This window comes from Rhinolophus sinicus, chromosome 7 (assembly GCF_057876585.1).
Source record: "Rhinolophus sinicus isolate RSI-liver-muscle chromosome 7, RSI-T2T, whole genome shotgun sequence".
Taxonomy (NCBI): domain Eukaryota; kingdom Metazoa; phylum Chordata; class Mammalia; order Chiroptera; family Rhinolophidae; genus Rhinolophus; species Rhinolophus sinicus.
Genome location: NC_142507.1, coordinates 41,906,872 through 42,042,179, shown reverse-complemented (window position 1 = coordinate 42,042,179; position 135,308 = coordinate 41,906,872). Strand labels below are relative to the sequence as shown.

General features: G+C 38.2%; 2 protein-coding genes and 1 pseudogene across 2 annotated transcripts; all 3 read left to right on the top strand.

Moving 5' to 3' along the window:
- Positions 1-22,938: 22,938 nt before the first annotated feature.
- Positions 22,939-23,694, top strand: LOC109455133 (annexin A1 pseudogene; annotated as a pseudogene).
- A 17,927-nt stretch (positions 23,695-41,621) lies between these two features.
- LOC109455135 (mitochondrial adenyl nucleotide antiporter SLC25A24-like) lies at positions 41,622-86,559 on the top strand. The gene is made up of 9 exons (XM_088799466.1): positions 41,622-42,088; positions 48,856-48,982; positions 57,352-57,439; positions 58,982-59,093; positions 62,699-62,857; positions 73,012-73,164; positions 82,030-82,197; positions 84,403-84,553; positions 86,193-86,559. Exons 1-9 carry the CDS (start codon positions 41,732-41,734, stop codon positions 86,366-86,368), a joined length of 1,491 nt encoding a protein of 496 aa, XP_088655592.1. The 5' UTR covers positions 41,622-41,731; the 3' UTR covers positions 86,369-86,559.
- An 11,814-nt stretch (positions 86,560-98,373) lies between these two features.
- Positions 98,374-134,880, top strand: SLC25A24 (solute carrier family 25 member 24). The gene is made up of 10 exons (XM_019746516.3): positions 98,374-98,726; positions 108,630-108,756; positions 112,097-112,184; positions 118,575-118,686; positions 120,852-121,010; positions 123,576-123,728; positions 124,612-124,719; positions 125,996-126,163; positions 129,842-129,992; positions 132,307-134,880. Exons 1-10 carry the CDS (start codon positions 98,544-98,546, stop codon positions 132,489-132,491), a joined length of 1,434 nt encoding a protein of 477 aa, XP_019602075.1. The 5' UTR covers positions 98,374-98,543; the 3' UTR covers positions 132,492-134,880.
- Positions 134,881-135,308: the final 428 nt, after the last annotated feature.

Here is a 135,308-nt window from a genome sequence, read left to right as displayed (position 1 = left end):
ATACTTGGGAATGAGAGTATTCCCTGATGGCTGAAGCCCCAAAGGTAGATAAAAATCAGTTACTTTGAAGACCATTTAATGGGTAGAAGGAGGAAGAGGGGCTTGTGAAAGCGACTGAGAACAGTAAGAGAAAGAGGAGATCAAGAAAGTGAGAAGTGGGGCCGGCCCAGTGGCTCAGGTGGTTAGAGCTCCGTGCTCCTAACTCCGAAGGCTGCCGGTTCGATTCCCACATGGGCCAGTGGGCTCTCAACCACAAGGTTGCCAAATTTAATCCCTCGAGTCCCGCAAGGGATGGTGGGCTGTGCCCGCTGCAACTAAGATTGAACGCGGCACCTTGAGCTGAGCTGCAAAGAAAGAGAGATGGCCTGGAAGCCAAGAAAGAGTTTTAATCATTTAATGTTCATAGTTATTCAAATGAACAGGATACACAGGGGCTTATAAATAAATGAAGGATAACATAGATGTGCAAACAGATCAATTAGAGAGAGAGAGAGAGAGAGAGATCTTCATGATCCGTGGAGAGCAGAGGAGAAAGTTTCCAGAAAATGCTGCAGGGCAATTCTGGAGGATTTGGACTGTGAGGGGAAGCAGAGTCTGCCACCCCAAAATAAGCACTTTGGGATATTGATTATGTTAAGCTGGTTATTTTTAAGAATCAAAAGACTCAGAAAGAACCTTTGATTCTCCCCCTTCCCTGCCTAAGGGAATTCAGATAGAAAAACCCGCTTAAAGGAAGGAAGCTATCACCTTAGCATAAATAAATTAAGTGCGACAGAAAGGGAGGAACCTAGCAACCTCTATTTGCTGAACTCCCCTGTGTGTCCCGTTGTTTCTGGGTGGCCCGGCAAGAATTTATTTACCAAAGGTGTGCTCCTTCTCATCTACCTGTGAATTGCCTGCTTTCCCTTTGAAGTCCCAAAGCCCTGCCTCCCTCTCTTAACCCTTAGCAGCATACATACCTCAACTGTGGATATGTCCTCACGGTCCCAAATTTTTATGAAACCCCCATATGCTCGTATGTCATAAATGTGGTTATTTTTTCCTGTTAATCTCTCATGTTAATTTGATTAGACCAGCCAGAAGAATTTAGAAGGGTAAAAGGAAAATTAATTTTCCTCCCCTACAATGGAAAAGAAGCTGTTAAATTGAAGATCTAGGAGGTCATGGATAATCTTGATAAGAGAAATCTCCACACAAGGTGGTGGCAAAGTAAGATTAAAATGTTCTGGGAAGTGAACGGAAGGAAGTAATGAGGAGTGCGTAACTAAAAATTATTTTTCTGATTTTTGTCAGGGAATGAAAAGAGAAAGGACTGTAGGTAGAGAAGAAGGGTTCAAGCTTTTAAAATAACGTTCAGGAACTATCCCCAAGATTCATTGAGAGCCTATTACGTGCCAAGCACCTTAACAGGTCCTAGAGATCTGAGACGCAGTCCCTGTTCTGTACCTTACAGGCTATTGGTGGACTGTTGGAGTCTATTGGAGCCAACTAAGCAGGCAGTTGCCATAAAGTTTCAATGTAACACTGAGTTCTATCTATATATGATGGTGACTACAGGTTGCTGTGGGAGTGTATAACAACATCTAACTACCAGGAAAAGTAGGTTTATGGAGGACTTTCTGGGGTAAGCAACATTTGAGCTGATGTTTGAATGATGAGAATGGGGGTAGGGAGTGGTTTCCAGGAAGAGGGCACTGCACGTGCTGAGTCTCAGAGGAAGAGAGCCTGTGTCGCAGGAGGAACTGAAAGTAGTTCCGTCTTGTTGCAACTTAGAGTGGGGTGTGGAGACAGGGATAGAATGAGGAGCCATGAAGTTTTAAAACAGAGGAATGATACATTCAGATTTCCATTTTATAAAGCTCTTCAGCTTCAGTAAAAGTGGAAGGAGGGAGAGAGTCTAGTACTCTTTTTTAGCCTCATGATTTGATTATTAAATACCTTGTATGAGTCAAAGTCCAAACAAGAAAAAGACATTATATTCAAAGTGTTTAAGTGAGAAAAGTTTAATGAAAGGACTCTTTACAGAACTGAGGGCAGGATAAGGGACCCACAGTCTGGTGCGGAGTTGAAAGGAGGAGAGATATCCTGACCTCTCATCGCCTGCATTCTGATTTCCTGCTGGTAAATCCCGTGACCCAAACCTGAGGGAAAAGGAATCTGGAAGATGCAGTTCATAGAGGATAGCCTCCTGGGACACCGCAGGGCACAGAAGGGTGGAGATTGGATGGAGGTAAGGAGACAGAAAGCAACCAGCACACACCTGATTTAGGCAAAGTTCACTGCAGGAACCTGAAACCACTCTAGAGATTTCAAAAAACAAAGGGATATCAGTCACGCAAATCAGCGCTTCTGAACCCTTTGGAAGGACTGAAGGAGTGCAAGTCAACAGACTATTGAGTTCAAGGTCATATCATTTGTTGCAAACGTTACTAGTGTTCACTAATATCTGGTCTTCCTTTGCTTTCTGGGTATATGGGGTTTATATTTCTGGATCACCTTGCAGTTAGGTGGGGCCATGTGACTAGCTCTAGCCAATAACATGTGAAAAGTAATGTGTCATTTTCAGGATGAGACGGTGAGAAGCCTCTGAGCAGTTCTCTGGACTTTGTCTTCCTTGCCACAATTGCTGTGTAGGAAACAGTGGGTTGAGATGTAATAGCCACAGATTGAAGCAGACCAGATCGCTGAATCAGCACCTGGAGAACTGCTACTACCAGCAGTAAACGCTCCCCACCCCAGTTTTATTGAGATACAATTGACATATAACATTGTATTAGTCCAAGATGTACAACTTAATGATTTTATATATATATATATAGTGAAATGTTTACCATAAAAACTCTAGTTAATAGTCACTTCCCTCTCTTTTCGCATCTGCTGGTTGGAATTTGAGGTCAAGGGAAATGTTTGAAGTTCCATGGTGAAGATGATAGAGTTTCTATAAGCCTGGGTCTCCAGGTGACTGTGTGACAAACAGTTACTCCCTTAATCCTCCATCCCTAACCAGGAACGCTTACACTGAGCTCTTCCGTGAGCAAGAAACAAAATTTTACTGAGACCTTTTGAGGTATGTTTGCCACAATAGCGAGCATTACCTTATCACAGAAATTGTTACCAAAGTAGGGAGCTATCGTAAAAATCTAAAACTAGTCAGACAGGCAGTAGACAATAAGGAAACTATTATTAGGAGCTAGCAAATGGAAACCCATGGCAAGACATTTGGTAAAAGAGTTGCCTGCGAGAATCAGAAGGCAAAAAAGCTGCCTATAAGGCCCATAGCTCTAGAAGAGGTTGGAAAATGGAGTGTTAGTGGATTATGTTTTATGTTTACTGGCTGCATTTAGATAGACATTAGAAAACATGAGATGAGCGCATGCAATAATAGGCAGGTTTGCAAACATAAATGAAAAGGAATATAGAGAGCACAGAAGTCTGGAGCCTCAAGGGATTGGAAAAACCGACTGCTCTATACTTCAAAGAATAGGAAATAAGACTGAAAAAGCTTTTGAGCAATTAGGGCCCATTAAAACTCAGCCACGCAGCAGAGATTATATTTAGGGTGTAGCCTTCACATTTAAGTCTGAAGGCCTTTTAAATCGAGAAGAGAAGTATATGGTGAAAAAGCAAAGAAATAAAATAGAACCTATATTTATCTCTAGGAAAGAACTTAGTGTTACTGGCATATGGAACTGGTTGGATGCAAATAATCAGAAGTCTTTCAGTTTTTGAGGTACTGAAATGCTAAAGAAATCATGAACCTGTATGAAAAGCTTTACTGTCTACAAGGAAATCATGCTTCCCAGCATCCACTTCACATGTGGGCGTAGAGGAAAAACTCCACAGGGTGGAGCCAGTAACCACAGAGGACAATGGACAACAGGGTTCCTTGCAGAAAGTAGAAACGACGTATAGCCTAGGAACTTCCCCACTGCCAGTTCAGGGATATCACAACGCCTCCATGCAGAATTTCATCTTTGTGGTAGGCCAGTGTCTCCCTTTCTCCATTTTCCACCTGCCAGTATTTACTGCAATACTTTCGCTTCATCATTATGCATTGGGTATGATTGAGGAAGATATCTTATGAGTTTATAGGTCACAGTGAGCTTTTCACCTTTGGGACTATTGACATGTTGGACCGGACCACGCTTTGTTGTGGGAGCTGACCTGTGTACTGTACAATGTTTAGCAGTACCCTTGCCCTCTACCTACTAGATGCCAGTAGCATCCCACTCCTTCCCAGTTGTGACGATCAAAACTGTTCCCAGACTTTGCCTAATGTAAGTCATCCCTGGTTAAGAATCATCTGGTCACAAGATGCTGTGGGGTTGTATTCAGAACAGATGGGGAAGCCTGCGCAGTTACCTGGAGATCCTGTGCTTTGAACTTGATGAAGTGACTGGGTGAGATTTTAGGTTACCTCCCTTGGGCAAAGAGTGAGTGTGTATATTATTTGGGAAGAAGGGTGAAATGGATTATTCAATGACCAAATGGATGGACTATGGCATAGAGTGGTAGGCCATCACAAAACCTGTTTTCTCTTCTTTCTGAGTACACAGTTAAATTATATTTTCCAGTTTCCCTTGAAATTAGGTGTTGCTGCAAGACTTGAGTTCCAGCCAATGGAATGTGTGCAACCTCCAGGCCTGGTCCATGAAAACCTCCTGCATGTGAACCTTTCCTTTTACCCCAGGTGATGGCTGAATGTTGATGTTAAGATGCCCTTGGAAGCCAGGCATTGAAGATGAGAAATCCTTTATCAGCCTGGGTCTTTCTGTTAGTTTATAGCAGTGCCTCCTCACCCACTCTCTCAAACCCACTGACCAGGATATTGGTCTGTGAGAAATTAGCATTTAATTTTTGGTGTGTGATATAAAAAAATTATTCTTAAAAATTATAATACAAATGTAATACATAACACAAAATTTACCATCTTAACCATTTTTAAGTATACAGCTCAGTGGTATGAAGGACAATCACATTGATGTGCGACCATCACCACCATCCATCTCCAGAATTCTTCCATCATCCCAAACTGAAACTCTTTACCGATTAAACAGTATCTCCTCATTTCCTCTTCCCCCTGCCCCCTGACCACCACCTTTCTACTTTCTGTCTCTGTGAATTTGGCTACTCTAGGTACCTTGTATGAATAGAATCATATAGTATTTGTCCTTGTGTGAGTGGTTTATTTCACTTAAGCATTTACTTTTTAAAGCCACTGAAATTTAGGGTGTGTTCATTGTACCAGCCAGAATTATATATTCTGTGCCTGGAACAGAGTAGATTCTCAAATAAATGTTTGCTAAATGAATGAGCATTCAACTGTTGTTATTAATTTGAAACATTCATTTAGAGCATTATATTGTATTTTATTTATGAATTTTTACTATTTTATAGTTATATAAAAGTTATAAAATATCTACTTTTGTTTAATATACATTTAGTGATGAGACAGGTAAAGAATTAACAGGAGTAAGCTTGTGAGCTAGCAGAATGAGACAGGCAAAGAATTAACAAGAGTGAGCTTGAGAGTTAGCAGGAACGAGATTAAAAATTAACTCTTTGGTTTTGACTCCCCTGGCCAGCACTGCACCTGCAAGCTGACGAGCACCCTATATCCATCATAGGTGGGAACACAACAGTGCCCACTTGCAAAGGCAACCCCCTGCAAGCTAACAAACACCCATCATAGATGGGAACAGAACAGTTCCTGGAAGAAGCCAGTTGTAACAGCAACCCCCTGCAAGCTGACCTCCATCATAGATGGGAATAGGACACTTCCCAGAAGAAGCCAATTGTTAACAGAAACCCCCTGCAAACTAACAAGCATCTTACATCCTATACAGAAAAGTATAAAATCCCAGCTAAACAGAGACCCGCCGCAGCTATCTCTATCAAACTCTGCCCTGTCAAATTTCTTTGCCAGTATTCGTCTTCCAAACAGAAACCCATGGCAGCTGTCTATTCTTGACGCTGCCCCTAGCAACTCCTCTGCCGGTGCTTTCTCTCTTTTCTAAACAGAAACCCGTGCCAGCTGTCTTCTCCAGACACTGCCACGGGCATCCTGCTGACCACCTTTCAATAAGCCTTTTCTTGCTCTCCTACTTTTCAGAGTCTCATGAATCTTTTCACATTCTGCGAACAACCAGGGGTAATTATAAACTAGTACATTTAGGAAAACTTATAATTGAAATAAATCAACACTGGGAGTCCATGACATTTTTTTCTATACATTATTCATTTTTGGGAAACACTGCTATATTGGATTGTTTAAAAAAGCATATATTCTAATAATGTTAAATCAAATACATGCTTTAATTTTCTGTTGCCTAAAACCAAACTAGACTGGAGTTATCGAGGAATGATTATAGGAGAATGACAAAGGAGTACGAATAATAACATTTCCAGCCAAACAAAAGCTTTTTAATTTCACATAGAAAGAAATATGGCAGTAAAAACATACTCTCTTTCTTTGGTCCTGGGGTTAAATAGGGATGTTACTGATACCCATGTACAAACATTTAACTGTCTTGAATACTAGTATGCCCGAGGGAAGGATAAGGGCTTTCAAGGAAAGAACAAGATTACTTTCCGAAGTGCCTCCTTTAATTCCCAAACTTGATCTCTCTCATCGCTATTTTTTTTTTTTAACCTTTTTTTCAAATTTCTATGGAAAGATGGCAAATTGCCTTTGTGGTTCTTGAAAGCAAACACTGGACTGTATGCTCTTTTATCAGCAATCACAATGTTTATTCAACAACTTCATTCTAGTCAGGACATAACTAGAGTGGATTACGAAGGGTTCTTTTGCTTAGCAAATGTGATAGCCAAGTGCCCTAGACTGATAGCGTTTGGGGGATCCTTAAACAACGATTTGGTCCTTTCTTTCCTTGCTTCCTGTGATCTAATGTTAGGGTACCTATGGGAATAATCACTTCCTCACCTCTTCATAATCATTCCTATCAGGCAGAACTAGATTTCCCTTTTCGGAGAACACTAAATACTGAATTCATAAACAAATATATTATGGAAGTTGTAAAAAAATAAGGATTATTTTCTCTAAGAGCTTTTTAGAAATTATGGATGAGCTTTAAAAAAGCTGAGAAATCTTTTAAGAATTGAAACCAAATTAACCTTGAATCCCAAATCTGAACAAACCTTGTTAATTTGTTGATTTAGATCCAAATGATTTTTACAAATGAGTAAACCAAAGAGGAATGCTTTAAAGAAACCAAACCAAAAAGCAACCACTAACCCAGGGACTATTCTATTCATTTTCTAATTAAATTGGCACAAAACCAGAATATTATTGTAACATTTTTTTAAATTAGCATTATTTTCTCCTTTTACACCAGAGATATAGAACTTTCAGGTACATTTTTTTTTTTTTTTTACTTATTATATATTTTTTTGTTTATAAAACATGCAAATTGATAGATTACAATACAAAAATAAATAGCTTCTATGGCAATCATAAGACAAAACCATGCCTCCCATACTATCAGTCGTTCTAAGTTAGGGCTATATTCAACTGGAATTCTGACATGAATCAGAGTTATGACTTCTGGGCATTGACTGAGGAGTTCCAGGTGTTAATCCCAGTTCTGCTGCTGGCACTTTGATTTTGAGTGACGACTTTCTTGACCTCATTTTGTTCTGCAAAACAAGGGAAATAGTCCATAACAGCACTGTCCCATAGAACTTTCTGCAATGATGGAAATACCCTCTGCTCAAGTTGGTAGCCACACACTGTTATTAAACATGTGAGATATGCCTGGTATGGCTAAAGAATTGAATTTTAAATTTTATTTAATTCTAATTAATTTCAATCGCCACATGTGGCTAATGGCTACCATACTGGACTGTAAAGGTCTAGCCTCACTCTCACTCTGCAAACATTTGAGTGCCTATAATGTGCCAGGCATCAGGCTATGTCGGGAAGGTGGGTCATCACCATGTCTTTGCTGTCAAGAAATTAACATGAAGAAAAGTTAAATAAATATTGGCTAAGCTATGTGCTTTAATAAGCATACGAGGTCTGACAATTAAGTTCGTGAACTTGTTGCAACGATGTTGCTAACCTTTTTTGATATCAGAGGGATTATTCATTATGAATTTGTACCAACTGGACAAACAGTTATCCAAGTTTACTATTTGGAAGTGCTGAAAAGGCCACGTGAAAAAGTTAGACAAAGATGACCTGAATTTTTGGCCAACAATTCATGGCTCTTGCATCACGACAATGCACCAGCTCACACGGCACTGTCTGTGAGGGAGTTTTTAGCCAGTAAACAAATAACTGTATTGGAACACCCTCCCTACTCACCTGATCTGGTCCCCAATGACTTCTGTCTTTATCGAAAATAAAGGAAATAGTGAAAGGAAGACATTTTGATGACATTCAGGACATCAAGGGTAATACGACGAAAGCTCTGATGGCTATTGCAGAAAAAGAGTTCCATAATTGCTTTGAAGGGTGGACTAGGCACTGGCGTCAGTGCATAGCTTCCCAAGGGGAGTCCTTCGAAGGTGAACGTAGTGATATTCAGCAATGAGGTATGTAGCACTTTTTCTGGGATGAGTTCGAAAACTTAATTGTCTGACTTCATATGTAAAAGGCACTGTGCGCACAGAGGAGAGAACATTTAGTGGAAGGCGAATCATCTCTAGATCCTCTCCAGCTCTAAAATTATATGAATTAAACTCAACAAATATTTAAAAAACACATATTTTCTGTCCAGCTCATTATTAGCTTGATTTCTGAGGACAGCATTATCAGTTAGAGATAGTAGCTGACAAATACTGTCAGCTCTCTTATTCTACAGATTCAGCCATTCAATGTTTAGTGAGTGTTTCTTCATGTACCAAGCACTTTGCTAGGCATGAATGAAATAAACGAGTTTGATGACGTTTTAAAGGTGATCTCAAAAGTGTACAGTGAAATAAAAACAGACTTTGACTCTATTTTTCAGGAAATAAATTACCAGGTTCTGGGTTTGGTTATATTTAGAATTGATAGTGTTTCAATGTAATTCAATTTTATATTTATTGGTCTAAATATGACTTTGATCAGTCATATTTAGAATTAATGGTGCTTCAAATGTTATTTCAACTACCTAAGACCAAATCAGCAGCATTGACAAGAATTCAAGAAAGTGGAAACTAAAGGATTAGGCATGTTTGTTCATAAGTTCTGCAATAGATCAGTTAGAATAAATACTTTGAGGAGCTATTTCTTAGAAAGTATTGACAGAAAAACATCCAGCCTAAGAGAAAGCTTATCTTATAAGAGTTTATTTGAGCCAAACTGATGACAATTGCCGGGAGCAAAATCTCTATGGATTGAAAAAATGCTCCTGAAAATGGTGGTTTTGCAACTTATTTTATACATTAGAATCAAAGGAGGAGGGTTACATGAAATCCATTGGTGGTAGATTAAGGGGGTGGGAAAAAGCAAACGGGGGAGGGGGGATCTCTGGGATTGGATAAAAAGTACATCAGAGAGACAGATACTTCTCTGACATTGGTGGACACAGGATAGTTAAGTTAGCATATTACAGCACATAGAGATGGTAATCAGGGGACAACAAAGGAGGGATTCTGGAGTTTCCTGCTCTGGTGTGGGGGGTTGTGCCCTGATGGATCCGGAGAAAGGCATTTCTCTGACCTTCCAAGGGTATGTTATCTTAGATGCAAAAACGACAACAGACAGGCTCATTTAAGGTAAAGACTGACCTTAGTCAAGGAAGCTACGGGCCAAGGATGTGACTACGGGCCATGACCTGCTTTTAGTTAGCAATTTTTATGTTCAGACCATCCTATGTGGTTAAGTTTGTGAGGCCTGCCTCCCCTGAGCTTGTAAGGTTTAGTATGTGGCCCCTTTTTCATCCATAAAAGGATTATATCATGTTGTTACCTGGATATAAATACATATTCCTTTTCAAAGTTTTTTTCTTGTTTAATGGTGTCTGGCTACAGTGTCAAGTCCAGTATTTTTCTATGCATTTGATCATGTCTTCTTTTCCATGAAACTCTTACTTCCCTCAAATGCCTCTAGTTTATTGGATATATATACATATTTATTTCTTCAACTATTATTTATTTAGTTGACCGATATGCAACTATTTAATTAGAGGACACAAAAACAAATAAGAGTTGGGTTTTTTCAAGGACTTGAGAGAAAATAAAACAGAAGAAAGTTGATAGAGGTATTTATATAACTACCAGAGTACTTCAGAGGAGGATGCAATTACTTCAGATGAGACATTAAGAGAAGGCTTTGTGGAGGATGTGGCATTGAGCTAGACTTAGAGCCTTGAAGGAAGTCTAGGATCTGCAAATGCAGAGAAGGAAGGAAAGGCCATTTCTGGACTTGAGCCAAGGCAAAGAGGCAGGAAAGCATAAAGTTAGGGAGGAGAAGAGTCTGAGTTGAAATAAAGGAAAACATAGCTATGAAAAGGAGTACAGGAAAACCAGGTTGGAAACAGACTGTCGCTAGAACCTGGTTTTAAATGCTAGGCTGGGTAGTTGAGATTTTATTTCATAGATTGTGAGCCATTTGAGAAAGGGAATGAAAAATCAGAGCCGTACATTGGGAACATTAATCTGACAGGAGTATTTAAGATACATTGAGCTAGGAAGAGCCTGAAGCAGGGGCCAGTTACAAGGCTAGTTATTACAGATATGCAGACAATAGATTATGAGGCTCTGAATTAGGATACGAGTTAGGGACGTTAGAGCAGAGAGGACTCATGAGAGGTTATTGCAAACCTAGAATCAATAGGCCCTGGCAAGCTATTGCATATGGTTATGGAATAAGGGGAAGAAGTAAGAAAAATGACTTTGATGTTATAAATCTCCATGACAGAGAGGATAGTGGTACTTCAAGCAGGTTTAGGAGATTCAGGAGGAAAAACAGATAAAAATTGATATAAAAAATACGAACCTATAAAGAAGAAATACATTTACACTGTATTCTAGAAATATACAGAGGATGCCAAAAAATGCATGAACATTTGAAGAAAGGAAAAAACTGCATTAAAATTGTAATACTCAATATATACCGATAACAAAAGATGAATACAAGTCACATTTGTCTTCTGCAATTACAAGAGGTGCTCAAAGTGGTTGCCATTAGCATAATTTTAATACAGTTTTTTCCTTTCTTAAAATGTGTATACATTTTTTTGGCGCCCGCTCTATATATTCAATTCACTTTAACTGATGCCAGTGATGAAAATGTGAAGTGCACTGGGGGACATCTTGCATTTTTGCACTGTGATAATAATGAGTGTCCAGGTTACTTGTATTCAATGTTGTTTCCTTTACTAAGTATGTTTATTTTCTCAGACTGAAGACTTGGAGAAATGCCTCTTGTAACCTTAACCTGACCTTCTTGGTTAGCCAAGTGTCTGAGGTATATAGATTTTTTTTACTGCATTCAAAAATCTTTAACCAAGGAGCATCTTAAAATAGCCCAAAAGATCTTTATCTAACAATAATAAAAGAGTGCCTATCCATAGATAGACTTAATTGAAGGTTTTAGCTTACATGTTTTTTGAATACTTAAACTCAGGGGCATTCCAGATTAAATCTGATGTGTTTTATATATTTCTAAAAAATAGCCCATAGCCAGTTACTGTCATTCTGTCATTATCATGACTAATGCATCCAAATATTTCCCAGTTGAAAACAGTAATTTTATTTGTACAATCTTTCTAAGAAGGAATATTGAGGTTTAAGAATAATAATTGGTTAAGATAAAAAAAATTTAAGAGTTTAACAATTGTTTTAGTACTTTCTAAATAGATGGCTAAGGAAGACCTGTTAGGAAAACTGAGTCCATTTATAACACAAAACGTTCTAAGCGGTACCTTCCTCCGTATCTGTGGTTTTTGATTTTCAATCTAAAAAGAATTACAGTTGGAATATGCAGTAGGCCTATTTAGTCTGATACTTTGAAGGTTATATTTAACTTTACACATTTAACATTTTCCTTTAAATCTTTTTTAAACTTTTATTTCTTTTAAGTGTGTTTTTCCAGGCCCCATCAGCTCCAAGTCAAGTAGTTGTTTCAATGTAGTTGAGGAGGGTGTAGCTCACACTGGCCCATGTGGGGATCGAACCACCGACCTTGTTGTTATGAGCAACACGCTCCAACCAACTGAGCTAACTGGCCACCCTATCCTTTAAATCTTAAGATCTGTCTTTATAAGAAGCTTTTTCCTTTTTTTGAGGGAGATGAGGGCCAGGATTTAAGGTATGTTGAGACAACCAGGATCATTTCCTTTCTTTGGCACGCTTCCAAATACTAGCTGTGAAAAGATGGGAGCTTCCTTTCTTGGGAACAAGAAGACTGCTACGTAGTTGGCAAGTCATTCTGGCCAGAGGGTAGTGCAGCAAAATCTCACCCTGATGATTTTACTGTGAAGTGAAAACCAGAATAATAATATGGGGTATAAAAAAATTAAAGAAAAATTTTTTTCCAGTGATATGTAGGAAAGGAAACTGAAGTACATACACAAACAACTGCTTGAAAAGCAAGTTTTACTAAAATTATCCAGTGATTTGCTTCAATTTTTGGCTTTATTTTTAGTGCAGATTTGATTTCTTAACACATACCTTAGCTAATTAATCAAGCACCTTCATTTGTGGAAAGATTTTTTTTTGCCAAATATATTGGCCTTGCGTTAATATGATAAGCGTGGGCTAGAGCGATACTGATGTTCCTGCCTCACATACAGAAGTTGTTATAGAAGGGAGATGTGGTGGTTTTGTGGGATAGAAAGGGAGAGGGCAGGACGAAAGGGCTCCCATCTGTCTTTGCTGATTAGAGAGGCATTTTGTATTGAAGGTACAGGTGTGCTTTGACTTACACCACAGACGTGTTCCTGAAAAGTTGTATGTAAAATGATATTTTTGTTGTTCTTAATCAAATCTGAATGGCTAGATTATATTTTCAGAATTCCTTTACTTTCGTTTATGATTGATCTGCAGTTGGCTCAGGTTTCCAAGACTTCAATTCTGAAATTCTCTGCTACTTCTTACCTCTCATGTAGTCAAACCCTGCTTTGTTAATCCTGTACATGTTTATGGGTTATGATTTTTAAAATTCTTTCAGAATGTGGAAAATATCTGTTTCCTTTACCTTATCAATTTAAACCTTGCAAATCTGTATTTCTCGGGGCCGGCCCAGTGGCTCAGGTGGTTGGAGCTCCATGCTCCCAACGCCGAAGGCTGCCGGTTCAATTCCCACATGGGCCAGTGGGCTCTCAACCACAAGGTTGCCGGTTCAACTCCTTGACTCCCACAAAGAATGGTGGGCTCCGCCCCCTGCAACTAAAATTGAACACAGCACCTTGGGCTGAGCTGTTGTTGAACTCCTGGATGGCTCAGTTGGTTGGAGCGCATCCTCTCAACCACAAGGTTGCCAGTTCGACTCGGCAAAGGATGGTGGGCTGCACCTCCTGCAACTAACAATGACAACTGGATCTGGAGCTGAGCTGTGCCCTCCACAAAACTACGATTGAAAGGACAACAACTTGACTTGGAAAAAATCCAGAAGTACACACTGTTCCCCAATAAAGTCCTGTTCCCCTTCCCCAATAAAATCTTTTAAAAAAAATCTTATTTCTCTTATTCTGTATATTTGCAAATCTGTATTTCTGTTATTTGGAAAGTAACTGTGATCCTTTCGTGGGCATCTTAAAGGTATGAAACTCTTGGTAGGAATATATGCTTGGGTCATTTAAAAAGATATGCTCAAGAAACGTTCTGCTTAAACCAGACAAGCTTAGCAGAAAAAGGTGGAGATGTGCCATCAGATTCAAAGACTGAAGCTGAGGCTGAGGGTGGGGTGGGTGTGTAAGTGTCTAGCTAAGGTAGAGGCTTTGCCAACGTCAAGGAAGTTAGTCAGAGGAACCCACAGGGGAATATCTAGATGCTCATAAAAACAACCCTGGGAGCAAGAGTTAATTTTTAAAGACCTGCTGTGGCCAGAGTATACCAATGCTAGATTATGTCTATGTCTCAAACAGAACTTTCTGCCTCTTATCTCCCTTCCTTCTCTGGCTGCTCCACCCCGGCTGGTCAAAGGCCAGTTGAGAGAATGAAGAGAGGAGCGAACCCCTACCCTACAAAGGCCTCCAGCCCAAGCAGTTTGGGTGGGTGGTGGGAGGAAGAATTAACTGTAATGAAGTTCAGAGTTTTGAGCAACACACTGGACTGCGCATTTTTCTTACTGACATGAGAGTACTTTGTGATTAAAAAGGATTTTTATTAACGGAGAGTACCAAAAAAGTCAAGGGACTTGCCCTAGGCGTTAGGAAGAACCTGTCCTGCAGAGCTGGTTTAATCAGGCTTTTGGGAAAAAAGAATAAAGTTGTTTTCTGCTCTCACTTTAAGAGACTCTCTGGTTCTGGGTAAAAGTTACTTGTTTTCAACAATCACACTGGCTGCTGAGTGGATATCAGATCATAGGATGACTAGTGTGAATGCAGAGAGAGAGTTAGGAGGTGATTGCTGGCTCCTCCACTTCCTAGCTGTGTGACTTTGGGCAAGTCACTTAACTTCTCTGTGCATCACTTTCCTCATCTTAAACTGGTGATGTATGAGAATGCCTTATAGGGTTGTGGAGAGGGATAAATGAATAATACATGTAAAGTACTCAGAAGAGTGCCTGATGCATAGTAAGTATTATGAAGTATTTGTTACTATTTTCACTTTTAAAATTATTTTAGCAGCCCAAGTAGGAGATAGTGGTGACTTGGAGTATCATTTTTTTTTTTTGCAAGGAGGGCGCAGCTCACAGTGGCCCATATGGGCATGGAACTGGCAACCTTGGTGTTATTAGCACCGCGCGCTAACCAACTGAGCTAACCGGCCACCCCTGCAATATCTAACTAGAGAGCGTGAAAGCGTTCATGATAATATTTTAGAGTTATAGTCAACAGGACTGTAGGGGATGATTGGATATTGTGAGTGAAGTACAGGAAGAGGGAAAGAATTGCTTTCAGGTTTCTGGATTGGACATCTGGACGGAGTTGAGATTATTGAGATTGAGGAGGACAGGAATTGTACATAAGCTTAATAGAGATTCCTGGTTACTGATGCTTTAAAAATTTGCATTTTAATAGCATTAAAATATTTGGGGGTGGTTTCTCTTAAATTTAAAGTGTTTTAAAATAAAGTCACCTGCTGACCTTTTGCCTCACTATTTTAGAAAATTGGGAGTGGAAGTAGGTAATTATGGGATAATATGGTTTTTCTTTCAAGAAACAAGAATGACCTCAATGGGCAATCAATCCTTGTATAATAAACATTGTCAGAAAAAATGATAAAATATTAACAATTCTAAAACTAACATTGTCATCTTTAATAGATGTCTTTGAAAATTTCATTGTCCTATGTTTAATAAACAATAAACTACATAATAAATTTACCCAGTGGAGACTGCAATATAGTCTTCAGATCTTTTACCAAAAGCACACACAGAAATGCACAGATAAAATTTTAGTTTTAGTTGGTTTAAATACACACACACACACACACACACACACACACACTTACATACGAAGTATGACAATTAAATTCGTGATCGTGTTACAACCTTTGCTTGATATCAGAGGGATTATCCATTATGAATTTGTACCAACTGGACAGTTAACCAAGGTTACTATTTGGAAGTGCTGAAAAGGCTGCCTGAAAAAGTTAGACGACCTGAACTTTTCGCCAACAATTCATGTCTCTTGCATCAGACAATGCACCAGCTCACATGGCACTGTCTGTGAGGGAGTTTTTAGCCAGTAAACAAATAGCTGTATTGGAACACCCTCCCTATTCACCTGATCTGGCCCCCAATGACTTCTTTCTTTACCTGAAGATAAAGGAAATATTGAAAGGAAGACATTTTGATGACATTCAGGACATCAAGTGTAATACGACGACAACTGTGATGGCCATTCCGGAAAAAGAGTTCCAACATTGCTTTGAAGGGTGGACTAGGCACTGGCATCAGTGCATAGCTTCCCAAGGGGAGTACTTCAAAGGTGACTGTAGTGATATTCAGCAATGAGGTATGTAGCACTTTTTCTAGGATGAGTTCGTGAACTTAATCGTCAGACCTTGTATATGCCAGACTTTAATTTTATATGAAATATGCTATGGAGATCTAAGAAAATTTAAGGACTACTTGTTTTCCACTTTTTTTTTCTTAACAAAATGGAATTCATTGTGTTGAAGACTCTTGATATTATGTGATTGTCTAATGATTTTTTATAAATTAGAATAAGATCTAGTATGATAATGGTTATTGAATGGATTTGTTTGGAAAAGTTACATATTATTTGTGAATTTAAAAAATCAGGATAATTTTAAATTTGATTGGTTTATTCAACTTTTCATTATGATTTTTTTAGCTATACTTGTGACTATGGAGAATTACACAGACTAACATAAATTCCACATGCATTTTATTTCCCAGTAAATTGTGTAAACTTTATTTTTGTTGAAGATTGTATGTTAAATCACTGTTATGTCTTCCTACCACTTCATGAGAAGGAAGTTCTGATTTGAAATTGTATCATTTCCTTCAAAATGAAGGGCAGTGCATAAACAAAAATTGATGATGTCTTTTAAAACATTTCCTCTTCACTATGTTTTAGTAAAATAAAATCTATAAAGTCCTTTTAAAAAACGCTATGAGGGTTTCCTCTAAACTATATTTTAGAGTTAAAAAAATTGATACATATTTTTCCATTTATGTACCTTTTTTTTCTGCCACATTTGGTCCAAGTCCAAGCTACTCAGCTTAACTGCATTTTTTCTGAGAATACTAGTGTGTATCATCTTCACATTGCTCAGTAAACATTTTGAAGAATTCATTTAGTGATGGAAAGCCCTCCTTGCATTTACTGTGTGATAATTAATCACGCATTGCTTCTAGGCAAAAAATAAAACAATATTATACATGTATAAATTACATGTATACAAATTATATATGTAATTTTAAAAAAGCTATTTAATTCTTACTTGTTTTTTCCTTTTGGAACTTCTATTTGCTGGATATTGGATCTTCTGGATTTTGTTTCATCTTTTTCTCTCATTTAACCTTTTGCTTTATGTGCTAGGAAAGGTCCTAAGCTTTGTTTTTCAACTCAACTGTTTCAACTGTTTCTTTAAAATTTCAGCAATCATGCTTAACTTCCGAGAACTCTTTCTTCTTTAGGGTTTTTATTTTGGTGTATGTGGGGAGGTCAGAGTGAGAGGTAAGAGCATTCAGTTCTTATTTTGTGATAGCAATATTTTTTCAATTCTCTCTGATAATGTTCATATAAAAAATTTAAAGCTTCTTTTTCTATCCCACAGATAATCTCTGCTCTTTCCCTAAGATCAGTACTATTTATTTTGGTCTTTCTCTTTTATGTTGCTTGTCTTCTTTCTTATGATCTTGTGATCTTTAGTTGTCTGTCATGTTTAAGAATGGGATATTCTAGAAGCTTTTAGGCATTCCTTACTGTTGTACATATAGGTCTGTCTCCCGTGGGATAGTTCTGTGCATATGGGAGGGATAATTCATTATGGGAATGCTGGCTACCCAAATAAACCTTCAAATTGCAATGACTTTACAAAATAGCTGTTTGTTTCTCATCTGTATCATCTTCACATTGCTCAGTAGACATTTTGATGAGTTCATCTGATTGGCAGGTGGCTTTCTTGTATGTGGTGATTCGGAGGGCCAGGCTGCTTCACTGGGGCTGGTAGCATCTCCGTGGGCCTTTGTGCCTGCTGCTTCCGGCTGCCAGACGGTTAAACAAGAAACTGAAAAGGCACACCTACTTTCTCAAAAGCCCTGGTTTGGAAGTGACACATATCATCTCTACTTGCGTTCTACTACTAATTAGATGACTACACCTGGGTGCAAGAGAGGCTGGAAAATGCAGTGCCCGGCTGGGCAGCCACCTCCCAGAAGCAGCATCATGCTAAGGAATGAGGAGCAAAAATTCTTGGTAGCCAGCCAGCCACTGCTTCTATAAATAGCCTTATCCATGGGCTGCCTTCACTTTAGGGTAAGAATGTTGGAGGGGAGTTTTTTGGGAGGGCAGATTTGGTAGTCCAAAATGCAGAAATGGAGAGAGCTTTACTTGGGGCGCTCGCTGGCATCCAGCCTTTGCACTCCAAACTCTCCCCTGTCAGTTTATTCAGTTTTTCAAGACAAGAAACCTTTTTTGTTTTGGCCAGGAGTCAAATGCTAGTTGGTATTCTATGTATTTAGGAATGGGAGAAGGGGGTAGGGAGTAAACAGGCAGGGGTCTGGTGCAGTCATATACTAGACACACTTTCAGTCCATTTTAGCCTCTCCTCTATCTCCTGCCCTCTGAAGCACCTGCCAACTCTGTCTGAAGCTTCTGTGGGTTTCTGCCATGGAGACTGACCCTCTGCTACCCGGAGGCCCTTCCTGCATATTTTGGGCTTCTCTCTCCCGTTCTTTCTTATCTAACCACAACTTTCTAGTCTCTTCCTATCTTCCACATACCGTGTTTCCCCGAAAATAAGACCTAGCTGGACAATCAGCTCTAATGTGTCTTTTGGAGCACAAATTAATATAAGATAATCATATCATATTATATTAAAGACCCGGGTCTTTAATATAATATATGATATAATATATACATAATAAAAATAATAATATAATAAATACCGGGTCTTATATTAATTTTTGCTCCAAAAGACGCATTAGAGCTGATTGTCCGGCTAGGTCTTATTTTCAGGAAAACATGGTACTTGTTTTAAACCCTCATCCACTGGCAACTCCCCTTCTGTTCTTTGCTGTTCTGGGTTTGTTTCTTTGTTGTCATTAGGTCTCAGAAGATAGGGAATTAGGAAAGCAAAAGCTTTTTGCTGGGTTTACTATATTGAACTTGAAGCCCCAGGAACTGTTTCTTGAGCAAAATCCCGAGTTTTTTTGTAGGAACCATTTGAGCATTTGTCCAATGTTCCATTTAGATTCTTTAATTTTCCTAAAAAAAAAAAAAAAAAAGGTAACTTTACTCTCTACTCACTCGTTTGTAAAACACGTATAGATCTAGCAGCTCAGAATATTAGTTCTGTTTCCTCATTCGTGAGCACGAGCCTGGAGAGTCTCCCACCGGTACAGAGCAGGCAAGGTGCAAGGGTGCTATTCGGGGAGGTGTGTTTAAAGGATATTTGTTTCAGTTACTGTTCCAGTTACCTTAACTTCTATCTTGGAATAAGCTGGAGCAATCACTGGGGTTGTGTCATTCTAGTCCTTGCATAACTGCCTTGGCTGAGTTGTTTCAGCATTACGGCCTTCACTTTAACAAAATGACTGACAAGAAGCTGCTTTTTCTGTTATTACAATTACTTAAGAAAATTTTAAAGGATGTTATCTTCTCCTTTCATCACTCAGTGAGACTTTTTAAAAAAAATTTTTTTTTTTTTTTAAATTGGGTAAGGGAAGCAGAACTCTTCTTTATTGGGGAACAGTGTATATTTCCAGGACTGTTTTTCCAAGTCAAGTTGTTTTCCTTTCAATCTTAGTTGTGGAGGGTGTCGTTCAGCTTCAAGTTGTTGTCCTTTCAGTCTTAGTTGTGGAGGGCGCAGATCAGCTCCAGATCCAGTTGTTGCTAGTTGCAGAGGGCACAGCCCACCATCCCTTGCGGGAGTCGAACCGGCAACCTTGTGGTTGAGAGCCCACTGGCCCATGTGGGAATCGAACCGGCAGCCTTCGGCATTAGGAGCATGGAGCTCTAACAGCCTGAGCCACCGGGCTGGCCTCAGTGAGACATTTTTTAAACAACTCATTGCCACAAAAAACTGGGGTTCTCCTGAGAAATGATGTGTTTCCTCCTTTTTGATAATGAGAATTGTGCAACTGACCATATTTCCTTTTATCACCTGTGTCTTAGTGGTCTTTCTATTCTATCTTAAAACTGCGATGTTTCAGAGATAATGTGAATTGACATAGAACTCAATTCACAGTTGGCTCCCATCCTCCACCCGGCTGCAATTCTCAAGTAGGGACCATGTGAAGGTAGTATCTTCATCTGGGTAATGGATCAGAAAATGACTACTTTGTGATTATTTGGGGGTTCTTAGTTTAGTGTATGGTACACATTTGTAGTAATCAGTCTATTTCTTACACATCTCATAAGTGAAAACAAATAAAGCACATAGCAACTGGAAGACTAACTGAAAACATTTTTTAACATTTCAATAATGTGATCATGAATTTTACATGATGGAACTTCTTGGATTCCACTTATAGGAAGGGTTTTACTACATTCTTCCTTCATTACTAATTCTAGTGGGTCTCAATAGAAAGCATATACTGTTAATTGACAGTGAGCCACATACATTTTATATGGTGCATATTACTATCTAAATGTTTTTTATTGTAAAAGCTCAAAACCATTACAGAACAACGAAAGGCATAAATACATGAATATGAAAATAGAGTAAAAGTAAAATAAAATAAAGTAAAAAGATTAAGGAAAGTAAAATAAAAGACTCAGTTGATTGTACTTTGGGATATGTCTATTCTGAATATAATAATTCAGTTTCCATATTATTTCCATAATGGGAAACCATATTATTTTTTCTCTTTTAAGATTTCTTTGAAGACATACAAGATAGCATTTCTATTTGCACTGCGTTTAGTGGTCCACTAAAATTCATGTCTACTTAGAACCTTAGAATATGATTTTACTGGAAATAGGGTCTTTGCAGGTATAATTAGTCAAGAGGAGGTCATACTGGATTAGGATGGGTAATAAATCCAACGACTGGTGTCCTTATAGGAAGGACACAGAGACACATAGAGGAGAAGGCCATGTGATGATGGAGGCAGGGATAGGAGTGATGCAGGTACAAGCCAGGGATTGCTGGTAACCAACAGAAACTAGGAAAGAAGCAAGGAAAAGATTCTCCTTCAGAGTTTCCAGAAGAAGCCAACCTATTTACACTTTGGTTTCAGACTTCTGGTCTCCTGAATTGTGAGAGTAAATAAATTTCTGTTGTTTTAAGCCATCTAGTTTTTGGTAAGTTGTTAATTTGTTATGGCACATAAATTGAGCACCTAGTGGGTACTCCATAAATAACTGCCAATTAATATCCTTCAAAAGGGAGAATTGTCTATAATAATCTAAACAAGGGGCACTTTCACAGTAATTGTGAACAAAACAATCCAATAAAGTAAAGCATTTTTTCTTTTCTTTTTTTGTAGAAAACACACGTTGGTTTAATATAAAATGCTTTTCTATAGTTGTATTTTGAAAAGTTTTGATCTCAATATTACATATATGAATTGTAGCCGAAGAAAATGACATAAATGAGGAGAATAAAATTTCATGCTTCAAAATGATACTACTCACAGATAATATAAAGATTTTATCATTTATTTCCTGTCAACAACTACAGGTGGTTTGGCGCACCCATTACATTGGATTTCATCAACTTGACCACTCTTGAAAAGATAACAATAAGACAGATAAACTATATTTGCAGCACTTATGAGAAAACTGACTCAATGTATTTCTTTAGTTGATGAGCATTCATGATATTGTAGGACATAGAGAAGAAAACTAAAATAGAATGATAAATAAAGAGTAATAAGTGAGAATTGTTATTTTTTCATAGTATTTTTCCAAATCATGAACATATTTTATTCAGAATGGATCTATAGACTTTGTATATTCACAGACAAATATGTCACGAGTTTGGGGAAAATTATTGAGTAAATTATATTTATAGAAAAATGCCTACAACATGATTCTTAAAGGCATTCTTAATGTCATTCTGATGTTCTATCACCCTCTACTGGTCAGTAAGTAGATTACAAATTACATTTAGCCTCTCCACTCCAACAAAGTGTATTTCTTTTATAAAAACAAACAAATAGCTGAAAAAACAAAAAAACAAAATCCAAAACTGCTTATTTGCTCAATCTATAAAGTCTGTTCACGGATAAAAGAATTACACTGAAAATAAGTATATCAAAAATCATCTGTTTATTGCTCTCTACCATTAGTCTGTGAGCTCCTCAATGGAAATTAGAGACTTCATTTATCTTCATATCTCTAACAGCCAGTATACTGCTTACCACAATGTACATACTCAGTAAATGTTGGATAGATGAAATGTTGAGGCAACTTGCATAATTATAACAGTCTTCATTTATCATTATTTTATAAAGTTCTTTGTTTCATAAATATCATTACTCTATGGAATTATATAAAACTAGTAAAACAGATTATTTCCAAAATTGATTTCACATAAAATGCTAGTTATTTTAACTTCAATATATTTGAACACTTTCAACCCTATGTTCAATGCCATTTAGCTTGGCATTTTTCTGATTACCTGTTATTCTGATTAGTCATGCATTTTTGTTTTTGCCCGTAAAATCATTTTATTTTGTTACATAAACTTCTTTCTCAAGTAATATTACTAGAACAGCCTGTTTATGGGGTTTTAGAGTTGGGGTAGACATATTTTTAAAAAACTTATCTCTATTATACAGAGTTGTGATATAAAAATGACTTATAGGCTATAGTTTTCAGAAAGCAGTTAGCTAAACCAATCCAGCTGAAGAAAATTTCTTATTTAAGTCTATACTATGGAAGGAAAAAATATTATTAAGAATATTCTGATAAAAAAGCTTCAGATCATCAAGGAATGTTCACTGTCCTCCACAGAGAGCCACTAGGATTTTCTCATAATCTCCTTTGGTTTCATCCAGGATGGCTTGGCAGAGAGAGATACCACACAACTTCTGATAGCATGCTTTGTCATCATTCATGTTGGTTTCAGAACGGGAAACCATAATTCTGATCAATGTCTTATGACGTGTTCTAGTACCCTTCCTGGCCTGATGAAGCTTCTCAGCAAAGAACATGGGTTTGTTTGTGGTATACTTCATGATTTGATGCCATTCTAACTAAGAGAAACAATGACAGTGTCAACAGATCAAAGCAGCATATCTCTAGGAAAAAGGAAAGCCCCTGGATGAAGCTGTGAAGAAAGCCCTTACAGGTCACCCCCAGGAAGTGGTTTTGGCTCTATTAAAAACTCCCACCCAGTTGGGTGCTGATGAACTCTGTGCTGCCATGAGGGGCCTTGGAACTGATGAAGACACTCGGAATGACATTTTGGCATCAAGAACTAACAGACAAATCAGAGAAATTAACAGAGTCTATAGAGAGGATTTGAAGAGCGATCTGGCTAAAGACATCACCTCAGACACATCTGGAGATTATCAGAAGGCTTTGCTTTCTCTTGTTAAGGGGGACCAATCTGAAGATGTTGGCATAAATGAGGACTTCACTGACTCAGATACCAGGGCATTATACGAAGCTGGAGAAAAGAGAAAAGGGACAGATGTGAGTGTGTTCAATGCCATTCTTAGTACCTCCAGAAGCCATCCCCGTCTCTTCACAGAGTTTCAGAAGTACAAGTAGTCAGCATGACATGAACAAAATTCTGGAACTGGAGATGAAAGGTGATATCAAGAAATACTTTGGATAAATACCCAGATGTGTGATTACTGGGTTCTTCTTTGTCTCTTGTTATAGCCTTTGTTTTAAAGTCTGTTTGGTCTGGTATAAGCATTGCTACTCCAGCTTTTAATTTTTTTGTTTTGTTTCTGTTTTCATGAAATATCTTTTTCCATCCCTTTACTTTCAGTCTCTGTGAGTTTTTCAATCTGAACTGAGTCTCTTACAGGTGGCATATGTAAGGGTCTTATTTTCTTATCCATTCAGCCACCCTATGTTTTTTGGTTGGAGCATTTAATCAATTTACATATAAAGTAATTGTTGATAGATATATAGTTATTGCCATTTTATTATTCATATTCTTTATTTTTTTCATCTAAAATAAGTCCCTCTTAGATTTCTTATAATACTGGTTTGGTGGTGATGAGTGCCTTTAGCTTTCTACTGTCTCAGAATGCTTTTTATCTGTCCTTTGATTCTAAAATGATAGATTTTCTGGGTAGAGTATTCTTGGTTATAAGTTTTTTCTTTTTGCCACTTTGAATATTTCATGCCAATCCCTTCTGGCCTGCAAAGTTTCTGTTGAGAAATCAGCTGATGGTCTTATGGGAGCTCCCTTGTAGGTAACTAACTGGTTTTCTCTTGCTGCTTTTAAGATTCTCTCTGTCTTTAACCTTTGGCCTTTTAATTATGATGTGTCTTGATGTGGGCCTGTTTGGGTTCATCTTGTTTGGGATGCTCTGTGCTTCCTGGGCTTGCATGTCTGTTTCCTTGCTAGGTTAGGAAAGTTTTCTGTCATTATTTCTTCAAATAGATTTTCAATCCTTGCTCTCTCTCTCTCTTCCTTCTGGTACCTTTATGATATGAAGGTTGTTATGCTTGATGTTGTCCCGGAGGCCCCTTGAACTATCCTCATTTTTTTGGATTCTTTTTTCTTTTTGCTGTTCTAATTGGTGATTTCTGCTACTTTATCTTCCAAATTGCTGATTTGATCCTCTGCTTCATCTAATCTGTTGTTGAGTCCATCCAATGTATTCTTTATTTCACTTATTGTATTCTTCATTTCTGACTGGTTCTTCTTTGTGTTTTCTACCTCCATTTTTATGTTTCCTATCTCTTTGTTGAAGTTCTCACTGAGATCATTGAGCATTCTTATAAACAGTGTCTTGAACTCTGCATCTGATAGAGTGGTTGTCTCCGTTTTCTTTTCTTTTTTTCTGGAGCTTTGTTCTGAGCTTGTTTTTTTCTGGAGCTTTGTTCTGTTCTTTCATTTGGGACAGTCTTTTTTTTTTTTTTTTGTCTTCTCATTTTGCCTGCCTTATGCTTTTGTTTCTATGTATTAGGTAGGGCTGTTATGTCTCTTGGTCTTAGTAGAGTGGCCTTATGTAGTAGGTCTCCTGTGAGGCCCAGTGGCTCAGTCTCCTTGGTTACCTGAGCTGGGTGCTCCAGGTGTGTCCCTGGTGTGTGCCCTCCTGTTGTAGTTGAGCCTTGGTTGTTGTTTGCACAGCAGTGGGAGGAACTGACCTTCAGGTCAATAAAGATTGGTTGTGAGGACTGGCTGTGACTACAGTGGAGGAGCTGCTATGCAGGGCTGACCCTACAGAGCAGGATCCACTTTAGCAGAGCTCTGGTTCCTGCCCAGTGTGCGCTTTTGATGTGTCTTCTGTGGAGGTGGTTGGGTAGTGCTCTGGTGTGGTCTGAAGCTGGCCACTGGGTGTGTTGTATCTGGGATCTCTTGGGACAGGCTTGGTGCAAGCTAAGGTCAGTCACTGTCTGTGCCCTGCCTGGGGCCACTTGGTATGAGCTACCAAGTAATCTGCAGATGGTTGCCACTTGTGCTGGGCTTGGAGGTGCCTGGGAGAGGCTGAGCTGTTAATTGAGGCTGTCTGCTGCTAGTGCCAGGTTTGGCGCTGGTTAGCAAGGGGTATGGGGCATGCTGAGGCCAGATGCTACTTGTTTTGGATTTGTGAACCTTTGAGAGATTTTAGAAAAGTCCAAAGCATGAACCAAGACCGGCTTTTTGTATGGAAAAGCCACTGGAAGTGGCTTGGGTAAGCCTGAAAGTTGGAAAGGATGGGATCTCAAGGAATCACTAGGGTGGGACAAAGAGTGTTAGGTAGGTTTATGGAGACTCAGATATGACAGCTGCCTGTGTTCTGGGTTAGGGGAGGGCTCAACAAAGGAACAATGGCTCTACAAGGACTTCTGTTTAGGAGAAAGCTGCTCCTCCAGCTCTCACCCTGAAAGTATAGAGAATTCAGTTCCTTCTGGTATGTCCCTAGAGCCTTTTGAGCTGCTGCTCCAGTGCTGGAGCTCAGAGTCAGTGAGTCCATCAGTGAGTAAGTCCACGCACAGGCACTTTAAGAGGAGTGCCTGGGACTCCAGCCACCCTCTGTCTCAGCCATAATCTCCACTGTTTTTCACAGCTAGAAGTTATGGGAACTTCTCTCCCTGGCAGTAGGCCCCTGTGCTGGGGAGACTGGTGTGGGGCTGTGACCCGTTGCTCCTCAGTGGGGACCACTTTAGCCAAGATATCCCTCCCAATTTTTTTTTTTATTAAAGATTTTTATTGGGGAAGGGGAACAGGACTTTATTGGGGAACAGTGTGTACTTCCAGGACCTTTTCCAAGTCAAGCTGTTGTCCTTTCGATTCCAGCTGTGGAGGGTTCCATTCAGCTTCAAGTTGTCCTTTTAGTCTTAGGTGTGGAGGGCGCAGCTCAGCTCCAGGTCCAGTTGCCATTGCTAGTTGCAGGGGGCACAGCCCACCATCCCTTGTGGGAGTCAAGGAATCGAACAGGCAACCTTGTGGTTGAGAGCCCACTGGCCCATGTGGGAATCGAACTGGCAGCCTTCGGCGTTAGGAGTACGTAGCTCCAACCGCCTGAGCCACTGGGCCAGCCCTATCCCTCCCAATTTTTAATGGTCACACTTGGGTGTGGGACCAGCCCTTCCACATCTCTGCCCCTCCTACCAGTCTTGAGGTATCTTTTGTGATGAGACAAGGTAAGAGTTAACAGGAGTGGGCTTGTGAGCTGGCAGGAATGAGCTTAAACATTAACTGCTTGGCTCTAACTCCCTTGGCTAACATTGTACCTGCAAGCTGACAAGCACCTTACATCCATCATAGGTGGGAACAGAACAGTTCCTAATTGCAACAGTAACCCCCTGCAAACTGACATCCATCATAGATGGGAACAGGACAGTTTCCAGGAGAAGACAATTGTAACAGCAGCCCCCTGCAAGCTGACAAGCACCCTAGATGGAAAAATATAAAACACCATCACTCCTTCTCATCGGTGCAGCTGTCCCTGTCGGGCTTTACCCTGGCAAAACTCCCTTTGTCAGTTCCAAACACAACTCTCCCTCTTTTTGACTTTCAATATTTTTTTTTGTATTCTTGTAGAGTCTCATAAATACTTTTACATTCTGAGAATGACCAGGAGTTAATTCTATGCCAATACATCCTGTATGTCCTTAGTTATAGGACTTCTGTTTAGCTAGACTTCAGGCGATTATCAATGATGTTTGTTATACAGTTTAGTTGTAATTTTGATGTGGTCATGATAGGAGGAAAGCACAACATTACCTATTCCACCATCCTGATTACCCACTTGATCTTTATTCTTTTATAGGAGTGATTTATACTTTAGAATTTATCAGTGCTCTCAACTTAATACGTATACATATTTCTCAAAAAGAGGTAGTGAAGGTTCTTGAAAGGTCAGTCCCTTATATGTGTATACATTTAAGTAAAAAATATTTTTTATTTACTTTAAAACCCTTTTCACTATAAAAATGATAACTATGGAAACTTAAAGACATGTGAATAATAGCTTATAATTATTGAGCATCTCTTCACTAGAATTTTTCTAAGTGCTTTATGTATATTATCTCCTTAATCCTTATAAGACTTTGGAGGCAAAGTCTATTATTGTTGAATATTGAGGTTAAGTAACTTGCCCAAGGTTACCATAATCTGGCACTCAAATGTTAACCAACTGATATAATTTTAGTGCATATATCTATTGCTTTTTGTAAGAACATATACTTTTATATTATTAACCAATCAACCAGTCAATCAAGTTAGCTATCAATCATATGTTGATTAATACATTTTATCAGGCACATAGCCAATGAGGATTCAGTGGTAAACAGAATGGTCCCAGTGCCTGCCCTTACAGAACTAACAGTCCTTGGGGGGGTGGGGGGGTGTAGGGAGTGAAAACAGTGAGTAGGCAGTTGTAGTGTGGCAATGGTTATAACAGAAATGTATAGGAAAACAACAAAGAAAGGTATCTTTTATCAGGAAAGAGTATAGAATTTTATCAAACTATACTGCTGTTTTCATTTGACATATTTATATAATGAATTATAGTAGAGTTTCTGACGTTCCTGGGATAAGTTTGTTATTAACTGTTTCATATGGGAAAACATACAGAACAATAAAGAGAATAATATAACAAACTACTATATCATCACTGGATTTGTTATATTTAACATTTTGCCATATTTGGGTCAGATTTTTTTCAAATAAATAAAATATTACAGACAACTGAAGTTTTCAGTGTATTTTTTAAACCCATTTACTTCCCTTCTGCCAGAAGTAACTAGTATCCTGAATTTATCATTCCCATACAGATTTTTATCTTTGTACATATTTTACTATAGACATACGTACTCTTGAATTATATATTGTTTCTCATGTTTTAATACATTAGGTGGTGGCATACCACATATTTTTTAAAATTACTTTTTCCTAAGATTTATTTTTGAGATTTGTTAATGTTGATGCATATAGCTCTAGTTCAATCATTTTAGCTGCTGTATGGGTTCTATTGAATAAATATAATTCAACTTACTTATGAAATTCTCTTGATAATGGTCATTTAGACTTTAAAACAATTTTTTGTTTTGTTATTAATACAAAACAATGCTGCAGTGAGAATTGTCATTTATATCTCCTTGTATGTTACTTGCAGTGGAGTTGCTTGATTATAGAGTATGCAGATGTTTAACTTTATATATTCTAAATTGTTCTCCAAAGTGGTTGTTTTATTTTCCTACCAGAAATATATTTCCTTTCCAATACTTCATATTGTAGCCTTCTAATATTTTGATATTTTCCAAACCTATGGGTCAGAAATACCATGCTGTTGTTTTAATTTAATTATATTCCTAATTACTAGTGAGTCTGAGTGTCTCTTCATATTTGTAGGCTATTTGGATATTTCTTTTCTGTGAATTACCTAGCATGTCTTTTGTCCATTTTTCAGCTGAATTGATTGTCTTTTTCTTAATGGCTTGTGGATGTTCTTTCTAAATTCTGTATATTAATCCTATGTTGGTTAAATGCATTGCAAATGTCTTTTCCCAGCTTGTTGCTTATTTTTAAATTTACTTTTAGGTGTTTTTTTTGTCATCATGCAGAAGTTAAAAATTTTAACATAGTCATATTTGTCCATCTTTTTCTTTTATAGGTGTGCTTTTAACATCTTGAGAAATTCTTCCTTACTTTAAAAACCTTTGTTATTTTCTATTTAGTTCTTCAATTAATCTGTAATTGATGTTTGTGTATGGTGTGATATAGGGGTCCAATTGAATTTTTTTTCTATATTGTCAGTTGTTCTATCTCCATTTATTGGCTGCTCCCATCCTTTCCCACAGATTTGAAATGCTTAACTCTGTCATACATCGATTTCTGTCTGTGTGTGGGCATATGGGTCTCTTTATTCTAGGGCATTGGTTGTTGTCTATTATGCATCATATCACATGTCTTGATTACTTTCACTTTGATATCAAGATATTACAATTTCTTCTGATATTATGTCTTACTTTCTTCATCTTAAACGGTGTCACTGTTATTCTTAGCCCTTTACTCTTCTACATGAATCACCATACTTACATACACACATGTGTACATGCAAGCACGCACATGCACACACAACCACACACATTCCTTTTGGAATTTTGAGACCAATTGCATTGAATTTATAGATTTTTTGGGGAGGGGGGGAGAAATGATGTTAAATCTTCTATTCGATGAATATTATATATGTCTTCATTTATTTAGATCCTCTTTTATGTCTTTTAATGAAGTTTTATATATTCTGTAAGAATGCCTTTGCTAACTTTTGTTGCATTTATTCATAGAAACATAGTTTTTGCAGCTACAGATGAATCTGATTTGCTGTCACTTCATTTAGAACTTCGTATCCATTTTAATAAGTGATGCTATACTAAGGCTTAAGATGGAACACAGAATCCTTTTCATGGTCTACAGGGCTCTGCATGGACTGGCTCCTGCCTACCTCTCTGGCCTCATCATCTCTACGGCTCTCCTTCCATTCTGTGCTCCAGGCTGACTGAGCTTTTTTCAGTCTTTGAAAAAAGCCATGGTATCTCTTCCCTCTAGACTTTGTACAAACTGTTCTCTCTGCCTGGAAGACCCTTCCCAGTACTTCAATATTATTGATTTCAATAATACTGAGTATTATTGAGTATCTCCAACTAACTCCTTAGGTTTCAGTTAAAATGTGACTTTAATCTCTGAAACTTCTTTGATTACTCTGGTATTTGTTTTACAGCAACTTTACAGAGGCTTGTCATACTCCGTCTCCACTACACTGTAAGTTTCATGGAGATAGGGACCCATGTATATTATCTATTGTTTTATAGTCAGTGCTTAGCACAATGTCTGGCACACGTTAACACATCAATATGTTTTCTGATTGATTTAATGTTGTCACAAAAGCCAAGGGTGGAGAGTATCACATTTAATGAAAAGGACCAGCGACATAAATATTGAAAAACATCCATTGGAGCTGGCACTTTGGAGATTTGTGGGGATGTCAGTGAAAGAAGTTTCTGTAGGGTGGGAAAGGGTTAAGTCAGACTGCATAGGGCTATTGAATGAATGGAAGGTGAGAATGTGAGACCCCAGCAAGAGCATCTGGAGTTGATTTGGTAGCTTGAGGAGACTATGAAGATTAGCAATAGTCACTGAGAATAATGAGAAAGGGAGCTGATTGAGACAAGAACTTGACATTTTAGGTAGTTTACACTTAGCAAGCAATATATTTCGCCATCTTTTTTCAAATTCTTAATTTCATTTAAAGATTTGAAAACTTATCAAAAGATATGAGACAGTCTCAAATCTCTGATGGGAATTCTTTAAAATTCTTAACATTGGCTTAATTACCATTTCATATGAATGGAAATTACATTTCCATAAACATTTGGGTTTCTTATGATATTTTTGACATTGGATATTTCATATCCATAAAAAATAAAAATTGTGTTTTAAGTCAATAACTAAAAAGGGTAATTGTCAGCCATCACTGTGTTGCTAGAAAAGTTATAAGGTTACAACTTTTGGAAAGAAGAGGAAATGTTTAAGAAGAAATACTAGAAGACTGGGATGCAGTAATACTAATTTACAGTGCTGTAGTTCTTTATAGCTTACAAAGTCATAGTACCTGTAATCTCATTTAATACTCCAATAGCTTTGTGTTATAGGAATTATTCCCATATAAATTGAACTTTAGAGGTCTACATCACAAAAGCAACTATGGAGACAGCTCAACTATTGCCCCAAATTTTATGACTTTAGGAATATAAAATGCGATTTTTATAATACTTTTTGAAATTTATGAATCATAATTTACATATTTTTTCATAATTTATACTTGAGCATATTCTTTTTTGAGCATGGATACTGATGGGTCAATGACAGTGGACTGGGATGAATGGAGGAAGCACTTTTTATTTAAACTTGCTGGAAATGTTGAGGGAATTGCCTGTTACTGGAACCGTTTTACTGTATGTGGTCTTTTAAAAAATATTTGTATATTTTACTCCATAAGCTATGGGTATACAATGTATTACATTATAATTGGTTAGAAAATTATGGGGCCAGAAAATTAGCTTTTGAGGTTTTGTTGATTAAACATGTGACACTATAGAATGTCTCCTCAGAAATTTGTATGATGCCAAATATCTGAATTGGCATGTAACATCTACTTCAATCCAAGTTGTAACTTGCAAAAGGCACCCATTTGTTGATAATAACTATGCATTTCAGCGTTGATTACGCCTACATAGCACCATTATTCTGTAGTATAGTTGCTTGTTTTCTTGCCTGTGAATTGCTGATTGCTGTGTCTTGTTGGATGAATAAATAAACCATCACTGGAATTCTTTTGAAAGAGTGCCACAGTTGTAGTTTTCTTTTCATATTCATATGTGTCTCATAGTCTGCTTGGCTCGTCTACCAGTGCACTTACAGATCTACGCTTCACAATTTCTTAAAATCCTCAAAATTTCTTAAAATTTTTGCATAGTAACTCCAAATTATAATCTACACTGTTGTTCTACAACTTTTGGGGTGGGGATAATTATTCCTGTTATGGATAAGGAAATCAAAGCAGAGAGAGGTTAAGTAATTGGCTTTCTTACAGGCAAGCAGGAAAGTGTAACAGTAAAGATTATGAACTCTAGAATCATTTTATCTGGGTGTGCTCCTTAGCCTCCCTCCTGATTAGCCCTGCGACTTTGGGGACACCATTTAACCTTTCTAAGCCTATACTTTTCAGTTATAAAGTAAGGATGATAATATTACCAATCACAGAGTTGATGTGAGGATTGAGACAATCCATGTAAACTACTTAGCACAATGCCTGGCAAACAGGAAGTCATCAATGAATGCTGGTAGACGGTCAAGAACAAGAACTCTGGAGCTAGTCTGCTTGGGTTCAGATCCTGGCTCCACCCTTACAAACAAGGGAACCTCTTTCTACCTCATTTTCCTAATGTGTGTGAAATGACACTAAGAATAGTACCTACTCATGAGGTTGTTGTGAGGATGAAACTAGCTAATGTATGTAAAGCACTTAGAACAGCATCTGACGCATGTTAAGCACCGTTAGCTGTTATGATTATCAGTAGAAAAGGACTTTGAAACTTGTATTTCAAAACTTGTGACTTCTGGTGTTTCTTTATGAAATCTATGTTTCCTTAATTTTTCTTTAATATTTGGACTTTCTTTTAATAGTCTATGTGTTTAAGAAAAAGTTACAGTAAACAGCAATCTGTCCTGCCCCATCTCCCACAATCTCCTCAATCCCAAGATGCCAAAATTAAATAGAAAAAAGCTAAATGTAACCTAACTGCTTTCTAAAGAAGTTTAACTAGTGAAAAGGAGTTTCATATGAAGCTCTGCAGCTTTTCCTGTATCTATAAAATATTCATTTGAGAAAGGAAGATGACCAGTAGGATCACATTACTATTGATAGGTACAAAAACCAAACACATTCCACTGTCGCCTTAGCTGTAGGGCCTTCTTTATTCTTACCATGATGCTATGAAACTTCAGTTACCAACATTCTCTTCTACACATGTAGTCACTAAGACAGTGTTTTATCCTTTTAGTAGCGTTCACTCTGTACCTTCCCTTTAAAGATGATTAAAGGAAATTCAAGTCAATGAAAAATACAGTTATTGTATGCCTACAATAGGCTAAGTTTTCTGTTTCATAACGAAGACAAGGGGCAAAGAGTTACGGAAAACAGCTAATTTGTAAATTAAACGACACATTGTCTGTGATAACCTAATTAAGTATAAATTGAATTCAGTAAACTGCTTTTTTGGGAATAGTGCTAACAAAGGGTGCTCCATGTGTTCAAGGGGCAGGTCCGCTGTTTGGTAAATAGTAATTTCACAAGAAACAAATAAGCTTGGCACTATCCCTGCCAGCACACAGGTAGAAGGCAGCCAGTTTTGCAGGGTGGACTACCGAGCACGAGCTCTGCATTAGGCTGCCTTGGTTCAAATCAATATCTAGGTGAGTTGGGGTAAATTATTGAATCTCTCTGGGCCTCAGTTTTCTTAACTGTAAAATTAGGATAATAATACTTACTTCTCTTGGGATTATTATGGAAATTAAAGATGACACATGTAACTGTTCAATGCAGTGCTGACTTTGCTCTGTAAACGTTAGTTTTGTTTATTAAACAACTATTGAGCTAGTTACTAGTCACACTATTGCTAATGATTATGCATAGCCAAGCACTTTGGGGGCCTAAATTGTTACCGAACAATCTATGCTTTACAATTAATAATATCAGTAACTAACACTCAGTATTTTTAGGGCCAAGCATTGTACTAAGTGCTTCATATGCTTTATTTAATCTGAAGTCCTACAAGATTAGGTATTAATATTATCTCCTCTTTGCATTTGAGGCTAAGAATAGCACCCAAGCATCAGATAGTTCATCCAATTTGGAGGAGTTAGGGAAGTCAGGATTTGAATCCTGTCTGACTCCTGGGCCCAGGTACTTAATCACACCGTATATGATCAACCTTCTAGACCCTCAAAAAAAATCCCTACTTATATGTACAGCAGAGCTTATTATCTGCTCTGGGGGCTAGATGGGAAGGCCTAGGGTTTTGTCAATTCCACTGTAGGTAAAAATGTAAAAGGAAACTATTTCTACAAACAAATAAGACAAACAAACAAGCAAAAACTCATAGACACAGACAATAGTTTAGTGGTTACCAGAGGGTAAAGGGGGAGGGGAGATGGTAGAAGAGGGTAAAGAAGGTCAAATATATGGTGATGGAAGGAGAACTGACTCTGGGTGGTGAACACACAATGCTATATATAGATGATGTATTATTGAATTGTATACTTGAAACCTATATAATTTTATTAACCAATGTCACCCCAATAAATTGAATAAAAAAGGAAACTGCTTCTAAACGTATGCCATATATTTTATATTTGCTTTGTTAACAGTAAAAAGTCTGACTAAAGATAACATAGGGATCCACTAAATCTTGAACACTGAAGATACCTTTATGCTATTGCTAATTAAATAGCTATTATTCCCCTAGTTGTTTGTGTAGCCCGTATTTTATCATACCTAAAAATATATTTTACAACTTGGCAGATTGTTCTTTTTGTATTCAATCTTAGACAAATAATTTTAAATTGAAAATGATATACATTTTTTTCTTTTGTTGTTTTTTAATTTTTATTCTCTATTTAAAAAAATAATCAACAGAAATTTATTTCTCACACTTTTGGAGTCTGGAAGTCTAAGATCAAGGTGCCAGGTTGGTCAAGTTGGGGCTTGTTTCCTGGTTAACAGATGGCTGTTTTCTTGCTATGTCTTCACATGGTGGAAGAAAGCAAAATGGTATAGATTTTAAAATGGGAAATGTAAAGATTATCCTGAACATGATAAAAATAGTTATTAACTTATAATTGATAGTATTTCAAGCTAATTTTTGAGTTATTCAAAATTATACCAGTTGGTGAAGTACAAAATTCTAGCAAAGGCTGACATTAATTTGTTGTGGAGCTGAGATACATAAAACATTTAGCTCTCATAAGGAGAAAACATTCATTTGAGATTATCTAATTATAATATTATTTATTTATTTTTATTTACTTATTTATTTATTTTAATAGGGACTTCATGTGGGATATAGATGTACTTTTCAAAATTCAATTGATCAAGAAGAAAATTTGGTCTGTTATGGAAGTATCTGTTGGCTGGAGGCATAACTGGTACTTATGCTCAAACACACACAACGCCATTAGAGCATCTAAAAACCCTAATGCAGGTGGGTTGCATAGTTCGTGTGCATGTTTTTGAGAATTAGGAATAATATTTGATGCTTTTCAAAAGAAGGATTTCAGAGGTCTTAACACTATTCCTTGATATTCTCATGTGCAATTACTTTATTACCAGTAATCTCCTAGACTCATTCATTCAAATAAACTGCCAGGCACTCAACTCACCTTGAAGGTACAAAAAACAAATAATACACCATTCTCATCCATATGAATTTTGGAGTTTAGTGATGGAGACAGATGTGTAAACACATAATTAAACACAATATAATAACCTAGCACTAGTGTTCTAGGAACAGAAAAAAATTAGGGAACTCTCCTTTTTTTGCTGGAAGTAGGGTTGGGGGAAGGCTAGACAATACTCTGATTTTCTCCATGGGCTGGAAATTGTGACACCAAGAGACAGAGACTGGTCAAAGAGCTGTATTCCCTCTTTACTCCTTATCAAATACTAGGCCCTGTAGGTAGAATTCTTCAATTGTCTGAAAAGTTTCGGGTAGAGCTGTTGTAGTCCCTTTGAAGATGGTGTGGTAATGGAGGGATTGTCTGAGCCTGGTGGCCAAGTCTCTGTGGTGAGAACTACAATTGAAACAAGGGGAGAAGGGATTCCATTCTTTTCATTGTTCTACTCAAGGCAGAAATGATGGGCCTAAGACAACATTCAGTCACTATCTCCCTTTACCCCTTTTGGGTCACCAAGGAACAAATTTCTCTCTAATTTTTATATAAATATCCAAAGCAAGGAAGCACGTCAGGAAGCTGATGTTCAAAGCAGGGGAAAAGGGCAAAAGGCCTACTGTCAATGGTGAATATTTTATCCTTTAATCCATCTGTTTCCAGTCCTACACCACACTGAATTACTGAATTCCGTATTCCTGAGTCAAGAGCCTTTTTGCTTTCTCCAGAGAATAAAGCCTCATAGGTTTTAAAGGGTGAATTGACGCGTGTATGCATTTCCCTCTGTAGACAATTAAGTTGTACCTTTTACTCTGCTAAATTAGTTATCACTTTTCCCTTTGCTTTCCACTTCCTCCAAATCTGTTGAAATCACTAGTGCACTTTTTCCTTGAAGATTAGTAATGGGGTGATCATATAATTTTCACTTGAACCAAGACACTTGTAAGAGTCCAAGGGGGTGGTTAATAATCATGGAGGGACAATTTTGGGCAAACGAGGCTATACAGCCACACTAGTGGCTTCCTTATTACTTTGCTATTGTTTTGGTGTGGTTTTGGGGAGGGACTAAACATGTGTTGCAATCTACCACTTTTGCCAAAAGTAAACTTCTTGCATGTTAATGCGATGGAAGAGAAACCTGAGAGTGCTTGAATAGTATACTGGGTTGTCCAGGGGAGAGAGAAAGCCCTTATGCAAAGGAGAACTTTGATATTTCAGTTGGTTCAATCTTTAAGAAATTGTTCTCTCTCTGTCTCTCTTACCCTCTCTCTCTCCCTCCCTCTCGATATAAAGTCCTGCACAGAATGACTTGGGTATAATAACTGCTCAGAGTGCTACCTGTATCAGTCAGGATAGGTTAATTATTGATGCAGAAACAAATCCCCTCTCCACAAATCATTGCTTTAATAAAATAAAGTTTATTTCTTTAAAAAAAGACCATTCTTAGAACAATTAACAATTAATGACATCTGAATAAGGGCTGTGGATTAGATATAGTATTGTATTGTTAAATTTCCTCATTTTGAAAAATATATAAGGGAAATTTCTTGTTTTTAGGAAATTCACACTGAAATATTTGGAGGTAAAGGAGCAGCACAATGTTTCCAATTTTTTTCTCTCTGTGTCTCTACGCACACATGTACACACACATGCACATATGTATGGGGGGAGCAAATGGGGCAAAATGTGCATTGGGAATTTGTGTAGGATTTCCTATTTATTCTATACATATTTCCTTGGACTATATAAATGTAGTTCGAAATTTGAGTAAAATTTTATCTCCCCCAACCACACACACACACACACACACACACACACACACACAGCAACCCACCCCACAGTGATTGGTTTTTTTATACATTTTTGTTGTTAGATTTGCCTTTGCAAATCAAAACTGCATCTTCTGCACTACTCCTGGCAAGTACAAAAGGAAAGGCGTAAGTTTACAGTTAGGAAAAGCCCACCAACTGTCAAGCACTATTGGATGAAAAAAACAACCACACACAAAAAAGCCTACCTAGTTCACATTGTACAGTTCAGAACACCCAGGGTGGAGGCATGACTAAAAGTTTCCAGAGAGGAAAACCAGGTCATCTACAAAAAAATCAGTGTTGCCAGACTTCTCAGAAGTAACACTAGATGCCAGAAAATAATAGGGTAATTAACGCTTTAAAAAGTTCTGAAGGAAAGCATTTTCTACCTTGATGTCCACACTCAAGGGGAAAAGCAACAAAATAATTAATGGAGAAGATTCAGTTTAACAAAGGCAAATCTACCAACAAAAATGTATAAGAAAATCAATCACTGTGGGGTGGGTTCCTTTCATGTGTATGTGTGTGGTTGGGGGAGATACAATTTTATTCTGATACAGTTTCAACCCACATTTATATAGTCCAAGGAAATATATATAGGCTATATAGTCCAAGGTAAAATATATAGACTAGTCCAAGGAAATCCTGGATACTCTACACAAATTCCCAATGCACATTTTGCCCTATTTGCTCTCCCCTATACATATGTGCATATGTGTGCACATTTGTATGTGGAGACAGAGAGAGAAAGAAAAAATTGGAAACACTGTGCTCCTTTACCTCTAAATAGTTCAGTGTGAATTTCCTAAGAACTTCCCTTTATATATTTTTCAAAATGAGGAAATTTAACAATACAATACTATTATCTAACCCACAGCCCTTATTCAGATGTCATTAATTGTGAATTGTTCTAAGAATGGTCTTTTTTTAAAGAAATAAACTTTATTTTATTAATACAATGCTTTGTGGGAAAGGGATTTGTTTCTGCATCAATAATTAACCTATCCTGACTGATGCAGGTAGCACTCTGAGAAGTTATTATACCCAAGTCATCCTGTGCAGAACTTTATATCGAGAGGCAGGGAGAGAGAGAGAGAGGGAGGGAGGGAGGGAGAGAGAGAGAGAGAGAGAGAGAGAGAGAGAGAGAGAGAGAGAGAGAGAGAGAGAGAGAACAATTTCTTAAAGATTGAACCAACTAAAATATCAAAGTTCTCCTTTGCATAAGGGCTTTCTCTCTCTACTGAACAACCCAGTATACTATTCAAGAACTCTCAGGTTTCTCTTCTATCCCATAATATCTTTCTTTCAACCTGTGCCTTTTCTAGTATTATTATTATTATTTGCCATTTATATATGCTTATTCTTTTTTTAAATTAAGCTATAATTGACATAAAACATTATATTAATTTCAGGTAAACAACATAATGATTCAATATTTACACATATTGCAAAATGATCACAACACATCTAGTTAACATCCATCACCATAGAGAATTTTTTCCTTGTGATGAGAACTTTTAAGGTCTATTTCCTTTGCACTTTCAAATATGCAATACATCCCATGACTTATTTATTTTATAAATAGAAGTTTGTACTTTTTGACTCCCTTTACCCATTATGCAGACCTCCCCCCACCCCCACCCCCAGATTCTGGCAACCACCAATCTGTTCTCTTTGTATCTTAGCCTTTTCAAGATACTACCTCTGTATCTCCTTGATTCTATTTCCAAACATTTATGAAGATAAGTTTATACTATCTCCCTTCACCTCCTTCTATCTCTCATCATTTATATCCACGATCACTCCTAAATCCCTTGCAGGTCTTGTTCCTATCTCTCTATTGAAAATGCTGTCTGTAAGGATACCAGTGACTTCTGTTACAAAAACTAACGGTTTCATCCTCCTCAACCACTTTGCCTCTTGGTGACATTTCTCCGTCGTTTTAATGATAAAGCTCCTCTAGAGACTCTTTTTTTGGTCCTCTTCTTATCACTGTAACCACTTTTCTCTATATCCTTTCCTGACTGCATTTCTAACTTCAGCCACCAACAAGATTCTTCAATCACTCTCCCTTTCATTTACTGTTTTTTTATTTCTCCAGATGAGCTCATCAACCCTGTAATTTATGAGCTGATGTCTCAAAATCTGTACTAATAATGGTCTTTTTAAAATTAGTTTTAGGTGTACAAAGCAACATAATAGACATTTACACACCTCACAAAGTGATAACCCCAAGTCTACTACCCATCTGACATCGTACATAGCTATTATAATACCATTGACTATATTCCCTATGCTGTACTTTTTACATCCCGTGACTACATATATATATATATATATATATATATATAATGTGTATATGTGTGTATACATGTATATATATTTAATTATAGTTGATATTTAATATTATTTTATATTCGTTTCAGGTGTACAGTGCAGTGGTTAGGCATTTATACACTCTATGAAGTGATCCCCTGATAAGTCCAGTACCTGTCTGACACCCTACAATGTCTTTATAACATTATTGATTATATTCTCCATACTGTATTTCACATCCCTGTGACTATTTTGTGACTACCAATCTGCATTTCCTCTCCTAATCCCTTCAATAATGGTCTTTATAGTAATTTTTTTGAAGTATCTAGATTATGTGTCAGGTCTCTTGAATATCCTTTTATCTGGATCAGTTCCCTGGTCTTTTTTTTTTTTTTGGTCTTTCTTTATCTTGGTATTGGTAAATACCATGTATGGGGGGCTTTCACTTTTACTTTTACACACACACACACACACACACACACACACACACACACGGTGCCAAAAAAATGTATACATATTTTAAGAAAGGAAAAATCTGTATTAAAATTACGCTGATGGTAACTACTTTGAGCACCTCTTGTAATTGCAGAAGTCAAACATGACTTGTATTAATCTTTTGTTATTGGTATATATTGAGTATTACAATTTTATACAGTTTTCCTTTCTTAAAATGTGTATACATTTTTTTGGTTCTCTCTCTCTCTCTCTATATATATATATATATATATATACACACACACACATATACATATATTTGTATATATATATATCAAAGAAACTTATTACTTTGTCCTAAAAAAAGTCATTTCAATTGTAAGCACAGCACACTGGAGTTTTTAAGCTTTTGAAGCCAGGAATCTTTATCCTCTTAAAAAATGATAGTACCTTGATTAATTTATTCAACAAATATTTATTGAGCACCTATTACTTGTTAGGCACTGTTCTCGGTACTTAAGAAACTTATATTCTAGCAGGGGAAACAGACAATAAGCATAAGAAATGTAAATCATATAGTATTTTAGGTGATCAATACCTTCTAAGGTGATAAGCGCTATGGGAAAAAGAAAATATTGGAACAGTGTAAGGGGAAGCAACAGTGTCAGGAAGTCTGGGGAACAGTGTTAAGAAGGAGGGGTGATAGGGTGATTTTTGAGCAAAGACTTGGAAGGAGATGAGGGAGTTCTCCGGAGGATACCTGGGGGGTGAGTATTCAGGCAGGGGGGCGATGCAGAGGCACTAAGGAGGGTGTACGTTTGTCTGGCTCAAGGTACAGTAAATGCTGGTGTGTGGAGCAAATGAATGAGGGGGACAGTTGTAGAAGATGAGGTCAGAGAGGTAATGGGGGAGCAGATCAGAGCGATCAGAGTAAACTTCGACAGTTACTCTGCTGATATGAGGAGCCCAGTGGTCCAAGATTTGGGATTCCACAAGGAAAAATACTTTAAAAAATATTGGTCTGGGCCTGTCATTAGACTGTGCCACTGACTTTCAAAAGATGTGACCACAGATTGAGGACACAAAGTCCAGTGCAATATACCACAGAACTAGGTTTTACCACAATCCCTCAGTCCTGTCGCCTGTAATTCTCCAGCACCTCGACTTCACAAGACCTCTGACTCCTTGATGGGCGCCTGGAAAAGAGGTTGAGGCGAACCGGCAACGTGTGGTGTCCCAGAGGACAACACGAAAGGTGTTTCAGAAAGGAGGGCATGGTCAGAAGTGTCTAACCAGGACCGGGATTAAATAAGGGAAGGATTTTAAAGTGTCCGTCGGATGTTGTGACAAGGACGTTCAGTAAAGCAGGCAGGTGGCTGAGATGAGACTGCAGTAGACCGATGAGGAAGTACTAGGAGGTGAGGAGGAGGAGGGTCTTTGGAAGCAGCCCAGGTTCAGCGAGGGAGGGGGAGAGTCTAAAGGGGGGTTGGGTGGGGGGCCGCGGCTCCTCTGGGAGGTCTGCCCTCTCAATCCCCGTAGGGTCAGCGGGGGGCCCACTGCAAGGCGATGACCTACTCTGGGCTCTGGGAGGAGGGTGGCACGAGGGCACCGGACACTCACGTCAGGGGTGCAGGTCAGAGCAACTCACCTGCGGGCGGCGCTGAGTTTGTTCCGGGGGACACTAGACACCCGAGCGCTCCTTCGACGCCGCCTGGGGCGTGCGCTCCGCTTCCCCAACACTCACTTGTCTGTCAGGTCGCTCACCGGCTCGAGGTCGCCGCGGACCGCGCCTCAGCTCCCCGCTTCCGGCGGGCGGCCTCTCGCGCGGCGCCTCGGGCAGGGTTCCCATGAGGCCGCGCGCCCGAGGGTCCTCTCGGAGGCGCCCGAGACCTCGGCGGCGCGGCGCTCTCGCTCCCCCAGGCGGCGTCGAACCGCTGCGGCTCCCTCAGGCGGTTGCCGCAGCCGCCGCGGTGGAGGCGGCCGTGTGGTGCGCGCCAGCGCGAGGCAGCAGCGGACCGGCCATGCTGCGCTGGCTGCGGGGCTTCGTGCTGCCCGCGGCGGCCGGCCAGGACGACGAGGACTACTTCAACTACGGGATCCTCTTCCAAGACCTGGACCGCAACGGGGACGGGGTGGTGGACATCACCGAGCTCCGGGAGGGGCTGAAAAACTGGAGCTCCACGTTTGGCATGCACTCAGAGAAGGTGACTGACCAAGAGAATGTGGCACCGGGAGTCGGGACAGACGTTGGGTGGAGGGTGAAGCCCAACTTGCCCTTCCTGGAGCTTCTTTCAAAGGCCCATGTCGTAAGGGCGGGATTCTCCTCCCTGAGCCCCTCACGCAGAATAACGCAGGCCGGCGAAACACGATCGATCTCAATCTTCTTAAGACAGTCCCTGTTCACCATGACCCAAGCCTTCCCCTGGGCTTTTTGCGAGATGCTCAGTGGGGTCCTGGTGACTCATTCAACATTTCCTGAATCCACACAGAATTTCAGGGGCCGTCTTAGCCTTCGTGAATGCAGGAGGAAAAGACTTTTCTCTTTATTCAGGACGTTCCCAGCCCAGGGTTCACACTTCAGCATCAGGCACAGGTGGGTCCCCAGACCTGCTGTCTGTGACATCCACAAAATCTAGGGGAGTCAGACCTTGATCTTTGAATTCACGCTCCAGCTGATTGTTTAATACCTTGCCTAAATTAGTGAGGTCTTCCTTCTCTAGATGGGTCTTGGCTTCTTAGTTAAAAACTGTTTAGATGGAAGTTTAGGACATCAAGATAAAACAATTATTCTATTTCTACATCATTGCTGAACAGTCTTCAGATATTACTCCACTTGTTTCAGCTCTCTACTGTTTAGGTGTGTGTGTGTGTGTGTGTGTGTGTGTGTGTGTGTGTGATGTCCAGACCTTTCCCATAGCTCAGGAAATTCCTTCAGACTTCTGCAGTCCAAAACCTGTTGCTCTGATTTGATTTTTAGCTCGCTATCTCATACCTATATCCTCTCACTCTGCTTAGTCCCTTCAGATTGATGACTTAATCAAACCATCTATATGGTTTTATTTTTATTTTGGCCCTGAACTCTGTCTCTTAGAACAGTCTCTGGTTCTACTTCCTTCTGTTAGCCCAGAATTCCAGGACACTGCATCTCAGCCTTTCAGGTATCTCAGGTTCCTGCTTACGTGAAGAGGGATATCAGAGAAGAAACCTGAGAGGTAGGAAACAGAGTAATGCATAATGGGCCATTCCCTGTTTGCACTCACATAGTAAGAAAACTTCCACGAACCAAGCTCAACCTCCCCGCCCCCTCTACCCCCCCACACGTCATAACAACCCCTCATGTAGTTACAGGTGTGAGTTTAGGGAGAGGTGATGGATAACAGTGGTGGGGTGTAGAGATCTGGTCAATTCTTTGTAGCTTGCTTGTGCTAATTCTGCTTGGTCTCAGACGTAGTGTTACGTCATAAGGATTGCTTGCTGGGCTCATCAAAACTTATGACTTAGAGGGTCTGACAGAACCCAACTCATGATATGCAACGCTGGCTGTATGGTTACTTGATGTCCTATAGTTAAACACTCTTTCTACCATGGCCCCATAGCATGCCAAGAGCTGTTATAATTTTCTGCTGAAGATTCTCCTTTGGGGGCTTATAAACTCCATGCAACATTTTTCCTACCACTGGTCCTGAAATACTTAATTGATGTGGTAGACCCCTGAACCTTCATTGATTCTATTATCCCTCACCCACTGGAGTGCATATGTCTTACCAAGGCCCCTAATATATTGCTACTTCTTGCTCATCTAATCTGTTTAATGTGATGTCATCAATATAGTGGAACAGCGTGATGTGCTGTGAATGTGTAGAAACAACAGGTTCCTTTATGACAGGGTGGGAGATTTAAATGTATATTATTGCTCATGCCATGTGAATGTCAGTTGCTTCTGGTCCTCCTTGGTAAGTGGAAATCACTGCATTCACCAGATCAGTGGCCATATACTGTGTCCCTGGGGCCGTGTTAATCTACTCTGGTAAAGATGCCACATCTGCATCCATCGCTGCAGTTGGCTCCTCTGCTACTTGGTTGAGTTTTGAGATTGTCCACTGTCATTCTCCACTGTGATCCACCTAGCTTGTGTAGGGGCTAAGACTGGTGAAAAAATGATGGGGACCACCACTCTTGAATTCTTTAGTAGGTCTTTAAGGGTGATACTAATATTTGCTGTTTACTCTGGGGTGTGATATTGTTTTTTTCCCAACTCTTTTTTGTTGTTGGTAAAATACACATAACAATAAAATTTACCATCTTAACCATTTTTAAGTGTACAATTCAGTGGTTTTAAATACATTCATAACATTGTGCCACCATTACCACCATCTAGCTCCATAACTCTGTTCATCTTGTAAAATGAAAACTCTGTACCCATTAAACAGTAACTCCCTATTCCTTCCTCCGTACAGCTCTTGGAAACCATCCTACTTTCTGTCTCTATGACTTTGACTATTCTGACTACCTCATGTAAAATACAGTAGAGTCATCCATTATTTGTCTTTTCATGAATGGCTTATTTCACTTAGTATAATGTCTTCAAAGTTCATGTTGTAACATATGTCAGAACCTTTATTTTTTAAGGCTGAATAATATTCCAGTAAGTATTACCACATTTTTGGTGCTGTATCTTTCTCAGTCTTTCGCTGTTTTTCTCCAATATATCGATTGCCGCCGGCAACATCCACCCAATTCCATTAGTCTTCAGCCTTCTAAATGGCCGTTCAGCTATGTGCATTTTGTTAATGAAACCGTTGTTGAATTGTTTCTTACTATCAAATTTTTATTTTAATAACTTTTTTTCTGATGGATGTAATATAATACTCTCTCAATCTTATACATATCTCCTTTACTAAGTATTTCCTCAGGGGTAGTTCTTCCACTAATTGAATGTGGTGCTTCTTTCATGCTATTGGTGATTCTTGGTTGTCTGATTTTGTTGATGAGCTCTGGACTGAACAATATTGGTAGCCAGAGTGTATTGTTAGCCAAAATTTCCCTTAAAAAGGGACACAAATTACAAATGGTATAAGAGATGGTTTTAGATTATACTTGGATGCTACAGAGGCTACATTAAGTCCAAAGGTAAGAAAGCTGTTGTCCCTTCTCTGGAGCTTAGGGCAAGTATTGTGAGTGAGTCTTTGTGAGGGCCCTTCAAAAGGATGCCTGGGACTCCAGCAGCCTCTGTCTCACCGGGATGGAGTCCCCATTGATTTTCACAGCCAGATGTTGTGGGGACTCCTCTTCCCGGTACTTGTGCTCTGGACTGGGGAACCCAGTGTGGGGCTGGGAAACTTAGTTTCTCAGGGGTACCTGTGCAGCCGAGATATCCCTCTCGATTCTTGATCACCACACGTGGGTGTGTGACCAACCCATTTTGTGTCTCCACCCCTCCTACTAGTCTCGACATGGTTTCTTCTTCTCTTCCTATAGTTTTCGGGTTGTAATTAGTTGTAATTTTGATGTGGTCATGGAAGGAGGTGAGCACGGTGGTTATCTACCCTGCCATGTTGACTGGAAGTCACCATAATTACCTTTTTTCTTTTTAATGGTGAGAACATTAATTTTTTGCACATCTTTATTGAGGTATAATTTACATACTATGAAATTCACCTATTGTTAAGTGTACAGTTCAGTGATTTTTAGTAAAAATTACCTAGTTGTGTAACCATTACCACCATATAATTTTAGAACATTTCTATCACTTCAAAAAAAGTTACCTGTGCCCATTTGCAGATTCCACTCCCATCCCTGCCCCTAGGTAAAAGCTGATCTGCTTTTTGTCTCTGTAGATTTTCCTGTTTTAGAAGTTTCATATGAATGGGGAAAAAAGCAATGTAGTCCTTTGTGACTGGATAATTCAACTTATGCATATTTTTGAGGCTTATCCATGTGATGGCATATATCAGTAGTTTTTTTCCTTTTTATTGCTGAATAGTATTATATTGTATGGCTATACCACAATTTTTTTTAATCCATTTAGTAGTCAGTTGGCATTTGGATTGTTTCCATTTTTTTCTTTTTGGCTATTGTGAATAACACTGCTATGAGCATTTATGTATGTTTGTATGACTCTATGCTTTGATTTATCTTAGATATCTAGGAGTGGCATTGCTGAGTCATTTCGTAAGTACATGTTTAACTTTGTAAGAAACTGCCAAACCGCTTGGCAATGTGGCTGCGTCATTTATATTCCCAGCGTCAATGAGGGTTTTAGTTTCGTCACATCCTTGACAACATTTGGCTTTTCTGACCATAGTCATTCTACTGGATGAACAGTGGTGTCTCACTGTTTTTTTAATTTGCATTTCCTCAATGACTGATGTTGTTGAGCATCTTTTCATGTGCTTATAACCTTTTAAAAATCTTCTTTGGTGAGTTGTCTATTTAAATCTTTTGTCCATTTTTTATTTGGGTGAATTTATGTTTATAGTTACATTTGATTTATGGAAATTTAAATTGATTTTCTAGTTATGAGAGTGATATAAAGTTTGCTTTAAAATTAAATTTATTTTTAAAAAGTGTATCAATTAAGTGAAATATATTAAATAAATGGTAGGTTACCACTTATTACTTTGTTATGGCAAAATTGTGAAGATGATAAGGGAATGACATAAATGTCTAAAAAAAACCCCACTTCCTCGGGGGTAGGTGTTACCCAGAGTTGAGGCCAGTCATTTTCTCTTTCTCTACTGCCCTCTCGGTGATTTCATCTACTCTTACAGCTTCTGCTCTGTCCCTCTACTCATATTGTCGAAGTTCAGACTGTTAAGACCTGTATTTGATACTCACATGTGTACTGTCTACTGTCCTCTAGCGATCACGACGATACCTCATTAGCACTTAAAACCAACATATTTCCCTGCCTGCCCCCAATCCTCCAGTGTTTCTTTCAACTTCCCTATTTTGGGGTTCCCCCCGGTTTATAGTCGTTGAAGCTTAAACTCAGGACATCTGCACATCTCTTTGCCTCTTTGCCGCAAAATCCCCTAAATTCTTTTTCTCGCAAACCTGATTTGCTCTCAAAGAAAGCTCCCACTCTGTACCTGACCAGCCAAATAGCATCTGCAGAGTTCTAGGTTCCTCTCTTTCCCTTACCCTCTATATTGTGTCAGTGATCAAGTTACCTCCCACCTTCTAAAGGTCTTTTGTATCTTATTGCCATTCCTACCACTTTCCCCCTAGTTTAGGGGTTCATTTCTCCTCTGAGTTTTTGCAATGGTCCCCATACCGATCTCTTTATTTTTTTATCTTCTCTCTGTCTCCTATCAAAGTCTATTGCTGGACTAACCTTTCTAACATGGCACTGTGCTCAAAATTTGTTAGTAGAACATCATTTATAGCAATATTCCCAACTTCATGAGATCTGCTTTAAACAAGAACTGACTACACTGTTATTTACCTATTAGTTTTAAGTAAATGGATTTGTTGGTATGTCAAGAAATTTGTTTTAAAATAAAATTTCATAGTGCTACCATAGCTGGAAAATGAGTAGATTAAAAGTAAACACAAAATAAAATAAAAATAAATTAGTGTTATTAATTTCTGGCTAAATGCTATATTGTCTGATAAAGTAGAGCCTGAGGCTTATACTCTGATTTTTTTTTAAGTTGGCACGTATTGAGGCATATTAGCACAAAACTGAGATATTCTCCATGATGTAATCAGAAGGATTGAAAGACAATTGAAACAGGAATCATTTTCTCACACTGTGATTTCGTGTTACTGAATCCTATTTCCACATAAGCACCATATGTATTCCATTCATTGGGAAACACTATCTCCAGAATTAATTTGAAATCCTTTTTGTGGCATATAACTCCTCTTACCATCTCTCCTCTGCCTACCTTATCTCCTGCTTTACTTCCTTGCATTTTGTCCTTAGCAAATTGGAACTACATAGGGTTGTTATGAAGATTAAATGAGCATATATATGTATGTATAATCTTAGAAGTAAGTGCTCAACAAATATCTGTTATTATTATGACTATCGTTATTACTGTGTTTTCTCTAGTTAACGTGTGTTCTGCCTGCTTGCAAATACTGTCACATATCCCTGGAATGTCTTCCCCATCTGTCTGCCCAGTTCATGCCTATTTTTTCTGCAAGTCTCAGCTCAAGCACTCTTCCTCTGTGAAGGCTCTCCTGAATCCCTCCAAACGCCACTGTGCCTTGAGTACATTCCCATTATGTCACCTAACATATTGTCTCTGGTTATGTGAGCGGTCTCTACTGGTCGGGAACATCCTTCCGGGCAGGGACTGCGTCTTGTCTTTTAATCCCTAGCACCTAGTCCAGTGTCCAGCTCACAGTATTTTTCAATTCAACAAATATTGATCAAAGGCCTTTGTGTGCCGTACTTTATGCTGTGCATCGATGGTACAAAGATGAACAAGACATGGCCTGTGATTTCGGTGTAGGAGTCTACTGGAAATATAGATGATGTGTATTTAAAAATTATGATTAGTCATTTTTTATTTTAAAAAGTATAACACTTCAGTGAGATTTGAACATGCACTCTTACTTCATAACGCTAAGTCTCACACCATTAAGCTGTGGGTCATACTAGAATTTCACATATTTTATCTTATTTGGTTAATAGAGTGTGAGGTCTCTGATGGCAAAGATTATGTGTCTTAGTATCTTTATTCTTTCAAGCTACTTGGCATTCATTGATAACCTCAGGTAAATACTTGTAAGATTCATAATTATTTGGAATGACATGGTGGTTATTGACTCTAGAATTACACAAATTAAAAAAAAAAATCACTTAATGTGATTTTAGCCTTGTAGCTGTGACTAAAAAATTAGGGCAATGGATGCTGATGGAAATCATAATCAGTATGAGTGAAATGTGCCAGTGTTAACATGGTGTAGTGGATTCACTTGCAGTGTGTCTCTGCAATGAGTTTCTTCTTTCTTGCAGGACATTTTTAAAGCTGGAGATACCAATGATGATTCCAAATTGGACTTCAAAGAATTTGTGCGATACCTTAAAGACCATGAGAAAAAAATGAGGCTAGCATTTAACAGTCTGGACAAAAATAATGATGGTGTGTATGGGTGTGTGTTTTATTCACAATGAGCTTAACATGAATAATAACTGTCAGTACTAAAGGATATTTTTAGACTCTAATTTACTCCTACCATCAAAGATTCAATTGTATTACTTGTTTAGCAGTAAGTTTTTAATTCCTAAGAATAACATAACATTTAGTAGTAGTATAATTTCTGTGTGGTTACAATCTTTTTAATAAAATAATTTTGTCCCCTGAGTTTAAAGCTTCTTGGCCCAGTGCGTAGGCCTCTCTTCTCTTTTGCAATATATGAGCTGAAAGTACCATGGTAGTTTGAAAAATGACATTTATTGTTTTCCTGCTGATTTTGAAAATCTTGCTGTTGCAAGAAAGTAAGATAACACAGAAAAGCTCCTGAAAGAAAGTGAAAGTTACTTGTAACCCTGCTGTCTAGAGATCAGATTTAGCATTTTAATATATTTTTATATTTCCTTCCAGTCTTTTTGTCTCTGTTTCTTTCTTGGTTTCTCTCTCTCTAAATGAAATTGCAGTCACACTGTATGTATAGTTTGGTGTCCTACTTTTTTCTTTTAATGTTATGATGTATGCATTTCCACCTCATTGAATATTCTTCACAATTTTTAATGACTGAAATATGTCAGTAGACTTATCTAATCATTCCCATATTGTTCGACATTTAAGATGTTTTCAGTTTTTTTACTCTTATGTATAATATTGTGATCAATATCCATGCTGATTTGCAGAGGAAAGGTATACTCTATTATACTTTGTTACAAACCCTTAAATCAGAGAAACTAAATGTAAAAGTAGAATACCACTTCTGCATCCATATGTGGCTAATCCACCGTGGGTAATTAGAGCCTAATTATACCCTATTTAAGGAACATATATGTTAATTTTTAAGCTTTGTGAAATCTAATTTTTGTTAATTGAAAAAATTTAAGTGTACAAGAAAAGCTATTTAAAGGATTCTACTGATGGATTCTTGGGTAAAACAAAATATAACCTGATTGTCACAGGCTTTAGTGACCTGTGAGCACAAAAGTGGTTACATTTCCTTTAATACCCAAATCGTGCTCCAAGTGTTCGTTCATTTTCCAAAAGGAAGTTTAGGCCTTCCTGGCTCCCCTGCTGAAACAGTACCCAGAAGCTTTAGAAGTTCTGCTTACTAAATTAGACTTGGTCATCATTCGCTGCTGATCTAGGACCGATAGTTCTGCTCTTGTGCTGTTCTGAAATTTCACTCTGTTGTTGGTGGTTACCACCAGGACCATCATTTGTAAACTGATAATCCACTACGTCAGATAATTCATGAGATTAGAATGCCATTAGTAAAAATATACTACTACTATTGTCCTTGGTAAAATTGCAAATCCATGGTTGTAGCTATTGGTGGTAGTAGAGAATATTTTTTTTGAGGCAAGATGGAAGTCCCAAAATAATACAGTGATTGGCCATATAGATCTTTTAATTTCTGCCTTGACTAGTCAAACTGGATGTCACAGCTCAGTCTCCAAAGCCCTGCAGAGGTAGCATTCTGGAAGAGCTGCTGTCCAAATTCCCACTGGCTTCATTTGTTGTAAGCACCTGAGCTGTGACAGGAGGAGGCTCTGCTGTTGCCATCAGGGCTGCTGCCAGCCCTGATGAGGTGCTGCCCTGCCTGTGTCATCACTGCTGCTGCCTCTGTGGTCACCTTTGGTTAGAGCTCAGCCAGTTTACCTTGGCCAGGATGGTTTTGTGGGTGGGATAGAGAATATCTCTTTTATTATGAGTTGAATTGTGTCCACCCCAAAAAAAGATATGTTGAAGTCCTAGTTCCCAGTACCTCAGACTTGTGACCTTATTTGGAAATAGGTTTTGACAGAAGTAGTCAAGTTAAAATGAGATCATTCAGATACACCATATAAAGGGGAAATTTGGACACAGAGATAGGCATGCACAGAGTAAGATGATGTGAAGTGGCCATTTGATGATGGAGTCAGAATTGGAGACAGTGATGCATCTACAAGCCAAAGGACGCCTGAGGCGACCAGAAGCTAGGAGAGAGGCGTAGAATAGATCTTTCCCTGGCGTCTTCAGAGGCAGCAGGGCACTGCCGACACCTTGGTTTCAGATTTCTGGCCTGTGAGACAATAAATTCCTATTGTTCTAAGCTGTCTAGATTATGATACTTTGTTACAGCAGCCTGTGTGGACAGAACCAGGAGTGCAGTTTCCAGGCTCTCAGCCTCACATAGACAGGTGCTGGCTCAGGTAGTAAATGGCCATCAACTGTGATTGGATGGCCATCAGCTGTGGCTAGTTGGCCGTCAGCTGTAACCAGTGAGCCATTGGCCACTAATATAACTGCCATGGCTACACTAGCAGAAAGTGGGAGCTAGCAAGAAGATGGTGGCTGAGCTAGCAAGAGCAGTGGATTGCAGTTAGCAGGGTGGATTGCAGCTAGCAAGTTGGCAGAGACAAATGGACAGCGAGTTGCTGATTGTGTGGCTCCTGCTTCCTGTGTCTCCAACCCAGCCACCAGCAAGAATACAGTGGTATGACTCCCCTATCTATGGCTCTGTGTGTGGGGACAGAGTCCCAGAGAGCAGTATCCAGGCTCTCAGCCTCACATGAAAGGTGCTGGCTCGGGTAGTAGATGGCCGTCAGCTGTGGCTAGTTGGCCGTCAGCTGTAACCAGATAGCCAATTAGCCACTGATATAATAGCCACGGCTGTGTTGGTTGGTGAGTCGGTTGGTTGGCAGGCAGAAGAGCGGACGTTGGGTTGCAGGTCGTGTGGATCCAGCCACCAGTGAGACTGTAGTGGTATGACTCCCCCATCTATGGCTCCGTGGGTGTTCCTTTTTGGCCTAGCCATATGCTGCATTCTTATGTGGGGAGCGGGACCAGAGACACTGCAGGCCGCCTCACACAACAAATGGCGCAGCGAGCAGGGTCCCCCACGTGACACCGTGAGTGTTCCTTTTTGGCCTCTCCCTATCCTGTGTTCTTATGTGGGGAGCGGGACAGGAGACCCCACGTGACTCCCTGCGTGACACAACCCCAGGAAATGACTATAGTCTTCTCTCTTGTTAGCTTCATCAGAAGGAATTTGCTACCAGAATATTTGGGGCCTCAAAGGACAGCTTTTTCAATTCATATGAACATGCAGCCACTTTCTCCCAGAGGGTACAAGTGCTTCCACATTGACTGGGATAGGATAATTTTGAGTGTCAGGTGTACCTCACTGACCCTGGAGCCATCATTTCCCCCAAAACCTATTACAGGATCTGGCTCACTACGTCAGACATTTTCCCCTCGTGTCTTTCTCGTTATCTTTGTTCCTGTCGGGATTCTCCCGATCATCACACATTTATATGTGTTAAACATTAAGACTAGACAGGATTCCATTTTTACCACTCCCGTTCAGTCTCCCAGGAAGCTTTCCAGGCCTTACGCTAATCAGTGGATTGAGAGGATGCATGTGGGCTGGTTTACTATCAGACTCACTAGCTGGAAGCCTTCAAGCCCAAATGTGAACAGATCTGTTTAACTTCTCTCACCAAGAAGTATCTGAGCCCCTGCTCCTGTTTAGCTAAAACCCCCATGGAATGCAGTTATAAATATGTGAATGAAGCAATTGCTAAACATAATTTCACCATGAAGATTATTTTTTTGAATGGAGTTTTTGGATATCGAGGAAATGGTAGGAAAAGAACTAACATTTATTGGACTCTTCCTGTCTGCCATGTCTGTTCTAGCTACTTTATCTTCTGTATCTTATTTTTATCTCACACAATCTTCACAGCAGCTACATTTTACGGACGAGAATACTAAGGCTAGGGCAGGTTAAGCGATTTTGCTTTATAGTGACTATCCCAGTAAACCACATCTCCCAGGATTCATGCCCCTGTGCAGCCCTGAGCCACACTGACCAGGGCTGGCCATTTGACCTGCTTTGGCCAGTAGGACATTAGCAAGGCTTGGCATGTACTCACACGTTCGGGCTTGTCCATTGAGAATGTTCCCTCTTGAGCACTCTGAACCACCAGAGAAGAGGACTGGCTACCCAGCTTGAAAGACCACATGTAGAGAGATGCCCATTTAGTCCCCAGCTGTACCAAATTCCCATCTGAGGTGACAGAAGTGTGAGTGAAGCCATCTTGTATTTCCAGCTGGAGTCAGACCTTGATGTAATTGAATTCACACGAGTGACCTAAGGCAAGACTAGCAGAAGAACCGACTTGAACCAAGCTCAGATTGCATACTCATGATCAAATACATTCTTTTTAAACTACCAAATTTTGGGATGGTTTGTTATTGAGCAATAAATCACACTACAGGAATGGAATATTTTGTGTTCTCCCTGGAATTACAGTGCTGAAATGGTTGCAGTCCTCCTCTCCGTTCATCTGACTACTGTTATTGCATCGAATCCATTTCAAGTCCATCTCAGTCAAAGCTTGCTGCATGTGATTAAAGACAACATTGAATCTCCCTTTTAGTCCATAGGCCAATTATATTCTGGGTCATATTTCCCCAGTTTTCCCCCACATCTCAGCTTGAGTTTTTAACTTCTTTAGGGTAAGGATTACTTAATATATTTCAGTTCAATGAAGCAAACAGTTTCTGAGCACTGAATGTGAGCAATGCACTGGGAACTATGCTAACCAAGGTCTTCAGAAGCACACATTTTGGGGGAAATGAGAATAACCATACATAGCTGTACATAAGACAGACTATGATAATTGCTAGAAAAGTGATACAAGGAGAGTTCAACTGTGCTCAGGGGCAATTTAGATTCATGCTGGGTCAATATATAAACAGAATTGAAATGGAAAGGTTCTTGAGCAGAGAGAATATCTTGAACAAAGGCAGAATTGGGAAATTGCCTGACCAGGTCAAAGCTCGTTAATATGGCATTTCAAGTTAGGCCCTAACTTAATGATTTTTTTGGGGAAGATTTCATATATATATTCCCCCATATAATATATATGTATACCATGTATAACAAAGTACATAAATTACAAGTAAAAGATCCATAATTTTCCCAAGATAGATATACAACGTGAAAACAGCATCCAGATTGGGAAGCAGAATATCACTAGTGTCTCGGAAGCATCCTTTTTGTAATCCCCTTTAATCACTACCACCCTCCAAAGTAGCCACCATTCTGCTCTCTAATATTATATGCAAGGTCTCAGTCAATCTTTGTTAAATAAGTATATCTTGCTTGTCTTATGCCTTTGTTGAAATGCTTTTGTTTCTTTTGTGGTCTCTTGGTTATCCTTTAAGGTATTTCATTTGGGACTCTTGTTTTTCTTTTTTTTTAAACTAGTGTGACCCTGGTTTTTCATGCCTTTATTTATCCTTCTATTGCACCTTATTCACAACTCTTCTGTAATATATATTTAGCATAGCGTGATATATTTTTTTTAAATAGCGCATTCATACATGCTGGTAAACTCCTTGGGGGAGTGTTGTTTTATTAATCTTTGGCTTCTCTCTTATCATTTAGCATAGTGGTTTGAATAGTAGGCTTTGAAAAAAATTGTTTAAACTCTTGAATTGATGAGTATACTGTTTGAAGATTATAATGGGATATAAGGCAGAGAATCCAGCTTCCCCCGTTGTAGAAAAATTTGATTTCTAGGCTGAGGAATAGATCAGTAAATTCCACCCCATGGAGCTTGGAATACTAGGGGCCTTGGAGTCATTGCAAAACATTTGAGATTCTATATATGAATACTGGGCTTTGTCAATTGCTAAACAAATATGTCTCATAATACATGTACTATTTATAAAGGTACGCAGATGCAGCTATGGTTCATAAAATACAAATTAAAGATATGGCTGAATTTACAGTAGCTTTTTGACTTTACATGTTTTTCAACTAGGTGACACTAAAGTTGATTTTTTTATTAAACATAAAAAAGTTGTCCTCACATTTTAAAAGATGGTATCCTCAACTATTTGCTTGACACAAGAGAGGAATCAAAGATATTTTGAATGTGAGGAGTGACATGATTTAGAGTTTAGGGAGAATATGGAGTACTTAATTTTTCCTTTACAACATTAAGCAATGTGAGGTTGAAATGCTTAGTAAGCTTGTTTTAAATATGAAGGTGTGACAATTAAGTTCGCAAACTTACCACCGTGTGCTTACATTGGCAGCACTGTACAAACAGCTCGGTAAGGTTTCATAACTTTGGTGTATCAGTGTCTCACAGCTGTGTTTGTGTCGATGTGTGGCCGTATCTTGCTGAGTGGCGTTCATTATTGTTGTGCGTTGTGTGCCGTCGCGAGAATGTCTGAGCTTGAATTAGAGCAACGAACAAACATTGAATTTCTTGTTCAACTTGGCAAGAGTGGAAGTGAAATTAGGGACATGTTAGTCCAAGTTTATGGGGATAATGCCATGAAGAAAACGGCACAAATGGATTAAATGTTTGTGTACAAATGGATTAAATATTTTTCTGAGGGGAGAGAACCTGTCACTGATGAAGAGGTCAGGGTGGCTAGTAACAAGCAGAACTGAGGAAAACATTGCAAAAATGTGTCGAATTGTGCATCAAAATCGTTGGCTGACTGTGAGAAGCATAGCAGACCAAGTAAACATTGATAGAGAAACAGTTAGGAAAATCTTAACTGAAAATCTTGGCATGAGAAAGGTGTGTGCAAAAATGGTCCCGAAGGAGCTCACCGGTGAACAAAAACAAAGGAGAGTCAAAATCTGCCAGACCTTGTAGAGAGGCTAGATGATGTTTTGGGCCATGTTATCACTGGTGATGAAACATGGGTGTACCAATACGACCCTGAAACAAAACGTCAAAGTGCATAATGGAAGTCAGCCAATTCTCCATGACCAAAAAAGTTCCGTCAGTCCAAATCAAGAGTCAAAATGATGTTGCTAACCTTTTTTGATATCAGAAGGATTATTCATTATGAATTTGTGCCAACTGGACAAACAGTTAATCAAGTTTACTATGTGGAAGTGCTGAAAAGGCTACATGAAAAAGTTAGACAAAAATGACCTGTACTTTTTGCCAACAATTCATGGCTCTTGCATTACAACAATGCACCAGTTTACATGGCACTGCCTGTGAGGGAGTGTTTAACCAGTAAACAAATAACTATATTGGGACACTCTCCTTATTCACCTGATCTGGCCCCCAGTGATATTTTTCTTTATCAGAAGATGAAGGACATCTTGATGACATTCAGGACATCAAGGGGTATATGACGACAGCTCTGATGGGCATCCCAGAAACAGTTCCAAAATTGCTTTGAAGGGTAGGTGGACTAGGCACTGGCATCAGTGCATAGCTTCCCAAAGGGAGTACTTACTTCAAAGGTGACCATAATGATATTCAGCTACATAATGATATGTAGCACTTTTTTCTAGGATGAGTTCGTGAACTTAATTGTCAGACCTCATATATTTGATTCGAGTTATTTAAGCTAGGATATGGTTGTGTTAAAAAGGAGTTTGGTGTTGTATTATATTTTAAGTAGGTTGTTTTAAAAAACTTTCCTTATAAAACATTGAGTGGCCTTATTTTCATGCCGCTGAATCAGATATTCAGAATTAGCTTTTTAATTTCCAAGTAAGTACAATAATCAAGATCTGTTATAGATCTACAGACTCTTACTGGAAACCCTTGGGGCCATGTATGTTTAGAAATTAAGAATTTGGATTTTAGAAAAACAATACAGTGCATATATGGTAGATTATGTAATACTCCAAGTGGAGTCTGGGGCACCTGTGCAGTTGTATACAGTTGACCCTTGAACAACAGGAATGTTAGGGGTGCTGACCCCCATACAGTTAGAAAGCCCAGTATAACTTTTGAGTCCCCCAAAAGTTAACTATAGTCGGCCCTTCACATCCACAGATTCAGCCAACTGTGGATTGAAAACAATATTTTTGATCGTGTTTGGGTAACAAGTTGGGAATACGAAAATACTGGTTTCAATAAAAGGTTGGTTAAACCCAGGGAAATGAAACCCGCAGATGCGAAATCTGGGGACACAAAACCCCTGCCATGCTTATTGGAAAAAATCTGCATATAAGTAGACCTGTGCAGTTCTAACCCATGTTGTTCAAGGGTCAACTGTATATGAATATTCGTTCAGTGAAACAAATGAATAATAACACTAAATTAGACAAATAATTAAATAAAATTAACCTCACATCAAGTTAAGGCAGGTTTTACCACCAGATGAATTTTGGTGCCAAATTTATAAAACGTCTGTTAGTTTTTAGAGCTTTTTAGTCTTTGGGTTGTGAATATGGGGTTATAGGCCTATAAAATGCATGGGCTTTATAAGATTATTGTGTTCTAAATATATTTTGTTATCTTTTCAGATACTTTAACTTGACATTTGTTTTTCACTTTTTAAAGGAGTAATAGATACTTCAGAAATAATTGCTGCTTTGAAATCACTGGGTTTAAATATTTCTGAAGCTCAGGCAAAAAATATTCTGCAAAGGTCAGCCCTTATCCTTATTTTTAATAGTTTTAATTTTTGTTTAGAAACTAATTACTATAAATATAGCTCCTCCTTCCTTCCCTCCCTTTTATTCCAACATTGCTCAGCTACAGAGTTTCCATGAAGTTCACAGCCATCCAGTAACTACTTTGGTCAGACTGATGGAGTCATGCATAGATTAGTATTTGGCCAAAGATGCAAAGAGGTACCTATATAGGTTCTGGAGAGCCCTGCACATTTTGTTGTGCACATTCCTGCCCCCTCCGCAGCCCTCAGCTCCTACCTCTGTTTATTCTGTCTATGAGACTTGCTTTCTGTTTAGGCTTCTACTTCTCTGTGCTACAGTTTGGAAAAGTGTTCCCAGACAAGCACCAGAGTGAATGGGGAGCTCACCTCCTGTGTTTTCCTTCTCTCAAGTATCATAACCACATTCTGCTTTTAGTCCAGTGCCTGAAAACAGTTGCTTCATATACTGTGTTCAATTTCATAATTGTTTATAGTGGGAGGATACATTCTACACCCATTATTTTGTTTTAGCTGGAACTGGAAATCGTACTGATCTTGTTGGCAGAATGGAATTGGTTTTTAGAATTTCCATGTAGAAAAATGTAATTGAAAAAGCATTTCACTTAATTCTACCTTTTCTCAGACTTTAAAGAAACAGCTGATTATTTTATGATTCGAGTTGCTTAAAAGTTGAGTAAATCCTGAATTTTGCATGGTAAAAATGAGTCTTCTCTTTAAATTCATAAGTAAAACATTATTTTAAAGTTGACTTAAATGCTATAAGTAGGGAGAAAAGGGTCAGAGGGAAATGCTATTAGAAGAGACAAAAGGTATAAGGTTAATCTTCAGTCAATTTCATTCATTCATTCATTCATTCATTCATTCATTCATTCAACAAACATTGAGTGCTCAGTGCTAGAGATATAAAGGTGACTTATAGTTTTCCTTATTAAAGATCAAAGGCAAGTATGAGAGAAAAACATAGAAGTAAATAGTTAAAAAGCAATACAAAATAAATTCCGTTAGAGGGGCATTCTACAAAATATCTTATCAGTACTCCTCAAAACTGTCAAAATTATAAAAAACAAGGAAGGTCTGAGAAACTGTCATAGCCAAGAAGAATCTAAGGAGACATCACGATTAGTTGGAATATAGTATCTCAGATGGGATCCTAAAGCAACAAAATGACATTAGTTAAAAAAAGTAAAAAAAACCCAAAAAACTAAGGAACCCTGAATAAAGTATGAACTTTAGTTAATAATAATGTATCAATATTGGTTCATTAATTGTAACAAATGTACCATATTCAGATGTTACCATTAGGGGAAACTGGGTGTGCAGGTATATGGGAACTCTCTGTATTCTATTTTCAGTTTTTCTAACAAAAGTCTATTAAATTATGAAAATACCGCAATATACATGAAGCCCAAAGGAGCGGCTTCTACGATAAATATGTAAGAAACATTTAATTAATTTTTATAATTGTGCTAACTTTATTATAAATGTTATAAGCACTATATATTTTTTTGATTTCAGCATTGATACAGATGGAACAATGACAATAGACTGGGATGAATGGAAGTACTACTTTTTACTTCATCCTGCAAGAAGTATTGAAGATATTGCTGGTTTCTGGAAGCGTTATACTGTAAGATTACTTTGTATTTTACTCTATTTTTATGTTGCCATAAATTTTATAGCTATTATTGTGACCACATAATCACTATAATACTTCCAGCCTCAGTGGCTATAGTAGTAGTATTCTCTCCTAGATAGTATTCTACTAATTTAACAAGGAGTGTTAGTATTACATATACAAACACAGCTACCACAATTTCTTTGCTAAAACCTAGACCTTAAAATAGATACCCATCTGCAGAAAGGGTCTACTTTGTGCTGAGAATAAAGAACTCTGATATAGTTCACTGTCCTAGAAACGTAGAAAAATAATGCACTTTTCTTTTTTCACAGATATGATGTACTCACTTGGGCCTTCTGTCATAGGAAAGTCAAATAATAAGATTCAAAATTTTAGAATCAGAAAGGATGAAATATGAAATCTACCTCTTTTTATTGACTTAAAAGGTGTGAGGAACAAGTGAGATTTTGCAATTAGGGACCTTTTTTGTGTGTGTCTTTTTTAGATTGCAGATGCAGGGTTTAAGTTAATCATTTGTTCATGGTATAGTATTTGCATCTATGCTCATGACTTCTTGCCCCCTCTTCATAGATAATATAGGGGAAGATTAAGAGCATAGGCTCTGGAGTCAGACTGCCTAGGTTTGAATCCCACATGCCACACACTGTGCCTCAATTTTCTCAGTTATGTACTGGGGATAATAATAGTAATAGTTTTGAGAATTTAATTATTATATTAGTGTATTTAGAAAAGGGCTGAGCAGGTAACATGTATGTTCAATAAATGTTATTATGATAGGCACTTATTCTAATGTTTCATCTGTGTTCTTGAATATGCATATATTCTTAGAAATCATACACTACTGTTTCATGTGTGTGTTTTTAATTTACACAGATAGTATTGTGCTAAAGGCCACATTTGATTATCTTGTGCTGTTCACTCAGCATTATGATTTTAAGATTTGTCCTTTTTGTTATGTGTTCATCTAGCTTATTGCTTCTAACTACGTAGTACTATATAGTAAGTGTGCATTTAACACGTCTACCTTATCCATACCCCTAGCAATAGATATCTAAGTTTTCTCCAACTCTCCACCCACAATAATGCTTTTCTCTTATGTACCTTAAAAAATGTTGCCTGGATTTTTTAAAGTCAAAAGGAGTATCTTGTAAGTCTTACTAGGGTATCCAGTTTTAATTTTATGAAATAGTGTGTAGTTATGTTATTTCCTAGAACGGCTTGCTATACCAGTTTACTCCCACCAGCAATGCATGGAGGTTCCTATTTCTCTCTATACTTGTATTATTTTTACTTGGTATAATCTAATTTTCTAATATTTGCCATTCTGTTGGGCATAAAATGGTATCTTGTTGGCTCAATGTATATTTCATTGATTCCTAGTGCATTTTAAACATCTCTTCATAGAAACATTAGATATTCACATGTTCTTTTCTATGAATTGTCTGTTTATATTTTAGTCTTTTTTTTGCAAATTTATTGAGATGTAATTGACATATAACATTGTGTAAGTTAAGGCGAACATGATATTTGATACGCTTAGATATTGTGAAATGATTACCACGGTAGGGTTAGTTATCACCTCCATCACTTCACATAATTTCTATCCCTATTTCTATTGTGTGGTAAGAACATTTAAGATTTATACTCGTAGCAAGTTTTAAGTATACAATACAGTAGTTAACTGTAATCTCTATGCTGTACATGAGATCCCTGAACTTACTCATCTAACTGGAAGTTTGTTCCCTTTGACCAACATCTCCCCATTTCCCCACCTCCTAGCCTCTGGAAACTGCCATTCTACTTTGTTTCTACAAATTTGGCTTTTTTAGATTCTACATGTAAGTAATATCATACAGTATTTGTTGTTCTCTGTCTGACTTATTTCACTTAGCGTAATACCCTCAAGATCCATCCATGTTGTTGCAAATGGCAGGATTTCCTTCTTTCTCATGGCTGAATAATAAACCATTGTGTGTGTGTGTGTGTGTGTATGTATACATATATGTATATGTATATGTACAAGTGTATACATATGTATCTATCTATCTAATTTATCTACCACATCTTCTTTATCCATTCATCCATAGAAAGACACTTAGGTTGTTTTCATATTTTGGCTATTGTGAATAATGCTGCAATGAACATGGAGGTACAGATATCTCTTTGAGATCATAATTTCATTGCCTTGGCTATATGCCAAGAATTGGAGTTGATGGATCATATGATAGTTGTACAATAGTTCTTATATATGATAGATTTTGAAGAATCTCATACTGATTTCCGTGGTGGCTGTACCAATTTAAATTCTCACCAACAGTGTACAAGGGTTCACTTTTCTTCTCATCCTTGCCAACACTTGTTATCTCTTGTATTTTTTAGGTATTAGCCATTCTAATAGGTGTGATGTGATAACTCATTGTGGCTTTGATTTGCAGTTCCCTAATGATTAGTGATGTGGACCATCTTTTCCTATATATGTTGGGCATTTGTCTGTCTTCCTTGGAGAAATGTCTGTTTAGTTCTTTTGCCCAGTTTTTCTTTGGATTGTTTTTTTTTTCTTTTTGTTATTGAGTCGTTTGAGTTCTTATATATTTTGGTTAACATCCCCTTCTCAGATATATGATATGTAGATATTTTCTTCCATTTCATAGGTTGCCTTTGCATATTCCTGATTGTTTCTTTTGCTGTGCAGAAGCTTTTCAGTTTGATATAGTCTTACTTATTAATTTTTGATTTTGTTACTTATGCTTTTGGTGTCATATCCAAAAAATCATTGCCAAGACCAGTGTTAAGAAGCTTTTTCATTATGTTTTCTTCTAGGAGTTTTATAGTTTTAGATTTTATGTTTAAATCTTTAATCTATTTTGAGTTAATTCTTGTGAGTGATGTGAGATAGGGTTCAATTTCACTCTGTTGCATGTGATTGTCCAATTTCCCCAGCACCATTTATTGAAGAGACTATAGTTTTCCATTGAATATTTTGGCTCCCTTGTCAAATATTAGTTGGTTATATATGTGAGGATTTATTTCTTGGTTCTTGATTCTGTTCCATTAGTTTATGTGTCTGCTTTTATGCCAATACCATACTGTTTTGATTACTATAACTTTGTAATATAGTTTGAAAGCAGGAAGTGCGAAGCCTCTAGTTTGGTTCTTCTGTCTGAGGATTGCTTTGGCTATTCAGGGTTTGAAGTGCATTTTAGGATTTTTTTTTTCTATTTTTGTGAAAAATGTCTTTGGAATTTTGGTAGGGATTGCACTGAAGCTATTAATGGCTTTGGGTAGTATGGACATTTTAACAATATTAATTCTTCTAATCCATGAGCATGGCATAGCTTTCTATTTACTTGTGTCTTCTTCAATTTCTTTCATCAATGTGAATTGACTTTACATTAAATCTATATCTGAATGCATTATTAAAAATCATTTGGCCTAGTAAAAGTGCTAAGAGAATTGTCAATCTCATTAACAAGAGATGAGATATGGAAAAAATCTTTAGGTTTTTTGGTCTTTGTAAAAAGTTATACTTTTAATTTATCAAGTGTTATACTTTATTGTCTAACTGTTTTTTGTTTTGTTTTACACTTTACCAGATAATTGACATAGGGGAGAGTATAGCTATTCCAGATGAATTTACTGAACAAGAAAAGCATTCTGGGGATTGGTGGAGGCGTTTGGTAGCAGGAGGAATAGCGGGTGCAGTTGCTAGAACGTGCACAGCGCCTTTTGACCGCTTGAAACTCATGATGCAGGTAGTTACCCCTTAAGCATTAAAGTAACATGTAAAATCCTTGATAATTTTCAAAAGAAATATTTTGGCACATTTCATACTACTTCTCATTAAAGTTCTACATTTTTCTGAAAATGTAAATTTTCTGACTTTCAATATTAAAAGATTTCTTTTCTTAAAGATGCTCATATACTGTTTAAATGAATTTTTATTTGAAATAGTAATGGAACCATTTTATTAGAAGGTTTGTTCGGAAATATAACTAAATCTATTAAAGAAGTGATAAGACACCATTAGGCTAATTTATTGGTTATCTTTAAGCCCTGATACCAACGTAATAGCATGGTTCTCATCTATTATTTAAGTACTAAGGATATTTCTAAGAATTGGAGAATAAATCACGTAGAGTGCATTATTGACTAATACCTCATTAGAGGTTGTGTTGCCTAATTTCCTTTATTTTACTGAGTAATGAATTGTCAATAATAGTTATAAAATAGTGCATGCTTTAATATGTTAAGTAGCATATTAAAAGTTAATATTTGCTGAATACTTTCTTTGCAAGGATACAAAAATTAATAATCCACAATCTGGTGAATTTAAATTTGTAATTAAATTTACACGGTGTTTTATTGTCTTTCTTTTTTAAATTAAAGTTTATTGGGGTGACAATTGTTAATAAAGTTACATAGGTTTCAAGTGTACAATTTTGTAATACATCATCTATATGTCACGTTGTGTGTCACCATCCAGAGTCAGTTCTCCTTCCATCACCATATACCATGTTTCCCCGAAAATAAGACCTAGCTGGACCATCAGCTCTAATGTGTCTTTTGGAGCAAAAATTAATATAAGACCCAGTCTTATTATAATATAATATATTATAATATAATATAATATAATATAATATAATATAATATAATATAATATAATACCTGGTCTTAAAATATAATACCTGTTTTTATATTATATAAGACCGATATAAGACCACTATATTAAAAAACAGATATATTAAAAAACATAACATAATATAATACTGAGTCTTATATAATATAAGACTGGGTATAATATAATATAATATAATATAATATATACCGGGTCTTATATTAATTTTTGCTCCAAAAGACGCATTAGAGCTGATGGTCTGGCTAGGTCTTATTTTTGGGGAAACACAATATTTAATACCTTTTACCCTCTTCTACCACCCTTTGACCCCCTTGCCCTTTGGTAACCCCTAAACTATTGTCTGTGTCTATGAGTTTTTGTTTCTTCAGTTGTTTTTCTTGTTCCTTTGTTGTTTTCAGTTTTATATGCCACATATTAGTGAAATCATATGGTTCTCGACTTTTTCCGTGTGACTTATTTCGCTTAGCATAATAATCTCAAGATCCATCCATGTTGTCACAAATGGCACTAGACATATGAAAAAATGCTCAACATCACTAATCATCAGAGAAAGGCAAATAAAAACCACAATGAGATATCAACTCTTTAGGTTTTTTAATAACATTGGGGAAATTTTATAATGAATTATGAATAGTTTTTTGGTTTTTGATTGATGTCTGATTTATTTATTTGTTAGTTAGAAAATCTTATTTATTTATTTTTTTTAAATTTTTATTAAATTTATTGGGGTGACATTGATTAGTAAAATTATATAGGTTTCAAGTATACAATTCTGTAATACGTAATCTATATATTGCATTATGTGTTTGTCACTCAGAGTCAGTTTTCCTTCGATCAGTTAAATAATTTTGTATTTTTGAGTTACAGTTGGCATACAACATTATATTAGTTTAGGTGTACAACATAGTAATTAGACATTTATATTACTTACAAAGTGATCCCCCTGATAAATCTAGTACCCATCTGACACCATACATAGTTATTACAATATTATTGATTATATTTCCTATGTTATACTTTACATTCCCATGACTATTTTATAACTAACAATTCAGTATTTCTTAATCCCTTCCTTGTTTTCACCCATCCCCCCCCACCGGCAACCATAAAAATGTTTCCTGTATCTATGAGTTTGTTTCTCTTTTGTTTATTCATTTATTTTGTTTTTTAGATTTTACATATAGGCAAAATCACATGATATCTGTCCTTCTTTGTCCAACTCACCCCATCCAGCATAATACCCTCCAGGTCTATCCATGCCACTGCACATGGCAAGACCCCATTCCTTCCCATGGCTGAGCAATATCCCATCCATTCATCCATTGATGGACACTCAGGCCACCTCCACATCCCAGCCACTGTAAATAATGCTGCAATGAACACATGGATGCACATGTCTTTTCACTTTAGTGTTTTGGGTTTCTTTGGGTAAATGAGCAGAAGTAGAATTACCAGGTCCTTCTTTGTCTCTTGTTATAGCCTTTGTTTTAAAGTCCATTTTGTTTGGTATAAGTATCGCTATGCAAGCTTTCTTCTTCTTTTATTTTAAATTTCCATTTTCATGAAATATCTTTTTCCGTTACTTACTTTAAGTCTGTGTGTCTTTCATTCTAAAGAGAATCTCCTGTACAGCATATGTACAGGTCTTGTTTTCATATCCACTCAGCCACCCTATGTGTTTTTATTGGAGCATTTAGTCAATTTGACTTAATTATTAATAGATATGTAGTTGTCATTTTATTATTTATATGTTTGATCTTTTTTCTTCTTAAAGAAGTCCCTTTAACATTTCTTGCAATACTGGTTTGGTGGTGATGGACTCCTTTAGGTTCTTCTTGTCTGGGAAGCTCTTTATCTGACCTTCAGTTCTAAATGATAGCCTTGATGGATAGAGTAATCTTGGTTGTAGGTTGTTGCTTTTCATCATTTTAAAAATTTTGTGCCAATCCCTCTGGTCTGCAAAGTTTCTGTTGAGAAATCAAGTGACAGTCTTATTGGAGCTCCCTTGTAGGTAACAAACTGCTTTTCTCTTACTGCTTTTAATATTCTCTCTATGTCTTTAAACTTCGGCATTTTAATTATGATATGTCTTGGTGTGGATCTCTTTGGGTTCATCTTGTTTGGGACTCTGCACTTTTTTTAAAAAACATTTATTTCTTACTTTATTGGGAACACTTTTTTTTTCTTTTAAGATTTTTTTTTTTTAATTGGGGAAGGGGAACAGGACTTTATTGGGGAACAGTATGTACTTTCAGGACTTTTTTTTTTTCCCCAAGTCAAGTTGTTGTCCTTTCAATCTTAGTTGTGAAGGGTGCCACTCAGCTTCAAGTTGTTGTCCTTTTAGTCTTAGTTGTGGAGGGTGCAGCTCAGCTCCAGGTCCAGTTGCCGTTAGTAGTTGCGGGGGGCGCAGCCCACCATCCCTTGTGGGAGTCAAACCAGCAACTTATGGTTGAGAGGACGCGCTCCAACCAACTGAGCCATCCAGGAGCTCAGCGGCAGCTCAGCTCAAGGTGCCGTGTTCAATCTTTAGTTGCAGGGGTCATTGCCCACCATCCCTTGCGGGACTCAAGGAATTGAACTGGCAACCTTGTGGTTGAGAGCCCGCGCTCCAACCAACTGAGCCATCCAGGAGGCAGCTCAGCTCAAGGTGCTGTGTTCAATCTTAGTTGCAGGGAGCAGAGCCCACCATCCCTTGTGGGACTCGAGAAATTGAACTGACAACCTTGTGGTTGAGAGCCCACTGGCCCGTGTGGGAATCGAACCAGCAGCCTTCGGTGTTAGGAGCATGGAGCTCTAACCGCCTGAGCGACTGGGCCGGCCCTCTCTGCACTTTTTAGGCTTGTATATCTATTTCCTTTTCCAGGTTAGGGAAGTTTTCCATCATTATTTCTTCAAATAGGTTTTCAAGTCCTTGCTCACTCTCTTCTCCTTCTGGTACACCTATGATGCAAGTGTTGTTATGCTTAATGTTGTCCCAGAGGCCCCTTAAACTCTCCTCTTTTTTTTTTTTTTTTTTGATTCTTTTTTCTTTTTGCAGTTCTGATTGGGTGTTTTCTGCTACCTTATCTTCTAAATCACTGATCGATTACCTCTGCTTCATCTAATCTACTGTTATTGTTGTCTTTACTTCTGACTGGTTCTTTTTTATGTTTTCTATCTCTATTTTTATGTTTCCTGTCTCTTTGTTGAAGTTCTGTCTGAGATCGTTGGTCACCTTTATAATGAGTGTTTGGAACTTTGCATGTGGTAGATTGCTTGCCTTTTCTTTCTTTCTTTCTTTCTTTCTTTCTTTCTTTCTTTCTTTCTTTCTTTCTTTCTTTCTCTTTCTGGAGTTTTCTTCTGTTCTTATTTGGGACATGTTTCTTTGTCTCCTCATTTGGCTGCCTCCTTGTGTAGGGCTGCTATGTCTCCCATTCTTGGTAGAGTGGCCTTATGTAGTAGGTATCCTGTGGGCTCAGTAGCTTAGTCTCCCTGGTCACCTGAGCCAGGTGCTCCAGGTGTGTCCCTTGTGTGCATTGTGTGTGCCCTCCTCCTTCCTGTTGTAGCTGAGCCTTGGCTGTTTGCACATCATTGGGAGGGATTGAGCCGCAGGCTGATTGGTTGTGAGGACTGGCTGTGACTACAGTGAAGGAGCTGTTGTGCAGGGCTGACCCTACAGAGCTGGATCCACTTTAGCAGGGCTCTGGTGCCTGCCCAGTGTGCGGTTTTGATGTGTCTTCTGTGGAGGTGGTTGGTTGGTGCTCTGGTGTGGTCTGAAGCTGGCCACCGGGTGTTTTGGTTCTGGGCCTCTTGGGAGGTGCTCTGGTGCAGGCCAAGGTCGGCTGCTGCCTGTGCCCTGCCTGGGGCCACTTGGTATGAGCTACAAAGTGATGTGCAGATTGTTGCCACTTGTGCTGGGCTTGAAGACACCTGGGAGAGCCTAAGCTGTAAACTGAGGCCATCTGCTGCTAGTGGGGCTGCTTAGCAAGGGGTACGGGGCATGCCAAGGCCAGATGTTCTTGTTTTGGGTTTGTGAATCTTTGAGAGATTTTAGGAAAGCCTGAAACATGAGCCAAGATAGGCCGTTTGTATCAAAAGCCACTGGAAATGGCTTGGGTGGGCTGGCTAGTTGGGTGGGGTGGGCTCTAAGGGAATCATTAGGGTGAAAGTGGACTAATCGTTTTAGCCAGGTTGATGGAGACTCAGATATGGTGCCTACTTGTGTCTGCACATTGGATGGGGGGAGGGTTCAACAAAGGAACCATGGCTTCTTCCAGCCCTTGTGTCTGGGAGAAATCTGCCCCTCCAGTCCTCATCTTGAAGCCAGACTATTCAGTTCCTCTCCATATGTCCCTGGCACCTTTTAAGCTGCTACCCCAGTGGTGGAGCTCAGAGTAAGTTTATTAGCAAGTAAATCTTTGTGCAGACCCTTTAAGAGGAGCACCTGTCTCACTATGTCCCAATCTCTGCTGGTTTTCATATCCAGAAGTTTTGGGGACATCTCTTCCCAGCAGTGGGACCCTGGGCTGGGGAGCCTGGTGTGGGGATGGGACCCCTTGCTTTTCAGGGGGAACTTCTGCAGCCAAAATATCCCTCCCTATTTGTAACTGCCACACACGGGTGTGGGACCACCCCTCTTACCAGTCTCAAGGTAGCTTCTCTGTATATCCGTAGTTATAGGACTTCTGTTCAGCTAGACTTGAGGCAGTTCTCAGTGATGATTGTTTTGTAGTTTAGTTGTAATTTTGAAGTGGTCATGGGAGGCAGTGAGCACAGTATTTACATACTGCACCATCTTGACTGCTGTTTCTAGAAAATCTTATTTTTGACTGACTCAACTTTAGAGGTAAGAGCTCTCAGAGGGGATAACTTTCATCTCTCAGCCATCTGTTCCTGGTGTTTTTCTTTGTCTTCCTTCATTCTCTTGGACTAAAGTTTAGCCCATTCTGCATCCTCTTTATTATTATTATTTTTAACTGGGGAATATTGGGGAACAGTGTTTTTCTCCAGGACCCATCAGCTCCAAGTCATTGTCCTTCAATCTAGTTGTGGAAGGCGCAGCTCAACTCCAAATCCAGTCACTGTTTTCAATCTTTAGTTGCAGGGAGCGCAGCCCACCATCCCATACAGGATTTGAATTGGCAACCTTGTTGTTGAGAGCTCGTGCTCTAACCAACTGAGCCGTCTAGCCACCTCTCTGGCAGCTCAGCAGCAGCTCATTGTCTTCAATCTAGTTGTGGAGGGCGCAGCTCACTGTCCCATGTGGGAATTGAACCAGCAACCCTGTTGTTCAGAGCTTGCACTCTAACCAACTGAGCCATCTGGCTGCCCCGTAATTTTTTTAGTATGCTGTTTTTTTCAGAGCAATAGCTGATATTTGTGTTGTGGGACATGTGCAGCAACAAGATGATGAACTTGGGGACTTTGGGTTTTGGTTTTGTACCTTATTTGTTCAGGGTCTTTTTTACAACACACTGGTGAACATCATCCTCTTTAGAGTGATTGAAAAGTTTGCAAATTCTGCTAGCTATTTTGGGCTTCAGACACTGAGGCACAGTAGTATCAGTTCAGGAATATTGCTCCACTTTTTTTTTTAACAGTGAACAAGTTGTGAATGCTAATTGGCATTCACAAAGCAACCCTGAGCAGAGTTATGCTTTCTTTCTCCATTTCTCCTTGGTCTATGACAGGAATGCCCCTTACTCAGTAACAGATAGACATGTCCATTGGTCAAGACACTCTGCTTCATGGGGAAACCATTTTGTTGTTCCTGCCATTGATTTGGGCTACATAATCCCTCCATTCTTTACCCAGAGCATCAGCAGCAACTTCTGTGGCCATACATTTCTTTAAAAAAAAGGAATTTGTATTCATCATCCACTTCAGTGAGTTTCTAGAAGTGAGTGGCCGGGAAGAAGATTTTCAACTTCATCTTGAAGCAGCTGACCACCTCCAAGCTGCCACAAAAAAGAGCTAAATAGTTATTATTATACAATGTGAGTTAATTGTGTAATAACTGTAATTTTACATAATTAAGAACTATTTAGCTTATTTATTCTTCTGCATCATTCAAAAAAAGATTTGAGTCATCTCCATAAAGAACTAAATTTATATAGGTATGTCATTTTGGGAAAATAATAATAAAGGCTTTGTTCATGCATACCACATATCTTTATTTAGGGCCCATTATGCAGCAGGTACTTAATAGGCATTGGGGGTTATGGTAGTAAGTCAGACATTGCTACCCTTACAGAATTCACAGTTTATCAGGAAAATAGATAATTAGGCCAGTGATAATAAAATGTGATGTAAGTGCTGTATGTCTTGACAGAGGACACATATACTACCAGGAAACACCAAGAAGGAGTAAATATCATTTCCCCTCCACCTGTTATTTCTTACATAAATATATGTGATATCTTGGTTAATGCATTCAATGGAAATAAAGACCTTTTCATTTAATGAGGCAAGCGTAGGGGACATACTTTGAATGGCATAAGATAATAAGACAAATAACCCACCAACTTTCTGCATGTTTGATTACATATCTAACCTATATTCTGTTTAGTTGGTGCCTAAATTCAGTTAGCTGTTAGGAAAGAGCAGGAATTGAAAGATCTCTTTTGCAGATAGAAATAAAAAACCTAGCGTCCTTGGTGACTGGACGTGTCAGGAAAAAAAAAAGAGGTGTAAAGGAAAGATTTATAGACAAAGTACAGATCTACAAAGAGATGGAGACATACAAGGAGATGGGAAAAATGGGAAAGGGACCCAGAGGAGAACTAAAGAAAGAAGATATATTAATGTGTGCCCATAGTATGCTAGGTGCTGGATGAAAAAACATATTTCTTATACTCCAGAACCTTATGAAGATAAAAACAACATATCTGTGTGATGATGATGATACTATTGAAAATAATAATTGTGAATTATGAGTGCTTGCTATGTGCCAGATAGACAGGTATATATGGGTATTGTAGGAATATAGGGTAGGCATGATCAATTCTCCCAGGGGATGGAAATAGGTCAGTGGATTAGGGAGAGTGAAAAAGTATGGAACAAATAGGGGGTTATTTCCAGAAAGAGTGAAAAAAGAGAAAGGAATAAGGAGGCTGGATAGAGAGGATTAAGAAGAAGAAGGGAGATAGAAAGATAGAAAAGGAAAATAGAGAAGAGATAGAAAGACAAAAAGAAGGAATATGATAAATGAAAAATGGGTTAGAAATGGGAGAGAAGAATAATATAATGAGAGGCAAGAGGAAGGAGAGTCTCTGCCTTTCTTATGCCATTCTGGATTGGCTCTCCTGGCTTTCATGTATACATATATTTGACAATAAAGTGGGTTCATGAGAACTTGTCCTCTTCATTGATGGAGGTGTTACTTTGTGAGCTTCACACAACTAGAGAAGAACATGTGTTGTGTGGTAGAGGTAGTTTACTGTTGTTTAAGAGCAGGTCTCTTTACAGTCAGAAAGCCTTGGGTTTGAATTCTGGCTTTGCTGCTTACTTTATAACTGGGCAAGTTATTTGAGCTCTCCCAGTTGGGTGTATAAAGTGGAGATTATAATACCAGGGTTATTTTAAGATTTAAATAAGATTTTATAAAGTGCTTAGCATAATGCCTACCATGTAGTCAGTACTCAAAAAAATGAAAGCTATCATTTTTGTAGAGAAATAAGATTAAAAAAATAGCATTGTTACTATTTTTATCAAAGGCACATTAAACTTTCTGCAGTTCCTGTTTTGGTATTTTAAAAATTGTATTTTCTAAATAAAATTAATATATGCCTACAAAGAAATCTTTGGAAAATAGAAAAGTAGAAAGTAGAAAAGTTATCTATTCTCTAACCACCCAAAATCATCATTATTAACACTTTAGTGTATTGTCTTCTTGTTTTTGTTTATATATATTTTTACATAGTAGTGCTTCCTTCATGAATAGTTTATATTGTTTATTGTTTTATGAGTAACAGTATAACATGAGAATGTATTCATGTTACCTCAAATATTCTTCAAATATTTAAATATTTGTATATTTTTCAAATATAGTTTTTAATGACTATGTAGTATTTCAAGTGAATATGGCATAATTTATTTTATCATTTTTCCCCTATTGTTGGGTATATAGGGTGGTTTTTAAAACTCTTTTAAAGCTATTTTAAAGTGATTATTCATAATAGTTCATAATGATGAATACCATGGTTTATGAATCATTTCTCATATTTAGAATTATTTATTTAGAAAGAATTCCTAGAAGTTTAAGTAATAATAGGAACATCTTTAAGGCTGTATGTATATATTGTTAAATTATTTTACAGACTACAGGAGGTGAGAATGCCCATTTTGCCTTGCACTTCCATTGTTATTCTCTTATAAATAGGAGGATATTTTATTAGTTTTAATTTTCACTTTCTTAAAAAATAACATTTTTCTTATAAAATAATGCATTAAAATGTGAAAATATGGAAAAGTATAAAGGAAAACATTAAAATGATACACAATCCTTGTGTGTTAGTTTGCCAAGGATGCTGTAACAATATACCACAAACTGAGTGGCTTAAACAGAAAGTTGTTGTCTCTCAGTTGTGGAGGCCAGAAGTCTGAGATCAGGGTGTCAGTAGGGGCGGTTCCTTCTGAGGGCTGTAGGGGAAGGTTCTGCTCCAGGCCTCCCTCCTGGGCTTGTAGATGCCATCTTCCCTCTATGTCTCTTCACATGATCTTCCCTCTGTACATGTGTCTGAGTCCAAATTTCCACTTTTTTATAAGGACACCAGTCAGATTAGGTTTTAGGGCCCACCTTAATGACCTTACTTTAACTTGACTACCTCTGTAAAGACCCTATTTCCAAATATGGTACATTCTGAGGTAATGGGGATTAGGAAGTCAACATATGAATTTTTGGGGCACACAATTCAACCCATACCACCTCACTCCCCAGAAATATCCACTATTGAAAGTTTGATGTACTTTTATCCATTCGATTTTCAGTGCACATTTCAGTGCACTCTTTAATTATCTTAAAATATTCTGGCAGCAATACCACATCCGGTACACGCAAAAATTCCCTGGTAATTAAGTTATTCCTGTTTTCTTTAACATATTCTTCTTTAATTAAAGTATGTATTTGGGGACAACAAAAAATTAGTATATCAGTTTTATATCTTTCTAAAGGAAAATTTAAATGGTGTTAAAGATAATAAATTATACATATATGTATCATTATTTTATTAGCAATAATAATATCAATGCCACACTGCCAAAAAAATAAATGAATTTACTTTTCATTTTTAGGTCTATAGTTTGAAGTCCGGAAGAATGAGATTAATTGGTGGGTTTGAGCAGATGGTAAAAGAAGGAGGAATTCGTTCTCTTTGGCGAGGAAATGGTGCAAATGTTTTTAAGATTGCACCTGAAGCAGCCATCAAGATCGGGGCCTATGAACAGGTAAAGTGCTATTGTCTGTGGAATTTTATAACAAAGATAAGGTTTTAAATTTAATTTTGAAAAATTTAGGCTTTCATTGGAGAGAATATTGGTGTGTATGCAAACAATAGATGTCAATTTAAATATAAGTGGCTTTGTTTATTTTTTCTGTTTTCATATTACTTTTGTTTATAAGAGGTGTTCCATGGATTATACTATATTATCGTAACTGATGTCTGTTAGCAGTTCTTTTAATTTCAATGTTACAGTGAAAGAAGCCCAAACATTTCAATTTAGTTTTCCTCTGAGCAATTAGAATGTTTTATTTAAAATTTGTTAATCTGATTAGGATTTTAGTTTTGCTTAAATAATTCCTTTTGAGATAAGATGTATTTATTTTCAAATAGTATAAGTTATTAGCATCACATAAGAGTCCAAGAGTGCTCTCTGTTTCTAGTTTTCCATTTTCACTGTAAATCTTATAGTAATTTTTAAAAAACATTTTTATAGCATATAGCATTAAATTGCTTGTTTTGTAGAACCTTGGTCCACAAAGTCAGAAGACCTCAAAATTTTAAGACTATATAAAAGATTAATAACATCCTTTCTCAACTCAGACAGTTGAGATGGATGAATAGGAAACTAGACTTAGTTGTAAAGCGTATCTTAAAAACATACATCTTTTACTTAAATGGGGACTTGTTGACTTACTCAACAAATGTTGCTTTTATGAACAAATGTTTCTTGAGCACCTAATATGTTCTGGACTTTGTTCTGGGTGCTGGGGATGTAGCAACAAACAAAACAGAAAAAAGAATAAAAGCGTTTGTGGAATTTATATTAGCATAAAGTTGGAGGAGACAATAAACAAGTAAAACATATAGTGTACCAGATGAAACAGAAAACGTAGGATAGAAATTGGAGGTAGTAGGAATCAACAACTCTTTCAAGGAGTTTTGCTATGAAGAGGAGAGGGAGCGGTAACTGGAGGGGGACACCGGATCAAGACAGTCTTCTAAAACTGGAGGAAGCAACAGCATGTTTATATGCTTAGGAGGATGATCCAATAGAGAGAAGCATGGATGACTGGAAAGAGGGGAGGTATGGTCGTGCAAGGAGAGTCTCCCTGAGTCTTTGCGTGGGTGGGAAGAGATGGGAAGTAGTGCTCATGGCAGTGGTTGGCCTTGGCTGGGCACTTCATCCATAGGGGAAGCGCTACGAAATGGGCACTAATGCAGGCAGGTTTGTGGAAGATTTCTTCCTAGTGCTTCAATTTCTTCAGTGAAACAGGAAGCAAGGCCATGTTGGAGGTGTGAGGAAAGAGGTGAAGGTATGAAATAGTATTCCAGGAGAGTGGGAAAGCGAGTAGATAGAGGAAATGAAATTAAGATTGCTGGAGGCAGAGGGTCCAGGTGAAAGATAAGTGAAACAATACCTTCGTCTGTATTTATGTAATGCTTGATGATAACCCATTATCTTGCATCTAGGAAAGCCATGAGTAACTAGCCATCAACTTGTCCCTGTGGGTCAGGGGACCGTGGTTATAACTCGGGGCTTGTCTATGGAGATCATTGTGTTCATCTTGCATCTGATGGTTAAGTGCCACCACTTGGCCTCTGCTATTCTGGAATTTTCCGTCGCCATTGATACTAGTGAGCCTAGTTCCATGGCAACATCCCCTGCTGCCAACCCCGAGAACAGCCATCAGTGGGTCTTTCAACAAGGACTCTCCTCTCATCATAGAAACATAGTCAACTGGTAGGTTTTCCAGTCTCTTGATACAATTTGTTCTAAAATTTCCATCTTCCTGAATCTACTGGTCCCTCCCACAACACTCTGTCAAGACTTTGGCATCTCTACTTCATGTGCTGTCAGCCATAATTGTATCCAAGTTTTAAAGAGCCATTCCAGCAGCATATTAAGATAGGTTTCAGGTGTCCTGTGTCGTGGGAGAGTACCACACATTAATAAAATCTCCCCCGTTCCACCCCCTATTGCCCCACTGTTCAACATGCTTATGTTCCACTCCCTCACGTGTTCCACTGGTTCCTTCTAGTCCATATTAGCCAGGTCATACAACTCTTTGGTCAGCATACTATTTATTCCTAGAGCTTGGACTGCATTTCTTCATTGGGCTATCTGAGGCCTGACCCTATAAAGTTATTGGTTGGGAGGCACTAAAGTGAGGTGTGTGCAGATAATGAGGAAGAAAAATATCTTGATGGGCATCTGCCTCTTTGAGGCTTTTACATGGTCTCCGGACAAGGAGAGGCTGCTCTGCTTGTGGGAATGGAAGGTGCTGGAGAATTTGGGAATTCAGGTTTCTGGGGCATGTAGACCCAAATGTCCTCATTCCATGTATAAGGGTCCCACTCCTTCCCAGTGAGGGTCCTCACTTCAGTGCAGGAAACCTTTTGAAGCTGTGCATTCAGTTTTTTGTGTGTATTTATGTAGTCCTCTGTTACCTTTACATTTATATCCTGGGCCTGATTTGCAGCAGTCTGTTCTCCAGCTCCAGGAGGTGAGGGTGCCTCTAAATGCCTTGGTGAAGGCCTTACAGTGTTCATAATATGCTTTAAGGTGATAGCTGGCTGACCTAACCTTGATATTCTCTTTGTCCAAAGTTTCTAAGGCAGTGAATAAGAGCCAGCTAACTCCACAATCCTTATAATTGTCCCCATACGGCTCAAGTATCAGAGCAGCTGCAGAATGCAATGCTTTCCTTTCTACCACCACGGCTAAGAATCACAGTAACTGCAATGCCACAGGGTCCCATAGGTTATCACCATCCCGTTTACCACCAGCAGTGGGGTCTGGGTCGCCAAGTGACTGGTCCAGTTCTAATAACATCAGCAGGCCTTTCTAGGCCCACTTTTCAAAGAACCAGCTTTTGATTTTGTTGATTTTCTCTATCGATTTCCTATTTTTAACTTCATTGATTTCTGCTCTAATTCTTATTATTTCTTTTATTCTGCTTATTTTGAGTTTAATATGGCCTTTTTTTCTAGTTTCCTAAGGTGAAAACTTAGATGATTGATTATTAGATCTTTCTTCTTTTCTAATATACATATTCAATGCTATAAATTTCCCTATAAATGCTGCTCCCCACTAATTTTGATAAATTGTGTCTTCATTTTCATTTAGTTCAAAATATTTTAAAATTTCTCTGGAGACGTCTTTTGCCTCGTGTGTTATTTAGAAGTGTGTTGTTTAACTTCCACATAGTTTGGCATTTTCCAACTATCTTTCTGTTATTGATTTCTGGTTTCATTCCACTGTGGTCTGAGAGCAGACATGGTATGATTTCTGTTCTTTTCAATTTGTGAAGGTGTGTCTCGTGGCCCAGAATGTAGTTTGTCTTGACGAATGTTCTGTGTGAGCTGAGAAGAATGTGTGTTCTGTTGTTGGATGAAGTCGTCTCTGATGTCGTTTATACCCAGTTGATTGATGACGTTGAGTTCAGCTATGTCATTACTGATATTCTGCCTGCTGGATCTGCCCATTTCTAATAGGGGATGCTGAAGTCTCCAACTGCGATAGGGGGTTCACCTGCTTCTCTTTGCAGTTCTGTCAGTTCTTGCCTCATGTTGTTTGACGCTCTGTTCTAAAGTACATACATGTTAAGGATTGTTTTGTCTTCTTAGAGACTTGACCCCTTTATCATTAAGAAATGCCCTTTTTTATCCCTGATAACTTTCCTTGCTTTGAAGTCTGCTCTGTCTGAAATTAATACAGCTACACCTGATTCTTTTTTTATTATTGTTAACATTCATTTATAGTTAATCTACATGTGTCTTTATATTTAGAGTAGGTTTCTTGTAGACAATATATAGCTGGGTCTTCTTTTTTGTTAACTTTGACAATCTCTGTCTTAATTGGTACATAAGACCCCTTTTGAAGTGGTACCAATTGTTTTAGTTTGGACTCCCCCAAAGCAGAGTCTGGGAGCTGGTCATTTATTTGGGAAGAAGCAAGAGAGAGGAGGCAGGAAGAGTGAGACACAGAAGGAAGAAAAGTCAGTGTGTGGATACATAAATGAGGGTTCGGCATCGGCAGTAGAGGGTTGATTCTGCTGGAACTTTTAAGAAGTGTACTGAGGAGTTCCCCGAATTGTCTGTCTGAAGAAAGGGAGCTGAGGCATTTATTTACCAGTTTCTATCCCATATGATACAGGATTGCTCTTAAGACTTTAACTTCCCCAGACTTCTGGGCTGTGCAGGCTTCAGAGAAGGCCGTGAGGCAGAAAAGCAGAGCGATAGAGGCTTTTGCTTTAGATGGGGCTCTGTCAGTGTGAGTCCGCACAGAACTGTCCAGATGTGATGTGTGGCTCTAGAAGTGTCTGCCATAGCCAGCTACCTGCCCGCTGAGGTTTGGGGGCCTGAGAGTTGCTTTAGAAATCAATGAAATATAAGGTTTGTAGACTATGATTATGGGTTTTCTAGCAATACAGTTCTTTCAAAAACTTCTTACATTTTTCTGTTTGCTTCCAATCAATACCATATGAAGTAACAACATCCAAAAGATTTCTCTTATGATATTTTATTTTCCAGCTCCTGTGCTTAGTCATTCCCTCCCTCGCTCTCATTTTTATAGCAGGCTCTGTTGATGTCAACTGAAACAATAGGCTGAAATCATACGACAACACCCTCAATCTAACTTTTACAGATAGGCAGTCTCTTTAGGACAATCTTATTTCCTTCTATTGGGATACAGAAGCCGGTGGCTTTTCCAACATGGAAACCCCACATTTCTTGACTGTCAAGCCAGGAAAGAATACTCCCTTAGCAGAGTTCTATTCCCTTCCATCTCTGCTTGGAAACTGGCTTTGGAACAGGCCCTGCGGCTGAAAAGCAGAGAAATGCCTTCCCTCATGTCTCATAGATCTTGCTAAAAGCAGCAAGGAGTGGGCAGCCCTGATCCACAGTCAGAGATCTTACAGTCAGTTTTCCTAGGACTTCAGTCTTGGAAAGCACATGATCTACCTTCCAAGTTATGACAGGAAGCAGTTTCATCAAGCATTTCCCCAAAGCATTCTTTAGTAAACATAAGCTGCTTTCTAAGGCTATCTTGAATTCTAAATGAGTTTTGAGTTTCAATCGTCACCTCCTTAGTGTGTAATATCTGTGTCCTAACAATAAAGCCAGTGCCATATGTTTTATGTTTCAGTTATGGCAGCACCTCACATCTGATAACCAATTTCTGTACTTGTTAGGGCTCATTCTAAGCTGTTCTAGCAAAGAGATACCAAAATACAGTAGCTTAAACAAGATGGAGGCAAGTGGTCCAGGGCTGACAGTACAGCTCTGCCATCTTCAATACAGAGCTTCATAGGTTCACCCATCTTTGCCATTTCCCAGGTGGAGGAAAGAGGAGGCCAAGATAAGCCTCTTGAAGGAGACGGCTGAGAATTGGCGTGCCCAACTTCCCCTCATATCTCATTGGCCAAAATGAGTCACTGAGCCACCCAGCCTAGCTGCAAAGGAGAACAAGGAAATGTAGTTTGCTCTGTTACTAAAGGAAGATGAGGGTGATGGGTACTGGGGACAGATAGCAGTGTCTGCCATATTAACTGAACCAATGACACTTTCGGATAGGGAGTCACTGATATGAGAACCAGAGAGTTAGTTCATAGAAAGTCGCTGTTCTATATTAACGATAGACCACTAGAAAGGCAAACAGGAAAACATCTTGCCTAGGAGGTGACAAGATAATCTGCTTTCTAAGGCTATTTTGGATTCTAAATGAGTTGCAAGTTTCAATCTCCATAAACTTGACTTACTTTTTAGTTCCTGTGAAGCCTGACCTTTGGGCTGATACTTCTGTTTTCTTTATTTCCACATGTGTTATTGCAATAACCTCCCTGTTTCTTGAGCTACCCCCAGAGTAAGCTGTTGACCCTTGTAACAAAAAGAGCTTTTCACATTAAGTTACTATTCCTGATTATCCAGTACCCAAACAATATTAAGTACCTTCCACATGTGAGGAGTGGGGCTAAAAAGAGATAAAAGATACAATCCCTGCCCCCTTTGTGTCATTTCTATGCCTATATTCATGAATATGCTTAAGTGATTTAATGTTGCTAATTTATTATGCAGAAAAAAGAAAAGAAAAAGGGTCATACTTATTATCTTAGACCATTACATAAAAATTAAAATCAAGTATTCTACTTGATATCAGGTGTCTGGAATACTTTTAAAAATCATTTTATGCTACTAACTAATGTTATAAACTTAGAAAAAATATATATTCAGTTTCAGTAATATTATACATTTTAATACTTTTATTTATACAGTATAAGAAATGGCTTAGTTTTGATGGTGCTAAAATAGGAATTATTGAGAGATTTGTATCTGGTTCATTGGCTGGTGTAACTGCCCAGACCTGTATTTACCCCATGGAGGTATGTATTATTATAAAATTTTAACTAAAGTAATGTTTTTAATGCAAATTATAACTTTTTAATGAATTAAATAAATGAATCCCAGATCAAGATTTTGTACAAAAAACAGCTTTATAGCTACAAGATTTAAATCTCATATCAAGTATCAGTTGGCCTTAGTAGATTTTTTGTTTTGTTTAGGGTAAAGGTAGTACTGTAGATGTACTAAGAAGATAATAATTTCATACATTGATTGTTTAATTGATTTATTCATTAATCAAATCAAATTTGTATTGCACACCCACTAGGTGGAAGGTTCTTTTCTAGATCCGGAGATGAGTCAGATAAGCATTTTTGTCATGGAGCTTATAGTCTAGAAGGGGAGATAAAACATGTGCATTAGTTGCTGAGCGAAATAAGTCAGACAAAAAAAGCAGAGAACCATGTGATTTCACTGATATGTGGTATATAAACCAAAAACAACAAAAGAACAAAACAAACAAATGAGAAACAGAAACTCATAGACACAGACAATAGTTTAGTGGTTACCAGAGGGTAAGGAGGGTGGGGGGTGGGAGATGAAGGTAAGGGGGATCAAATATATGGTGATGGAAGGAGAACTGACTCTGGGTGATGAACACACAATGGGATTTATAGATGATGTAACACAGAATTGTACACCTGAAATCTATGTAATTTTACTAACAATTGTCACCCCAATAAATTTAATAAAAAAAAAGAAAATTAAAAACAAAAAAAACATGTGCATTAGTAATAATGATCCAATACAGAAAATATAAATTCTGGATGAGACAGCAATGTGAAGTGCTATGGAAATTCAGAAGGGAGAAATTATTTCCAGTTAGGAATTTCATGAAAGATATCAATAGAATGTGTGAGTTTGGCTTAGAATTTGGATGTTCAGAGATGATGGGGAAGGGCATTTTAGGTGGAAATCATGACGTAAGCAAAGGAATGGAGGTAAAAGAACAGCTATTTAGGTTTGGGCTGGACGATACCATAGATAATGGGTTGGGGCCAGATAATAAAGGCTCTTGAATGTAGCTTATGAAATTGAATATTAATTTCTTAAAAAATAAGGCATTAAAGACCTTGGAGCCTGAAATATAATCTTGGTCAAGTTTTTTAGAGCAGAAGCAACTAGAGAAATGAGATGATTAGATATAAGATATTGGCATCACTCAGGGAAGTGATAGGGGCTTGAAATGTGATATTGGCTACAGGAAGTTTACTCATGTTAGAACTGTCTTGAGAACTGACAACTTGAGAAGTAGAAAGCAGGAGAAAGAAAAAGGAAGAAGGCGGACTCTATCTGGGTTCTGCGTCTCTAACAGAGATTGGAGGAAGTCAGCCAGGCTCTGAGAGATGATGTGTTCAGGTTTACATATATATTTAAATTGAGTTGTTGGTGGACAACCAAGTTACGATTTTCAGCAGGCAGTTGCAACCGTGACACCAAGACTTGAGAGATTTCAAGTCTTGATGTGTCTGTCATCTGCAAAGAAGTGTTAACAAAAAAAGTAGGTTTTTTTTTTAATGCTTAGAAGAAAACTTTTGAAAAGCCCTTAATTTAGGGAGTAAGAGGAAAGAAAACATGCTAGTGAAGCACACAGAAAAGATTTACTTGGGTAAGAAGAGAGTGCATTGCCCTGGAGAGGGCAAAGTTTTAAGAATAGGATTATCCAAAGTGTGGGGTCCTGCAGAGATGTTAACACATGGAACTGACTACTCAGAGGCAGTTCCAGCAAGACACACACTTTGCCCAATCAAAACAAAGTTTATACTTTTAAAAAAAATGTGAGCTGTTTGAAGCATAAGTATACTATAGAGAGCTCCATTAAATTAAATTAATGGGAAATAAGAGGACAAGGAGTGAGGTTCTATCAGAAGAATTACACTGAGCATAGGAGTATTGATTACAGGAAGCCCACTGGAGCCCACGGCGGCCCGTGTAGCCCTTGTTATGGTACTATTTTATGGGCACAAAGTGAGCCTAAGTCATATTAAATTACCGTTTACAGGCTTCACTGTTGCCATAGTTCCCAGAATATGTGTGTGTATGTAAGTACATATAGCATTTGTTTCCATCTTGGTCTTCACTTTAACATGATCATACGTTTTTCTTAAACTGGATATTGGCTGTAGTTCCTTTATTTTGAAGCAATAATGTTATCTCAAATGAATTTGTTTCAGAATACGTTGCCTTATAGCCCGTAAAAGGAGTTTGAGTGGATGCACCAATCAGAGCCACATGATTAATTTATTCTCCTGTGTAAATAATGTGTAAAAAAAGCTCTATACTGTATCAATTGTTCGTAATTAATAAGAGTCAATTAGTGAGAAGTTAAAATTATGTTTAAGATTGCTTTCTTTTTGGATTTCTATGGTAAATAGGAAACATTGTGATATAATACAATTTACTGAACTGCTAGATGAGTTGAGTGACTCTGATCAATATATTTTTATGATATCCTTTTACCTTTTAGGTAATAAAGACCAGACTGGCTCTAGGTACAACAGGACAGTATTCAGGGATTATTGATTGTGGCAAGAAGCTTCTGAAACAAGAAGGTGTCAGAACCTTTTTCAAAGGTTATATACCTAACATTCTAGGTATTATACCTTATGCAGGCATAGATTTTGCTGTTTATGAGGTGAGCGGGTGAGTTTATTCTCATAATAAGACATTATGTGTTAGATTTGAACATTTGTTACAATAATAGTTTTTATTCTAAAAATCTTGATGTAAATGACTTTTCATGAAATAGCTTCTGACCAAGAAGTGAATTGAATGGTTTTATTTGGCTTTTTGTTTATATGTTAATTGTCTGGTATTCTAATAATTTTGTTTGGTGGTTTTTTTGGTGTATGTGTGAATTAGTTTTTGGTAATAATAATTATAGATGAAAATGCTGATAAACAAATATATGGTGATGGAAGGAGAACTGACTCTGGGTGGTGAACACACAATGGGATTTATAGATGATGTAATACAGAATTGTTCACCTGAAATCTATGTAACTTTACTAACAATTGTCACCTCAATAAATTTTAATTAAAAAAAAAAGCTGATAAAATAGTGATTCTCAACTCTGGATGCATATGAGAATTACCTGTATGTGTATTGTTAAAAAATAAGATTCTTGGGCTACATTCCAAGATATTCTGATTTAATTATCTTGGGACTCAGGTTTTTTTAACTCCCTAAAGGGATCTGACACACGGTTGTGAAAATGAGAATTGAGGAGAGGAGTAATTGGGGGTTACGAGGCAGAGGTAGCGTGCAGATGGGCAGATACCCTAACGGTGTAGTGCTGAGTGGACAGGATTCCAGGTTACTCTCCTTTCTGCCAATAATTTCATTTTTATGACCACACATCTGTTTCAGGTAAACCATCTTAACCACGTATACCATTTGGTCATAAGAACCAGGTGAGAGTATGTGACCAGTGTAACTTAAAGTCATTCTCAATAAAGGAAGGACAGCTCTGTAGGCACAGGAGCAGTGGTACTTCTGGCACGTGGTACCACCATCATGTTAAAGAGAGCCAATTTCATTTAGCACTTAAAAAAATATATGCTTTCTTTTTTTGGTAGAAGTTTAAAGTATTGAATATTATAATGTTTTTTTTCCTTTTTGTTTTCTTGCTTCTGTGATCTTATTAAAATAAATTCATTACGTCTGTCTAATGTTGGTCTCTCTCCATTCTTTCATTTCTACAGTTCAGTATCTTTTGCGTTCACACCAGAATGACATTACATGTTTCTCTTTTTATGGTTGCATAACTATAATAAATGTGTACTGAGTAAAGACATTTTAAAATTGATTTTTTTCAAAAGCATCAAATTATATATTTCATAGTAATTGCTCAGTATATAATGGTAAAGTTGTGTTTGTTAATAAATAAACTGTTCTAAAAGCATTCAGCTATATTTTAAACCCACTATTTCTAAATACAGTAGTACCTCGGTTTTCGAACATAATCCATTCCAGAAGACTGCTGGAGTTCTGAAACATTCGAAAACAGCTGACAGCTAGGCCTCAGGATCTTGCACTCAGCGGAAGACATGTGACATGTTCGACTTCTGAGGCGTATTTGAAAACCGAAGCATTTACTTCCTGGTTTACCGCATTCGTAAACCGGAATGTTCGTCAATGGAGACGTTCTAAAACTGAGGTACTACTGTAATTCCTTCTAGTTACTTCCATTCAAGGAAAAGCAAATTTAGAAAGATGGATATTCCTTTAAACTTGAGAAAATATGGTTTTGTTAGCCTACAGTGAGTTCTGCAGTCTTCTCTATAATATTCTGTTAATCCCTTTGAGAATCTCAAGAATTCTGCTTGGGTGTTTGAATATAATTACAAACCAAAACAATCAAGCAAAACAAAATAAAATAAACAGAACACACACAGAGACACAAACATAGGAGAATGAAAACATCATTGTGAGGTTGTATGAATGCGTTTATTTGAACACATCTGTGCACCCTGTCCCTGATAGGACAGCAGGGTTAGCCCCCTCTCTACAAGGAACAGGAACAATCTTTTGTAAAGATGTTGGAAAGTTAATGCAAAGTTATTAAAATCAAACAACCAAGCTTGACTCCCATGTATCAACTTTGTTACCTGATAACTTAGACTCTTTGAATGAGTTTCCTCATTTATAAAATTTTAAAATGGAGACAATATTGACTTGTCAAGTTTCTGTAGGATTGAAAGAGCATCTATGAAAATGCTCAGTATAATTCTTGAATCAAGAAGCTACTCAATAATGTTTATTGAAATTGACTGAACAATGAACTTTACTTAGACTTCCATAGTAGTTAAAGGATATTTATTCCTTTCTTCTCTTTCAGCTTTTGAAGAATTATTGGCTAGAACATTATGCAGGAAATGCTGTAGACCCTGGGATAATGGTTTTGCTGGGGTGTAGTGCATTGTCTCACACTAGTGGTCAGCTAGCCAGCTTCCCTCTGAACCTTGTTAGAACACGGATGCAGGCTCAAGGTGAGTTTTTTTAAATGAAGTAATAAGTTTGAAAAGTTAACAAAAATCGTTTTAATGAAGTAATAATAAAAACTAAGTTATAAACAGTTTAATGAAGTTGTTTTAAGCGAGAAGTTAATGATTTCAAAAACAGAAAAACTGTAGAATTGGTAAATAAAAAACTAACTGATTTTTAAAGCATAATCTTGAATTTATTGTTTTATTGTAGAGCCTTTTGTGAATTTTAGATTTCATTTCTTTTATAAAGTTCTGTTTGGAACTCTCCACGTTTCCTTCCGTTACTGACGATCTCTTTCAGGAGTTTACAATTAGGAAGTACCAAGCAGAACCACAGAAAAGATTTTGCTTTCTTCAAATTGAATCAACAGTTACTCAATATGAACATGTAATTTTCTCCTAGTTCTGCTATCATTGTTATATTCTGCATCAGGAACTTAATACATTTGTGGAACTGAACGCAGTTGTTTTGTATTTCAATCCACATTACAAGGAGATATGAAATAGAAGGAAAGGTATCTGTTTTGTTCCTCTCAAGTGAAATGTTAGGAATTTAGATTTTAAGCACCTGCGTTTTTCACTTGTCAAGAAGAAAACCTTGCATAGACCTATTACTATCTTCCTGAGTAAACTATGTAAGGGGTCATGCGGTAAGTGGTGTTCTTGTACATTCTTTTTCCTCTTCTTTTGGGGAAGATTTTTGGATTTAATTTATATTGCAGTCCAGATGAGGAATCTCTCTATTCATCCCATCACCCATCCATCCCCCTGTCAAATTATTTATGTGATACCCAGTTCCCGCTGCTCTTTTGAGGTTCCTTATTAAAGACTTTTCCTGTGTGGTCCAATAGAACTTTCTGCAACGATGGAAAGATTTCGTGTCTGTGCTGTCCAGTACGGTGGCCACCAGTCACACATGGCTGTCAGGCACTTTAGATGTTGCTTCACTAGCGCAACTGAATTTTCAGTTTTATTGAATTTTAATCAATTTAAATGTGAATATCCATGTCATGCAGTCTCGGCTCCCGCTCCCTGCACAAGAATGCAGGATATGGTGAGCCCAAAAAGGAACAACTGAGCCACAGACGGGGAAGTCATACCACTATAGTCTCCATGGCGGTTGTCCGAGACGCAAAGGCAAACATCCGCCAGTACCCCAGGCATCTTCCTGCACCCCAGTCTTGCTGGCGGTCGGGTGAGACACAGGAAGAAGGATTCACATGATCCGCAATGTAATCTGCTTGCTAACTGCACTTGCTAGTGGCAATCCGCCCTCCGCCTCTCTGCCAACCAACAAACCCCCTAGCTTAGCCAGGGCAGTTATATTAGTGGATAATGGCTAACTGGTAACAGCTGAAGGCCATCCAGCTACAGCAGATGGCCATCTGATTACAGCTGATGGCCATCTAATAACTGAGCCAGCACCTTTCCACGTGAGGCCGAGAGCCTAGAAACTGCTCTCTGGGACTCTGTTCCCACACCACATGTGTCTAGTGACTACTGCACAGGACCGTTCTAGTATAGGTAGGGAGAAAGGTGTACTCTGAAGTAACTGCAGCCTCTGTAAATTCTCATTAATCACTGGACTTTCTTAATATATGAAGATAAATATTGAATTACACTGATTTTTTTCAATTTATAGCACTGGAGCAAAAAGGAACAACTTCTATGATTCATCTCATTCAAGATATATATAACAAAGAAGGAAAAAAGGGATTTTTCAGGGGTCTCACCCCAAACATCATAAAAGTGCTTCCTGCGGTAATCATCAGCTGTGTGGCTTATGAAAAAGTGAAAGGATATCTTGGATTAATTTAGAAGTGAAATACTAAATTGTTGTCATTACTATAGCCACTTAATTATAAGATAATACCTGGGTTGTAAACAGAAACTTATTTTTTTTCTAAAAGGACAGAAGTATCAAATAATTGTTAAAACATTTTCTCTTTATCTATTACAAAATCTATAAATTAAATAACCATTTGGTATAGTTCTTTGATAATTTGAAAGCCTTAATATTCACAGAAGTTTATTTATATTTCCAACTACTCTCCCTTGAATAATTTGAAACTTGTTTTTATTGGGTTTAAATATACCATAGTAACATAAAAATTTGATTAGTGGTAGCAGTTTATATTAACCTTTTTGTATTTAAACACATATTTTTTTAAAAAAATGCTAAGCTTGAAAAATGTTTTATAAAAGAAAAATCAGTGCATTTAAAATTGACATTAATAGCAAATGATGAGAGTCCATTTCTCTTGTTTAAGCAAAGTGGAAAGTTGGCTTCATAATTCCTTCTATCAGATTATGGATGGAATAATGATAACATGATAACCTATTTCTTCTCTGGGTACTTTTATTTGTAAATATAAACACTGTTGGTTCATTTTTATTCTTGATATTTTCAGCTGTTATAAAGAAGTCAGCATTGAGACAAATCAGCATTGGACAAATTTTCGTTTATTTTCTGGTTGAGAAACATTTGAGAGGAAGAATTTTAAAAATTAAATCCAATATTTCATACTTGTTGAAGCAATTCTTATTCAACTTAGAAGTTGATTGAGTCAGCCCATTGAAGTCCTAAATATCTCTTTTTTTGTTTTATGAAAAAATGAATCCTATTCTCTATTGGAATTATTTATCACTTAATTATTTAAATGCTTGAACTCAGAGTGTGGTGAGACAGTGGTAATGGCCTCGTTGGCCATGATAGTCCTCAAATGAAGAACTGCCCAGCTAAGCTGACTGCAGTTCAGGCTTAGAGCTGTAAGGCTTTGCTGATCCCCAAATTTGCCTTCGTTAATTTCATCAAGACGATCAATTTTTTTGGTGATAGATTAATTAAAAATTATTCACAAAATTGAGATATATATCACAATGCAAGTATATTAATTTATAGTGGAGCTTCATACTTTCCATTCATTGGAATACCTTTATACCTTCTCTGGGGCACCATTTCCTGATATCAAGTTACCCAGGAAATCAAATACATAATGAAAAGATTAATGTGGAATTAGAACCAAGAGAGGAAAATATTTTTGAGGATTGTTTCACTCAGATCCATCCCAATTAAGGTGGGAAGAGCTGGGAAGCTTGTAGACAAGGGAGAGCTGCTGAGACCTGAAGTAGGAGAGAGGAGAGAATTGTGGAACTAGAGCTAAACTAAGCCACGGACCCCCACAAGGGAGGAGGCAAATCTGACGTGAAGTCTGGGAGTGGGTGTGTAAGAAACTTGAGTAATGGTGGTAGTTGTGCAGATAGATGTTTTCAAAGCATTACAAGTTGGTGAAACATCTTACACAGTAACAGAAATGGTGAGGTCCATGGTGCATTAGGGAAATTGCAAGTTGCCTGGTCATTTTCAAACATACGGTGTCTAGGAAAGTTTAGTGAGATGTTGGGGCTATTGCTATAGGTTGGTGGCAGGTCATGGGGAGCTTTGAATTATATGTGATAATGACATACTCTTGTATAAGAAGATGACTTTGACAATAGAACAAAGCCATTGACAGAGGACACTGTAGAGCCAGTGAGACCAATTTGGATGTTATTACCATCGCCCGAGTTATAAAAGACTGGTTTCTAAGTAAGGGCTTCTCTTTAGACTAGGTGGACCCTATTATTGTGCCAGAGGTCAAAGTCCAATGCTATCTTCTTTTTTATTAAAAAATTAAAACTTACTTTATTAAGTGCCTGCTATGTGGTAGATATTATTTCAAGGCACTTTTAAAGATTCTCTTGCTTAATTCTAACACCATACTAGAAGGTTGAGATTATTATCCCAATTTTCAGTTGAGGAAACTAAAGTTAGAGAGGTAAATGCCGTGAACAGATCTTTTAACACTGCCTCCCTCGTTAAGGACTGTGCTCATCCTTTGCTTTCACAGCCTCTGTTTCACATGGAAGCCTACTGTCAGCCAGAACTTTGGCCATCTCTTTAAGTGCTGATTTAGCCCATTGTTCTTAGGGTACAGCCTCTCAGTTCTCTTAGACTTATTGCTAAGATTATTGGCTAGGTTAAGGAGTGGGTTCTAGAAAAGACTTAGTAAGATGAATTCCAGACCAAGGCGGCCCATAGCAGAAGTGATGATCTGGGAGATGCTTGGGATAAAGTGCCCACTGAAACTTTTGACTCCGAGAAGTCTCTAGACTTTACCAAGAAAGGCAAGGAGAGAGCAGGTGAGAAAATTCCAGCATGTTGATTATACCATGCTAAAGGGTGGTTATAAGCCCTTGCAAAAACATAAAAGCATCCATGGGTTCTCTGGGTCTGTAACATTTCAGGAAACACTGTTTTTTCTTTTCTTTTCTTTTTTTAAAAAATTTATTGGGGTGACAATTGTTAGTAAAATTACATAGATTTCAGGCGTACAATTCTGTATTACATCCTCTATAAATCCAATTGTGTGTTCACCACCCAGTCAGTTCTCCTTCCATTAATATATATTTGATCCCCTTTACCCTCATCTCCCACCCCCTACCCCCTTACCCTCTGGTAACCACTAAACTATTGTCTGTGTCTATGAGTTTCTGTTTCTCATTTGTTTGTCTTGTTCTTTTGTTGTTTTTGGTTTATATACCACATATCAGTGAAATCATATGGTTCTCTGCTTTTTCTGTCTGACTTATTTTGGTTAGCATTATACTCTCAAGATCCATCTATGTTGTCACAAATGTTCCTATATCATCTTTTCTTACCGCCGAATAGTATTCCATGGTGTATATATACCACAACTTCTTTATCCATTCGTCTATTGAAAGACATTTTGGTTGTTTCCATGTCTTGGCCACCGTAAACAAAGCTGCTATGGAAGGCAGTGTGGAGGTTCCTCAAAAAATTACGAATAGAATTACCATATGACCCGGCAATCCCTCTCCTGGGTATCTACCCAAAAAATCTGAAAACATTTATACACAAAGACACGTGAACACTGTTTTTTCCATCTCATTTTTGGGCTAGGGTCTAATTTTCTCAACAATCTAGTTTCAGATATTAGTAAATCTGTTCTAGATAGGTGAGAATAAAATCTTGAAATAAAGAACCTTAATTTCACGGGAGCTGAGCAGTCCACTAATTGATGTGCAGTTCTCAACCTCCATGGAGGGCTGGTGTCCTTACGGATGGTCATGGCAGACTGATGGAGAAAACTGGAGCCATGAACTTTCCCTGACGCTGTTGGGAGTGTCCATCTGCCATGTCCTAATCCCATCTTACACGTTCTCAGTGATCACCAGTTTTGTGTCAGTGCCTGACTGTGCCCCAGGGCGAAAGGAGTCCAGGCTGGCAGAACAAAGGGAACCTTCTCCCCATTAGCACTGCCACCAGGGGTCAATGCAGTGTTGTTCTAGGGGCCAAGACGGTCTCCCCGTACTTATGTAAGGTCTAGGCTCATTGTATAATACTATTGTGAAATAGTTCAGGTGCTAAGCTAAGCCAGGTGTCCAGAAAGCGACAGAAGCCTTAGCACTCAGCACAATAGTTCTCTAAACTGAGAGCTGTCCACCATGTGTCCCCATAGGAGTGACGGGCCCCGAGGGAGCAACCTGCCTACCTAGCTCCCCTCTGCTCTGGCACCTACGAAGAGACCAGTGTTATACTTCAGCCAATTATCTGGGGCCTACCCTCCTTTTAGAGAACTTGATAGCCTGTCTTCCTCCTTTGGAACTTCTGACGTCATCTTAGATCAATAGCTACATATGAAACCTGGCTCTGGGTCTTCAAATGCAGCCCTTTGAGGTTTGCAGCTTTACACTCAGGTCTCAGTTCTAACCTTTCACCTCATCCAGACCCAAGGTCTTACATCCCTTTTCTGTGCGGCCATTTGCCTGCTATCGTGAGACTCCAGTGAGATAATGGATATGAGAGTGTTTTGAAAACTGCAAATATTATGTAAGAATATTATCATTTTTAGGGGAAATAATGTGTTGTGCTGAGGTAGACAGGGTACTTTGATTCAGAAAGACCTAAGTTCCAGTCCTATCTTTATCATTTATTATCTTTGATATTTAGAGATTCAGTTAATCTTTGAGTCTCAGTTTCCGTATGTTTTAGGGGGAGACAATAATGTTGCCTTTAAAAGTGAGATATAATTGATGTAACATTACAATAGTTTCAGGTGTACAGCATGATTCATTATTTGTATATATTGTGCAATAATTACCGCAATGACTAATGCAGGTAAGGACCGAAGGGCAGAGCAGGCAGCATTGGCAGAGAAAACTACATAGACCTTCAAAATGCCCTTGAACTCCTTGAGCAGGGGGAAAGCATTGAGAAATCAGGACAGGCAAATCCAGGACAGCAGGCAGTATGCTTAAAGAGCGCTCTTGACTGAACCAGAGCATTTTTGGGGGCTATGGTTAGGGCCAGATTGCATTTGATCAAGGAACTACTAGATGGTAGTAGGAAACCAGAACTATATGTCATCTCGCTGGGTCTGGAGGTGGAGTAGGTGTCTTACTTGCTACTTCCATACAATTATCTTGCCCTTTTTCACAAAAGCACCCATTTTTGAATCTTAAGCCATCAGACTAACCCACTCACAATCCCTCCTGCTGTAGTCACCTGTTATTCCCCCGGTTACACCTGCTCATCCCTTAAAGATTTTAGCTCCTGGTTCATGGTCACTCTCTTTAGCACTTCTCCTGTCACAGTCGGGTGATTTCAATATCTGCAAAGATATTGTGCAGATTTCTGCATCACGTTTTAGGACATTTAGCATGTCAGAGCCCTTTCTACTAAATGTCAGAGCCACCCCTCCAAACTTTATGACAATCAAAAGTGCTCCCACAAGTCTATACGACTTAAGGCAAAAAAACTGCACATGAGCACTATACTCTAGGTAATAAAAGCTCCATATAGGTTAACCATTCTGAAACCACTATATGTACAGAGGTGCCAAAAAAATGTATATACATTTTAAGAAAGGAAAAAACTGTATTAAAATTGTAATAATATATTCTGATAACAAAAGATGAATACAAGTCATGTGTATACGGGGAGTTTTTAGCCACTAAACAAATAACTGTATTGAAACACCCTCCTTACTCACCTGATCTGGCCCCCAGTGACTTCTTTCTTTACCCAAAGAGAAAGGAAATATTGAATGGAAGACATTTTGATGACATTCGGGAGATCAAGGGTAATACGACGACAGCTCTGATGCTCATTCCAAAAAAAGTTCCAAAATTGCTTTGAAGGGTGGACTAGGCACTGGCGTTGGTGCATAGCTTCCCAAGGGGACCGTGGTGATATTCAGCAGTGAGATATGTAGCATTTTTTCTAGGATGAGTTCGCGAGCTTCATTGTCCGACCTCGTACATTTTTTTGGCACCCCCGGTATACTGTAATTTAACAGTTAAGTAAATGCTGGCAGATGGTGGAAGCCACGTTTCTCACTATTGGAGTGGGAGGTTACAGATCAACAAGAGGTGAAAGCTAGAATGAATGATCCAGGTGGTAAGGATTGGTGCTGGAGACATCAGTAAAAACTTACGTTTATCTTAATACACATGTAGATTAATACATAGAGGGGGTATTTGTAGGTAGGTGTAGTTACACAGGTGAGTATGCACACATCTGTTTCTTTGCTCTGTCCATTTAGGTGGCCTAAAAGAAACAACACCTCAATAGCAACAAGCACACTGAACACCCAGATCTTGGTTTCTAATACCATTCTCCATTGAAGGGACAAGGGATCCTTGAAGAAATAGCTGATTCTAGGGCTGGGGAAGTAACATGATGGACGTGAAGACACAGAGGCACACCTCGAATGGGGTCATATCAAAGGCACACAGGACCCAACTGAAAAAGGCTCCCAATCACCAAAGCTGGAACAGTTTGGGCCACAAATTTAATGAAGTAGTATTGGATTATAACCCAACATATAAAATAAATATCCATGAGTCCATACTGATGTAAATAAATGATTAAATAAATAAATAAATAAATAAATAGGGGTGGGGTGGAGAACAGACAAATCTGTACAGGAGAATTCCAAATAATTTATGTAGACACTTCTCCCTCAACTCCACACTCATTCACTGTGGGCCATGCATTGTGACTTCCTAAGAGTATAATACGGAAATGGGATAAAGAATAACTTTACTGGAGACACGTGACAGACAGCACCTCAGCCACGTAATGAAAGCCGACATCAACTGAGTGGTACTAACAGTATGTACTATTGATACCATGTGACGAGAAAGGCACTTTCCCTCTGTGTCTTCCTTCTAAAAACCCATAACCCGTAATCATGAAAAAACATCGGAGAAGTCCCAATGGCGAGACAGTTTACAAAACACTTGGTCAGTACTCCTCAAAACGGTGAAGGTCACCCAAAACAAGGAAAATCTGAGAATCTGTCACGGCCAAGCCAAGAGGAGGTTAAGGAGACATGATGACTAAATGTAATGTGGTATTTTGGGTGGAATCCTGGAAAAGAAAAAGGGCAGTAGGCTAAAAATGAAGCAAATCTGCATATAGTATAGACTTTAGTTAGTGATAATAGTATGGGTTCTTTAATTGTGACAAATGTACCGTACTAATTTAAGATGTTAATAATATGCAGAAACTGGACATGGGTACCTGGGAATTCTCTGTATTATCTTCACAACTTTCCTGTAAAGCTAAAACTAGTCTAAAGTTAAATTTTAATTTAAAAGTAATTATAACATGCCTCCAACAATTATTATTTCTAAGTTGCTCCCTAGGAGATGGTGTTATTTTCATTGAGAACCTACTGAGCTAGTGCTGTACTTTAAGCTCTGAGGTCTTCCCTCTCTTGGTTCTCTTAGAAAAATTGAAGGTAAGGTGGGGTGCACTCATTTGTTCAGGAATAGCTCAAGACATTGTTGCACTTGCCATGTGGTTTGTGAAAAATATTTTCGATAGATTATTTGATTTGCTGCCCAGTTCATAATTGTAATAATGATATTAATTAAATGATAATATTGATGATGGTGATACTAATAATAAATGTCAGAGGGAGGTGGGGAGCAAGTTGTGTTTCTTGTTAACTCCTGCATAGTTGAAAGTAATATACTTGGGATGGGATTCTCAGATCTATTACTGGAAAGACGAGAAAACTGCATTGGTGTGACTTTGTTCTTAAATAAGCAATTAGTGTAGTTGACTTTCTTTGCTGTCCAGAGTAGACACCGAGCTGTAAGGAAAGTGGTATTATTCTGTTAGAATATACAGTGATGCCAGCAGTGGCAGAATGTTTTCCTTTTTTTTTATTGGGGAAGGGGAACAGGACTTTATTGAGGAACAGTGTGTACTTCCAGGATTTTTGCCAAGTCAATCGTAGTAGTGGAGGGCGCAGTTAAGCTCCAGGTCCAGTTGCCATTGTTAGTTGCAGGGGGTGCAGCCCACCATCCCTTGAGGGGAGTCGAGGAGTCGAACTGGCAACTTTGTGGTTGAAAGCCCGCAACCTTAATGTTGAGAGCCTGTGCTCCAACCAACTGAGCCATCTGGGAGCTCAGCGGCAGCTCATCTCAAGGTGCCATGTTCAATCTTAGTTGCAGGGGGTAGAACCTACCATCCCCTTGCGGGACTCGAGGATTTGAACCCCAACCTTGTGGTTGAGAGCCTTCTGGCCCATGTGGGAATTGAACCGGCAGTCTTCGGCATTAGGAGCACGGAGCTCCGACCGCCTGAGCCACCGGGCCAGCCCCAGAATGTTTTTCTTAGCAAGGTAGTTGCTCTGTAACCAGAGAGAAAAGCCTCAAGAGAAGGGAATGAATTTCTTTTGTTTTTTTTCTGGTTTATTTTTAAGTGGAACTGACTTTTGAACATTTGACAAATTACATATAATCTGATATACTGAAATCCAAGTCAATTAAATTCAATCAGGAAAATCTATCTGTGCACTGATATCCTCTACCAGAAAATGTCCTCTCCCCTTTTCTTTAATTTGGATTCATTGGGAACCGCAATGCTTTGACATAATCTTGGGCCCAGGCAAATTGTTGATTTTTCCAGCAGTGAGCACCTTACCTAAGTTTAGGAGCTGCTTATGAGGATTTACAGAATTTAATACCAGAAAGAGCATTAGGAAAGGCTCTCCTGGTATCTGAAGTAGTAAATATAAAACTGAGAGCTGTTACAGCCATGTTTTCTACCATGTGAAGAAAACTAACCTGCATTGTGGGAGAAGATGGAAGCAGGAGCACAGCGGGAAGCAGACAAGATAGGGAGTCTTGAGGCTGTTTCACTCGAGTGAAACCTTGTTTCACCTGAGGCTGTTTCCATAAATTAACTTTGTGCATAAAGAGTTCCTGCTGCAGTACACTCTGTGCATAAATTAACTCAGATTGGATTTCTGGCAGTTGGACTCTTCAAACACTATCTCTTTATAGCCTACTTAGGTATCTTTTAAAAAGTTTTTTTTGAAAATAGGAAATATAAAAATTAGGATTTAATATAACTGTAAATTGACTGTATACACACACGTACTACAATGCCTTACACAGATTTAACATCTAAAATACATTTGAAGTTGTATAGACATGAAAACAGAGGGTTAATTAAAATCAACCACAATAATGAAGAAGAAATACATAACAACTTAAAAAGCGATACATTTTAACAGAAGGCTTCAGGGGTTACAAAATGAACTTTAACCAACCCACACCCCCTTTTCTTGCAGCCTAAAGTTACATTATGTACTTCAGGGCTTAAGTAGATGACTGAGTCACTGAGAAATCATTCACAGGGATCATAAAGTTTCTGACTCCAGGTGAACCTTTGCTTTTGTTACAGATGGGAGAATGGGAGGATGCTGCTGTGATAGATTGTTCTTGCAATAGATAAAATAATTTTGGGTTTTGCAATATATAAAAATGTTTTCCCCGCTTCTTCAGCCCCCCACCCCCTTCCAGTTCAACCTGTTGTTTCTCAGTCTAGTTGTGTAGGACACAGCTCCCTGTCGCATGCTGGTGTTATGAGCCTTGCTCATAAGCAGCACGGCACTCCAACCACCTGAGCCACCGGGCTGGCCCCATAAAATAATTTTTAAAGATAAAGATATTACATCTCTTCTGTGGATTTAGTTTTATTGGAGTGGACAGTGAATGAATATAGGCAGAATACTTTTTTAAACAAAAAAATGTATGTTGTATTACACCCAGTTTTTAGATAATATTTTAATTATGTATCTTTTGTTAGTGTATTTTAGGGATCCATAATTCTATGGATGACTGAAAAATAAAGACCCACTTATCTTCCTTTGATCCCCTCCTGCCTGCTGTCCCTTCCCAGCTTTTACTGTTTATCCTAAAGCTATTCTTCATCTTTAAGTTACAGCACCCTCTCCTGAGTTATTAGTAACATTACATTGTGGCCATTTTCCCAGTAGTGGCTGCTTTTCCTTCAGAAGGGAAAAAAGTTTGAAAATGTACTTAAAGAGATGGACTTTCTACAAACTGAATTGCACTCAAACTATTTGAAACTTAGTACACAGATACTAGTACAGTGACATTCTTACAAAGCAACAAGTGATCACGAGTTTGAAGATATTACAAAGATACAAGCAAACAAACTTTAATGCAAAAGACATTCAGTTTTTAAGTATATGTAGCAAAAGGCAGGAAAGAAATAAAAGACAGCAAGATGTTTTTAAAATGAGTGACGAACCCTTTAAAACCAGAAGTGTGTGCATTTGAAGTTTTTCTCTGCACAACATAACTCTTAAAATGAATGCAGGAGGAATCATTTTTTATTGCTTTGTAGACTTTTAGTTTTATTCTTATTTATTTGATCCAAATTTCTTCTGTAGCTACAGAACACTGGAGGTATGATTATTTTCTTTCTCCCCTCACTAAATTGTATGCTCTGTGAGGAGAGAAACACCTTTATATTTCTATATCTAAAAATACTTAAAACCATGAATTCACACTAATACCACTAACTCAAATTCAACGCTATAGGGTTCGGTTCATTCTAGCTTTCCCCTTTGCATATTTGTAACTCATTTCTCTGTCAGCAAATAGCTTAGATCTCATTATCCTCAATATATTTGTTTATTTTCTCAATCCTCTTGTATGTAACCAATCTTCCATTAGGCTGCTGCCCTGCTCAGCCACCTTCTTTCTTTGAGTTTTGACCCATTCTGGGAAGCTTTCCTCAAACCTGCCTTGTGGCTTTTAACTGGTGACTCTGGAAGGAAAGAAGGAAGGAAGGAAAGAAGGGAGGAAGGAAGGAAGGAAGGAAGGAAGGAAGGAAGGAAGGAAGGAAGGAAGGAAGGGGCCCCTGGCACCCACTGATCTATTTTTTCATCCCTACAGTTTCACTCTTTCCGAATGTCATATAATGTAGCATTGCACGTATCAGTAATTAATTCCTGTTTATTGCTGAGTAGTATTGCATTGTATGAATGCAACACATGTTGCGTATCCTTTTATCCATATAAGAACATTTTGCTGGTTTCTGGGTGTTGGCAACGATGAATAAAACTGCTATAAACATTCCTGTACAAGTTTTTGTGTGAAGTTTTCTCAGCCCAAATTTGGAGAGGTAATTCCTCTAATTACTACAAAATAAATAGAGAGAGAGAGAGAGAGAGATAAAAACATTTAGTCTGGGAGACTATTTCAAGTAGCGTCTCTTCAAGTACAGAGTATGCACAGTATGGGTTAAAAGGCATTTTTAAGGACAGATAGAAAATTTGATGACATTTGAAGGCCTTTCCAGAGGAAGAGGGTAATTCTTTCTTTCTTTTTTTATTGGGGAAGGGGGACAGGACTTTATTGGGGAACAGTGTGCACTTCCAGGACTTTTTTCCAAGTCAAGTTGTTGTCCTTTCAATCTTAGTTGTGGAGGGTGCAGCTCAGCTCCAGGTCCAGTTGCCATTGCTAGTTGCAGGGTGCGCAGCCCACCATCCCTTGCAGGAGTCGAGGGATTGAACTGGCAGCCTTGTGGTTGAGAGGACACTGGCCCATGTGGGAATTGAACCCGCAGCTTTTGGGGTTAGGAGCACGGAGCTCTAACCGCTTGAGCCACCGGGCCGGCCCCCTTGTCCCACTTTGTGCAGTAAGAAGTTCTGTCTTACCTGGGCAGCAAACCCCAAGCCTTGTAACTGCACCTATCTTGAGAGGAAGGGTCTGCGGTTTTTCTGACAAGTGCTGTTGGCAGATGCTCTCTATGATTTATCAGAGGCACATGATACTAACCTGTAGAGCGAAGCAGTCCCTCTTTTTAGCACTGCCCACCTGGATAGATGCTACATTTTCTGCAAAAGACCCTTGAGTTCCACCTTTTTGGTTTTTCCCAATTTGAGATATAATTCACATATGACACTGTTACTTTTAGGTGTTCCTTTAAAAAAAATTAATTGCCTTCAGATTTAATCCCTCCGTTTCTTCGAGCAGAATTCCTATCCCAGGTGTGCAATCACCCAAGTTCCTCATTTTTGTCAATGGAAAACAGGCCCAGAGATGTGTAGTGTCTCTGGAGTCACAGGGAAGTCAGAGATCTGTGCGAGATAAAGATCTGCTAGACAAAGCCCGATTGGCCTAATTTCCAGGCTGAGAGAACTATCTCTGGGCAATGCGCCCAGGCTCCAAGCCAGAAGGGAAAGGGGGTCTTGAAGTTAAGTAACTTGAGCTCCAAACTGCCCCCGCTGCCCGCTCTTAATAATTGAAGCTGAAACCCACGACTTCTGGGGGCGTGCGCCCCTACCCGCACCCCCGACAGCTGGGATCGAGCAGCATTCTCTGCCCAGGCCCCACAACCGCTCCGGAGACCCACCCGCAGCCCTTCCACTTCCTGCCCGCCCTCGGCAGCGCGAGGCCCGTCCCTCCGCGCCTCTGGCGGAGGCTGGCGCGGGGCGAGCTCCTCCCCGAGCAGCAGCGGGCGCGGCCCCTCCCAGCGCGCCGACCGGGGCTTGGGTGGGGTCTCGGCTCCTACGTCCTGCACACCACCAGGCCGGGGGCCGTCGCGCGGGCCCGGGTGACTCTCCTCGGCTGGGCCGCCCGCGCTACCAGGACCATGCTGCGCTGGCTGCGGGGCTTCGTGCTGCCCGCGGCGGCCTGCCAGGACGCTGAGCGGCCGACGCGCTACGAGACCCTCTTCCAGCAGCTGGATCGCAACCGTGACGGCGTGATCGACATCGGCGAGCTGCAGGACGGGCTCAGGAACCTGGGCATCCCCCTGGGCCAGGACGCCGAGGAGGTGGGTCGCTGCCAGGCCGCGGCCTGAGGGCCAGAAGGGCTGCGGGGACAGCGCGCTGTCAGCACCGAGGGCGGTGGCCCGCGGCTCTACTAGGAAGGAGGAGGAACTAGGACTTCAGCTCGCGAATGGGTTCAGACGCTCCGGAATGGGGCGCGCGGCCAGGTATCCTCAGCAGATGCGCGTCAGGATCTGAAAGGCTACGAGTATTTTTCCAGATAAAATTAGTGCCGTGAACACTCTGGCCCACTGTACCACGATACTTTTGGTCTGAACGTATCCCAGCTCCTTAACCTGCTGTTTTTTTGCGCCTTTGCAAAACGTTTAATCAAACTTGAACTTTTTAGCTCTCAGATTTCAGTGGGCCCCAAATTCTGTAAAAAGGCTCACACTTTGTATCTCTTCGAAGCTGCTTTGTTACACCAGGTTTGTCTACTGTTTCAGATCTGTTTGAAAACCAGTCTTACGTTTCCCCCACCTCTCTGTGGAAGAGAGGCGACATTCCTCGATTAAGACCTTCCTCTTGCCCTAAGTCCATGAGTTGACCTGAAGGGTTGGCCCATCTGTGAGCAATTTCAACTTCTCTGAGTCATTTCCATTATGACACTGAAGTTCAGCCCCCTGAGCAGGGTGCACATATTTGGAACTCCTCCAACTCCACTGAAACATAGGAGGACACTTTGGCATGCCCTATCTCGACAGGGAAAGTGATTCATTTAAGAGCCAACAACTGTTTCATAGTTACGTATTTTAAGCTACTCATTCAATGTCTTTTGTAGTGACAGGTGCCTTCAGTTTACTGTTTCTTCTTGAGTCTGAGTTAGTAAGTTACGATTTTTAGGAAACTTCCCATTTTGACCACGATTCATAATATCACTTATGATTTTTAAAAAGTTCTGACTTTATCTGTAGTTATGTTCTGTCATTCCTGATAGCTATCTTTCCCCCACTTCCTTTGTTGCCTTTGTTGCCAAAGGTTTGTCTAGTTATACTTTGAAAGAACCAAATTTTGGTCCTTTTCGTTTTTTTCTTTTTTTATTCTCTCAATTTCTGTTTATTTCCTTCAGTTTTACTCATTTACTTTTTCTAATTTCTTCAATTGAACGCTTGATTCATTAATTTGAACTACAGTATCCCTTTAATCACTACTTTAACTGCATCCCACGAGTTTGTCCTTTTGTTATTTAGTTCCAGGTGTTTTCTAGTTTCCAATATGATTTTATCTCCGACCCATGAATTATTTAAATGTGTACTTTAAATTTCTAAATCTATGCTGTTTTTGGTTAGTTCTTTGAAAATATGAATAAAATAACTTTTGGTAAGATTAAGAAAGAGAGAACTCCAAATCAGGAATAAAAAAATGTTTCCCAAAATTCATATAAGAACAAATTATAAAAGAACTTGTATAAAACTGTGTGTATGCAAACACAGAACAGGATGGAAAATGTTTATCACTATATGTATTTTATACATATACGTAAAATATATCTTATACCTACATACATACATACATACACACAAACATAATGTGCTCATGCCAGGTATTAACTATTCCTAGCAGTCTTTTTTGACTGATACATTCTTCAATAAAAGGTTAAGAATGGTTATTACTGGATGGTAGGAATTAAATTTTTTCTTTACAATTTTGTATTTTCAGTTTTTAAAAAATGAACGCATATTACATTTCTATGATTAGGAGAAAAAAGGGAGTTAAAAAATTTTTGTTTTGTTTTTTTACAATCTCACCTCTTCTGGGATGAGCCTTGCTGGACCCCCCTCTACAGAAGAGCTGATCACGCCCTACTAGGTGTAGGCCCTTTGTCTCACATGTCACTGCTGTTATAATTTTCAAGCGGTATTGTTTTTATTTGTTGACTGTGTCCTTCACTAAGACCACGCATCTTGAGGACGAGGAGCCTGTCTTACTCATCTAAGCAAAAAGAAGAGAGAAAATTCACGTTAAGTTCTCCTAGAACTCAGGAATGTCCGAATATGGAATGAGAGTGGAATGTAGTATGAGGAACAAGGATAGAGCAGCCATTACTCATTTCCCCATAACCATCCAGTAATCCTGTCGGCTTTTTAGAGTATTTTCTATCTCCTTTCTCTTCCTTCTCCCTCCCGCCCCCTTCTTGGTTGTTTTTCATCAGAGGCCACATTAGAGCATTGTAAAAGACAGTCCCAATGTTTGGGTGTCATTTGAGGTACTCTAAGGAAAAAAAAAATTAGGGACATTAAAGGGTAGAGGAAATAATCTAAATTTTAATTTACTGAAATAGAAATCATGAGGGAAATAAACTGATGTGGTGAAGAGTCAGCAATTTTAGCTGAGTAATAAATATGTTATTTTGTTTCAATTTAGACTTGGAAGACTGTGGGACAGTGTAGGGCCAAAAGAAAAACAAATCTGAATTTAGAATTAAGGCAATAAAATGAAAAAAGAGGATCTTGTCCAACAGGATTTTACAGACATTTTTTTCTTCCTTCTCAAATCTTGCCATCATGTTAGTGGCAACTCTTTTATTACTGTGTGGAGGAGAAAGCGGGACAGGTTTTGTAGCATTTGAAGGTATTCCTGTAGCCAAGTTCAGGGCTAGTGGATTAACAAATGTGTTCAGTTAGCCTGGGAAGTTATAAGCAGTTTTAAAGTTAAGTTGTTTGCCATATTTTCACAGGCTCAGACTCTTACTGGACCTTTCTTAGGAGAGATTGAGTATCATTGGACTCTTAGAGCTGAGAGGCTGACCAAGAGCAAGAAGGGAGGAAGCAGCTTAGAGTTCAAAGTTCCATACTTGTGCAAACTGACCATATAGTCTTGGTCAAGTCATTTAATCCCTTGCTTTACTTTCATTATTCTTAAAATGCAAATATCTTCCTTGCCGTCTGGACAGAGTTTTTCTCAAGATCACGTGTAACTGGATATGCAAGTGTATGTACAAAAACCTTTAAACTGTGATAACAGATGTACTACACGGCCAGCTCCTTGAGGGCCCCTCTGTCCCCATGGGTATCGAGTATATGCTGAATGATTGGGCAGTGTCAGAGGAATAGTTGGACTGGGTGACATGATTTAAGGGCTCTTCTAACTCTCACATTCTGTGATTTTTTTGATTCGCTGTCTTTAAATTTCATATTCACAACTACAGATAGAATAGGATCACATACAAAAACAGTAGCTTAGCAATGTTTATTGCTTTGAGTTGAATTTCTTTTCAGGGTTTCTCTCCATGAGATAATTTCTCCATTACAAAGGAGGATTGACTCCATTAGTGTCATTGACTCCATGACTTTATTACCTAAGGAAATAAATATGGAAGTCATAGAAGTGCATTTTTAAGGCATCGTGGCAGGGAAATTATGGTATAAGAAAAACAGTGGAATTCCAACTACATTTATGTCAGATGTTCTGAAATATATAACATCTGTATCTTTTGTGTTTTCTCCTGACTTATGAGGTATGACAATTAAGTTTGCAAACTTGTTGCAACACTGTTGCTAACCTTTTTTGACAGAGGGATTATTCATCATGAATTTGTATCAACTGGACAAATAGTTAACCAAGTTTGCTATTTGGAAGTGCTGAAAAGGCTGCATTAAAAAGTTAGACAAAAACAACCTGAACTTTTCGCCAACAAATCATGGCTTTTGCATCATGACAATGCACCAGCTTACATGGCACTGTTGTCTGGGAGGGAGTTTTCAGCCAGTAAACAAATAACTGTATTGGAACACCCTCCCTACTCACCTGATCTGGCCCCCAATGACTTCTTTCTTTACCTGAAGATAAAGGAATATTGAAAGGTAGATATTTAATGACGTTCAGGACATCAAGGTTAATACAATGACAGCTCTGATGGCCATTCCAGAAAAAGAGTTCCAAAACTGGTTTGAAGGATGGACTAGGCGCTGGTGTTGGTACATAGCTTCCCAAGGGGAGTATTTCGAAGGTGACCGGCTAAGTTCACGAACTTAATTGTCTGAACTTATATATTAAAAAATATGATGTTATCCCTTCTTTGAGGCTATTTCTGAACAATGGGAGAGAAGGACGAATTCCTTAGTAAGGCATAAAATACCCTTTTCATTTTAGTAGCTGTCAACTCTTCAGTCTTCCAGACTCCTGACATTATATATCCCTGACTGGGCCACACCCATGTACACTTACCTCTTTCTTTTCCTTCTCTGTGCTTGGCATTGCTCTCTCTTCCCCTTTTCTATCTGGTAAGTTACTACCCATTGTTGAAGGCCTCAGCTCACATCTCTTTTCTTCCCCTCGCCCAGTCAACATTATTTCCTTTATCAATATTCCAGTGAAGACGTTTAGAAATAAATAACTTTCCACAAGACAATGTTCTTGTAAGTGTACCGCTTAACTCCTTTTGACCACTCTGTGTTCAAAAATCTTATCTTTTTAAGGGTCAGATAGACAGCACCGAGATACCTACGTTTGAAAGATTTATGAAAACCACACAAGGATTTGTTGAGAAAGGTTGAAGCCTCACTCTGAAATGTGGACCATGGTATTTTCTATGTTAATTGGTGTAGTGTGTGTAAGAGTTACTATGATGCATTGTGGAATCAGTTAGGCCAGGGTTCAAATGTTTTCACCATTTGCTGCACTTGTGACCTTGAGTAAGCTATTTAATGCCTGGAAATCTCCAATGTAGACTAGGAATAGTAAGAGCAACCCAGTAACTTAGCACAAATATTAAACTCATTCAGTTCATGTTTTTGAATAGTGCTAGACTGTCCAATGCAGTGGGGATATAGTGGTGAATGAGAGAGACAGGGTCCCACAACTGTGTTCTCAAAACTTTCCCTGTAGGAGGCCTGTGTGTGTTGGATGGATGGCTAAGGGATAATTGAAAAGCAAATAATAAACAGATAATTTCAAAAAGTGGAAAGATCTAGTCAACACAAATAGTTTTATTAGATGAGACTGTCAGCTATGTTTTGCTCCCTGCTATCTATTAGTTCTGGAAAACGCTGTCAGTCTGTTCCTTATTACCCTGGCTGTGCCTTCTGTCTTTTCTACTTTGTCCGGTGGACTCTTGTGTCCTGCCTGGATGTCTGCCTTCTGTGACTTTGTGATGACCTGCCTTTGCTGCAGTGCACAGGGCATTCCCTGTGGACTGTTCAGTCCTCTTTTTTGGGATATTTTGTTCTTGATTGGGCCACAGCATCTCTTGTGAAACAGCGTTAGACATTTGCCACTGCTCCACAGCTCGGGGGAGCTGTTTATAGTGAAGACTCCAGTCGTGTTTCTGAGTAACCGTGGTGGAAACTCTTCCTAAAGGCAAACCCATGGGACATGTGATGGCCCTCTTTATTTTGTCAGCTTGATGTGATGAGTGAAAAGAGCAAGAAGTGACAGACGAGCGCTCGATTAAATTTTCTTTATGAATTTTTAAAAAGGAATTTATTTTTGGAGGCAGCAGGTTTAGGTTCACAACAAAATTAAGAGGAAAGTATGGAGAGTTCCCATATCTCTCCATCCCCCCATAGATGGGAAGCCTCTCCTAATGTTAATATCTGGCACCAGAGTGGCACATTTGTTACAATTGATGAACCTACAGTGTCACATCCTTGTCACCCAAAGTCCATAGTTTACCTTAGGGTTCAGTCTTGGTGTTGTCCATTCTGTGGACTAATGTATAAGGACATGTGTCAGTCTTTATAGTATTATACAGAGTATTTTCACTGCCCTAAAAAATGCTCTGTGCTGTCTATTCATCCTTCCCCCCACTCCCCAGATCGCTTGGCAACCACTGATCTTTTTATTGTCTCCATAGTTCTGCCTTTTCCAGGATGTCACAGAGCTAGAATCATACAGTTTGTAGCCTTTTCAGATTGGCTTCTTTCACTTAGTAATATGCATTCATGGTTCCTCTGTGTGTTTTCATGGCTTGGTAGTGCATTTCTTTTTAGCACTGAATAATATTCCATTGTCTGGATGTAGCACAGTTTATCTTTTCTCCTACTGAAGGACGTCTTGCTTGCTTCCAATGTTTGGCAGTTATGAGTAAAGCTGCTATAAACATGTGTGCAGGTTTTGTATGGACATAAGTTATATAAGTTTTAACTCCTCTGGGTAGATACCAAGGAGTGTGATTGGTGGATTGTACGGTAAGAATGTGTTTAGTTATGTAAGAACCTGCCAAACTGTCTTCCAAAGTCTCTATACCATTTTGCATTCCCACCAGCAATGAGAGTTCTTGTAGCTTTACATGAATTTTAATATTCACCTTCCCCCCCCCTTGCCATTTTCCCGCCTCCCCCTCCCCACTCCGGTTCAAGCCGCTGTTTCTCAGTCTAGCTATGTAGGACGCAGCTCCTTGGCCCATGCTGGTGTTATGAGCCTTGCGCTCCCCCTGGCTGAGGCAGTTGGTCGCTGGTCATCTGTTGGCGGCTCCCGGCAGCTTATGCTGGCTGTGGGCTGCTCATGGCAGCCCAGCTCCAGGGAGAGCTGTTGTTCACAATCTTAGCTGTAGAGGGTGCAGCTCACTCGCCCCTGTTGGAATCCAACCGGTGACCTTGGCATTAGGAGCCTGGCGCTCCAACCCCCTGAGCCACGGGGCCAGCCCAATATTCAACGTTTTAAAGAGTTCTCTATATTAAGGAAAATGGATTCCATACAAAGTGGAGTTTTGACTGTGAAGCTGCATCTCCACGTTCCCAGGGGAGCAGCATGAGGGACCATATGTGTATACGTGTAGGGAAGACGGAGCTCTCTGTGCTTCTGGAGAGTGGGGATTAAGAAGGAGCCACAGATGTTGTTTCTGCGTGTCTCCTCACATTCTCTGGGTCTTCTCCTGACTTCTGCTCACTTTGCGATTATCCTTCCAAATGTGCTGCCAACATCTGTAAGGTGAGAGCTGGGCCTGTGTGGTTAGAGCAGCCTTGCGGGGCAGCTCCTGCAATGCGGGAGGAAAATAAGGAGCTGGGGACGAGGGAGGGGTTGGGGGTGGGGGGAGAATCACAGAAGGAAAGGCCCAAGTGGGCAGTTTTTTAATTAGGTTTTCAATTCCCAATCTTCACTACCACAGTTCTTAAGGGCCTCATCCTTAGAAGAATTCTTTGAAAGGTGTGACCAAACAACTGAAAAAAAAATAAAAGTTGGACCTCACCACTGGTCATTATGGCCTCACAGTCCCAACACTCCTACCCACGTTCCTCTAAAAGCTCTACGTGTACAGTCCTGTGCAGAGGTCCTTCTGGAAATTTTGGGGGAAAGGGTGTGAGTTGTCCCCTTTCGCCTCCTCCTGGAGTAGGGCAGGGACCAGGGTGTCTGATCAGCTGACCTGGGAGCGCAGCCGGAACAGGCACCCCGTCCAGGGCCAGGCCCCCAGTGTAGCCCCCACCGAGGCTCCAGGAGCCCCTCGCGCCTCTGCCCTGGAGCCGTTGCGAAGAGCGAGCTCCTTCCTGCGCTTTCCCTCGCGAAGGGGCTTTGTCTTTGGTGCTTCAGAGGGCGCTGCTGTCTTAGGTCTCTGCTGACTGGACTTGTGCTACGTAGAGAGATTCCCTTCCTCCCTCTTGCTTCCCCCTCTGGGAAACTCACGGGGGCCCGCGGTGTGGACCACCCCTACGGTAAGAGGCATCCCTAATGGACGCCCTCTACGAAGAACTCTTTTGGTACCTGGACCGTAATGAAGACGGGACCCTGGACATCCTTGAGATTCAGGAAGGCCTGGAGGATATAGAGGATTTTTCCTTCCGGGAGGAAGCGCAGGTGGGTCTCTGAGAGGCTGGTCAGAGAGATGATGGGGCTGGGAGCCCGGGAGAGGCCTTGGGTAGAGAGGAGTGAAGCCACATTTATATGTCCCTAACCTTGACCTGGGCTGCACTCTAGTCTTCAGGTCGATTACCAACCTTCCTGTATTAAGAATAACTCAACACAGCTCATACTTTTCTCAAACATTTTTCTCAGTTTTCTCCCTGATGGTAAGACGTCCAACTTCAAATTGCTCTCAAGATGTTGGCCGCAACCTTGTTTTGAGGGTCATCTTGTTTAATGTGCTCACCTGTTACTATAGCCTAGATGGGAACCGAGTTGGAAGATGCTCCCTCGCCACTTGGGACGTGTCCTTTAACTTGGAATTTCCAAAATCATAGCTGTTCACTAACATTTCTATTGACCACAATATCAAGTTTTTAGATGAAACTCAGTACCTAAATGGCACCCCAGAATGCGGTGACATTTTCTCTTGGATGATGCAAATCTCAGTATATGTGTTGAGTAATCAGGAAATAATTTCCAGATGAAAATCATCATCAATTTAATTTGTAAAAGGAATGAAATAGAAATAATTATTTTTCAGTGACGATACAAATGTATTTGCTTTTGAAACTAAGTGCTAATCAAAAGTATTTGAATCAAGGCTATTTAGGTTGCAGACAAGAGAATCCTACTCACACTCTTCTAACAAAAAATGCTAGAATTCTTTGTATGTACATACACTGTATTAGACCAAGGAAGCACTTTATTCCTAGTTTGCTGGGAGTTTTTAATTATGAATGATGTTGAATCCATCAAACATTTTTCTGTGTTTATTAGGATGCTCATATGACTTTTCTCTTTTATTCGGTTACTGTTGTAAATTACAAGTTTTTTTTTTTTTTTTCAGTGTTAACCTAACCTGGCATTACTGGAATACGAGATATGTATCTATATCTACATCTATATCTATATCTAGATATTTAGATATTTGGTATTTATATCTATATAGTTATAGCTCCCATTTTATATGCTGTTATCTTTTATATATTGTTATATATTATTTTATATATAATATTGTCCGTTTTTTATATAGTATTACCCATTTTATACATTGTTAGATTTGATTTGCTAACATTTTATTTAGGATTTTTGAATCTATTTCACTAACGACATTGCTTATAATTTTCTTTCATGGGAATGTTTTTAAATTATAGATTAAATTTCTTTGATACTTATAGGACTACTCAGATTTTCTATCGATGTGTCAATTTTCAATAAGTTCTCTTTTTCTAGGCATTTGTCTATTTTATCTCAATTTTTGCACTTTTTGATACGTTGTTCATAATATCTTTAGATTCTATAATGTCTAATAATTTTCATTGTTACTTTCTGATGTTGGTTCTTTGCCAATTTCAGGGGTTTATCAATTTTATTGGTTTTTTTCCAATGGGCTATTTTTTGATATTGTTTATCCTTTCATTGGTATATTTGTTTTCTTTTGGATTACTCTTTACTCTTTATTTCTTTCCTTCTACTTAAAAAATTTTTTTTTCTAATTACTTAAGATTGAGGTAAATCTTAATAATGCTTCGTTGATTTCCAGCCTTTCTTCATTTCTAATTGTGTATTAAACCCATAAATTTTCCTCTAAGCTTTTGTTGCATCTCATGAGTTTCAGACCTTTTACTCTCTGAGTCCAGAACTTAGAAGTCTGACCATTACACCATCCTGCCACAATGAGGCATTATTTCCCCAGAAGAGCATGGCCATCAAATCAACAGAATTTGTAAGCTTTGAGCGGGTGATTGCGAGTGTCCTAATCGGCAGAAGTTTTATATTTTGGGTAGCAATGGGAATAAGGCTTACATTTAATAACAAATACCATAATTTTTATTTCTTTCTCAAAGGCAATTATTTCTACTAATAAAGATAGACAGTTTGATATGACAGCTTTTTGTAAACATCATCTTTATGAAAAGTTTATTTAATTTTGAAAATAGAAGGGAAACTACTATTTAGATATTTAAATCACATGCCAAGTCAAGTGTTTTTCTTCTATCTTGGTATTTATAAAACACATGTCTTGTAGGAAAACAGCCAATCTACTTGAAATATATGTACAAATAATTTAGTAGCTTGGCCCATATTAAAATGTCTCTCTCTCTCTCTCTCTCTCTTTCTTTCTGTAGAAAATTTTTACTACTGGTGATATCAACAAAGATGGGAAGCTGGATTTTGAAGAATTTATGAAGTATCTTAAAGACCATGAGAAAAAAATGAAGTTGGCATTTAAGAGTTTGGACAAAAATAATGATGGTGAGTCTTTTTTTCCATTCATCACCAGCTATGAAGAAGCACTTCTCATACTTTTAAGAGTCTAAAACAATGTATATTTAGTCTGTCTTTTTTTAGATAATAATTATTACTAGTGTAATACTTGTTTTTCTTAGTAATATAATTTTATATAGAATTTATGTTTTTAGTGAAGAACACTTATAGATAACTTTGTCCACTAAATTAAAAAACAATGAGTTTTAGGGCTGTTTGTATAAAATGTTAACTATGGAACATTATGCTGATTTGACTTAAAGCTGTGGGTTAAAAATAATTATCTTTCCTTGCTCTCTGGGCAAGAAGGATTTATTTTTGTTTTGCATATAGGCATAAATATTATACATTCTAATATTTAAAATATTTTCATATTATCTTTCATTTGATAGTTTTTTAAAAGAATTAATTTAGAGCAGATACTCTCTGATCCTGAAAATTAGGAAAAAAAATAGTAGATAGACATTTCAATATGTATATTCTGACTGGAATTATGGTTTCTCTATTTGATTAATAACTTGAAGTTACAGTCCCAGTTGTGTAGAGCAAAAAGCAAGGACCACAGTAGGAGAAAGAGAAGAGTCATGAAACCCTTATCACTAGAGGCAACCTTTGCTAGGAAGAGGGGATTTATTTTACAAAATTAGAATGCAGTCTCCAGCCCCTCCCTATGTATGAGTAGTCAGGACCATTTCATTCATAGACTTACAGAAACATCCATAGACAATATGTAATGAATGGGCATGGCTATGTTCCAATAAGACTTTATTTACAAAAGCAAGCAACAGGCCGTATTTGGTCAGAGGGTTATAGTTTACTGGCCCCTGGTTTATACTGAACATTAAGTTCAGTTCGAGTCAAGGCAGGTTCCTTCAAACAAACAAGCAACTAAATCCTTTGAATGGTTTTGAAGACTGTTCAAGTCTGTGACTCTCAGCCAGTAAGAGTTGAGTTTATGGTAGAAAGTAGTGCTATTGGAACACTTGCTGTCTCCCGTAACCTTACATTATCTACCCCCAAGTCTGGCCTTCATCCAGTCTTCTAGCAAAACCCTGTTCTTGCAACTTTACCTTTTCCCCGTAAACTTTCCTCCCATCCTGGACCCTGGACAGTTCAGCTGCCGAGATAGGACTATCTGTATAGTGTTAGGACAGGCAGTAGAGGGAGATGGTGCTACCTCACGACCATCTGCCAGGTAAGGAGAGGTCAGTCATCCCAGTATATAGGTTGTGCACATATCGGTGTCCACTTCAGGAAATTCTGAATGAACTACAGGAAATAACTAACGATGAAATTTTATGATACATTTGTAGTAAATACAGTTTCCCCTTAATTTATCTTGTTTCTATATTTAAAAAAGAATTTATCATTACAGATTCATGATTTGTTTATCAGACTTCCTTAAAGCAAAGCATGTGCAGTCTATCCTCATTATTTGTGGATTCTGTTTCTTTTTGCTTAAAAATTATAAAACAATTTTGCAATTAGTTGACAGACAATATTATATTAGTTTCAGGTGTACAACATAGTGATTAGACATTTATGTAACTTACAAAGTGATCCCCATAAGTCTAGTACCCACCTGACACCATAAATCATTGTTACAATATTATTGACTATATTCCTTATGCTGTACCCTACATCCCCATGACTACTGAGTACTTCTTAATCTCTTTCCCTTTTTCACCCATCCTCCCAAGCCCCCTCCCAGGATTCTGTATTTGAGAACTTGGCTGCCTGCTGAAATTTAACCCCGCAGTTAATCCTCATAGCACTTTCACAGTCCTTCGTGGACGTGTGCAGAGCAGTGAAACGTTTCGTTGCTTGACGTGCAATTTCTAGCTGAGGTAGAACAAGGTGATGCTCTGCTCTTTTGTTTCAGCTCTCATACTTTAAACATGTGTTCTTCTTTAGTCTACTTAGTGACATTTTTTGTTTGCATTTTTGTGCTTTTTGTTGGTGATTTTGTTGTTTAAAATGGCTCCCAAGCATAGTTCTGTCTAGAATTCCTAAATGTAAGAAGGCCATGATGTGCCGTAGGAAGAAAATGTCTGCGTTAGTAAGCTTCATTCAGGCATCAGTTATAGAGCTGTTGACTGTGAGGTCAGTGTTGAAGAGTCAATAATACATATTTAATAAGATGTCTTTAAATAAAAACACACATAAAACAAGATTTTGTATTGCTTGGTTGAGAAAAAATGTTGTGACCAGAGGCTCAGAGGAACCTAACCCTGTATTTCCTATAGGAACCAGTGATTCAGAATTTGCTAATTCATTGTTCATGTAATGACCGTGAATAGTGAGAATCAAGGGTATCTCATTAAGAGTGCAATTATAAAGGAGAATATTCAGAGTGGTATTTAAGGAATTTCATTGCAAACAGATGGATTTCTCTAATGGTCCTTACATTGTTCAGATTCTCAGGCTGCTCCTTTGCTCTCCCCAGGATGCTCTTCAAACCCTGGCATTTCTTCAAAGTCCTTGCCTTAAATGAAGCCTTTCCTTTCACCACAAACAGTAATTTTTGTCTTGCTCTTTTCCTAGAGAACATTGCCATTAATACTGGTTTGGCATCAAATCCTCTCTTACGCTGTGTTGTTTCTTCCTGTCACATGCTGTTAGTCTTAGGAACCTCATGAGTCCATGAGCTGCTTGAGGGAATACAATATTACTCGCATTTATTGCTTATAGTTTCACTTTTTTCTCTTCTGATTCTTCTCTTTCAGTATACAAACATGCTCTAATTTCTCCAATAATAATTTTCCCTTTCCCACCATCTTGTTATCCTTGTTCTCTTTATTTTTATTGCTAAATTTCTCAGAAGAATAGTCCACACTCTTTGGCTTCATTTAGTCATTTTCTACTTCCTTTTAACCCAGTGTAATACATCTTTATGCATAATAAATGCCTAGTCATTTATGAAAATGTAGAAATGCATACTTTTAAAATTAATAGATCCTAGCTTAATTGAATTTACCTCAAAATCAGGGTATCTTGATTTGGATTTCAGTTCCGCTGCTTCTTAATGTTCCTTGGTAAAGCCACTTAGTCTCTCAGTCTCTTCTCCTTTAGAGGGAATATCATTATTTATCTACAAAGCAGTTATGATTTCTGAATGAAATACTGTGTGTGCTTGTTTAATGTATTTGTTAAAGTTTGAGTTGGTGTTGCAATATGTATTGAAGCAAATATAATTCTCACCTAAATTCATAATTTTACCTTAATCAGTTCAAGGCTTTCCCTTATAAAATTAGGAATTTGAGATTCATGATTTCTAAGGTTTTTATCAGTTCTGAGTCTGAGTTTATGTTGTTTTTATTTTTTAAAGGAAAAATTGAGGCTTCCGAAATTGTCCAGTCTCTCAAGATACTAGGTTTAACTATTTCTGAACAGCAAGCAATGTTGATTCTTCAAAGGTAAGCTTTTCAGCTGATTGACAGTGGGTTTCTTTTTGACTTTCATTTTCATATCCTGCATTAGAGAGCTATGTTTGTGTGTCTTAAAACCACTCCTTGCACCTCACCATTCCTCGCTCTATATATTCAATATTTTTCTTCCCTTTTTCTCCCTTTTCATTTTGTATGAGCGCATACATCCAAAGTGTAGGAATGGGAAATGTCAGCACAAATAGGACTCTTTCTTGCAGGGCCTGAAGGGGCATTGGAATGGCAGTGCGGTGTTAAATCTATAGAGAAGTCTAAGAGTTTTAGCGCTGCCATTTTTCCCATTTGGTGTCTAATGTGACAGTAAAACTTATTGTTTCAAGACAAGGAGTCTGGTGGAGTCATCATATTATTTAACTTACATGTGACTGGATAAGAGGGCAATTTCAAAGTTCTAGCTGACTGATGAAGAAACACCACAGATTTAAACTTTCAGAAAACAGATGTGCCAATCCGAACAGTTCAACTATTTCATAGGTCAGGCCTTTACAGACTTAATGTTTTATTTCACAGGATAGAGCAATAATCTCTGAAGTCTAAGTGCCCTTGAAGACTCTTTTTGTTACAAACACACCACAGGGACTAATTTTTTATTTTATTTTATTATGATAACAGAAAACAGATTCTTGTAAATGTTTTCAGTTTTCAATATTATCTAAAAAGTTTCTTCTGAATGGCTTTATTGTTGAATTTATCTCCTTTTATATATGCACCAGGGGCATTTTTCTCCTTTCTATCTGTCCAGAATTTATAAGCAGCTGCTCAATAGGAAGGCCTTGAGACTCAGAGCTCAACATGTTAACATTGGGTGAGAAAGTCTTTCCCGAGGAAATGAAAAACTATAGCACGAAAAGGAGATAGACAGCATTTGGACGGTAGGATATGGAGCATGTAACATTTTGCTTCCAAAGTCCCATTCTTGAAGGAAAGTGAAAGGTTTTTTGTTGTTTTTGCTGTTCTTTAGGCCAGAAGTTATATTCCTGTATTCCTTTTCATAGCTTTAAGACTAATGGAAATTCCAAGCCCAAGCTCCAGAATAGACCATGTAATGCAGAAGGATGGGTATTTAAAAACAGCTATATAGGGCTGGCCCGGTGGCTCAGGCAGTTAGAGCTCCATGCTCCTAACTCCGAAGGCTGCCGGTTCGATTCCCACATGGGCCACTGGGCTCTCAACCACAAGGTTGCCAGTTCAATTCCTCAAGTCCCACAAGGGATGGTGGGCAGCGCCCCCTGCAACTAAAATTAAACACGGCACCTTGAGCTGAGCTGCCGCTGAGCTCCCGGATGGTTCAGTTGGTTGGAGCACATCCTCTCAACCACAAGGTTGCCAGTTCGACTCCCACAAGGGATAGTGGGCTGCGCCCCCTGCAACTAGCAATGGCAACTGGACCTGGAGCTGAGCTGCGCCCTCCACAACTAAGATTGAAAGGACAACAACTTGACTTGGAAAAAAGTCCTGGAAAAGTACACACAAAATTCACTGTTATAAAGCATGCAATTCAGTCATTTTTAGCATGTTCACAGAGTTGTGCAACCATTGCCACTATCTAATTTTAGAACATTTTCATCATCCCTAAAGGTTACCCTCGATCCATCTGCATTCCCTCCTTGTCCCGTGCAAGCCCCGCAACCACTGATTTACTTTCTGTCTCTATGGATTTGTCTATTCTGGACATTTCATATGAATGAAATCATATACTATGTGGCTTTCTGTGTCTGGCTTTTTTTCACTTAGCTAAGGTAGCTAAATTTATGTCAGATAAGATTATAAGGTATAAACAGATTTTGTCAGAAGACAGAGATTGTCAGATGAAAGAAAAAGTAAAAGAAAATCCTACTAACTAAAAATAAAGCAAGGGTAGCTAAATTAATATCAGATGAGATTATAAGGTAAAAATTATAATTTCACATTAATGAGAATAGCGTGTCATCACATCTTAAAATTCACCACAAAGGCATAAAATTTTGTAAGCTGGTTGATAGAACTCCGGGCATAAATTGAAAAATCCATCATAGTAGAGAGAGATTTTAATATGCTCTTCCTGTATGTGATAGGTCAAGCAGAGAAAAAAATTTAGTCAAGACAGACAAGATTGAAATAAATAAGAAGCTTGATTTAATGGGCACATAATAGAACTTTGCACCAAAAAATTAGAAAAAATTTTTTTTCTTAGGTGTATATGGAACATATAAAAATTGATTTCACAGTAGCCCATAAACCCAGGCTCAACACATTTCAAAGAATTGATATCACAAAGACCACCTTCTTTGACCACAATGCATTAATTTAGAAGTCATTAACAGAAATTAGTTATAAAAATTCCAGTGATTTTTGAAATGATACACACTTCTCAATAACTTATGGGTCAAAGAACAAATCATTCATGGACATTCAAAACCACTTTGATTTAAAAAAATGAAAACATCACATAAAAAAGTATAAAGGGAGTCAAATATAGGGTGTCAGAAGGAGACTTGACTTTAGGTGGTGAAGAGACAGTGCAATATGCAGATGACGTGTTATAGAATTGTATACTTGACACCTATATAATTTTATTAACCCCAATAAAAAGATTTGTTCATTAAAAAAAGAACCTGTGAGATATAGCTAAGGTGGTACTTAGGGGGAATTTTATAGCCTCAAAGCATGTATTAGAAAAGAATTAAGGTGGAAAATTAACGTGTTAAGGAGAGATACCAGAATAACATCAAAGAAGGTAGAAAGGAGATAACAAAGATAGTGGAAATAAAAAAGCAAAGATACAGCAATAAGATCAACAAAGACAAACGATGGTTGTTGGAAAAGACAAATTTCGGGAAAGATTGATGAACTAAAAAGAAATGTAAATAAATGATGTTTGATTGCACATAGACACATCAGAAATTTTTAAAAGATAATAAAATAGTATGAATAATTTTCTGCCAATAAATTGGAAAACATATGAAATAGAAGAATTTCTAAAAAAATGTAATTTGCCAAAACTAAATCAAGAAATAGCCAATAGTACCTAAATAAAGACATTGCATTAGTAATTAAAAGTTTTCCCAGGAAGGAAACTTTAGCTCCAGGTGGTTCTTACAAACTATCAAAGAACAGAACTACAAGTATTTGTGGAGTGGATTTGTGGAAGTATTTGTGGATATCCAATCCATTCTGTGAGGCCATTATAAGCATAATACCAAAGGCACACAATTAACGAAAGAGGGAAATTACAGGCTAACACCATTTATGACATAAATGTAAATATTTTAAAGAAAAGATTAGCAAACCGAATTAGCTGTACATAAAAAACACAATATACCACAATCAATACTTTTGTAAGAACAACTTCAAAAATTTCATTAGAAGGCATTACAGAAGACTCAGTGCAGAAAAGATGTACCTTCTCTTCAAATTGATGATTCAGTGCCATTTAAAAATCTTCTTAGGCTGAGTCTCAAACTTCCATTGAAGAGCAAAGGCCCAAGAATAACCAAGACATTCTTTTTTATTTTTATTTTATTTTTTATTAGTTTCAGGTGCACAAAACAATGTAATAGTTAGACATTTGTCATTTATATCCCTCACATAGTGACAACTCCCCTTCCCCCATCCACTACCCCTCGGACATCGCACACAGCTATTGCATTTCTACTGTCTCTATTCCTAATGCTGTACTCCGTTTCTTGTAAATATATATATATATATATATATATATATATATATATATATATATATATATATATGTAGTTGACATTCATTATTGTTCAGCTTCAGGTGTACAGTGCAGTGATCAGGCATCTACATCTTCCCTGAGGTGGTCTCCCTAATGAGACAAGTGTCCATCAGATACCCTAAGAATCTTACAACATTATTAATCACATTCCCCAAATTGACTTTCGTATCCCCGTGGCAATCTTGTGGTTACCGATTGTACTTTCTAATCCCCTCACCTTCCCCCTTATCCCCATCCCCCTCCCATCTAGCAACTCTCAGTTTTTCCTCTATGTCTCTGAGACTGTTTCTGATTAGTTCATTCATGTATTCTTTTCTTTAGATTCCACATGTAAGTGAGATCATATGGTATTTGTCTTTCTCTGTCTGACTTATTTCACTTAACATAATGTTCTCTAGGTCCATCCATATTGTTGCAAATGGTAAGATTTCATTCTTCCTTATGGCTGCGTAATACTCCATTGTATAAATGTACCACAGTTTCTTAATCCAGTCGTCTACCGATGGGCATTTCGGATGTTTCCATGCCAAGACATTCTTAAAGAGCCACAAGGAACGGGATGGGGGTGGTGGGAGGTAGGGAAGAGCTACCCTATTGGATATCAAGAGTTGTTATTAAGCTATAATTACGACAGTGGTATTGCTACACAAACTGACAGATCGACAAAAGGAACATCATAACCCAGAAACATACCCATCCATATTTGGGATTTGTCACAAGAGAGAAGTAGCTTTACAAATCAGTGGGAAAAGGAGAGATTGTTTAATAAATGGTGCTGGAGCTCCTGGTTATCCATCCATGCAGACAAAAATGAAATTGGATACCTACCTCATACCACACACAAAAATCAACCTAAATGTGAAAGTTAAACTATAATACTTTTAGGGGGAAAAAAGGAAATGTTTTTATGTCAATATAGGGAAGAATTTGTTAAAAACACACACAAAAGGCAGTAATCATAAATAAACAGATTGACAAATTCAGCTATAGTAAAATTAAGAGCATCTATTCATGGACACCATAAACAAAGTGAAAAGACAAGGAGAAGGTATTTGCTAATTTATAGCTTGACGGTTAGAATCAAGTGTGTAGAGAGCTATACATACCGTGTTTCCCCAAAAATAAGACCTAGCTGGAAAATGAGCTGTAATGCGTCTTTTGGAGCAAAAATTAATATAAGACCCGGTATTATATTATATTATATTATATTATATTATATTATACCTGGTATTATATTATATTATAATATTGTATTGTATTATATTGTATTATATTATATTATATTATATTATATTATATTATATTATATTATATTATATTATATTATATTATACCCGGTCTTATATTATAGTTAAATAAGACTAGATCTTACATTAATTTTCGCTCCAAAAGACGCATTAGAGCTGATTGTCTGGCTAGGTCTTATCTTTGGGGAAACATGGTATATAAGAAAAAGACACCCAGCCCTTTAGAAAAATGGGCAAAAGGCATGAACAGGCATTTCACATGGGGGAGAAATTCATAGCAAGTAAATAATGGTAAGAGATGCTCAACCTCATTAGTAATTTGAAAAGAAATACATTATAAACCCACAGTGAGACCATCTTATAAAAGAAGTTTGTCAGTACTATGTGTTTTATGGCTTTAAGCTACAGACTTTAGAATTCATTTATTCATTCAATAAATATTTACTTTGTGCCAGGCACTGCTCTAGACACTTTGGTCATGGTAGTGAATAAAATTTATAAAATCTCTTGCCATCTTTCTTCATAATTTTACACAAATTACAGAATAAATACAAAGTCTGGAGGCAACACCAAAACTGTTTTTCAGACACATTCATTAATTCAACAAATGAGCACTTTTTTTGTGCCAGCCACTGTAGGTGCCTGGTATACAGTAGTAACAAAGCAGTCAAAATATAGAGTTACAGGCACGATATAGTTACTCTTAGGAAAAAAACAGGTACAAATGGCATTGTTTCCAAGAAGCTTGTAAAACAAAAAAGTTAAATGAAAAATATCTAAGGCTACAGTATATTAATTTTAAATAAAAAATTTAAGTAAAAAGTTAAATGTTGCAGGTGAGGTATCAGGGTTTCTTCTTGCAGGTGAGGTATCAGTGTTTCTTCTTGACTCAAAAGACCCAATCACCAAGTTTGATTTTTGTTTTTCAATCGTTGCTAGTTTTCTCAGCTTAGAGAAATTTGGAGAAGGAAATTGATAGCATATTTTGAGTATATCCCAAAATCACGTCCAAATGTTACAATAGAACATTAAAAAATACCTTCCTGAGCCAGTGCAAGAAAAAATGGATCATAAATCATTCGTTCCTACCTTCCAATATTTTATCTTCCAAGTTTTGTGTTTGGTAGCTCATTGACTGCCAAAAGTAGTCTTTAGTGAGAGTTCTCTAATTTGGGAGTCCATTTTTATCTAAAAGATTAAAACTATCTAATAGATGACCAATGCTTGCTGCCATTTCCAATAACCTGTTGTGAATTGAAATTTTTTCACTTTCACAATTTTTTCACATAAGAATTAAGTTGGAAAAGAAACTGTCATTTTGCAAAATAGCCTGTAATGTTAGCTTTATTTATACAGTTGTTTTGTTCCTTGATTAGCTGCTGCTTCTTTTTTTTTCAGCATTGATTCTGATGGGACTCTGACAGTGGACTGGAATGAATGGAGAGACTACTTCTTATTCAATCCTGTTACAGACATTGAGGGAATTGTCCGTTTCTGGAAACATTCTACTGTAAGTACGCTTTATGTATTAATTTATACTTATTTGGAGTGGTAAGCCACAGCTACAGTTATCACCTGAGAATATTTTGTAACATTTACAGCTCAGGGTGCTCAGCCAACTCCCATCAGCTCCTTCACTTGTGAGTTCTTTTATTGCACGTATATTCAGAGTATCTTAAAATTCCCCAAGACTGCATAAATATTGCAGATGTACTACGTTTTTTTGCTATTCTCAAAACTTAGAAGAGGTACTGCCTTCCAAAAGTCTTATGAAGATAAGCTGTCCAGCTTTTATTGGCATGTAAGTATTCTGCCATAGGAAGTGTGAAAGCCATCGGCTTTTACTGTTTATAGGTACTATGTTGCCTAAATTATCAGCACCTCAGCTTGCTGAGGATCTGTTTCCTTGGCGATTGACGAGGCCAAAGATCCCCTCTGAAACTTATGCTTCTTTAGTCAACTGCCTGGGTTTATCTCTGGCATAAGGCACTTGTAATTTTTGAAAGTTAAAAAAAATCCTTTTGGTTCGTCTGCTCAGTATTTCACACCTGTCTGTCTTTATTCTTCAAAACTTGCACATTTTAATTCATTAAATTACATTAATATTTTGCTGAGATGGTGGTGTACACGAAGTACAGTTTATTGTGCAATCTGCTCCTGAAACCAACAATAATTTTTTTTTTCCTGATGGGCTTGGCATCTGGACTTTTCATGGATTTTAGTAAGTTTTGTATGCACGGTATGAAGCCTCGAGTTCATGTTGCTACTAGTAACTATGCCTAAACGTACACAGAGCATTGTAGAATTATTGGTGATTAATGCCTTTTCAACTATGAGTGCACTACTATGTTAGTAGTCAGTTGCCTAGATAAATTTTATACTTATGTGAAGTTGTATTTACATAATCAAATTCTTACTGTATCTTTGGAGATAGTTGATAAGAGTATCCATTTTACTGAAAATGAAGAAAGAGTTTACTACTGTCACCCTAAGAACATCCAAGCCTGTAGGGAATTATAATAAAAATGTATTTGAGCCAAACAGAGGCTATATCTGGAAGCAAGATTTCAACAGACGGGAATAAAAGCTTCGGATGATAACAGTTCGCAGTTTCTTTTTATGTGTTTGAAATGAAGGAGGGGGTGTAAGGGAGATTACGTGAAGGTGGGAGGAATGGGATTACAGGATAGTTAAGATTATTTGCTCTCTTGAGGGGTTTGAAAGGGTGTTTCAAAGGTGTGTTAACCTAGATGCACAGAAATAGTGAACATTGCTTGCTTAAGGCAAAGATAAAACTTTTACTAAAGAAATTATATGCCTGGGGCGTGACTACCCACCATAACCTGCCCAGTTAGGCGTTTATGATCAGATCACCTGTGAGGTTATTTTGCATAGAAACTCTTTGTTTCATCTACACTTATAATCTTACCTATAAAATCTTTTACACCAAAAATTATTTAGTTACTAAAGTAGTAAAAATATTATCGTTATAGAACTTTGTTTCTCTCAAATTACATTTGTAATCTATAGTAATGTATAGAATAGATTGGAGGGCAGATCATTTTAAGCAATACCTCCTGTGAGTTAAATTTTATATAGAATCTATCACATGCTTTAAACGACAAGTTAGATTTATAAAAACATTTATAGACAGTATATTTAGGAAATAAATTTAGGGGTATTTGCACACACAATTTTTATTTAATTTATTTGCAGATATAAAGCATATGTTATGGTACAAAGTATAATATAATATGGATATCATTTTGAGATAAAGGGAGTATCTTTGAAGAATTGACAAACTAATTTCTTTTTCTAGTTATAAGGATTCAGTACATCTGGTAAAATGCTGCCCTTTCATTTTGCCTTAGACTGGGAGGAGAAAAGTTACTCTGACTCTATTAAGACAGAAAATTGTAATTGTTGGTTTTGTAAATTTGTAATTACTGTTAACTTTCGTTTCTTGTGAACTGATACTGCACTTCATTTAGTGCGAACAGGCTATCTATAATCATCTCTATGCTCAAATGGAATGAATGGTTTAGTACAGTTTCTAAGGAATGAAGTTGGTCTTCATTGTAAAATAACACGAGTCTTCTCCAAAACAAACAAACCATCTGGAATGATCTGTTTTTAATTGAATCAGCCTGGGGTGTCTCCTTTCCATTTCAACAGGGTATTGACATAGGAGATAGTTTAACTATTCCGGATGAATTCACGGAGGAGGAGAAAAAGTCCGGACAGTGGTGGAGGCAGCTTCTGGCAGGAGGCATTGCTGGGGCCGTCTCTCGGACAAGCACCGCCCCTTTGGATCGTCTGAAAGTCATGATGCAGGTGAACTTCCTGGTCTTGTGTCTAAGTCTGTCCTAAAGATCCTAAAACCATGAGAAATATGGTGCTTTGAAATAAGTTTAAAAATTCTCAGTAATAGTCTTTCATACTTATAAAAAAAAAAATCTGTTTTATTGCCGTAAACCCTAAATTCAGTCCCTGTCAATATTTCAATGTCCTATCAAACGTGAATTGTTGGTATGTATGTGATGAACTTTTGCTCTCTGGTGGTCTATGATTATTCAAGTGTTTAATTCTAAAAAAGTCTCCACTTACGGTATTATTGTAGTATTCTCATTAAATTATTTATATTTTCCTTTTATTTTATGTACTTTCCTCAAAAGTGGAGTTTTCTAAAGTATGGAATCTTGGAATGAGGATGTAATTTAAAAAATTTTTCTAGAGCTGAGGTTAGCAGAAAAAGACCTGGATTTGTAGATTAACTTTGCTATTGACCAGCAGTGTAGGCTGGTCAGACTGGAAAGAGGGAAAGGAAAGGAATTATTATTTATTTGGTGGTCATATTGTAACCTGTGTAATCCTCCTGGTAACCCAGTGAGGAAGGTATTTTATCCTCTTATGATCTGTGGGGAACCTGAGGCTCAGAGAGTTAAATACCTTTTCCTTTACAACAAATTAGATGAGGAGTGGAGTATTTTTGGCTCCAAAGCTCATGGTTCTCATACTTCCCGAAACCCCTGAGGTCTCATTTTCTTTCATTCTGGAATGGCAATAAGAATATCTAACAAGGGAGTTTGTCAGAATTAAATAACATAGGTATATCAAGATACCTGACACACTGGAATACCCTGCTGGAATATAGTAGTTGTTTTAAAAATATATTTCTTTTAAGTTGAGTTTATTCCTATAGTCAACACTTTTCATATTTGTCCGTAGGTTCCTCAGACGTACCAAACTATGTCTGACAGTATTTTAAACCAGCATCCGTACAGAATGTACCTAATCTCAAAATGTGCTTAGAGGTAAAGATAGTGCTTTAAAGAAAAAGGAGAGGGAATTGGTGTGTGTGTTTTTTCTTAGAAACAATTCCTTAGTAAATTGACTTTGAGAGAGCTTGAGTAAGCACTCATCTTTTCCTTTGCAATATTTTATTACGGAGTTCACTTAAAATAAAGTGGGTATCTTTGGACTTTAGTTTCTGCATGTTCAAGGGGTTCCCAAAACCTCCTTCAGATTCGGTAACTCAGAAGGACTGCCAGAACTCACTGGAGGATTTTATACTCATGGTTATGGTTTATTACAGGGAAAAGATATAGATTAAACTAAGCCAAGGAAAGCAGAACATAGAGCTGACCCTGGGGAAGTATTAGATGCGGATCTGTTGTCCTCTCCGCATAGGGTCATGATGTGTCACCTTCTTGGCATTAATGTGTGACAATATGCAGAGAGTGTTGCACACCCACCAAGAACGCTCACCTCAGTTTTTGGTGTCCAGAGTTTTTATTGTGGCTCAGTCATGTGCTGCTCACATGGTTGACTTTTAGTCTTCAGCCCCTCCCCTCTTGTTTTTTATTTTTTATTTTTTAAATAGTAATCACTCACTTTGTGCAAGCCAAAAACAATCAGAGGAATAGCTGATTTCTTTAATTATTTTTGGTTTATTAGATTTAATCAGTTTTTAGATGGAAGTGATCATAAGGTCTACTGTGTTTCCCCGAAAATAAGACCTAGCTGGACAATCACACTAATGCATCTTTTGGAGTAAAAATTAATATAAGACCCAGTATTGTATTGTATTATATTAACTATATATTATGTTATATTATGTTATATTGTATTATACCTGGTCTTATATTATAGTAAAATAAGACCGGGTCTTATATTAATTTTTGCTCCAAAAGACGCATTAGAGCTGATTGTCCTGCTAGGTCTATTTTCGGGGAAACAAGGTAGTATATTTATACAACTATCATATCTATAGTATAAGCAAAGTAGTTATCAGTACTCACTGGGTTAGGCTGTTGATACATGTTGTCATGAATTTATTGCCTGGAGAAGCCTCGAGATAAGACAGAAGGTACAAGTCTTATTTTTGGTGTCAAGCTCTGTATATTCAGTGTCTATGGCTCTGATATATATAATATCCAAAGTGTTTTCAGACCCATTTATATTTCATGTCGGTATTACTTCTTGGGGGGAGGGGTAATATATTACCCATAGTACATATTTTTATTTTTCTGAAACTGAACTTGTTCACATTCCAAAGGGTATTCCATTGCCTAATATGTAATTTAGTACATGTTTTCTTATGAATGTTGTTCATAATAATTTTACTTTTGATCATGTTCTCTCTGTCTGCTTTCCCACATTGAGGATATAATTTTTTTTTTTTTCAGTTTTAAATTCAGAATCAGGCATCTAAAATGGTGGTAATAATTTTTCCCATCATTATATATTTTTTCAACTTTCTATATATACTATTTTCAAATACATCTTCCTGTAGTACTAAAACGTATTGGAGAAAAGAGAGTGGCTTGTATGGTTACTTTAGAAGTAGTAGTAATAACAGGCCACCAGTATTTTATATCATTTTGCTTTTATTTTTAGGTCCATGGTTCAAAATCAGGCAAAATGAACATATATGGTGGCTTTCGACAGATGGTAAAAGAAGGAGGTATCCGCTCCCTGTGGAGAGGAAATGGTACAAATGTCATTAAAATTGCTCCTGAGACAGCTGTAAAGTTCTGGGCATATGAGCAGGTAATTGTTATCACTGTATTGTTAGTGATAGTGTAATTATATGCATTATCCACAAAAACTTTTTCTGAGTTGTTTCGTTAATATTTACTTGTCACTTACTTATTAGTTTTATTTGTATTGGTGAAAATAAATTCATCTTAATAAAAAGAAAAACTAGCGGACAACTACCCAAAAACTGTGAACACTTTCTTAACCCCGTATTTTTGTGCATCTGGGAAAGAATGCTATTATTCTGTTTTAGCAAAGGAGCAACTGGGTCCCATCTGTGGAATATCTGTGTTCTATGGAAATTTAACTTGAAAACCACTGTCCAGTAAACTAAATGTATTAGCATTTAAGCCTTGCTTTTCTGCTAGGTACATGAATGCATTGTATGTACTTTGAGAAACATCATATTGTCAATTAGTTGATTTCTAGCAACTTATTTGTGTTTTGGTATAGTCATAATTCAGCTCAGGCTGTCATAACAAAATTCCATACAGTGACGTTTTAAACAACAGAAATTTCTCGTAGTGCTGGAGGTGGCAGGTCCAAGAACAAGGCACTGAGCAATTTGGTTTCTGGTGAGGGCTTTCTTCCTGGATTGCAGATGACTGCCCTCTTGCTGTGTGCTCACGTGCCCTTTCCTTGGTGCATACACGTGGAAAGAGTAAGTGAGAGAGATGGAACGAGACAGAAAACTCTGGCGTCTCTTCTTATAAGGACACTAATCTCGTCATAAGCGCCCCACCCTCATGACATCATCTAACCCTGATTACCTCCCAAAGGCCCCAGGTCCAAATACCATCCTTTTGAGGGTTACAACTTCAACATGAATTTGTGAGGGGGACATGATTCTATCTATAGCAGATATTAAAGTGCATTTAAAAATTTATTTATACAGTACAAGAAGTTGCTTACTGAGGAAGGACAAAAAATAGGTACCACTGAGAGATTTATTTCTGGTTCCATGGCTGGAGCAACTGCACAGACATTTATTTACCCTATGGAGGTAAGTGCCATTGTGAAGTCTGGCTGTGTTAATATTGTGTGTATTATCTGTTGCCGTGTGACAGACTATCCCAAAATTAACAGTTTCAAAAAATAAGCATTTATTAACGCAGTTTCTGTGGGTCAGGAATCTGGGAGTAGCTTAGCTGGGTGCCTTTGGCCCAGGGTTTCTCACAGCCTGCAGTCAAGGTGTCAGCCAAGGCTACAGTCACCGGAAGGTTCAACAGGGGATGGATCTGCTTCCATGCTCACCTGTTTCCCTGGCTGTTGGCTGGAGACATCGGTTCCTTATCTCACGGGCCTCTCCACAGGCTGCTTGTGTTTCCTCACAGCACGATCGTTGGTTTCCCCAAGTCAGTGATCAGAGAGAGAAAGAGACAGAGAGAGCGTAAGCACCCAAGATGGAAGCTTCAGTCTTTTGTCGTTTCTGCTGTATTCTGTTGGTCACACAGAGCACTCCTGGTGGGAAGGGACTACACAGGGTGTGAATACCAAGAGGCAGGGTTAGTGGGGGCCATCTTGGAGGCTGGCCACCACAGTGTTGATAAAAATGATAACAGCCATTCTTCTCTGAAGAGTTCTGATACCATAAATTTCTGATAGCAAACATTAACATAAGACCCGGTAGTATTTTATATTATATTATATTATATTATATTTATTATATTATAGAACCTCAGGATTTGACTAGGTGATGTTCGCCCTACCTTGATATCCTTCCATCAGAGTATGGTTGGCAAATCATGGACCTGTGGACTATTTTGTACAGCCCTTGAGCTGCGAATAGTTTTTACATTTTTAAAGGTGGTTAAGAAAAACAAACAGAAAACAAACCCAAACCAACATACAACAGAGACCTGGTAATTTAGACCTGCAAAGACTAAAATATTTACTGTCTGGTCTTTACAGAAAAAGTTTTCCGACTCCTACTTTAGAGCAAAAATGATATTATAGATGTGGATCTCTTTACTGATATGACAAAGGGTTTTTCAATACCTCGTATGACCTAAGCAAGATATGCTCTTAATTTTCACCTTTGTGGCATGCATACTACTGTAATTCTCCTTGCAGGCATCTTAATATGATAATTCCTATTACTCCACACACCCCTCAAAAAGAGTCCTAACTCCATACCCAGTCTTCCTCCTACATTGCTCATCTCAGTTAATAGCTTCACCTTTCCACCTTTAGTTGTTCTCTAAAATTACCTCTTTTGAATTTCATGATGATAGAGTTAATATGAGCAATAATATTTCGTTGCATTCTTTCGTGACCAGGTTCTGAAAACCAGGTTGGCTGTAGGCAAAACCGGCCAGTACTCTGGACTCTTCGATTGTGCCAAGAAGATTGTGAAATATGAAGGCATGGGAGCTTTTTACAAAGGTTATATTCCCAATTTATTAGGCATCATACCTTATGCCGGTATAGATCTCGCTGTGTATGAGGTGAGTTGGCAGCAATCTTTTGAACCTGAAAGTGTAGTCAAATAGTTCTTATTGTTCGAAATTTGACTTTGTATAAAGAAGTACATATATACCAGGGAACAGTATATGACAAAAGTAGATTCAAAGGTGTGTTACTTGATCTTTTCAAGTACCTTGAATATAAAACCTCATACACCTGTGGTAAGTTTTGTATTAGATTTCCCTGTGAATTATTTTTCTTACTGAAGAGAATGGACTCACATTTAGATATCAACTTAGAAGGTGGTGCTAGGGATTTTTTTTTTTTTTTGAGGGGAGAGAAAATAAGCAAAAATGGCACACTTTCTTTGATTTGTTCAAATCTGACATTGATAAAACCAAGAGACTGACATGGGTAACACAGATTTACCCCTGGTACTGATAAGACAACTCAGACTACAAATTTTTAACCAACCTTGCCATTTAAACCATTTAATAATTTATGAATCTGACAAACAGTTATTGAGCACACACTACCTGTGTGCAAGCCACTGGATTAGACATTGCATCTAGAGATTGCAAGAAGGACTTGGTGTCTGCCTTAAAAATAAACCGAAGGCCTGGTGGGGGAGATAGACAAGCAAACAGCTAAAGCACAGTGGTTAGTTGTGCTGTGATGGAAGAAAGCCTGGGTGCATTGGGGAGGGAGCCAACCTATAGCTGAGGGGAGGGGTGGAATGTGTAATAAGAGCTCTCTTAGAGGACTTGTTTAAAAACAGCTTTATTAAGCTATAATTCACATACCATACATTTCACTCATTTAAAATGTACAATTCAGTGGCTTTTAGTATATTAAGTCATCAATTTTTAAAAATTGTAGTATAATATATATAACATAAAATTTGCCATTTTTACCATTTTTAAGGGCACCATTCAGGGACATTAATTCCACATTGTGTAATTAATTCCACATTGTGTAATTAACATGGTACACATGTTGTGTGCAGTATGTATAATGTATATTTATCACCACTATGTATTTCCAAAACTTTTTCATTACCCCAAACATGAAGTATGTAACTATTAAGCAATAACTCCCTACTTTCTTCTCCCCCACAGCCCCTGGTAACCTCTAATCTACTTCCTGTCTCTGTGAATTTACCTATTCTAGTGATTTCATATAAGTGGAATCATGCAATGATTTTTTTTTTCTGGCTTATTTCACTTAGCATAATATTTTCAGGGTTCATCCATGTGGTAGCATATATCAGAACTTCATGCCTTTTTATTGCTAAATAATATTCCATTGTATGTTATATCACATTTTTGTATATTCATCTGTTGATGGACATTTGGGTTGTTTCTACCTTTTGGTTATTGTGAATAATGCCATAATGAAAATTGTATACAAGCATCTGTTTGAGTCTCTGCTTTCAAATCTGTTAGAGTCTCTGTTAGTGGTAGAATTCCTGGGTCATGTGGTGATTCTATATTAAGCTTTTTGAGGAATTGTCAAACTGTTTTCCATGGCAGCTGTACCCTTTTTCATTCTCACTAATAGTGCACAAGAGTTCTAATTTCTCTACATTCTTGCTAATGCTTGCTGGTTTCTGGTTTTTTTTGGGGGGTGGGGTGGGGTGTAGTTTTTTGTTTTGTTTTGTTTTTTTGGATAGTGGCCAAACCATGGTGTATGAGGCAATATTTTATTGTTCTTTTGATTTGCATTTCTCTGATGATACGTGAGGCTGATCATTTTTTCATATGCTTTTTGCCCATTTATATATCTTTTTTGGAGAAATGTTTATCCAAGTCCTTTGCCCATTTTTAATGATTTTTTTAAGTTGTTGTTGAGTTATGGGAGTTCTTTAAATATTTTGGATATTAACCCTTATCAGATACATGGTTTACAAATATCTTCTCTCATTCTATAGATTGCCTTTTCATTCTATTAATTGTTTCCTTGGCTGCACAGAAGTTGATGTAGTCTATTTATCTATTTTCGTTTTTGTTGCTTATACTTTTGGTGTCATATCCAAGAAATGCCAAATCCAATGTCCCGAAGCTTTTACCCTATGCTTTTTCCAAGGAGCTTTATAATATTAGGTCTTATGTTTAGGTAGTTAGTCTATTTTGAGTTGATTTTGTATATGGTGTAAGGTAGGGGTCCAACTTGATTCTTTTGCATGTTGACATCCAACTTCCCCAGCACTGTTTGTGGAAGAAACTGTCCTTTCCCCAGTGTGTGGTCTTGACACCCTTGTTAAAGATCATTTGGACATATGGTCAAGAGTTTATTTCTAGGCTTTCTATTTTGTTCCATTGACCTATGTATCTGTCTTTATGCCAGCATCACACTGTCTTGATGACTATTGCTTTATAGTACATATTGAAATCAGGCAGTGTGAGGCCTTCAAATTTATTCTTCTTTTCCAAGATTATTTCAGCTAGTTGGGGGTCCCTTGAGATTCTATATAAATTTTAGAATGGTTTTCTGTTTCCTCAGAAAAAAATATCATTGGGGTTTGATTAGGAATTGCATTGACTTTGTAGATTGTTTTGGTTAGTGTATTAGTATTCTCGGGCTACCATAACAAAATATAAGTTTGGTCACATATGTTTTTTATACTTAAAATATTTTATATTTAAAAAGTAGACTAGCATACATATTTTATACAACTTTTCTCAATTATTGCCTTGTAATGGAAAGATAGGGACCTAGAATAAGAGGGGGGGAAAAACATGGTCTGGGGGATCAGTACACTTCATTCTATACCTTTGTTAAAAAAAATTCCACGGCGACTAATTTTCCTCATTTCTAAATTTGGAAGAAAAGCTTTACTTGAGAGCTTTGCAAAAGGGCTAAATGAAATAACGTGTAAAGTACAAAATTAGATGCAATTAGTAGTATATTATTTTTATTAATACTCACCACAGAAAATGTTCTTTAGGTCCTACATTTGGTGTACTATTTTTTTTTTTTTTAAAGATTTTTATTGGTGAAGGGGAACAGGACTTTATTGGGAAACAGTGTGCACCTCCAGGACTTTTCTCCAAGTCAAGTTGTTGTCCTTTCAATCTTAGTTGTGGAGGGTTCTGTTTAGCTTCAAGTTGTTGTTCTTTCAGTCTTAGTTGTGGAGGGCGCAGCTCAGCTCCAGGTCCAGTTGCTGTTGCTAGTTGCAGGGGGCACAGCCCACCATCCCTTGCGGGAGTCGAACCGGCAACCTTGTGGTTGAGAGGACACGCTCCAACCAACTGAGCCATCCTGGAGCTCAGCGGCAGCTCAGCTCAAGGTGCCATATTCAATTTTTTAGTTGCAGGGGGCGCTGCCCACCATCCCTTGTGGGAATCGAGGAATTGAACTGTCAACCTTGTGGTTGAGAGCCCACTGGTCCATGTGGGAATCGAACTGGCAGCTTTCGGAGTTAGGAGCATGGAGCTCTAACCGCCAGAGCCACCGGGCCAGCCCCCTGGTTTACTATTGATCTTCACGTTTATTTAGAAGAAAATGAGCAACAAGGGCAAACCTCAGGTGTTCTGAATCCCTAGTGGCTTCCCCACCTCTCTGCAGAGCCCCTGCTTCCAGGAGTGTGCCACCCCGTCTTGCAGAAAGGTGGCCTGTCTCTCATAAGGATGAGACTAGCTGTGAAAATGTTCATGTTGAATGAAAGTGGTCGTAAAGTTAGTTGTTCACTATTTTTCTTTTTCCTGTTTCTCTGGCAGCTCTTGAAGTCCCACTGGCTGGATAATTTTGCCAAAGACTCTGTAAACCCCGGAGTCATGGTGTTGCTGGGATGTGGCGCCCTATCCAGCACCTGTGGGCAGCTGGCCAGCTACCCCTTGGCTTTGGTGAGAACACGCATGCAGGCTCAAGGTGAGTTTTCCACGAAAGGATGACACTGGTAAAAGTCCCACAGCAGTAACATGCTTTTGGAACTTCAAGTTCTTCTGAGACAGCAGAGTGTGCTTTTAAGACAGTACCTCTCCACCTTTTTTTCATCATTGCCTCCCTAAGGAGCCTTTTTACAAAGTATTAGGTTGCTGCAAAAATTATGGTGGTTTAAAAGGTTAAAAATAATTGCAAAAACCTCAATTACTTTTGCACCAACCTAATAATTTCCTAATCACTCCCTCTTCATGAAATTTTAATACCACAGACACATTGCACGTGTGCTATGTATATATCTGAGCTTTAAGCGTAGAGTAAGCATTTTTTTGGCCCATGTTGAGAATACATGTTTTAAGAGTCTATATCTGTAAATGGGAATGAAAGCTGCATCGTGTTGTAAGAATTAGCAACAATATATGTAAAGCAACTGGCATTTTTCAGATTGGTGATGAATGGTGGGTGAAACTGTGTATTACGATTGGACCCTACAACTTCTGAACTGTGCTCCCTCCCCACTGTGACACTCTCTCCTCCCTTTACTTTGGTGATACTGTGACCTCCTGGCTCTTCTGCCACCTCATTGATGATTCTTTTATGATTTGCTGGCTTTTATTGCTATATTAAAGTAGACATTCTGTGCCTTTTTTTCTTTTTCTCTTTCCCTGGCCAATCTTACCCTCTGTCCTTTCTTTGACTAGTACACCCTGGGTCTCTATAGCTCTATCCCCAATCTCTCTTCCAAGTACCAACCACCCCTCCCGCAGCCAAGCAATCAATCATTAATTAAAAAATAAGTTCCCGAACCATTGTCGGGTGCTGGACACCCTGCCAGATGGTAGGGTTACAGCAGCCCACAAGTCAGATGCGGTCTCTGCCGTGTGGAGAGGACACACATGGAACAAGTAACCTTGTTCACCCATTTCCCCTTGTTCAGGGGGCACAGAGGTGGGTCTCTAACTTAACCTAAGGGGACCAGACAGTGTTGTCATTTAAGCTGATCCTGGAAAGACAAGTGGGAGTTACCTGGGCAAAGGCGGTTGGAGTGGAAAAGAGCATTGCAGCCAGAGATAAATCCTGTGTGAGGGCACCGAGGCAGGAGAAAACAGGCACATTTGAGGAGCTGAAAGAAGACCATACGGTTGCAGAGAAAAAGGCAAAGTAGTAAACTGAATATTTGATGTGTGTTCTCTCATTTAACCATCATGACCATCTTTGGGGTTGATACTAATAGTATGTCCATTTGCAGATGCGTAACTGGGGCCAAAAGAGATGAAGTAACTCCTATAAGGTTATACGTCTGATAACTAGTGGAGCTGGACTTCAAACCCGGGCCGCCTGATCAAACCATTGCCTAACTAGTCTTTCCCTCCATCTGCCAACTCCAGTTCAGTCCCTTGTCTGGTTGATGGGTTTGTTTCTAACGTCAAGATCTGATCATTCAATGCCTGCTCAGAAATCTTTGTGGCTCTTCAGTGTCTTCAGATTAAATCCCAAAGTTCTTAGTGGGAATATCAAAGCCCATCATCGCCACAGGCCTGCCTTGCCTACCTCCAGCCGCTCCGTACCATCTGTGAGGAGCCCCATCCAGCCGTCACTGGTGTCCCCATAGCACATTCACGTTCCCGCCCTTCTCTTTGTTGTGCCAGCAGCTTGGACTTTTCCCCCCTCCCTTTCTTGCCTATCGAGATCATTTATTTTCAAAGCCCAGGGACCCTATATATTCCTATGCTCCTCGAAGTGTCCCCCATACTCCCCTTACTTCTCAGGATTGAGCTGTTCTCTCTTCAGTGCTTGGTTAATGAGGAGGGTGGTGGCAGTGGCGGTGGCAGTGGCGGTGGGAGTGCAGGGCAGTGTGTGTTGGTGGAAAGTGCATGAGCTTTAGAGTCGGAACACTGCCAGCTCTCAGCTCTCAGACATTTGCTAGCTAAGGGTATTAGGACAAGTTTTCCCATCTTTCCAAGCTTCCAATTCCTCATTTATAAAGTGGGTATAATAATACGTACGTTGAAGGATTTGTGTATAAAGTGATTAACCCAATGTCTAGCACAGTCATCCATCCATCAATCAATAACTATTATCACCATCATGATTATGACTGGGGCACTCACTGTTAGGCGCTCACAAGGAGAATTATGTGAAGGGTACTTTCTCGGGCCCTTTGGAATAAATTTTATCTTTTCACTGTATTCTAGAACATCACTCTGAATCATAATTGTGTGTAGGCCACAAGTGTGTATAGTAATAATAGCGCAACATGCTTGCATGTTAAATTAGCCTGGTTTCTCTTTTTGTTTTCTAGCCGTGGTGGAAGGAACCCCACAGCTGAACATGGTCGGCCTCTTTCGACGAATAATTTCCAAAGAAGGAATCCCAGGACTTTACAGAGGCATCACCCCAAACTTCATGAAAGTGCTCCCTGCTGTGGGCATCAGTTATGTGGTTTATGAAAATATGAAAGAAACTTTAGGAGTAACCCAGAAATGACATGTTGAATTTTTTACCTTAGCATGATTATTGAAAATTTCAATAATCTCTAGAGTGACTTTTTCTTCTAGAATTGCAAGTCTATGGCAAAGTAAGCCGTGTTTTTCTTCCACCAAAGGGACCAGCGTATCAGTGATCACTTTAAACATTTGGGCTCAATTTTATATATACAGAATTGTTAAAAATCATAGTTTTGATAAGCTCATATAATTTTGAAAAGGCCACATCATTGTATTCCCTCTTTTTCTTTTGTCTTTTTTTTTTCCTTTTTCATTTCCTTGAAATATTTACAGTGGTGGGAGAGGAGGAGGAGACTTGAAGGGGAAGAGGGCTCCCTAGGGAGAGATCCAAGCCCAGGACCCACTCTCCGGGGAGATCCAGACCCAGAATCTGTTCCCCAGATAGCGGGAGCCCACAGGACTGGGAACTGCCTAAAAATGGCCACTCCTATTGCTGGGGGCCCTGTGGGGAGTTGTGCTTCATCAGGAGTCGCCCCAACGGAGGGGGTCATTGGGTGCACTTGAGTAGGGCTGAGGGAGCAGGTGTGCTGGGGAGGCAGGGGTGAAGAGCAGAGGGAAGGAGCTTCAGAGAAAATTCTGCCTTTAAACCACCAGCCACAAATGCACATTCCACTCGCCCTGGGGCTTTCTCCTGAGCCAGAGGCCCCAGTCTCCAGGGAACAGGGGTTGCAGTGCAGGGGGAACCTGTCCATTTGTCCTTCTGTTCCTGGTACAGCCCAGCGTTTCTGGTGCCCAAAGAGGAGCAGCTGACAGATTCCAGTATTTTGTCTTTTCTTATTAGTCCTTTCTACAAACCTCTGCCTTGAATCCTAAATCTGAAACATATGCTTGTTTGAACTACATTCATATTGTGTGGTAGAAATCATTCATCTTTATTTTGGATGACTCAAGTTTCTGCCAATTCCTTTGTACTTAATTGTCTTTTTCTTAAAAAAAAAGAAAAAAAAAAGATGGTCAGAAAACCTTGAAACTTAAATTGTTTTGTATATTTTGAATGTCTTTATAGACGTCTTAAAATGTCCTTGTAGAGACAGAATAGAAAATCATTGCCTGAAAACATACCTACAGCAGCCAAATAAGTATAGGGTTTCTATCCTTATCTTTCTTTAAGCTGAATAAGAATGAACGTAAGTGGCAGAATTTCAAGGCATGTGAATACCCTGGTCCATTCACATCACTTTCATATAAGGAGGAGTGTTGAAATAATGTTTATTTCAGCGGGCCTTTTAACATTTTTCTTGCATTGTTATTTGGTTCCTGAGATGATACACTGACTGTCAGTGTATTACTGTTACAATATCACCACGAGGCAATTTATTTGAAAGAGTCTGTTTATTCTGTCATTGCTTCGAAAAGACCCAGGAAACAAAACCTTTTTACTTATATGCACTTTTAAAGAGCATCTCTCTCTTCTTTGTCCTTTGTTTCCTACTTGACTCAGATTTTATTTTAATCAGGAAGGCTTCTGGGACCATTCTTGGTAATGTGAAATTTGTTTATTACATGAATTGGGTTAATCATGGGCGAATGACATTCTTATTTTCCCCTCACTGCTGAATTTCTTTGAAACTACAATTCTCAATTTGAGCAGCACAAACCTTAGTACATAGTAGCATATCTTTATTTTTTATATTAGGTACATGTATTTAAATGAAAGGCCCAATTTATAAACATACGCATTTGTATTCTCTCTTGCCCTGAGTTTTAAGAACACGTTATGATGTAGATAACTTAATGTATAAGATCAGTAGCATGTTTTTATTTTACTAAAGCCATTTCTGTAGTCAAGTATCTTTTCTGATACATGTGATTAGACTTAGAAAAATATTTATTAGTTAAGGTTATTCTTACTGCTTTTTAATTTAGTTCCTAAACTCAAGTTTGATTTCTAGTAATGTCTGTTATAAATTGCCAGCATTTTAATGAAAATCTAGTGACATAACAGACATTTACTTTATTTGACATACCTCTTATGTTTTCTGAACCAAAACATACCTCTTATGTTTTGTGAACCAAAAAGAAATGTTGGACTTGTTCATTATATTAGTTTTGCCTGATAAATGCCTCGGTATTTTTATAATGCATATTATAAGGATGGGACTCTATCTCTAGGGCTGTTTGTACTTTTGAGTAATACATAAGTGACAATGGTAAAGTATATGACTAACTCTTTCTGTTTTTACCCATAAAAATTATGGAATGAACAACTGAAATGTCAAGCTACTGAAAAATCGTCATTGTTTATTATGAATTTAATTTGTTTGCTTTTTAACATTTGTAAGGTATGAATGTGATTTATCTGTGTATCTTATATCTTTTGAAAAAAATGACTTTGTATCTTTTTAAAAGAGCTTGGAGTTGAAGATAGATTACTTCTGGCATTATTTCATACTTACTTTCCATTTATATTAAAAATGCACACACACACACACACACACACACACACACATATTTGTTTTTAAAATGACTTGTTTCCTTCCTTTTAGAAAATTGGGTAACTGGAAAAAAACTGCTGTGTCACACAGCTTATATCACCGGCAGCGGCTTGAATAATACTTTTCATTTCTGACTCCATATAGTCTTAACAAATATTTTGGCCTTTCCTGAATAGCCACAGCAGTTATTGTTTCTATCATACATTTTGGCACAAGATGATGTTTTTGATGACATCATATTCCACATTTACTAATTGGGGATATACCCCTTGGGGTGCATAGTGCCAAGGAGAATCCAAAGTCACAGGATTTCTTGCCACATTTTGGTGGAATATCAGTTTGTCTTGAAGTCGTGGGAAACA

What these genes read in the sequence shown, in the direction of transcription:
- LOC109455135 (XM_088799466.1), top strand. Translation starts at nt 41,732, where the DNA reads ATGAGGCCGCGCGCCCGAGGGTCCTCTCGGAGGCGCCCGAGACCTCGG. An exon ending in AGATCGGGGCCTATGAACAG is followed by an intron (nt 73,165 to 82,029) that starts GTAAAGTGCTAT and finishes TTTACCTTTTAG; the next exon opens with GTAATAAAGACCAGACTGGC. An exon ending in AACACGGATGCAGGCTCAAG is followed by an intron (nt 84,554 to 86,192) that starts GTGAGTTTTTTT and finishes TTCAATTTATAG; the next exon opens with CACTGGAGCAAAAAGGAACA.
- SLC25A24 (XM_019746516.3), top strand. Translation starts at nt 98,544, where the DNA reads ATGCTGCGCTGGCTGCGGGGCTTCGTGCTGCCCGCGGCGGCCTGCCAG. An exon ending in TTTGGACAAAAATAATGATG is followed by an intron (nt 108,757 to 112,096) that starts GTGAGTCTTTTT and finishes TATTTTTTAAAG; the next exon opens with GAAAAATTGAGGCTTCCGAA. An exon ending in AACACGCATGCAGGCTCAAG is followed by an intron (nt 129,993 to 132,306) that starts GTGAGTTTTCCA and finishes TTTGTTTTCTAG; the next exon opens with CCGTGGTGGAAGGAACCCCA.